General features: G+C 44.8%; 4 protein-coding genes across 10 annotated transcripts; 3 read left to right on the top strand and 1 right to left on the bottom strand.

Annotated features, from left to right (window-relative positions):
• The first annotated feature begins 42,801 nt into the window (after window positions 1–42,801).
• On the top strand, window positions 42,802–53,856 carry FAM210B (family with sequence similarity 210 member B). Its single transcript, XM_068524098.1, has 3 exons — window positions 42,802–43,042; window positions 51,176–51,351; window positions 51,567–53,856. The coding sequence occupies exons 1-3, from the start codon at window positions 42,857–42,859 to the stop codon at window positions 51,781–51,783; spliced, it is 579 nt and encodes a 192-aa protein (XP_068380199.1). The 5' UTR covers window positions 42,802–42,856; the 3' UTR covers window positions 51,784–53,856.
• A 1,228-nt stretch (window positions 53,857–55,084) lies between these two features.
• AURKA (aurora kinase A) lies at window positions 55,085–74,031 on the bottom strand. 2 transcript variants are annotated; one of them, XM_068525160.1, is made up of 9 exons: window positions 73,788–74,031; window positions 70,100–70,143; window positions 66,871–67,150; window positions 64,685–64,739; window positions 63,344–63,535; window positions 62,405–62,543; window positions 57,902–58,050; window positions 55,873–56,047; window positions 55,085–55,731 (listed from the first exon to the last, which is right to left on the bottom strand). In XM_068525160.1, the coding sequence occupies exons 2-9, from the start codon at window positions 70,136–70,138 to the stop codon at window positions 55,552–55,554; spliced, it is 1,209 nt and encodes a 402-aa protein (XP_068381261.1). In that variant the 5' UTR covers window positions 70,139–70,143; window positions 73,788–74,031; the 3' UTR covers window positions 55,085–55,551. The 2 variants fall into 2 exon arrangements, with proteins under 2 accessions (XP_068381261.1, XP_068381262.1); XM_068525161.1 differs by lacking the exon at window positions 73,788–74,031 and adding an exon at window positions 70,492–70,512.
• On the top strand, window positions 74,010–84,712 carry CSTF1 (cleavage stimulation factor subunit 1). Of its 5 annotated transcripts, XM_068525159.1 has the most exons (7): window positions 76,894–76,974; window positions 78,056–78,144; window positions 78,536–78,612; window positions 78,716–78,993; window positions 79,158–79,355; window positions 80,115–80,505; window positions 83,284–84,712. In XM_068525159.1, the coding sequence occupies exons 4-7, from the start codon at window positions 78,718–78,720 to the stop codon at window positions 83,541–83,543; spliced, it is 1,125 nt and encodes a 374-aa protein (XP_068381260.1). In that variant the 5' UTR covers window positions 76,894–76,974; window positions 78,056–78,144; window positions 78,536–78,612; window positions 78,716–78,717; the 3' UTR covers window positions 83,544–84,712. The 5 variants fall into 5 exon arrangements, with proteins under 5 accessions (XP_068381258.1, XP_068381256.1, XP_068381259.1 ...); XM_068525157.1 differs by lacking the exons at window positions 78,056–78,144; window positions 78,536–78,612 and adding an exon at window positions 74,010–74,146 and having other exon boundaries at window positions 76,774–76,974; XM_068525155.1 differs by lacking the exons at window positions 78,056–78,144; window positions 78,536–78,612 and adding an exon at window positions 74,062–74,330 and having other exon boundaries at window positions 76,774–76,974.
• Window positions 84,713–91,372: 6,660 nt separating this feature from the next.
• On the top strand, window positions 91,373–135,321 carry CASS4 (Cas scaffold protein family member 4). 2 transcript variants are annotated; one of them, XM_068524288.1, is made up of 6 exons: window positions 91,373–91,431; window positions 113,167–113,589; window positions 117,878–117,979; window positions 127,967–128,050; window positions 129,299–130,606; window positions 134,911–135,321. In XM_068524288.1, the coding sequence occupies exons 1-6, from the start codon at window positions 91,396–91,398 to the stop codon at window positions 135,319–135,321; spliced, it is 2,364 nt and encodes a 787-aa protein (XP_068380389.1). In that variant the 5' UTR covers window positions 91,373–91,395. The 2 variants fall into 2 exon arrangements, with proteins under 2 accessions (XP_068380389.1, XP_068380388.1); XM_068524287.1 differs by lacking the exon at window positions 91,373–91,431 and adding an exon at window positions 131,819–131,896 and having other exon boundaries at window positions 113,107–113,589.
• Window positions 135,322–143,413: the final 8,092 nt, after the last annotated feature.

Raw genomic sequence — 143,413 nt, 5'->3', positions numbered from 1 at the left:
CAAGTCAAACCTGCAGGGAATGAGGCAGGGGAACAGACATCCAATCTCATTCCTCACCCTCATCCCTCCCTCCAGTCTCCTGATGTAGATCCCCATTGGTCAATCCCAACCTGAAGCCAAGAAAAGAGAGCCCAGTGCATTTCCAGAGGTAGACAGCAAGGTGGAGAAGAGTGGAGAGGGGATCTGGAAGGCCAGATAGAAAATATCCAATACATATATTTATGAATTTATCAAGAAAAATAGCAGTAACACATGTAACAAATACATATGTTTACATAAGTACATCATGCAATCTTTTTCTAGAAATAAACAGCATAACCACTGAGAAAAGATCAGAAAAGACAGAGATCAAATAGCTAAGCATACAAATTCAGGAAGGGCAAAAATACTACTGTAAAGGTGCAACAGATTATTATAGGTTGAGTGTAAGGCTACTCCAGAACTTCATTTTTAAATAAGATGCAGTTAGGACCCTGTAAACCTATCCACAGTATTCTTTTTCATGTTTCTGTAGCTAGGAATTTTATGCTTAAACAAGATGCACTAGCACCAGATACAATGGTTTGCCACTTAATTTAATTCATAACATCCTACGTTTTTATAAAACTCAATTAAGTCCCAACAAAATACAGATCTGTTTTATTTCTGACATTTGCTTTTACCTCAATGGTCAACTTGGCCAACTGCAATCTTCATTTTTTTTTTTTCAACTAAACTGCTCAAGCCAACTGACAGAATTTTCATAACCTCTTAATGCTTTGAAATTCAGAATACATAAGATATAAAAACCTAGACGATCTCTTGTCAAATATAAACTATCAATGTCAACTGAAAATTTCTGATCAGCACCATTTGATTTCATAAATTATTCTTGAAAACAAGCAATTTTTTTAACAATTTTGAACACTATATTTAGAGAGCAATGATCAAAAATATACAGTTAGTGGAACATTCTATCTTCATAAGGCTGACAAGGAAATGGAGTAAGGAAAGGTTCTCTCACACTGTGTTGGTGGCAATGTAAAATGATAAAACTTTTTTTCCTATTTTGCCATTTGGGTCCGATTTTTTCAAATTTATTAATAGGCTAAAATATACATGGCCTTTTGACCTAGTTATTTTACTGATAGAAATCCATTCCGAAGAAATAATCAAATAGAGACTCCACCTCAAAGAACCGTGTACAAAGCTCACAGTCTCTGGGTTTAACTCTCTAGACTTGGGGGTGACATTTATTCATTCACTCATTCAACAATCATTTATTGAGAAGCTTCTTTAAGCTAGGACATTGTCTGGAATTCTTTGGGGAGTAAAAGCAGACAAAAATAGTGTCTGCCCTGAAAAGAATTTATTATTAAAGCATTGGGATAATATTTAATCTAATTCTATCCCTTTTATTTAATTAGTTATAATTTATTTAACCAATCCCTTGTTGTTGATTATTTAGAAGGATAATTTTTTTTTTTTTTTTTTTTTTTTTTTTGCTATAAAAGGCCTGTGTTGAACAACTCTGGTAATAAATATTTGTCCATATTTCTGATTATTTCTTTGGAATGGATTTCTATCAGTAAAATAACTATCATGGAATCTTTATAACAACTTTCTAATTCCTCATTACCATCATAATCTTACAGATGGGGTAACTGAGATTCAGAAACGTCAAAACTAGACACTAGTTTCTTATACACTGCATATCAGTCAAGTACCTTGCTGTGCCACCCACAGTCAAATCTAGGCAGCAGTGTCCAGAACAGAACTCTTGACCAATGCAGCCCTTACACAGCCATGTTTTACATCACATGACCTCTATAGCCACAGTTGATTAGACCACTGGCAAGAAACATCCACAAGGGCAGCCAATCCATAAGTTGGCCAGCAGTCCACACCACAATCTGGCAAAACAAAATGAAGCGGACCAACAAAAGACCCCTTCAAGAATATTAATCACAAAATAGAGAAAAAAATGTAGCAATTAATAGACAAAGATTAATAAGCCAAGTTCCTACATAAAAAGCTCACCCTTGCTTCTCTTACTTTTCTTAAAGGTCTTCTATTCTTAAAGACCCTTGAGGAGGAATATTCTGCAGTAGTTTTGCCCATATGTGATCTGTGACACATACACTTTTCCCTTTTTGCCACAGGGAAAAACATAACAGTCTCTGATCAGATACATTTGAGACAGATATCATATAACCATCTTCCTCTAGAACTGCCCTGTCCATCATGGAAGCACTAACCACATGTGGCAAATTTAAGTTAATCAAAATAAAACTTAAAATTCAGTTTCTTGGTCTCACCACACTTCAAGTGCTCAATAGCTACATACGGCCAGTGGCAACTGTATTGGACAGTGCAGAGAACATTTCCATCATCACAGAAATATCTACTGGGCAGCACTGCTCTAGATAATTCGTAAGGCACATTGCCATGTTAAAGGCTCTGAGAAACCCAGAAGTAAAATAATGTGCTGAAATTTTTAACTGTCTCTCATACTTATTTGGTGCTATCGCCCTGAAACAGTACACAAGGTGACACCTCACACAGCCATATTTTTGCGTGACATGATTCTTAGACGGGAAACTGATCAGTGCCTGGCCATACTGATCCCAGTAAGCTCTTCTTTCTACTGAGCTGACTTCCTATTTGCTCATTTTCTCTGGCTGTCAACTCTGCCATTTGATGAGTGGAATCAAAATCCCAAGAAGTAATTTAAGAGAAAATGCACAAAGATTATACTGGCAAGAGTTCTTATATTGGGGAGGGGGTAAGTAGGGGACAACTGATCTACCCAGAGTAGGGAAAGGAATAATAAAGTCAGTTCTCATACATTCATTGGGTAGAATATTATCCTCTTCCTAAAAATAATGGTTCCAAAGTATGTGTGATGTTGGAAATGTTTACGATCTAATATGAGTGGAAAATGGCACTGAATAGCTCCTATGTTATGATTCTGATTGTGTAAAAACCATCTATGCTTGGAACAGAATATGCCAAAAAGTGAGCATATTTGTGTTTCAGTGGTGGAATTTGGGGTATTTTTTCTGCTTTCCTTTATTTCTCAAACACCTGTTAAAAGCACCTAGTACTTTCAGGACAACAACAACAAAAAATACTGATGGAAAAACAGCCAAGATATGTGTGTGAGGGTGGGGGAGGGGTGTTGTTGACGATTCACTTTGTCCCCTGAGTTTTCTGAAATGCCTATTCTAATCAAGCAACTTGGAAAGTGTCAGCTCTTGACAGCATGTTGTGAAAATGTTAAGCATGGCGGTCTCCCCTTTCGCCCCCATGGCTCCATCATCCGTGGCACAGCTGCCAGAGAAGCAGCAAGAGACATTTGTCTCCAGGCTTCTCCAAAGGTCATCTCTCTGTGCATTCTCTTTCCCATATGAAAGCCACTACCAGCACGATGGACCCTCTCTCTCAGCACAGGGTTCCACACCCTAATCCCCTCTCACACCTATCTCCAATCCCTCTTCACTCAAGAAATCTTTCCCTTCCACCCGTCTAGATAAAATCTCACTGTGATAGGGACTTTCCTGGTGGTCCACTGGGTAAGACACCACGCTCCCAGTGCCGGGGACCCAGGTTTAATCCCTGGTCGGGGAACTAGATCCCGCATGCCTGCCACAAGTAAGAGTCCACATGCCACAACTAAAGAAGATATACAGATTGCCAACAAACACATGAAAGGATGCTCAACATCACTAATCATTAGAGAAATGCAAATCAAAATTACAATGAGGTATCACCTCACACCGGTCAGAATGGCCATCATCAAAAAATCTACAAACAATCAATGCTGGAGAGGGTGTGGAGAAAAGGGAACCCTCTTGCACTGTTGGTGGGAATGTAAATTGATACAGCCACTATGGAGAACAGTATGGAGGTTCCTTAAAAAACTAGAAATAGAACTACCATATGACCCAGCAATCCCACTACTGGGCATACACCCTGAGAAAACCATAATTCAAAAAGAGTCATGTACCACAATGTTCATTGCAGCTCTATCTACAATAGCCAGGACATGGAAGCAACCTAAGTGTCCATCGACAGACAAATGGATAAAGAAGATGTGGCACATATATACAATGGAATATTACTCAGCCATAAAAAGAAACAAAATTGAGTTATTTGTAGTGAGGTGGATGGACCTAGAGACTGTCATACAGAGTGAAGTAAGCCAGAAAGAGAAAAACAAATACCGTATGCTAACACATATGTATGGAATCTAAAAATTAAAAAAAAAAGGTTCTGAAGAACCTAGGGGCAGGACAGAAATAAAGACACAGACATAGAGAATGGACTTGAGGACACGGGGAGAGGGAAGGGTAAGCTGGGATGAAGGGAGAGAGTGGCATGGACATATATACACTACCAAATGTAAAATAGCTAGTGGGAAGCAGCAGCATAGCACAGGGAGATCAGCTCAGTGCTTTGTGACCACCTAGAGGTGTGGGACAGGGAGGGTGGGAGGGAGATGCAAGAGGGAGGGGATATGGGGATATATGTATACGTATAGCTGATTCACTTTGTTATACAGCAGAAACTAATACACCATTGTAAAGCAATTATACTCCAATAAAGATGTTAAAAAAAAAAAAAAGATCCCACATGCCACAACGAAGACCCGGTGCAGCCTAAATAAATAAATAAATAAATAAATAAATAAATAAATATTTTAAAAAAGAAAAAGAAAATCTCACTGTGATAAAGTATGTGCTCAAACACCTAGCCCTAATTCTGGCAGATGACAAATAATAATTTCCTTCTCTTCCCCTCTTCTTTTTCAAATTAACAACTATTTAACTTAACAAATAGAAAATAATTTCTTTGCAAATGCCAGCCTGCAAACCTTCTTTGACAGATATTTTTCAGCCAATTCTTCCCTAATTTTCTCCTGGAACACCCGCAGTTCGTGCTCCCTATTCCACCCGCTCCCACATCCCTCAATTCCTACGATTTGGTCATAATTTGGAGGTCAGCACCAGGCTGAATTTATTCAACACTCATTAAGCAAAATGCAAAAGTTAAACCGGAGCCCTGCTGGATAACACAGCGGTTTCTACAGTTGAATAAAGAGCAGCTTTTATTAAATTATGCAGCCAATGGTCCTTTTATTTCTTCAATGACAATGTGGCTCATAAACTGTTATGTGGATTACTTTAATCAGTTAATTTCAACAATCTATAGCCTCGGGGCAATTTCCCTGTGTTATGTAGAGTGGAATGAGCATTTCAGCTTTTGAAAGGATAGAGATTTGGTTTTTGAGCCCCGGACATTTGGGGGGCATTTGTACCTGCTCAGCCCCTTGGAGGCTTTCTCTTACTCTTGCTGGGTTACTCCCTTGGGATGAGGATTCACAATGTCCCCCTTTGAAGAATTCCAGTTGTGCCTCCTAATCAGAAAAACTTCATGTGTTCTGGGAAAAAAATAATAATAATTCAAATAGCTTCCTGGTTAGACTCACCAGAATAACGGGAAATGGGCTTGAGAAGGGACTGCTGATGGCAGGGTCTCCGGCAGCAGACACTTTTCTAGAAAGGGTTTACTTTGATCATATGTAAGTAGCTGGGCCAGGCCATGTGACCTGTGAGAAAAATTCCTCCAAGGCCAATAACGAAAAGTCACCACCTATGAGTCTGATAAACATTCCTTTGGGCCTACGATGTGCTGAGTGCACCGTGAGAAGGAGTGAGACCCCAGCACCTGCCAGGCCTCGAAGGGCTCAGAGTCTCCCAGGCACAGTGCTTGCCACTAACCAGGCTCCTATTAGCGCTTGAGTGTAGAAACCCCACAGTTCAATGGGATCGTACCGTGAGAGAGACTCCGAAGATGGCAGTGCAGGTTGGTGGCCTGGCTCCCCTAGCTCTGTGACCCTGGAAAAGTTTCTCAGCCTCTTTGTTTCTCAGTGTCCTCTCCTATAAAATGGGGATAATAATAGTGGCCACTTCATGAGGAGCAAATGAGTTAAGGTTTTCAAAGCGCTTAAACCGGCGTCTGGCTCATGGTAGGCATTCAATGGATATTTCTTAATTTGTGTTCTACTTAATGACTGGGAGATAAACCGAGCCTGATACTGGTCTCTCAGTTATGACCAGGTCCCGCTTACTGATGAACTGCAGATGCTCCCAGAGAAAACTGCAGAGGAAATGGCAGAAAAAAACAACAACAGTCAAAGACCTTGTGCAGACTGGCATTTGCAAAGAAGCTGTCTTCTGTTTATGTCATCAATATTTGAGGCACAATTTAGAAATAATGATGTATCATATAATTGAGAGTTCCATTTGATAAATAAGATACAAATATTAACCACCACTATTTCGACAGTCTCCAAGAGAAGGATCTTCATTATTAAGGTAGCTCCCACTTCCAGGACTTCTCAGGTCACAATTAACATCAAATCATGAAATTAACATCAAAATATGGGTAAGACACTTGGGAGAAGCAGCTACTGGGGGAAAGTCTGCTGTTGTATTTTTTCCTAGTGCCCTTTGCTCTAATAACGGCCACAAGTGTTATTACATAGGACTTGTGGGATTTTTAGTATTATCCTCCTTTGCCTCTATAGGCTACAGATTCCATGAAGGCAGGAATAATGTCTGCCTTTTTAACTTTCACATCTCCTTTGCCTAACACAATGCTGGCCACATGGTAGGCATTCAATGGATATTTCTTGGATGGACAGATATAAGGACGAATGGATAAAAGAAAAGATGAACACATCTCAGGACCAATCTTTGTAGGTTTTACCCTCTAAATGGAGATATCTGTGCATGACCATAGTGCAACAGTTAAACAGTTCTCAATGCTTAAGGCAGGACACACTGATGTGCCTTGATCAGTTGTGAGGTAGATTGTAACAGCTCCAAAGTGTGTGTTTGATTTATAATTTTTCCCAAATTACATCAGATGCAAGATTTTCCTTATAAGAACGTCTCCCCTTGGTGCTGGGTATCCACCTCCGGGAGAGTTCATATGGATGAGTACTCCCCAGTGCGCTTGCCACCAGCTTTTGTGTCCCCAGGGGGGTGGGTCACGGCTGCCCACACACACACACTGACTCCCCAGGAGATCCTCCAAGACCAGCAGAATATTGAGTTGTTTTCCAAAGAAAACAGAGCAAATACATAAATCATGCAGCAAGCACACATGCAGAGGAGAGAATTTTCACTCAACACCTGCAACCAAAGTTTCATCTCTCCCATGGAACCAAAGGACCTGAATATGACCAGAACTTGAATGCCAGATCCCTCTCAGAAGCAAAGTGTCCCTTGTACAAGAAGATGCTGTCTTGCAGAAAAACAAATATCATATGATATCACTTATATGTGGAATCTTAAAAAAAAAATGGGGGTACAGATGAACTTATTTACAAAACAGAAGTAGAGTCACAGATGTAGAAAACAAACATGGTTACCAGGGGATAAGGGTGGGGAGGGATAAATTGGGAGATTGAGACTGACATATACACACTACTATCTATAAAATAGATAACTAATAATAACCTGCTGTAGAGCACAGGGAACTCTACTCAATACTCTGTAATGGCCTATATGGGAATAGAATCTAAAAAAGAGTGGATGTATGTATATGTATAACTGATTCACTTTGCTGTACACCTGAAACTAACACAACATTGTCAACCAACTATACTCCAATAAAAATTAAAAAAAAAAAAAAAAACAGAAGATACTATGTAGAAGCCCCTTTACTACCTTACCATAAATGGCTGGGTTCCAAAGGCGTCCAAACGAAACCTGCACCACCAGCACTTCAGCATAACAACCCTCCTCCCGAACTCATGAAAGTTTGAACAAACCCTAGATCAGGGAGATGAATTTGAGCCCTGCCTCCTGTCTTCTTTCCTGTCCACATTGCAATAAAGCTCTTTCTTTTCTAAAAAAAAAAAAAATCTCCCATCCTCACTTGCATTCAAATATGCTTCCTCAGATAGGAAAAGGGGGACTGACATGACGGCGAGAGTCCCTCAAACAAAACATAAACCCTGTGATGGAGCAGAGACCTTCATTCCCCACCGAATATCCACGTCCTTTTCCTTACTTCCCAGCCCCCTCGCAGTAGGTTAGAGCAATGTGACTGGTTCTGGACAACAGACTGGTAGCAGAGGTGGCGTGTGGCACTCCACAACCAAAGCATGTAAGACCCTCCAGATGATGCAGCTACAAGACCATGAAGCCCCTCTCAGCCTGAGTCACCAGGGACTACAGAAGCAAAGGCTCCCCACCAACCCATGTCGGACACGTGGAGCTAGAGAAAAATCAACTTTCACGGTGTCGAGCCATCGAAACAGATAGTTGCTTGTTCCCTCAGCACAGCCTTGCCTATCCTGACTGGTGCCGTGATCTGGGGATGCCCCGGAAGAGGCTCAGGCACGTGGTTGACATCACCCCCTAACTACGAATGTTAGGAATTGTTTTGCCAACAATCTTGGGTTTTAGGAAACGTTTCTTTAGAAACATTTTGTAATTATGAGAGATGTTCTACATGCAGAAAATAACATAACAGGGTACCAGCCAGCCACACAAATTTGAAAAAATTTCACATTTTGCCATATTAGCTTCAACTCTTTTAATTAGTAAAACATTACAGCTATAGCTAATGCCCCACTCCACACCCATCCCATTTCCCTCCCAGAGATAACCACCAACCTATGTGTCTGTGTGTGTCCTTTGAGGAAAATTTACTCTGCTCATAAACAGAGTAAACTTGGCATAAACATAGCAATCTGATACCTGAGCTTTCTGCTTCGGGGGAAAAAGTGAGAAAACATTATGCTCTTAAGAAGGATTTGTGACATTAACTACCCTTCCTCTTTTTCCATTTTTTTCCTTCTTTCTCCTGGTTTGCAAAACTATTTTAAGGTAAGAAATACGTGACTTGTATTTTTAAACACTGGCCTCTTAAATCAAGGATATTTTATTAGTTTTAGTTTTTTCGAGGAGAAAAAAACACCCGTTTCTGTTTTTGTTTTTGTTTTAGATTTTAGTGAAACCTCTATTTAGCTCTTGAATCAACTGCTTCTGTTCTAATCCCCACATGGCCTCCTGTAAGCTGGGTAACCTTGACCAATTTTCCTAACCTTTCTGTGCTTCAGCTCTCTTGTGTATCACTCAAGGTCCAGGATGAAATAAATGGCACACTTGAGAGAGGCCACTGAAGAGAATTTAATAAAGGATCAACTGACGAAGGCACAGGCATGACGAAGAGAAATCAGTAAGAAATGGGAAGATTCCCCCCGGAGCTGGTAACAGCAGAAAGCCATCATTAGCCTGAACAGAGGGGCAAGGGAAAGCAGCGGGGGTCCAGCAGGGTCTGCTGTGACGACCCTCGGCTGGAGGAGACAACCACTTGCCAGGAACTGTGGCCTTAGGTGAGGAGCTCAGCCTTTGCCCTCTTATGACATTATGACTTAACCTTCAGTCTCCCGAAGGCCGCCATCGGACAAACACAACTAGAATCCAGAGGACAAAGGAGCATGATGGATGCCGCCCCACGGGCCACGCTGCCACAGCACCAAGCATGGTAAGGAAGATCTGAAGGGCACACAGAAAATCGAGCCCAGCCCCCCTGTACCATTAGGATAACAAGAGCCCCTTTGTCATAGAGCTGTTCTGATGATTACATGAAGAAACATATGAAGGACAGTTTCTGGCACATATAAATGCTCAACAAATGATACCTTATAGCAGAAGTATTAACTAGCCCACATAATCAATATATATCTGTTATTAAATCTAAAGGGCAATTGGATTCTGACCTTCATTCCTATGGAAAAATTCCGGATTGAGAATTGTAGCCACATCTTCCTCCACTTTTCCCAGAGAAATGGCTCATATGGAAGCAAAAATAATACAGGTCAAGTATGTGAATAATTTTCAGTTAATAAGCATTGGAAAGGACTACTAAATTACAAATGCAAATTTAGGGTACAATAAAGGCTGCATCGCAGACCAGTTTGGGGAAAGGAAAAGACTTTATAATAAGTTTTATTAGAATAACAAGAAAGTTATATAGAGAAAATTTTAAATTGGTTCTTTTCCTTACTGGATACACTAGTATAAGTTCCAAATATATCAAAAATTTTGTTGTAAATAAACCATGTAAGAACTGGATGAAAAAAAAAAAAAAAATATATATATATATATATATCTGAAGTACTGAATATGCCTACTGATATTAAATAACTACAGAAGTGAATTCTTTCTGAAAACCTGGGGGATTTGTTTGTTCATATATTTGTAGCAAGAAATTTGCCAAAGAAGTCACTTCCAAGCTGAATGTTTTCACCACACACTCAAAAAGAAAATCTTCATTTACTTTCACTAGGTCTGTACTGTGATCTAATATCCATTGCCCTTCAGGAAAAAAACAGCTCTTACAAAATGGAGGTGATTTTTCTTCAAAGAAATGGCCACTCCAGATTTGTGGAAAGCGACTCAATATTTGGTTCAATATTTGTCCCCATGTCTGTGTCAAAATCTGGTTAAAAGAGAAGTTTTAGGTTTAACTATGGCCTGAGGAATGCAATGCTGGCAGGCGTTTCAGTATAAAGAATTGCTGCAGAAAGTTTCACTTGGTCTTCTCCCCTTGAAAGCAAAGGATGAGTTTTCAAAAACCAAAATACTGATCAAGATCTCAACCCTAAAATGCAAAATGGAAGACTGCTATCAATATCAATATATAATATATATTATGCTATATTATCTAGAATATATAATCCAATATTAACTCAACATATAAAACATATCATCTCATGTGTAACATATAATCCAATATTAAATATTGGAGGGTTGTCATATCTTGTGGCCAATGACTTTGTACCAGGCATAACCAGTGATTTGTGTAAGCCTGTAGCAACTCTAGTTACACAGCTTGAGCAATTCATTCATAGCACTCAAACCCTAGTTGCGTAACTTTACTCTCTACTTGTCCTTGGGCAAGCCACCTCGATTCTCTCCACCTCCCTCTGCATTGCGGGGGGGTGGGCAGAGTGCCCACTTCAACCTGTAGCTCTACCACTTATTAACTAAATGACCTTGAGCAAATTATTTAAATTTGAAGTGTGACAGAAAGAGGAGTTGGGAGGATTCTGAGGTTTTTCTCTTGAATAAGTACAAAGGATGGTGTTTTCCCTTTCCTGTGTCATTGAGTCAGCAGCCTGTTCTTTTTTATTAGTTTATAACGAAAAGTTCCAGGCCTCGATCTGGACTCTCATCTAATGCCAAAGCCTGTGCACTTTGGTCCTTTATACTATGTTCCCGTCGTGATTTGGCAAGTAAGCCTGGACACTGGGCCTGAGCTAACAAGTCAGTCAACAGCAAGCTCTGAGGACACTCCCCACTCAGCATCAATTTCTGGACTCAGCAAGATTGAAGTGACTTGCCAAGGGTCCCACAGCAAGTCAGAACTGGTGCTTTAGGCTTGTACAAACTTATCCTGCTTGCCCTGGGTGAAGCTTCGTCTCCGAAGCAGCAATTATTAACCTTCTAGAGATCCTGGACCACTCTGAGAATCTGAGGAAAACGATGGATCCCATCGCCTTTAAAAAGCTAGGCATACACAGCTACACAGACAATTTCTGGAGGTTCACAGACCCTCCCTTTAAAGCTCATCTGTAAACCCACTCGGGAACCCTGGGCTAAGAATCCTTGCCTCAGAAGCAAAGTTGAAAATAAGTAAATTATTACCAAGATACTTCTAATTATTTTGAATAGGTAATAGACACACCTGGGGAAAAATACTAAAATAAAAGAGTACTAATGAGTATTAGACCATCTCTCTCCTAGTTCTATCTTTTAGCATCTCAATTCCCCTGACCGGATGCATCCACTCCTAACAGATTCTCCTATAGACATCCAGAGATGGAGTGTGTATGTGTGTGTGTGTCACCTTTCTTTTCACACACAAAGTAGCATACGTACACATTTTTCTGTTTCTTGTTGCCTTACCCACCTATGCTTGCACAGCTGGCTCTTACTGATGAACACTTAGGGATGTTTTAATCTTTTCCCATAAAGAAAATACCGCCCTGGATAACCTTGAGCATCCCTGTTTGTGCTCATTTCGGAGTATATCTGTAGCAAAAGCTCCCAGAAGTGGGATTGAGGGTCCAAGGACACGTGCGTTTTACATTTAATAGACTTTCCAAATTGCCCTCCAAAGGGAGTCTACCAATTCACACTCTCACCAACAAAATCACCAAGTATTTTAATAACACTGCCACGTTTTCCCCAGGACTGGAAGTATTAATTTTTCAATTTCAAAAAAGAAATCCACTACATGAAATGCTTTCTGGCTTCTCTTGACTAATCCAAGTTATTCCACAAATTATTCTCACAAACAAAAACAAATAATCGAATCCATATGTTCCACATTTAGCACAGGCCAGAAAAGCAAAGGCAAGCCACAGATATGCCTTCAGAACACTTATCTATTAATGTGGGGCTCTTTCTTGATAATAACCCTTTCATCCCATAATTAATGGATAGACAGACCGATGTCTTATCAGAATCAAAATCTGTTTCAATTCCAAAGGAACCTCATATGAACAACTCAGAACAGAGTTTAAAAGATCAAAATCCCCAGGGAAATTAAAAATGTCAAGGCCAGAATCCATTCTCATTTCAATTAGTTCCAGCAAAGAACTACTGAATCAGAGTTTCCAATGCTGCTAAAGCAATTGCTCATTAAGGCAAATTGAGAGAAGGCTCAACCTTGCCGTTTTCCCTTCATGACGAGCAGAACATCCCATGCATTCCGAATTGGACACACAGTACCAAGTACGTATAAAAATGAACAAGAAATTTTATTAAAATACAATATGGGGGAGAAAAATAAACTTGAAACTGGATATATGGGCCAAGATTCTGTCCATGAGGTGCAAGGGACTGAAGCTCAAACTGGCTTCAGGAGAAAAAGTTTAAAACTCAGAAAGAGAATGTGCCCCCTCACCCTCTATTAATACCCTCTGACATTGCACCGTTGCCCAGTGGGCTTTATGACTTCCTGTCTTGCCCCAGGGTTACTTCCCTGGGATCCCTTGCCCTGGGTGCTGTCTCAACGGGACACACGCTCAGCTACCTTCCGCAGCCTCCTCTTGACCCCTGTCAATGTGCATTGAGTCCCCCCAAGCTCAGCAAATATAGTCAGCTTCCTCTGCTGCCCCTGCCTTCAGGCTCCTCCAGGCCAGAGAGGGGCACATGTCCAAATGCCCACATGGCAAGCTCCCCCAAGCCCTCCCTTGTGTTCTGCTGCTGCAGCATTCCGGGGGTTGGGAGGAATGAGGGTGGTCTACAGGTTTGAAAGCTCAGCAAGGATCCAGCCAGAGATGAGATGCCAGGATCCCTCGAGGATGCATCATTTAGCAGATACTGTCAGTGCCCTGCCCCCATCCCCCCAGCCTTTCCATTTCTGTGCTCTCTGGTATGACTGCACACTTGCAACTCTTTTGTCTGTGAAAGCCTGCTCAGCCTGTGCACGGCATGCTGGAAATTTATTAAAGAATTAACATCCCTGGGAAGCAGACTCCAATCAACAACTGATAGGGGTTGGTGGATAAGTCCCCCATCCCCCTCAGCCCTCGGGTGGATAACTCTGAGGTGCGTGGTCTGTCCTATCTCGCGGCACTGCCCACAGTGGTAACTTGCTTGATGACACACCCTGTACTGACTGTCTTTTCTTCCCTGTTCTACCTCCCCACCCACTACCAACATTTTCTGAGATGACCTCTCAAATAAACTACTTGCACTTGAATCTGTGCCTCAGGGTCTGCCTCTAGTAGAGCCGATGTCAGGAAATCAAAACTTTCCCAGAAGACCCCACAGGCAGAATTCTGCTTATATGTCCCACTGGCCAGAAGTGAGTCACATGACCACCAGCTGCAAAGCAGTCTACACACACTCACCATCTTTATCCATTCATCTGCTGATGGACATTTAAGTTGTTTCCATATCTTGGCTATTGTAAATAATGCTGCAATGAACATGGGAGTGCAGGCAGTGATTTCATTTCCTTTGGATAAATACCCGTAAGTGGGATGACTGGATCATAGGGTAGTTAATTTTAATTTCGTGAGAACCCCCATACTGTTTTCCATACTAACTGTATCAATTTACATTCCCACCAACAGCGCACTAGGGCTCCTTTTTTTTCCACATCCTCATCAATACTTGCTATCTCTTATCTTTTTGGTAATAGCCATTCTACCAGGTGTGGGGTGATATCTCATTGTGGCTTGGATGTGCGTTTACCCATGATTAGTGGTACTGAGCACCGCTAAGCTTGTGGTGATCTGTTCCACTGCAATGGAAAGCTAGCCTTTGAGAAGCAGGAGAAGTTGCCTGATGGCTCTGTGCATCTCTGAGCTCCCAGTCAGCTGAGGAGGAGAGGCTGCGTGTTGGTTAGGACGAGCCTGGGAGAAAGTGCCTGAGCTCAACATGCAATGGACGCAGCCACCACCAACAGGATGAAAATGGAGACCACCAAGCCACACAGCCGGTCAGGTGACACAAGGAAAACTGTAAGCTCAGATGTACTGCAGAGGCTGGAATATCCAGATCCTCCCGTCTTTCTTTTGCCTCTAGTTTATTCTAAGGCAAGATTCCTTACCATGCCCACAAGCCCCTGCAAGGGCTTACCCTGCTGACCTCCTTCCTCTCCACACTGCCCCTTCACAGATATATTCTTTTTTTTATTATTATTATTTTTTTTATTTTTGCTGCGTTGGGTCTTCATTGCTGCGTGCGGGCTTTCTCTAGGTGCGGTGAGCTGGGGCTACTCTTGGTTGCGGTGCGCAGGCTTCTCATTGCGGTGGCTTCTCTTGTTGCGGAGCACGGGCTCTAGGCGCACAGGCTCAGTAGTTGTGGCTCGAGGGCTCTAGAGCACAGGCTCAGTAGTTGTGGCACACGGGCTTAGCTGCTCCACAACATGTGGGATCTTCCTGGACCAGGGCTAGAACCCATGTCCCCTGCATTGGCAGGTGGATTCTCAGCCATTGCACCACAAGGGAAGTCCCCACAGATACGTTCTTATCTCATCAGCTTTATTTCAGTGCCTGGAACATACCAATCTCTTCCCACATCTAGGTCTTTGCAATGTATGTTCCCTCTGCCTGGAATGCTCCTCTTGGCTCTTGCTTTGAGTGGCTCCTTAGTTAGGTCCGGCAGAAATGTCACTTCTCTTATTAGAAGGCTTTCAAGAAGCCTTCTCTAAATGCTCCATCCAAAGGAGGTCCCTCCATCTCATACTCTATCTCTGCACCCTGTTTCTTTCCACTGCAGCACTCATGAGAATTTGCATTTAGATTATGTATTTGGTTGTTTGCTTTTTCACTGTCTATCTTTATCACTAGGAAGTACACACCTGTGGCAGCTGGGATTGTGTCTGCCTACCTAATCTCTGCTTCCCCAGGACCTAGCAGGGTGCCAGACCCTAGAAGACACTCGATCATTTTAAGTGGACAAATGGCCTTCCTACCTGAGCAGAAGTGCTTCCCTGCCATCCCTTTTCCCCTCCTCTCATAAGAACAGCAAGGCCCAGAGCCTTCGAAGTTCTGCTTTCTGAATCCCAGACATGCTCTTCCCAAGTCTTGGTGATCATTCACCAAGGTAGAACTATTGATTAGCCCCATTTTACAGATGAAGAAAACGAGTCTCAGAGAAATGAAGAGACCACAGAGCACCTGAAATAGCAGACCCAAGACTTGGACCCACTTCCGTCCAACTCCAAAATCCGTGTTCCTCCCATGAGCGCCTGTCACCTCCAGTTTTCCAGAGAAGGCTTCTCGAGAAATCTTAACATCCCGAGGACTCACAGCAGCCATTCCATGCCAACCCAGGTGGAGGAGAAAAGGGTGAGAAATCTGGCTGAAAGGAATTTGAGGCAGCTTCCAAGGCAACAGGCAGAGAAGGAGTCCCCACCAGAGGAAAGCGCTCCCTGGAGACTGTGGGCTCCGTACACACACTGGCTTGGTCTTGCTCACGGCTGCACCTTCGGAGGTAAGAATAGTGCCTGGTATGTGGCGGGCATTCAGTAAATATGGCTGAAAGAACTTAAAATGCTAATATCAAACTGTTAGGAGTTCATAGGTAGGTACATAGCAAGGGTCTTAACTTGAGTAGAATCCCCACACATACGGGCAGGCTTGCCAAGCATCTCAGTTATACTGGGGTTTCTCAACCTTGACGCTACGGACATTTGGTGCCAGATCATTCTCGTCATGGGGGCTGAGCCCTGTGCACCACAGGAAGCGAGCGGCATCCCTGGCCTCTACTTTAGAGGGCAGCACACCTCCCCCTCCACGTGGTAACAACCACCAATGTCTCCAGACATTCCCAGAAGTCCCCGCGGAGGGCAAAACCACCTTCCTAACTCATGAGAACCACTGACTTACGTGCAGTTGAGCCTAATCCTTATTGAAACATGGGCTCAGACCCTCAGAGATTTTGCCAGAACAAGGAAATAAGCTACCAGGATGCTTGGCTTGCCTTCTTTTCTTGTATAAAACTGACAATCTCTGTTTCAGAGAAATAAGGGGAGGGAATCAAGAAGACTCTGCAGGTCACCATGAGGCAATTCTGACTCAGGACACCGCTGGGGCTAGTGGGGGGCTTGGAGCTGTAGTCACGTTGATTCCTGGAGAAGCTGCCAAGGTAAATTTTCCAAGTGTATGGCTAGGTAACATCTGGACTTAATCTGAAATGAGGTTTCACTGCCTCCTCTCACCTTGGGACTAAAAAAAAAACTTTTGGGGCTTCCCTGGTGGCACAGTGGTTGAGAATCTGCCTGCCAATGCAGGGGACACGGGTTCGAGCCCTGGTCTAGGAGGATCCCACATGCCGCGGAGCAACTGGGCCCGTGGGCCACGATTACTGAGCCTGCGCATCTGGAGCTTGGGCTCCGCAGCAAGAGAGGCCGCGATGGTGGGAGGCCCGCACACCGTGATGAAGAGTGGCCCCCACTTGCCACAACTGGAGAAAGCCCTCGCACAGAAACGAAGACCCAGCACAGCCGTAAATAAATAAATAAAAATTTAAAAAAATTAAAAAAAAAAAAACTTTTTTGTTCAGCCTAAATCGGAGTCTCTAACACTTAAAATGAGTGATTCTTGAACAGAAGGAGTAAGCTATACTACAAACCACAAAAAGATAGTGGGAGAAGGATACTTCCTCCATCTGAAATGCTGCTGGGTTAAAGAAAAACAAAGATCAAGGTTTCTCTTACTTTGGGGGTGTGATCTTTCTAGGAACAAGCAGTGCAGAAAACAGGGATAAATCAAAAGAGTTTTCTAAGTGGCACCGTGAAAGCTCTGTGCACTTAGAATCTCATTCTCCCAAGAGTTTCTTATCTGAATTGTTAAATACGCTAATCAGTCCAGCAGAACTGATGCCACTCCTCGTGAACCTTGAAGAAAAGCACAGACTCTAAGTCCCAAACAGACTTTCACACCTGCCCTTCCTCCACTCTTTCGAATGTAAAAGAGGAATGAACGTGTTTTCATCTTAAATGTCAGGCCTGCTCCGTGGGGGACATCTCCTCAGCAGAACATCAGAAGAAAGACCAATCACAGGAGGGTTTTCTATTCCAGGTTGTGAAAGAAAAGCTCAGGTTGGATGGAGTTCACGGAGCATTTTGCTTAAACGTGACCTGTTACTTACAGACAAGGGAGCAGGTGGCGGTGGGAGGGCTCTCGAGAGTGATTTTTAAAATAGGCTTCTGATATCTGGAACATTTTCTTCTGACAAAATCTTAAGGAGGATCTCAATAAAAAGCAGATACAAGAGGAGCCTCTGGGACTTCCGTGGTGGTCCAGCGGTTAGGACTCTGCGCTTCCAATGCAGGGGGCGAGGGTTCTATCCCTGGTCGGGGAGGAAGTTCCGCATGCCACACAGTGCGACCAAATAAAAAAAGGAGGTAGGGCTTCCCTGGTGGCGCAGTGGTTGAGAACCTGCCTGCCAATGCAGGGGACACGGGTTCGAGCCCTGGTCTGGGAGGATCCCACATGCCGCGGAGCAGCTGGGCCCGTGAGCCACAATTACTGAGCCTGCGCATCTGGAGCCTGTGCTCCGCAACAAGAGAGGCCACGATAGTGAGAGGCCCGCGCACCGCGATGAAGAGTGGCCCCCGCTTGCAGCAACTAGAGAAAGCCCTCGCACAGAAACGAAGACCCAACACAGCCAAAAGTAAATAAATAAATAAATAAAATTTAAAAAAAAAAAAAGAAGGCTTTTTCAGAGAAATGGGAGGTCTAGAAATCCACCCCAGGCAATACTTCGCACCAGCATCTTCCCCAAAACCTCACCATGATCTGCCAAAACAACTTGGAGCTCTGTGCTCTGGGGGACTGGGTTTTCCCTTTGGCACTGGGTTGCCCCATGGATTTCCAATAAACTGTCCTTGCATCTTGAGTTCGTTTCTCTGCCCACCTGCTCCTGGCTCGGTGGCCTGGGAGCTGATTCTAGAGACTGGCTTACGAAAGTCCCCTGTCGCAGCCAATGGGAGGCAACAACAGGAGGTCCAAGGGCAGGAGGAGACAGCAGTCAGGACATTTCTTCCCCACAGGCTCCCAGGATTAGTCAGCTCGGGCTGGTTTTGAACATGGCTATCTAAGCCCAATTTTCGGAGTCTGTTTCCATTTCAAACACCGTGGTTCGGATTTGGGGCTGAGAAATGTGGTCCCTGATATAAATGTGCGTTAAGTTCGATCCTTCCCTGAAGAACAGTCACATTATTTTACCTGGAAGTGGAATCTACTTTGTTGGTTGCCTGAGAGACAAAATGCACTGCTCTGTACCATTTAAATGTTAAGAGGGCTCAGACCTTTTTCTGCAAAAAGCCTATTTACCTGGCACTGAGTTCCCCAGGTCTCGCAGTTTCACAGGTTAGGAAGTTCTCTTTCATTAGAAAGTTTTTTAGAAAATGTTAGGGATGGATTTCATTTATATCAATTTCTTGCTGTGCTTTCTACTAAATTCCAAATTAATGCCAGCCCAGGGTTTAATAGATCAGATCCCCGAGGTCACCGTGACTTCATATGTTACATTAAGCCTGACCGCTATTAACCGAGCCTGACCGCTATTAACCGAGCACTAGCTTTGTGCAAGGCATGTTCTATTCACTGTCTCTCATGCTCCTAAAACCCCCAAGGTAAGCAGCATTCTTCCCAATGGAAAAACTGAGGCTTCGGAATAAGTGAAGTCACTTAGAAGAGCTAGAATTTCAACTTTCATGGTCCTGAAGCCCGAATCTTTTGTACATCTAGGGAATGACTGTTAAGGGGTATGAGGGTTCTTTTTAGGGTGATGAAAATGTTCTGAAATTAGATCGTGGTAATGATTGTACAACTTTCTGAACAGAAGAAAACCACTGAATTGTATACTTTAAAAGGGTGAATCTCATGGCATACGAATTATGTCTCAAAAAACTATTTTGAACAGCACTCAGAACAATGCTTGGCTAAGTGCTAAGAAAGTTTTCATTAAATAAATTAAAATAAATTCCAAAAACAATAAATTATTATTTCAGATTTTAAAATCTTTATTCAGCAAATCCTTCGGCCACCCCACCACACGAGATTTTTCAGAATTGTCTTCAATCCTTCAGAGGCTTCACCCTCTTCCCCTCTTTCCCATATTTTCTGCGATCCCTCCCTCCCAGTTGGCTCCCTTCCAACTCCAAATTTCCCTCTTCCTGTTATACGAAGAAATCCTGCTTTATGTAAGTTGGTGCAGCCACTGTGGAAAACAGTATGGAGGTTACTCAGAAAACTAAAAATAGAAGTACTGTATGATCCAGCAGTCCCACTCCTGGGCATATATCCAGAAAAAACTATAATTCAAAAAGATACCTGCAAAAGATGGCAGTGTAGAAGGACGTGCGTTCACTCCCTCTTGCGAGGACACCAGAATCACAACTAACTGCTGAACAATCATTGAGAGGAAGACACTGGAACTCACCAAAAAAGATACCCCACATCCAAAGACAAAGGAGAAGCCGCAATGAGATGGTAGAAGGGGCGCAATCACAATAAAATCAAACCCCATAACTGCTGGGTGGGTGACTCACAAACTGGAGAACACGTATACCACAGAAGTCCACCCACTGGAGTGAAGGTTCTGAGCCCCACGTCAGGCTTCCCAACCTGAGGGTCTGGCAATGGGACAAGGAATTCCCAGAGAATCAGACTTTGAAGGCTAGCGGGATTTGACTGCAGGACTTCGACAGGACTTGGGGAAACATAGACTCCACTCTTGGAGGGCACACACAAAGTAATGTGTGCATCAGGACCCAGGGGAAGGAGCAGTGACCCCATAAGAGACCAAACCAGACCCACCTGATAGTGTTGGAGGGTCTCCTGCAGAGGCGGGGGGTGGCTGTGGCTCACTGTGGGGACAAGGACACTGGCAGCAGAAGTTCCAGGAGGTACTCCTTAGTGTGAGCCCTCCCAGAGTCTGCCATTAGCCCCACCAAAGAGCTGGGTAGGCTCCAGTGTTGGGTCGCCTCAGGCCTAACAACCAACAGGGAGGGAACCCAGCCCCACCCATCAGCAGACAAGCGGATTAAAGTTTTACTGAGCTCTGCCCACCAGAGGAACAGTCAGCTCTACCCACCACCAGTCCTTCCCATCAGGAAGCTTGCACAAGCCTCTTAGATAGCCTCATCCACCAGAGGGCAGACAGCAGAAGCAAGAAGCCCGAACTACAATCCTGCAGCCTGTGGAACAAAAACCACATTCACAGAAAGACAGGCAGAATGAAAAGTCAGAGGGCTATATATCAGAAGAAGGGACAAGATAAAACCCCAGAAAAACAACTAAATGAAATGGAGATAGGCAACCTTCCAGAAAAAAGAATTCAGAATAATGATAGTGAAGATGATCCAGGACCTCGGAATAAGAATGGAGGCAAAGATTGAGAAGATGCAAGAAATGATTAACAAAGACCTAGAAGAATTAAAGAACAAACAAACAGAGATGACCAATACAATAACTGAAATGAAAACTATACTAGAAGGAATCAATAGCAGAATAACTGAGGCAGAAGAATGGATAAGTGACCTGGAAGACAGAATGGTGGAATTCACTGCTGAGGAACAGAATAAAGAAAAAAGAATGAAAAGAAATGAAGACAGCCTAAGAGACCTCTGGGACAACATTAAATGCAACAACATTCGCATTATAGGGGTCCCAGAAGGAGAAGCGAGAGAGAAAGGACCAGAGAAAATATTTGAAGAGATTATAGTCGAAAACTTCCCTAACATGGGAAAGGAAATAGCCACCCAAGTCCAGGAAGCACAGAGAGTCCCATACAGGATAAACCCAAGGAGAAACACGCCGAGACACATAGTAATCAAAGTGGCAAAAATTAAAGACAAAGAAAAATTATTGAAAGCAGCAAGGGAAAAACGACAAATAACATACAAGGGAACTCCCATAAGGTTAACAGCTGATTTCTCAGCAGAAACTCTACAAGCCATAAGGGAGTGGCATGATATACTTAAAGTGATGAAAGGGAAGAACCTACAACCAAGATTACTCTACCCGGCAAGGATCTCATTTAGATTTGATGGAGAAATCAAAAGCTTTACAGACAAGCAAAAGCTAAGAGAATTCAGCACCACCAAACCAGTTCTACAACAAATGCTAAAGGAACTTCTCTAAGTGGGAAACACAAGAGAAGAAAAGGACCTACAAAAACAAACCCAAAACAATTGAGAAAATGGTCATAGGAACATACATATCGATAATTACCTTAAACGTGAATGGATTAAATGCTCCAACCAAAAGACAAAGGCTTGCTGAATGGATACAAAAACAAGACCCATATATATGCTGTCTACAAGAGACCCACTTTAGACCTAGGGACACATACAGACTGAAAGTGAGGGGATGGAAAAAGATACTCCATGCAAATGGAAATCAAAAGAAAGCTGGAGTAGCTTTACTCATATCAGATAAAATAGACTTTAAAATAAAGAATGTTATAAGAGACAAAGAAGGACACTACATAATGATCAAGGGATCAATCCAAGAAGAAGATATAACAATTATAAATATATATGCACCCAACATAGGAGCACCTCAATACATAAGGCAACTGCTAACAGCTATAAAAGAGGAAATTGACAGTAACACAATAATAGTGGGGGACTTTAACACCTCACTTACACCAACGGACAGATCATACAAAATGAAAATAAATAAGGAAACAGAAGCTTTAAATGACACAATAGACCAGATAGATTTAATTGATATTTATAGGACATGCCATCCAAAAACAGCAGATTACACTTTCTTCTCAAGTGCGCATGGAACATTCTCCAGGATAGGTCACATCTTGGGTCACAAATCAAGCCTCAGTAAATTTAAGAAAATTGAAATCATATCAAGCATCTTTTCTGACCACAACGCTATGAGATTAGAAATGAATTACAGGGAAAAAAATGTAAAAAAGACAAACACATGGAGGCTAAGCAATACGTTACTAAATAACCAAGAGATCACTGAAGAAATCAAAGAGGAAATCAAAAAATACCTAGAGACAAATTACAATGAAAACACGACGACCCCAAACCTATGGGATGCAGCAAAAGCAGTTCTAAGAGGGAAGTTTATAGCTATACAAGCCTACCTAAAGAAACAAGAAAAATCTCAAGTAAACAATCTAACCTTACACCTAAAGAAACTAGAGAAAGAAAAACAAACAAAACCCAAAGTTAGCAGAAGGAAAGAAATCATAAAGATCAGAGCGGAAATAAATGAAATAGAAACAAAGAAAACAATAGCAAAGATCAATAAAACTAAAAGCTGGTTCTTTGAGAAGATAAACAAAATTGATAAGCCGTTAGCCAGACTCATCAAGAAAAAGAGAGAGAGGACTCAAATCAATAAAATCAGAAATGAAAAAGGAGAAGTTACAACAGACACTGCAGAAATACAAGGCATCCTAAGAGACTACTACAAGCAACTTTATGCCAATAAAATGGACAACCTGGAAGAAATAGACAAATTCTTAGAAAGGTATAACCTTCCAAGACTGAACCAGGAAGAAACAGAAAATATGAACAGACCAATCACAAGTAATGAAATTGAAACTCTGATTTAAAATCTTCCAACAAACCAAAGTCCAGGACCAGATGGCTTCACAGGTGAATTCTATCAAACATTTAGAGAAGAGCTAACACCTATCCTTCTCAAACTCTTCCAAAAAATTGCAGAGGAAGGAACACTCCCAAACTCATTCTATGAGGCCACCATCACCCTGATGCCAAAACCGGACAAAGACACTACAAAAAAAGAAAATTACAGACCAATATCACTGATGAATAGAGATGCAAAAATCCTCAACAAAATACTAGCAAACAGAATCCAACAACACATTAAAAGGGTCATACACCACGATCAAGTGGGATTTATCCCAGGGATGCAAGGATTCTTCAGTATACGCAAATCAATCAATGTGATACACCATATTAACAAATTGAAGAAGAAAAACCATATGATCATCTCAGTAGATGCAGAAAAAGCTTTTGACAAAATTCAACACCCATTTATGATAAAAACTCTCCAGAAAGTGGGGATAGAGGGAACCTACCTCAACATAATAAAGGCCATATATGACAAACCCACAGCAAACATCATTCTCAATGGTGAAAAACTGAAAGCATTTCCTCTAAGATCAGGAACGAGACAAGGATGTCCACTCTCACCACTATTATTCAACATAGTTCTGGAAGTCCTAGCCACGGCAATCAGAGAAGAAAAAGAAATAAAAGGAATACAAATTGGAAAAGAAGAAGTAAAACTGTCACTGTTTGCAGATGACATGATACTATACATAGAGAATCCTAAAGATACCACCAGAAAACCACTAGAGGTAATCAATGAATACTGTAAAGTTGCAGGATACAAAATTAATGCACAGAAATCACTTGCATTCCTATACACTAATGATGAAAAATCAGAAAGAGAAATTATGGAAACATTCCCATTTACCATTGCAACAAAAAGAATAAAATACCTAGGGAGACAAAAGACCTGTATGCAGAAAACTATAAGACACTGATGAAAGAAATTAAAGATGATGCAAACAGATGGAGAGATATACCATGTTCTTGGACTGGAAGAATCAATGTTGTGAAAATGACTATACTACCCAAAGCAATCCACAGATTCAATGCAATCCCTATCAAATTACCAATGGCTTTTTTTTACGGAACTAGAACAAAAAATCTTAAAATTTGTATGGAGACACAAAATACCCCGAATAGCCAAAGCAGTCTTGAGGGAAAACACGGAGCTGGAGGAATCCGACTCCCTGACTTCAGGCTATACAAGCTACAGTAATCAAGACAATATGGTACTGACACAAAAACGGAAATATAGATCAATGGAACAAGATAGAAAGCCCAGAGATAAACCCATGCACCTATGGCCAACTAATCTATGACAAAGGAGGCAAGGATATACAATGAAGAAAAGACAGTCTCTTCTATAAGTGGTGCTGGGAAAACTGGACAGCCACATGTAAAAGAATGAAATTAGAACACCACCTAACACTATACACAAAAATAAACTCAAAATGGATTAAAGACCTAAATGTAAGACCGGACACTATAAAACTCTTAGAGGAAAACACAGGAAGAACACTCTTTGACATAAATCACAGCAAGATCTTTTTTGACCCACCTCCTAGAGTAATGGAAATAAAAACAAAAATAAACAAATGGGACCTAATGAAACTTAAAAGCTTTTGCACAGCAAAGGAAACTATAAACAAGACGAAAAGACAACCCTCAGAATGGGAGAAAATATTTGCAAACGAATCAAAAGACAAAGGATTAATCTCCAAAATATATAAATAGCTCATGCAGCTCAATATTAAAAAACAAACAACCCAATCAAAAAATGGGCAGAAGACCTAAATAGACATTTTTCCAAAGAAGACATACAGATGGCCAAGAGGCACATGAAAGGCTGCTCAACATCACTAATTACTAGAGAAATGCAAATCAAAACTACAATGAGGTATCACCTCACACCAGTTAGAATGGGCATCATCAGAAAATCTACAAACAACAAATGCTGGAGAGGGTGGGGAGAAAAGGGAACCCTCTTGCACTGTTGGTGGGAATGTAAATTGATACAGCCACTATGGAGAACAGTATGGAGATTCCTTAAAAAACTAAAAATAGAATTACCATATGACCCAGCAATCCCACTGCAGGGCATATACTCAGAGAAAACCATAATTCAAAAAGACACATGAACCCCAATGTTCACTGCGGCACTATTTACAATAGCCAGGTCATGGAAGCAACCTAAGTGTCCATCGACAGACAAATGGATAAAGAAGATGTGGTACATATATACAATGGAATATTACTCAGCCATAAAAAGGAATGAAACTGGGTCATTTGTAGATTCGTGGATGGACCTAGAGACTGTCATACAGAGTGAAGTAAGTCAGAAAGAGATAAACAAATATCATATATTAACACATATATGTGTAATTTAGAAAAATGGTACAAATGAACTGGTTTGCAAGGCAGAAATAGAGACACAGATGTAGAGAACAAACGTATGGACACCAAGGGGGTAAAGTTGGGGGGGGGGGATGAACTGGGAGATTGGGATTGACATGTATACACTGATGTGTATAAAATAGATAACGAATAAGAACCTGCTGTATAAAAAAATAATATAAAATAAAATTTAAAAAAAAAAGATACATGCACCCCTATGTTTAGCAGCACTATTTACAATAGCCAGGACATGGAAACAACCCAAATGCCCATCGGCACATGAGTGGATAAAGACGACATGGTACATATATACAGTGAAATACTAATCAGCCATTAAAAAAATGAAATAATGTCATTTGCAGCAACATGGATGCAACTACAGGTTATTATACTAAGTGAAGTAAGTCAAAAAGAGAAAGACAAATACCATATGATATCACTTATATGTGGAATCTAAAAGATGACACAAATGAACTTATCTATGAAACAGGAACAGAATCAGGAAAAAGAGAACAGACTGGTAGTTGTGAAGGGGGAGGGGACTGGGGAGGGATGGAGTGGGAGGTTGGGGTCAGCAGATGTAAGGTATTATATATAGAATGGATAAACAACAAGGTCCTACTGTACAGCACAGAGAACTATATTCAATATCCTATGATAAACCATAATGGAAAAGAATATTTTTAAAAGAATGTATATATATGTGTAACTGACTCACTTTGCTGTACAGCAGAAATTAACACAACATTGTAAGTCAACCACACTTCAATAAAAAAAATTTTATTAAAAAAAAAGAAATCCTACTTTCCCAAGGCCCTTTGCTCCAATCCAGTGCCATGCTCATTTTTGTGTATCCAAACCAAGAATCAAAGCGCTTTCCATTTAACAAGATTCCACCCTGATTAAAAAGTAATTATGATTTATGTTTTTTCTCTTTTTCTTACGCAAGTTATTGTAATGGAGATAATACATGTCTTCTCTTTTTCTTTTTCTGTTTTTTCTTTAAGAATTCAGAGGATAGAGTGGAAAAGGAAAAAATGAGTCAGTAAGCCAGAGACTGAGGAAGCACAGATGGGACTGAAAAACTACAAACTTTTTTCTTCTCGTTCACCTTTTCTCCCCATCGATGACAAATTTCAGACACCTTTTGGCCTCAGGACTTTGTATTTACTGTTCCCTCTACATAGAATGCTTTTCCCGCAGGAAGCCACATGGCTCACTACCATAATCCACGCAGATCTCTGATCAGATGTCCCCACTTTGTGACATTCCCAGGGTTCCCTGATTGCATCTCATCCCTGACACCCACGATCTCTCTCGCTTGCCTTCTTTCCTCTCAACAGCTTGCATTATGATCTGCCATCCTATGTATTTCAGTATTTACTTGTTTAGGGTCTCTCGCCCCACTAAAATGTCCGCCCTCTCAAGGCAGTCTTTCGTCTTTCTTATTCACAACGGTACCCCCAGCACCGAGAACAGTGTCTGGTACATAGTTAAGACGCCCAGTAAATATTATTTGGGTGAATGAATGAATGAACAAATAAATGAATGACACAAGAAGCTAATTTTCAACAGGTGTTCTAGACAAGGGGTCATGTTTTGCACAGAAGGCAGGTATTACTCTACGTTGGGTGGTATTCCAGTTCACCTGTATTATTTCCCTGGGTACCATGGAGACCTCTAAGAAGCCATTGTTCTGAAATACAATTACGGGAGAAAATTAGTCACTTAATTCAGAAGTATTCATGCTTCTGTATAATAATTTGATGTGAAAAGAAAGACATGGAAAGATATTAGTCTTATTGTCAGCATACTTTTTTAAGTTTTTAAAAATCAAGTCTCCTCTGTGCTTGTCTTGACATTTCATCCATCAGGTTGAGAACTCCCCAAGGGAAGGGCTAGGCGGGAGGGGGTTTCAGGACAGCGCTGAGTGTCTGGGGAGGGGGTAGATGTCAGCTTTTCCCTGAGTTCTGTGAGCTGTCCCAGCAAATTATCAAACCCAAGGAGGGGATCATGGGAACCCTGATTTATAGCCGGTTGGTCAGAAGTACAGCTGACAACCTGGGACTTGCGATTTGGCATCTGAAGTGGGGTCAGTCTTGCGGGACGGAACCCTGAACTTGTGGGATCTGACTCTAACCCTAGGTAGACAGAGGCAGAACTGAATTGAGTTCTAGGACATCCAGTTGAGAAGTGGTTGGTGGGGGTGGGGGGGGGAGGCGGGAAACACCTACACTTCTGGACCCAGAGGTGAGTAGTACAAGAAAAACATGACAGTCTTTTTCTCTCAGACCAGCCGGGACTACTGAAGCAGAAACAGGGCATGGGGCCCAGCAGTCTTGTTCCCACAAGCCCAACAGGTGACTCTGGTACGAACTCAAGTCTGAGACCATTGCTTGCTTCCCCCTGGGAAGTCCCTGAGCGTCTAACCCTCCTCCAGCTATTCTAGTATCCACGACTCTCCCTGGGCAGCATCGTTCCATCTGGGCTCACAGCACCAATCTCCAACAAACCCCAGTGTTCACCTCCACAGCTCAAAATAATATGTTGGTACCATTATTCCTGATTCAGGTAACACATATATTACCTCCCCACCAAGAGGACTTAGCCCATAACTTTCCCTCTCCATCTCAGTTTTTGATATTTATAGTTCTGTGACTCTCTTGAATTTTAGATGATACGCTCAATCCTCTATTTCTTGTTCCATCAACTTTCTGCAGGATCCTGGCCCCCCTGCTTTATAAGATGCTCATTAGCGCCCATCCCCTCCCCGCCCTTCTCCTCCCTCCAATCCATGTCACAACTTCTGCCCAAGACTCCTTGGCTTTTATGTTTCTAAACAGATCTTATTTACAGTTCATTCCCTCTCAAGGCAGTCTTTTGTCTTTCTTATTCACAGAAGTACCCCCAGCACCGAAAACAGTATCTGGTACATAGTAAGATGGCCAGTAAATATTTATTGGGTGAATGAAGAAATGTACAAATAAACGAATGACATGAGAAGCTAATTTTCAATAGGTGTTCTAGACAAGGGGTCATATTTTGCACAGATGGCAGGTATTACTCTACGTTGGGTGGTATTCCAATGTAGAGTAACACCTGCCATCAGGTATTACTAAACTTATAAGCTAAGTCTAAATACTGAAAACCAGTAAATAGCCTTTATATTATTACGAGAGTATGTGTGTAAAGAGCATGGCACAGTGTTTGGCAAGAGTAAGGCCTCCATCAGTGGTAGCTGATTATTATTTTTATGACAAGCTAAATATTGTTCAGGTTGGTAGCCAGACTCCAAAGTGGTCCCCAGTGATGCTCGCCTCCTGGTATTCACGTTTGTGTGTAATCTCCTCCTACACTGAATAGGGTTGACCTGTTTGACAAATGGGATGTTGCAGCAGTGACAGTGTGTAATTTCCAAAGCTAGGCTACAAAGGGCATCGTAACTTCTGCCTTGTTCTCTTGGGATTCCTTGGGCTGGGAAAAGCCAGCCACCACGTTGTGAGGACACTCAAGCTGCTCTATGGAGAGGCCCATGTGGAGAGGAACCTCCAGCAGTCGACACCAACTGGCCTGCCACGTGAGTGAGCTACTTTGGAAGGGGATCACCCAGCCCCAATAAAATCTTCACATGATGCTAGCCCTGGCCCATGTGTTGACTGCAACCTCATGAAAAATTTTGAGTCAGAACCACCCGGTTATGAATTCCTGACCCAAAGAAACTATAAGCGATAATAAATGTTTATTATTGTTTTAAGCCACTAAGCATTGGGGTAACTTGTTACGCAGCCATAGATAACTACTACACTTTACTGTAGTGTCAGCCATCCTATTGAAGGGCCATATTTCACAGTACATGACTAATTCCAAATGACATTATTCTAAATCAGATAAAAAGATGTGTCTCGGGACTTCCCTGGTGGTCCAGTGGTAAAGAATCCACCTTACAATGCAGGGGATGCGGGTTCGATCCCTGGTCAGGGAGCTAAGACCCCACATGCCACGGGGCAACTAAGCCCGCATGCCACAAGTACTGAGTTCACGCGCCTCAACTAGAGCCCGTGAGCCACAAACTACAGAGCCCATGCACTCTGGAGCCCACGCACCACAACTACAGAGCCGCCCTGGAGGCTGCACGCCACAACTAGAGAAAAGAAAACCCACACGCCACAACTAGAGAGAAGCCCACATACCACAACAAAAGATCTAGCATGCCTCAACAAAGACCCTGCGTGCTGCAACTGAGACCCGACGCAGCTGAAAATAAATTAAATAAATAAATACATAAACATAGGGGGGGAAGAAGAAAAAAATAAAAAGATGGGTCTCTTTCAACCAAAGTGGTCCTTTCAGCCTGTGCTAAGACATGGTTTTAATTATCTACAAAATTCTTTCTTGATCCTAGTGGCAAAAATCAAAGCCAATTCTCTAAGTTACAGGTCAGCATCTCACTGAGAGCTTTCAGCTTAGACATTTTAACAAAGGCGAAGGCTTTCCAGAGCTCAGCCTTGCACCACATTGCCTGCTCCCTCCCACCTCTAAAGCAGTGCAGAAAATCACCTAAGTATTGATAGCTTGCTAAACTATAGATCCCCAGACCCCATTCCCAGGGATTCTGAATCAGTGGCTGTAGCCTGGACCCAGGAATCTGCTTTATAAAGAAACCGTCCCCCAGGTGATCCCGATATAGGTAGAGATGCTCTGAGAGAAAAGATGATCTAAAGACTGGCGTCTCCTCTCCCCTGATCCATTAGCTGAGCCGTCACAGCTGGTGAGATGGGAATAACACTGAGAGCATTTGCCAGCATGCTTTCGAGCCAGGCCTTCTCCAAGTCTGAAGTCAGGGGACGGCAAGCTGAGCGCCACTGTGTAAAACATATACAATCACAATCCTTTTCTCTGTCTCAGAAAAGATCCACCAGTGAATAAGTCAGAGAAAAATTCCTCTGGAAAAATCGGTAGCCATTCCTACCTCTTGTAGGCTTTTTATTTTCTTTCCCCGTTTTGCAAATCTGAGGGAATTACATCTGTTTCATTATATCAGATGTTTGGGACCAAGATTGTTTTTTAATAGCTCTTTAGAGTCTCATGGACAATGCAGGCAAAAAAACACGGAAACCTTGAAAATCTAAAGTGTGAAAAGAAGAGCTGGTTCTTTCCTGCTACCTTGCTTACCTCCCTCAGGGATGCTGATTCAAAATAATCATTTCCTGGCCCTAGTCAATACCCATTGATTATTCACCACTGCAGTTATCAAAGCAGGTTGATGTGAGAAAGCTAGAGCTCAGCTGGTGCGAAGCATAAAGATTCTATTTTCAAACAGGACCAGAGATAATCTTGATCAAAGAAACCCATGGATACAAAACTGAAAGTCCGCACCCCAAGAGGCAAGCCCGCATAGATGCAGGCCCTTTGAGAGTAGTCACAATAAATCATTCTCTACACTCACATTCAATCAGTATCTATAAATTCTCTAAGATTTACATGTGCCAAGATTGCTGCAAGCAGAAAACCAAGATTTGTTTCTATTCCATAGTCTTCATCGCATTGTTTGCAAACTGGTGATTCCTGGGGCCCCAACCGGAAGCTCAGAAATATTTGGTTACACCTGTAGAGGTTCTTTGTTTGAATTCATTGCCAACGTTTTAAAATCAGGAGATTTCACACTCAATGCAGATGGCAAGCCTGGGTCAGTTAGTATTTTCTGTGTAATAACCATTTACTGTCCCATGATTCTGGGGTTCAGGAATTTGGGCTGGGCTCAGCCAGGCGGCTCTGCTGGTCTGGGCTGGCTTGACTGATCTCTGCCAGCCAGGTTCATGTGTTTGTGGTCGGCTGCCGGATCAGATGGGGGCTCGCTGGTCTAGGGTGGCCTCAGCTGGGACAATTGGCTCTGTTCCACCTTGGTCTCTTCCTCCATCAGGCTAGCCCGGGCTTGTTCACAAGGCAATCACGGGTTCCAAGAGCAAGAGCAGGCATGCAAGGTCTCGATGCCTGGGCTCAGAACTCACACACCATTACTTAAGCTGAATTCTATTGCCCAAAGCAAGTCACAGGCCAGCCTAGATTCAAAGGGTGGAAAAACGGACTCCACCTCTGGATAGGAGGGGAAGAAGTTGAGGCCAATTTTGCAATTTTACACACAGCTTATCTTAAGAAATCAACAGATGGAACCACACCGTGTGCTAGAGTATAGAGGCAGCTGCCCCCGTAAGGGCTATGTCAGCCCCCTTCTGCACAAGCCTTGCCCTTGTGATTCGTTTACACAACGGTCTGGCCCTGAGGGCGTGGCAGGGTTTGCCATTCCTGATCCCGGAAGAAGCTCCCACCCTGTGTATCCCAAAGATCCGTCCCCAGCCATGACTGCACCCACTGTCAGTACCCTGGAATCACTTTTCACTTCTCAGAAAACATCTCCTTTCTGTTTACCCTGTCTCCCTTCCCCCAATAAATATCCCATTTTCTGCTGGGAGAATGAATGGGGGAAGGGGATGAGAAAGGGGGAAGGAGGGTGACTCTTCAGTAGTTGGAAGACTCAGGAAAAGAGCAGCTTTAGAGCCAACAGACTTGGGTTCTCCTTGTGGCTCCAAGACCCCATGAACTTAGTGTCTCTAAGCCTGTTTCTCATCTGTCAAACCGTACCTGCTACGTTTGCTTACTTCTCCTTGAAAATGAATTATGTTCGTTGATCCATACATTTTGCATAAATATGGACCCATTTTTGATGTAACAAAGTTAGGCAAAAAACAAAAACAAAAAGGAAACAAAAGCAACGACAACCCAGAAAAGCACTCGGAGAAATGAGTGGTTAAGGTTATTTCCCGGCTCAGCTGTGAGTTTACACCAGGCTTCCTACAAAAACCAATTCCGGGGGCTTCCCTGGTGGCGCAGTGCTTGAGAATCTGCCTGCCAATGCGGGGGACACGGGTTCGAGCCCTGGTCTGGGAAGATCCCACATGCCGCGGAGCAACTAGGCCCGTGAGCCACAGCTACTGACCCTGCGCGTCTGGCGCACAACAAGAGAGGCCGCGACAGTGAGAGGCCCGTGCACCGCGATGAAGAGTGGCCCCCGCTTGCCGCAACAAGAGAAAGCCCTCGCACAGAAAACGAAGACCTAACACAGCCAAAAATAAAATAAATAAATAAAATTTAAAAATTTAAAAAAAAAAAAAAAAAACACCAATTCAGGACTCACGTGCAGAAGCGATTTGCTGAAAGATCCAGAGACTTAATGGCCCAGGGGGCTGCTTTATGTCCTCGCATTTACAAACCATAACTTGCCCCAAAGCTCAGAATCCCTGGCAATGCCTGCCTCCCCTTGGTGGGAGCCTTGGGAGGGCCTGCAGCGCCCCCTGCTGGGTGAGGACGCCTGGGACAGGGTCACCCGGGGCTCAGAGCAGGGTTATTGAGGTAAGTCCGGGACAGGTCCTCACCCTAAGGGACCTGCAAGCATCACTCAGCTGCAAGCCGGTGAAGCCGGGGTCCCCTAACACCCACTTCCGAGGCCCAGCTCTGCAGCGCCTGCCACCTTCAGGGCCCCAGACCACCTTCCCCTTAACCTCCCTAAGCCTCAATTCCCTCATTCGCAAAATGGAAATGAGAATGCCGACCCCATGAGGTGCCTGTTAGGTGCAAGTGTGACAATCCAGAGGAAGCCCTCAAAGCCTGGAAGCAGAGTGCACAACAAGTAGCAGCCATTGAGGTCAGGCCTGAATCTCCTCTGAATAAGAGTAACATAACAAGAATAATCTATAGCGGTCCCCTACCCACCCACCAGGAGTGTGGTAACAACACGTACCGGGGATTTACCATCTGCCAGGCTCCGAGACCCTTAGGTGTACTGAACGTTTTTAAACCTCAAGCATTTCCATAAAGTCCATAACATTATTATCCCCCATTTCACAGATAAGGAAAACTCAGATTAAGTAACTTGGCCAAACTCAGCTAGAAGCAAGCAGCAGGACTAAAATTCAAAAGCCAGCAACCTGTGTCTAGAAGTAATAAAAAACTTTCTTCCTGGATAGATATTAGCAAGTCAAAACTCCCCCCACCTCCCCCCTTTTTTCCTTGATAATCTATTAAAAAAGGGAAACTAAGTGAATCAAATGGCTTTGTTTTCCCCCAAAGACCCTTCGTGGCGCTTTTACTACCTGCAGAGCTCCTCGCTGGCCTGGCGGCCCTGGGTATGCGTCCTCATCTTACAGAAAGAAAATGGAGAAGCCGGGTCAGGCTAAGCAGTTCCAATCACTTGCTTGTCACCCCCAGAAGCCAGTGGCGGGTGCCCAGGCCAGAACCCCGTGGTCTAGGCCGCACGATGCACAAAACTTGCCAGGGCGTTAGCTTTCGTAGCCTCATTGAAGCCAAGCGAGGGAGGCTGAGGAGAAACGCCTCCAAATTGCCGGGGGACAGATGAGAGGCTGGTGAGCACACACACACACACACACCACACACAGCTCGCACACACACCACACACACACAGCCCTCACACACATACCTCACACACACACATACCTGGTCAACCAAGAATCAACATCACTTTTCGACGCCCCTGCGTGCTGAAGTCTGAGAACTGGCCCAGCGTGCTGAGACAAAGGAGGCTCTGAGTTCCCACGAGGTCTCAGGCAGAAGCTTGACTCACCCCGCACGTGGGCGCTTCCCCAGCCCGCCCGTCTCGGCTCGGCAGATGCCTGTCGGTCTGTCTGTCCATCCGCCCTGAGCGTCAGGACCGGCACGCGGCCCTGGGTTCGCAAGCGCGAGAGCTGCGGGGTGAAATCCGAAACTGACCCCTGTGGACCGAGGGCCAGGGGAGGCCCAAGAAAGGGGCGGACCCTCCAGATGGGCGGGTGGTGCTTTCAACACGCGGCGAACTTACGAGGCTTGAAAGTTGTACCGAGCAGTTCTCCGCCCCGCGCCCGAGAATCTTAAAAGTTTACGTCGGGGCCTTAGCGGGCCTTCGTCATCCAGACCGTCTCAACAACACGCGACTCTCAAGGCTGCGTCCTCCTAATGGCTCCCACTGTGGATGGTGGGCGGAAGGTACATTTCAAGGCCGGGGGAGGAGCCTCCAATCGTCGGGGCTTAGTTCAAGGGTCCAGCGGAGGTCACGTCCTCTCGGTGACCTCCTCCGACAACCCCGAGCCCTCCCTCTCTTCACCCCACCTCCAGGCTTCGCTCGTGTCTCCCAAGTTCTCCCACGCGGCGTCTCCCAACTCCTCCCACGCGGCGCCCAGAGTTCTGCAGACGCCGCCCGAGGCGGAAGACGCCGCCGTCTTCAGTCTTCCTCCCCCACCCCGACCTCCCGGCGCCAAGCAGAGGGGCCTGTTTAACGTGGTCATCAGATTACGTGGCTCCGGTGATTAAGATCCTTCAATGCTTACCCACCGCAGCTAGAATAAAATTGGCTGATCTGGCCCCTGGCAACTTTTCCCAAACCCCTCGAGCCCCTCACTCCTTGCACACCGGCCACTCAGGCCTCCTCTGACGCTCCCGCCCCCAACCTGCCACTCACACTGCTTTCTTCCTCCTTTGGACCTGCACCCAGTTGTCCCTCTCTCTGCTTGACCCCTCTTCCCCCTGGAAGCTCCACGTCTGCTCCTGGGCACCTTCCCGATGTCCAATGCCTCCTCCTCCGGGAAGCCTTTCTGATCACCCCTCGCCCAACACAATTCATGATGCTGTCCTCCCCTGGCTATCTGTTCTCTGTCCATCAGGCCCACTCAACTCGAAGCCCCCTAAGAGCAGGGACCATTTGCAAGCTACCCACCTGCATAACCTGGCAGAGTAGAGGGCAGATGGTAGATGTTCAAAAAATATTGGAGGAAGGGAGGGAGAAAGGGAAGGAATGAGAAGACAGACACAGGAGAACAATCAGTAATTATTAACGTAATTTGTGATAACAGCCAACACCAGGATGGGCCTGCTCTGAGCCTGGCGCTACTCCATGCACTTCACGTGTGTTAATGCATTTAATCCTCACTGCGAGTCCCCATCTTACGTGTGCAGAGACTGAGGCTCAAGTGAGGTAACTTGCCCAGTGTCCACAGGAAGCAAGCGGTATGGCTCAAGCTTGAACCTGGGCTTCACTCCAGAGTTCATGCTCTCAGCCTCCAGGAAGGAGGCCCTACATGTCCATCGCATAGGGGAAAGGACACCCCCTCCACAGGGAATACAAGGCAGCCGCTTAAAGAAGGATTTCTGTATTTACTGACATGGACAGGTGTCCTTGATGGGACACTGGGTGAAAAAAAAAGCAAATGAAGGACACATGTTATAATCCCATTTTTTTGGAAAACATCAAAGAAAACAACAGCCAGATGTCATTGTTCATACACAGAAACGTGGCTGGAAGGACACACAAACCTGACTGACGCTGGCTACTGCTGGGAGGGCTTCCCCGGTCTCTCGCTCCAGGCTCTAGGCACGTGGAACTCTCCCTCGAGCCCTAGCAGGCTGCCCTATCCACAGTCACAGAGCCCCAACTCCCCAGCCCCCTACTTGGCTTCCACGCTGCATTTGCTGCTGCCTGACACCAGAGGGCACACTTATTTGTTTGATGCCCGTCTCTGTAAGGGTAAGAATAAATGGAAAAAGAAAAAAGTTGATTTTCCCTGGTGCAAAAAAAGAGGAGAACCTTCGCATTCCCACTCTCCTTTTCTTAGAGCATGTGATTCTTTCTCTGCCCTTTTGAGATGTATGTAAATCTTTTTAAAGGCGAAATAAGCCGCTTGCAGGTCTTTAAGACCCAGGAATGTGTTAAGAGTCTGAGAGCTGTCTCCTTGAAATGTAAACATCAAGGAAGATAGCAGCCTATCTCCTAGGCCAGGTGAGGGATTAACTTCGGTGACTAGCTCTGTGCTATAATTACATGCTTGTCACAGAGGCACGGGAAGTGTATTATTCCTTTGGATAAAGACAATTAGCAGGGACAAACGAGGGTGAACTATGTGTGACAAACGGTGCCGTCAAGTCCTCTTACCTGAGAACTAGTTACTTTTTGTCTTTGGATGAAGCCATCTGCTTAGCTGCATAAAACGAGGCGCTTTCTTCCTGTCTTTGGGATCTCTTTAGTGAATTGCCCGTGATCTGCATCACGTTCTAGCTTAATGTTTACTCAGTAATAAAACTCTTTTCTTTCTCTTCTCCTTTAGTGGAAAGGTTTTCTGGGTCAGCAGATTTTGTTTTGAATTCTCCCCACCACCCCTCCCCCCTGGCTTCTCTTTCCCAGTAGAACATAAACCCCAGGGGACCTTGTCTTCCTTCTTCACGGCTGTGTGCCCGGCACTGAGGAGGTGCTTAAAACCTGTTTATTGAATGAATAAACGAAGTTGCTGGCTTTGTCCTTTGAGTTTTCATTTTTTCCAGTGATCAAATGTCACCTATGACAATAGTTTTGTTAAAAAACAATTAAGCTTTCTCCACAGTTGTGCAATACAAAAGGCAGCCGCTGGTTTGCTTAACAGATATTGATTTTATTTCCTGTTAATCCCCATGCTTCTCAGGCATGAGTCAGTAGTCTTTAAATCGTTATTACCAAGTACTTCAGACATTCTTATTAGCAACATATTGAGACATCGAACGAATGAGAAAATCTTCAAACATCATAGTTCCAGCTAATCCAGATCCTTCCCGGGTACCGAGAAGTGATCGTTTCTATCTCCAAGGCAGTCGAGAGGAGATTCTTGGAAAACCCTATCAGCACATTCATCCTCAACAAGCTACCGCTTTTCTTGGTGGTGGTTTTACAAGTAGCATCTCTCTCCCTGAGTGGCCTCATTGGACCGCACAGCTCAGGTTCTACGCCCTGTGCCCCCCACCCCGAAGCTTTTATTTGTGTCCAGCCCACACCATTCATCCTCTTCTCGGAACGAATGAATGAAAAGGAACAATAATAATAATGGCCACTGTGCTCACCACGATCAGCTTTCGGGAAGGCACTGTATGTGCTGGTCCCTGTGCCGAGCATACACATGCATGAAATTTCTATTCTTCTTCACAGCAACCTTGTGATATGGTGCTATTATTATTCCCATCTTACAGATGAGAAAACTGAGGTCCCAAGATGTTGAGTGACTTGACCCGTCACACGGTCAGTGCACCATAATGGGGGGACACACCCCCAGGCAATCTGACCCCAAAGCCCCAGCTCTTGGCCCCAAGCCATAAAACACCATTTGTTTCAAAGCGTTGGACTAATCTTCTATCTTATTTGTGGAAACAAGAGAAAACCCAGCCAGGCAGTAACCTGGGGCAGGAGGAACCCAAATTCCTCTTAATAACTCACATTTTCTGAGCTCCTGCCATCAGCCAGGCACTAGGCACAGCACTCAAAAGGTGTCATCCCACTTCAGCCTCACACCAAACTAAGAGGGGTTCACTCACTGTCCGCGTCCCAGAGGTGAAGCCTGAGAAACACAGAGAGGTGTCGGGACTTGCCAAGGTGCCACAGTCACTCAGTGGCTGAGTTGGAATCATATCCAGGTCTCTCCGCTTCCACGGCCCATGTTCTTACTGACGATTTTTTCCCCAAATGATGAAGAAAAGCAGAGATGATGATCCAACGTCAGCCCAAGTTCAGACAAGGACAGAGCTCCCACAGGGTGGGCCACGAGGAGAAAGAGGTCGCTCAGAAGTGGGTGGTGGCAGCTACCACTGGTGACATTCTCCACGCCCCCCTTGGTGCCTAGCAGAGCCCCGAGCATGACGCGGATGCTGAATTAATAGTGACTGAACAACTGAGAGCGAATGCACCTCTCCCTACAGAGACCTACAGCGCGTGCCTCCATGGTTCCCAGTTCAGACGTGGTCTGTGGGGCGTGGAAGCCCGTTTTCTCCTCAGCTCTCCTCCTCCCTTCGTTGTGCCCCACAGGCCATCTGTGCCGTGATGGAGGGAAGTGGGGTGGGGAGTGAAACCTTTGTGGGGACTGATACCATGCCCGTCGTGCACACATGGGATTGCTCTTCACTTTTTCAGGAAGTCACAGACACATGTGTCATTATTCCCATATCACAGGAAAAGAAAGCTGAAGTTAAAGCAGGCTACATACCCTCCTTGGGGCCGCACGGCTAGTGTCACGAGCTCCCAAACTCCACCCTCCGAAGACCCTGCCTCACAGAGGGAGAAGAATCAGTAGGTGCCACGCGGTGGAAGAAAATGTGCACACGTTGTTGGCACCCCGTAAGTGCGTGTTGATAAGTGAATGGGTGAGACTCTTTCAAGGAGAGGGTTACTAACAGGATCTACTGCTACAAGATGTCGCTAACAATAGTTCAAGTTATAATAGAAAAAAAACTGGAAATCACGTATATATATATATATATATATATTTTTTTTTTTTTTTTTTTTTTTTTTCAGGAAGAACGAGTCTGTTTAATGACACGGCTGGGTCTGGTTACAAACATCAGAAACTACAAAAGGAGGACAGGCAGTTACACGGATGGCTGCACGAAGATGGGACAGGAGGACACAGGCACAGTAGCCACAGCAGCAAAACATCCTTGAGGACAATACACGTGACCAAGGGGCACACATTGGGGGGGTCCCCAGCAACGCTGACCTAGATGGATGGAGAGGGCCGACTGCAAGCCAGCAGCCAGGAGAGGCAGGGGAGGGAAGGCCCTCAGCCCACAGAGCCCCAGGAAGAGATGGAGGCATCTGGTCCCGTCACCACTGCCCCACCGACAGCAGCCTGGATCCCCCTCCCGCCAGGGCCGTCTGTCTTAGTGGCAAAGGCAGATGGAGCTGGCATCCGAGGTTTCTGGACCATGGCCCCTCCCCCGCTGCAGTCGTCCTGTCCAGAACTTCTGGCCCCCTCTGTCTCCCCTTGCCCATTTAGGGACAAGTCAGGGGGCCACCTCCTTTTGTGGGGGGCAGAGGTAGGGAACGCCGAATCCTTTCTGCCTGAAGTGGAAAGCAGGAATGTGGGGAGCTGGTCAGAGAGAATGGGCTGGGCTTTGCTGGCAAGCTGGGTCACCCCAACCCTGCCCACGCAGGCCCGGGTCCTCTCTGTGCTGATGTGGGACCCCGTCATCTCTGCCGGAACACTCTGTTCTCTGCCCAGAAGCTGCCAGGACCCCTCGGAGGGCAAAACCGAGGCTTCACACGTGCCTCTGGGCCTTCACGTATATATTTATTATAACCTATATTAGTCAGCTCGGGCTCCCATAACAAAATACCATAAACTGGGTGGTTTAAACAACAGAAATTTATTTTCTCACAGTTCTGGAGGCTGGAAGTCCAAGATCAGGGTGCCAACATGGTCCAGTTCTTGTGAGCGTCCTCTTCCTGGCTTGCTGATTGCTTCTTGCTGTGTCCTCACGTGGCAGAGAGAAAGAGTTCTGGTGTCTCTTCCACTTCCTATAAGGGCACTAATCCCATCATGAGGAACCCACCCTTATGACCTAATCTAACCGTATTTACCTCCCAAAGGCCCCATCTCCAAACACTATCATACTGAGAATTAGTGCTTTAACATATGAATTTGGGGGGAGACACAAACCTTCAGTCCATAACACCCATTACCAGGACACTGGATTAAATAAATCATGGAGCACCTATACTATAGAATGCTCTGCATCTTTTAAATAATAATATTGCACAATTATGGATTCAACAGGAAAGACATTAGTGACAGATGAAGTGAAAAAGTCACATTATGATGCATATATACAACATCACCCCATTCCTACCAATACTAGGGGTGTGGGGTACTTTGGCAAGACCTGGATCTCACACCCATCCCCTGACCAGAGGGCCACCAACCATTGAGATTGGACAACTTCATACAAACTACAATAGGAAGGGAGGGGCATCTCCAATAGAAAGAGGGAGCTGGGCAGACAAAAAAGACAGAAACGCCAGCCACACTGCCACGTCTTGAGTCCTCACTGTGCCACGCCAGGTTCTACAGGCACTGAAATGTACTATCTCTTTTAACTTTCACAGTAACCCTTTGAGATGGGTATTATTCCTCTCACTTCTTGCAAGTGAGGAAACAAGAGACTTAGATCGTTGGAGTCGCTTAACAAAGATTCTAAACCGGGCCTGCACTGCACCAAAGCTGTGATACTAACCAACAAATCATGAAACCACAAAAGCCTTACTTTTACCGCATCGCCTGCTGCTGGCACATAGCAGGTGTTCAGAATAATGAATGCTGATTGGAAATGAATGGAGAGGAGGCAAGAAGTGATGTATGGGCACGGGTAGTTGGATTTGCTTTGGGAAAAGGGACAGAAGCAGGAGGTGGGGAATGGTGGAGGGAAACAGGGAGGTGGGCTGGAGCCATCAGTTAACACTCAGGCTTCCCCTGAGAAGTAGGAGGCCAAGGTATATGCCAGGAGAGATGGCATCAGGGCAGGAAGGAGGACTCCAGGTGGGCAGGAACTGTTTAGAACAGGCACTGCAGAATCTGACAGAGAAAGAGAACTGGAAGAAAACTGTTCTCGTCCTCAGGAAGACTCAGGTACAACCACAGAATATGTAATGGGAGAAAACGCGGCAATGTATCCCAAACACTGTCCAGTTTCTATTTTAACACAGTTTATCTCCTTGTGCTCCAGACTCTACCTTCCCACATTCTTATAGAAATGAGCCACAGTGAGTAACCCCGAGGCCCTGGACCCCTGAGCAGATTAACCATGGTTCCCTTGGAAACTGGGAAGAAGTAGTTCCTCCTCCACCAGAAGGGAAAACTCCTTTTTCTTCCTCCAGCACCCCGGCCCCCTTTAGGTTTCAGCCCCCTCACACACACACACTCATGTGTGCCCCTTCCCCCGGTACACGTGCACTTCCCGTGTGACACTCGCCGCCGTGCACGGGCGCACAGCCCTGTCACACTGCCTGGAGTTACCACCCCCCCGTCCCCCGGCAGCCACCCCCTCTACCTCCCTGCCAACAGAACCCCGATTGTGTTCAGGAAGACCATGTGCCTGCTCTGACCTAAGCCAGGCCTATTTCTTTTGCCGGATCCTCAAATTCCAGACTCCCTTGCAGCTAGGAGTGTCCTGTGACTCAGCTGTAGCCAGTGAGACAGAAGGGGCTTCTCAAGGTGGGGGGAGGGCCCTGAGGTACTGAATTTGGGCACATCGATTCCCATCTCTTTCCAGTGTAGAACGGCTAAACGGCTGGCAGAACGGCTATAATTTCCCTTTGCACCTAGGTTTCTGGATACGGACTCATTTCTGCCAATTGAATGCACTCGCAGAATATTTCGAAGGCAGAAAGGAGGCGGAGGCATCCTCCTGCGGTTTGGGCTGTTTGCTGCTGGTAAACAAGTGTGCGGAGACGTGGGGTTTTCTGCAGAGAATTCAGGTGTCCAGTCACCACCCCATGGGTGTGGACAGTTAGTTGTGGCCGAGGCAACCGCCTGACCCTGCTTTCCGGTGTCCAGTGATCTGTTCTGTAGAAGCTGGAAAGCAGCTGCAGTGGCAGTTTCCTGATCCTGGGGTCACGGCTCTGGCAGTGTGCTCTAGAATTCACTCATTCCACTGGCCGACCCCTGACACCCACCTAACGGCTTGTGGCTTGTGTCCCCCCTCTTGCCGGCCCGTGTTGCTCTGTCCAGAGAGCCTTTCCTGGGGGGCCAGCCTAATGTCCACTCCTCCAGCTCTTCCAATGCTTTCCCAAGCAACCGTTCCCTGTGGTAAAAAAAAAATTTTTTTTTCTGTTTAAAATAGCAAAGATGTAGAAACATTCTGGATCCTCTAGTTTGAACCAAAAAAATGCTACCGGGGGGTCAGGCATGACAAAAGGATGAGGGTAAGAGGCCTCAGGGAATGTTTCATTTCTGTGAGCCTCAGTTTCTTCTTCTGCAGAATGGAGACCAAAGACTATTATCTTTATTACAGTTAATAGTTGACTACTGTGGTAGACTGCATTTCCCAAACATGGTCACGACAACACTTCCCATTCCACAAGCCCTTCCACACGTGACCTTGTCACTTTCCGTCAAGTCGGAGGAATCTAACCCCCTCACTCCTGAATCAGGCAGGGCTGGGCTGGCCTCTGACTCGCTTGTAACCAACATGATGAGTCAGGATCCGCCGACTGGAATTCGCAGGCTGTCGGAAGGGGTGCACGTCTCCAGCCCCGCCCATTTCGCGCGGGGCTCCAGCTCCGGTCCCGCCCCGGCCGCGCGTGGCTCCAGCCCCGCCCTCGCAGCTCAGGCGGCGGAGGGGCGGGGGTCGGTGGGCGGGGCCAAGGACGGCGCGCGGCCCCGGCCCCACCCCGCCGCTCTGGGCTGGGGCTCCCGCGGGCCCCGCCCACCGCGCTGCTCCCTCTGCGGTCCGCTGTGCGGGCGGCGGTGGAGGGCTGCGCACCATGGCCGGGCTGCTGGCGCTGCTGTGCCCCACGGGCAGGGTGGGCGCCCGGGTCCGGTCTCGCGCCACCTGGCTCCTGGGCGCTGCCGCCCCCCACGCCCCGCCGCCCGTGTTTCTGCCGCTGCTCGGGCCCGGGCTGGACGCCCCGCTGATGCGCGCGGCCCGCGGGAACTGCCACGGCCGCCAGGTAAGCCTCCCCGCCCCCGCCCCCACCCCGAACCCCGGGAGCCCCGATCGTCGGCCCATCTCCGCCGAAGGAGAGCCTGACTCGCGCAGCTGCCCGAGACCGAGCACCTCCAGGGTCCCCAGGCCTCAGATCTCTGCAAGTCAAGGAAGCGGGTTCCCAGTTGACAGCCGGGGAAACTGAGGCTCAGGGAAGTGTGGTGACTGCCCAGGGTCACAACCTCCAGGGGATCCCAGGATCCCAAAGCGTCAGGCTGTACTGTGGTGGTGGCCGAGAGGATTGGAGATGGGGCCTGGGCTTGGTATGGACGTTCTCACTGGGCGGTAGAGTTGTTCCCTTTGAAGTCGCGCCGGGGCCTCCTCCCTGGGCCGAGGAGAAAGGCTTGGTGGGTGCTGCAGCCTCTAACACCCCCCAGCGCTTGCTGCCACTCCCTTTTTATCTAACCCAGAGGGCAGGCCTCCCTGTCGGACTGCAGGCAGGACGCGCGCAAGAGACTCAGTGTTACTTCATTGCATCAATATTTCACTTCGGTCGCTTCTGTGTATGCTAACTGAAAACTGGTTTCCATTCAGAATGGTAATGCAGACTATCCCTTTTTGAAAGTTTTGAAGTGGGTCTCCTTAAAGAAAAAAGGGGGTAAGCAGTGAAGTCTGGAGATCCAGAGCTAACAAGTTGGGAGAAGCAGTGCCTGGAGCTTTGCACCTTCGGTCCCTTTGCCTGCCTGCATCCACTCACCAGCGGTGCAGCCCTGCCCCAAGTGCTGAAGGCCTCTGAGCCTGTTTGCTGACCTTGCAGGCGTTTAAAATAGCACCTTCCCAACAATAGTGTGGGGAACAGTTCCATGAGCTGATGTGGACCTCGACATGGTACCACCGGGAGCCAGTGCTTCCTGAATGTTGCATAGGCATTTGACCCATGACCTTACCATGCCTCTGCCACAGGTGGAGAAACTTCCTTCCCTGCCTCTGCTCCCCCATCGGACAGGCGGTAGATCTTGTCTCTGCCTCCTGAGCCCAGTTAGGGGACCCTCATGCGTCTGGCACCCTCCGCGCACACCCAGCTGTCTCCTGGTGATTGTTCGTGGATCAGCCCAGCTGTCCCTTCCTCCCGGAAGCCTTCCCTGACCACCAGTGATACCTTGGGTGCCTCCACTGGCCCCATGGGTGTGCATCTTCTATGCGCTCATCATATGGAATGTCCTCCCGACTTGCTGGTCTGTCTTGTGAGCCTGGCACTGGCAGGTGTGTGTGTGTGTGTGTGTGTGTATGTATGTGTATGTGTACTGCTCCCCCACCCCATATTTATTAAAGTAAGAAGGCTGTATTAGAAGGGTCAGGAAGGTTTGAGGAATGAGCCAAATATCTTGCTCACAAGTTCAGATTGTTTAGAGTGACACCTGTTTTCATTCATGCAATAAGTAATATTAATAATAAACACTATATTGTGTTTACTTTGTACCAGGCACTGTTCTGAGTACTCTGAAAATATTAATTCATGTAATCCTCACAACAACCCTGTGACGTAAGCAATACTGTCATCCCCCCCCTTAAGCCCAGAGAGGTTGAGTAACTTTCTGAGAATCACACAGAGGTTACCTGCCAGAACTGGGATCCAAACCAGTCTCGTTCCAAGGCTTCTGCCCTCAACAGCTGTGCTGTGTTCCTCACTTATTCGTGAGTGTCTGCACTGTGCTAGGCACTGCTCTAAGGTGGGGGGGGGGGAATAAAGCAATGAACAAAACAGACACAACCCACCCTCAGGGAGCCTGACGTCTAGTGGGAGGGGAGGGACAATAAACAGAATATATATACACTATATATATACACTACCAAACGTAAAATAGCTAGCTAGTGGGAAGCAACCGCATAGCACAGGGAGATCAGCTCTGTGCTTTGTGACCACCTAGAGGGGTGGGACAGGGAGGGTGGGAGGGAGACGCAAGAGGGAGGGGATATGGGAACATATGTATATGTATAACTGATTCACTTTGTTATAAAGCAGAAACTAACACACCATTGTAAAGCAATTATACTCCAATAAAGATGTTAAAAAAAAAAAAAAAGAAAAAGAAAATATCAGGCTTGTTGATGTGACAGGTGCTACTGAGAAATGCCAAGGGGGGAGGGAGGGTGCAGATGGGCAGGGCTGCAGGGAGGGATGCTGCCAGTTTAATAAATAAGGTCATCAGGGAGGGGCTCCCTGAAAAGGCAGCGTGTGAGCGAGAACTGGGAGGTGAGGAGGACGCTGGGGCTCAGAGAGCAAGCCCTCCGCAGGTACATGAAATCACCTATCTAAGAATAGACACCGGGGAGATGCGATGTTGTCTGCATCCAGGGCAGCGACTAAGGATACATCACAGGTTCTTAAGGTGATATTTCACGATGAAATGCATGTCTGAAAAGTTTCCATTCCTTGCAGGTCATCGCCTCATAAATTCCTTTATTTCAGTCTCTTTATTCTCCTCCAGGGTTAGGAAGAAAAATGCGTGACCCACAATGATTAAAGAGATTTGCAGGATAAAAGGAAGAAAATTGTCCATATAAGATTCTAACTCTAGAAAGTTAAAAACTAACCGCAGCACCGGCTAACAGGAAATTGTCCGTTGTGTCTGAATATTTTGTCCCTCCCATTGTCTTGCAATAGATGCTGGTTATTCTGTAGCTGGAAGTCTGGCTGCCTTTATTATTTTTCTTTTCTGGCCAAAAGGCCTTTTGCCAAAATAGAGGTCGTACAGCAAAGGGCTCTCAAGAGAAAGAGACAGTTCCGCCCGGTCCTGGCAAGTGGACAGAGGGGACATAATGAAGTCTGGTTGGGCCAGGTGTCCAGGGTGGGAAGTGAAAGGGGCTTTCACCCGTCATCAGCCGCAGGACGTTGTTTGGCTCTTGGAACCGGGGGTTGTCCACTGCCCCTCCTATCAGGGCCTGGCAGATCTCCCGTCTGGGGCACTTCATCCGCAGCCAAAAGGCGGGAGCTGTTTATCAGAAGGAGCCTGAGCTCCCAGCGGCCATTCTGGCTGCTGGGCGTCAGGGAACAGGGAGGGCGCGGCGCCGGCCCAACCGAAGGGTACTGGTGACAGTTTTCCTTCCCCCCTCCAGAGCCTTGACGTTCAGGAACAGGATCTTCCTTGAGGAACGTTCAGCTCTTGGGGGACATGAAGGGGAGCCTGCAGCACAGAACTCAGTCTGGGCGCTGCCAGCCAGCTCATAGCTTTGCCCCAAACCTTGGTCTCCCATCTGTCGAAGTGGGAGCGACAGAGGTGCCCACGCCGTGGGGTTGTGGCGTTTTTATGGGACGGCGCCTTTCAAGTGCTAAGCCCGGTACCTGGATCAGTAGAAGGGGCCTCTCTTGAGGACACCGGTGGTTTTCCTGAAACCTTTCAAAAAATGTTATGCTTTCCTGCCTATCAGAACCAGTCTCTGGGACCCCATAAATGGATACTGGAGTTTAGTAGCCACTCCCCTTTTTTTAAGTGTTTGTTTTCATAAGTCTGAAAAAAGCCCGCAGAAGTCAAAGCTAAAGGCAGGGAGGAAATACAGTTCATCCCCCACCTTAGGACCTTAACACTTAATTCCCAGGGACTGAGCAGCCTTTAATGAAACAGATTTAATTTTAATTTAAGCTTTAATTTAAAGCTTCCAGGTGTTTTGGGGTTTTGTTTGGTTGGTTTTTTTTTTTTTTTTTTCAGTCCCAACTGCAGTTTGGGAACAAAAGAGATGCTCTTCCAGTTGGGAGGTAATGAAAAGACTCTTTCAACTAATAAATCTGAGTTTTGTACCAACTTTTTTGGGAGCAGGGGCAAATGAGTAGCTGCTGTGTATGATTAAAAATCAAGGATGATTCTGGGAAACGTTTTTTTTTTTTTGGCCACGCTGCGCAGCTTGTGAGATCTTAGTTCCCTGACCAGGGATTGAACTCGCGCCCTCGGCAGTGAAAGCGCGGAGTCCTAACTACTGGACCACCAGGGAATTCCCAGTTCTGGGCAAGTTTTAATCCAAGACTGAATTCCACCCCCTCCTTGCCGTGCGTGGAATGTGGCCCTTCACTGAGCCTTACTTAGTTCTTCTGGGGACAGTAGGAGAGTCTGCTTTTGTGCCTTATCTTCTACGTATGTGCAGCACCCACGGTTTACCTTCCGTTCTGGCGGCTGGTCCAGAGCCAATCCCTCCTGTCCTGCATGAAACCAAGCTGAGAGGCTGCCCCAGGGGTCACCAGACACAACAGGGCTCCAGACACTGCAGACATTCTTTGTAGGGCAAAATGGACTGTGGCTCCCAGCTTGCCCTGAAGAGTAAATTTTAGAATCTGTACTTTGTATTTCAGTTGAATCAAATTCTGCTTCATAAAAAGGAATGAAGTTTGATACCTGCTACAATGTGGATGAACCTTGCAAACATGATGATAAGTGAAAAAAGCTGCCGTAGTCTGTTTGGGCTGTTGTAACACCATAGTCTGGGCGGCTTAAAAGGCAGACATTCATTTCTCACAGTCCTGGAGTCAAGAAGTCCAAGGTCAAGACACAGGCAGATTCAGTGTCTGGTGAGGAGGGCCTGCTTCCTAGTTCGTAGCCAGCTGTCTTCTGTCTTCTTGCCATGTCCTCACATGGTAGAAGGTTCAAGGGAGCGCTCTGGGGTCTCTTTTATAAGGGCCCTGATCCCATTCATGAGGGCTCCACCTTCATGACCTAGTCACCTCCCACCTCCAAATACCATCCTGGTGGGGATTCAGTTTCAACATATGGATTTGGGGCGGGGTGGGGGGGGATTTCCACAAACATTCAGTCTGTAGCAGAAGCCAGTCACAAAAGGCCCCATGCTGTATGTATAGCCCCGTTTACATGAAACGTCCAGAAAGGGCAAATCCATAGACAGAAAGGAGTTTCGTGTTTGCCTTCCCCCATCAGGATGGGGGAGAGAGGAATGGGGAGTGACTGCTAATTGGGTGACAAAAATGTTCCAAAGTTAGATCCTTGTGATGGTTGCACAACTGCAAACACACGTAAACCATTCGACTGTATGTTTTAAACCTTAAGATGGACTTTATGGCCTGTAATCTATATACCAGCAGAACTGTTACCAAAGTGGATGGGCCTCCCTGGGGAGGAGGAAGAAACGCACGTGGGGCGTTAGGTGGTGACGTCCCGATGGAGGGAACTGCACAGGAGCGGCTGTGTGAGGGTCTTGGTTTTAAAGAGGGTGCTCCAGGAGGGCCTCCCTGAGGTGAGGTCGGAATAAAGACCTGGAGGCGGGTCTGTGAGGACGTCGGGGAAGAGCATTCAGGCAGAGGAAGCAGCAGATGCCAAGGCCTGGAGCGGGCCTGGCCCGTCCTGCTTAAAGCAGCAAGAAGGCCGCGTGGCCCCAATGGGTAGCAGGAAGGAGAATGGGGGGGAGGGGGGCGGGCCTGGAGGGCTGAGGGGCTGGTGCTTCCAGGAGGCCTCTGACTGGGGTGGTGCTGTAATCCCACCTCGGCTTTTACAGGCTCCGTCCGGCCACTGTGTTGAGTGGTCAAGGGTGGGACTGGGGGACCAGCTGGGAGGGAGGCCATCACAGTAACCCAGGGGAGAGATGAGGGGCCTGGGCCAAGTGGTCCTGAAGCAGCGTTCCCTAAACCCACCTAGGCTGGCACCGCTCAGCGCCCCTCCGGTCAGTAGCCCTGTCTGCTGCTCTGTAGGGTCAGCCCCTCATGGGAGACCTGCGAGGTCAGGCCCCGGGCCCCTAGGTGGCCCCTGGTCTCTCATGTTCCTGCCCACAGCCTGGGCAAGAGTAGCTCGGGAGGTCTGGTCCGAGTGCCGTCAAAGAAAGAAAACAGCCCAGAAGGCCGACTGCAGTGGGCCCGGTGGAGGGCGGGGCAGTGGATTCTGATGGGCAGACACTGACATGTCCTGAGGATGGAAGGGCAGGGGTGGGCCACCAGGGCTGCTGGCTCAGGGGACAGCACGGATGAGCACGAGGGATGGAGGACGCAGCGCGGGCCTGGCGTGCGATGGGGGGACGAGGCTTGGGTGGGCAATGGAAGTATCTGAGGAGGAAGGGGACCTGCTGCACTTAAAACTCTTTATCAGGGAGTTCCCTGGCAGTCCAGTGGTTAGGCCTCCGCGCTTTCAGTGCCGAGGGCACGGGTTTAATCCCTGGACGGGGAACTAAGATGCCAAGGCACAGCTGTGTGGCGCGGCCAAAAAAATAAAAAAGTAAAAACTCTTGATCACATCCTAGTACCTGTGCGTGCGATCCAGCTCAACCCCTCATACACCGGGCAGAGATGGTCCCTTCACCCTCCCAGTGCTAGGAGCCGGGCAAGACGACCAGGTCCTCGCTCCCTGGAACCACACATTCCGGGCCTCTGGCCAACAGCAAACAAGCGAAGAACGGAATGCTTACATACATGTATTTGTTCTATCTGTTACATTATAAGCAGGACAACTCCTGAAGATGGAAATCTCAGAGAGGGAAGTAGAGATGTGATAGCGTGGCTGCCACTGAGGGCAGGCAGCTGAGGTGGTCAAGGAGGGCCTCTTGGAGGAGGTGACTGTGTTTCCAGCTTAGGAAGTGGCGTCACTCCAGTGTGTCGCACGGCAGGTACATCTGAGAAGGGAAGGCCGCGTGGAGAGTGTGCTGAGGGCGGGCAGGAGCAGGGCAAAGGGAGGCGAGAGTGCTGAGCAGGCGTTTACCTGGCAGCGCTGGCTGATCACTTAGAAGCACCAGGGGAACTGATACCTCATCGCAGTGCCCAGGCCTCACCCCAGATCTGTGAAATCAGAGGCTGGGCGCCTGGGCGTAGACAGACGGATCAGCACCATCTGGGTCCCCTGGGAGCTCTTGAGGAAGGCAGCGTCTGGGGCCTCCCCGCAGACGTGCCTGGTCAAAGCTCCCACCTGCCCGCCTGCCCGCCTGCCCGGCAGGGGCTCCGGGGCAGGGCCGGGAGGAGGACCTGTGCCTCGTTGCGTTTGGAGGCTGCTGCCCTGGGCACCTGTGTCATTTCACTTTCATCCCTGGGGGTGCCACGCTGCATGTCATGTGTCCCCACCCCCCCACCGCAGCCTTTGAAGCGTGGCTCCACTGCAGCATGTTCTAAAAATACAAGAAAGCAGCCGTCCCGCTGCAGAGTCAGTAGCCGGAGCTGACTGACCCAGATGCTGTCAGAAGAGCTCTGAGGTCTGTCGTTAGAGCTGAAGAAATCCTTTGATGAAAAAGGCACTCTCCATATTGAGCAGTTTTGTCTTTTTAATCCAAGGTTTTTATTTCTCCCAAACATTCCAGGCCTTGTGGATGCTCAGTAATTGTTAACAAACACCCCACGCAATGAATACTTTCTGTACTAACCCTGCCGCTGCATTTATGGCCTGGGAACTAGCCCTCCCTTTCTCCGTTCAGATCTCAGGGGTAAATCTTGATTCCAGAAGTAAATATGTCACGGCTTCTGCTCCGTTTTATTTCGTACCCACTGTCTTGTAGAGTCTAGCATGGTTGTCGTGTCACCACAGACCTGGTGGCATGAGACGACACACATTTATTCTTTTACGGCCCTGGAGGTCAGAAGCCCAAACGGGGTCTCACAGGGCTAAAGTCAGTGTGTGGGCAGGGCTGGTTCCTTCCAGCGGCTCTCCGGGAGAATCCATTTCCTGCCTTTTCCAGCTTCTAGAGGTGCCTGCATTCCTTGGCTCGTGGCCTTTTCCTCTGTCTTCAGAGCCAGCAGCACAAATCTCTGCAAATCTGACTCTGCTTCTGGCCTCACATCTGCTTCTCTGACCCTCCTGCCCCCCTCTGTCCACTCACAGGACCCTTATGATTAAGGTCCCACTGGTCCCACTCAGAAAATCCAGGATGATTTGCCCATCTCAAGATCCTTAACTTAATCCCACCTGCAAAATCCTTCTGCCACATAAGGTAACATATTCACAGGTTCTAGGGACTAGGACCTAGACATCTTCGGGGCCATCGTTCTGCCCATCGTACCTGGTACCCAGCCCTTCACTGCACTCAGTGGTTTAGCGGGCATTAGCCTCAGCTGACAAAGAAAGAGAGTAACTCATCTCTCACTGGACGGGAAAGAGCAGAACGCTGCCTGCGTCTGAAGCTGTTGACGACACTAACATCCTTGCTCCTGCCCTAAAGTGTCTCCCCTTCTTTGACTTGTGCGCAGGACACCAGCAAAATCACTGTGACAACAGGCGGCAACAGCAGCAGCACAGAGGAGAAAAAGCAAAGCAAGTCGCAGCAGCTGAAAAAGATTTTTCAAGAATATGGTGCCGTTGGCGTGTCAGTGCACATTGGAATCTCATTAATCTCTTTGGGCATGTTTTACATGGTTGTTTCAAGGTAAGATTTTGACAGTAATAGATATTTGTTTTTCGCTGTCACCCAAGTGTCTTTGGGAATAAGAACTTTTTTCTTAAGACTTTATTTTCATCTAGCTACTTTCATCACATTTTTTAAAAATACTGTAAATGTCATAGCCAAATTGATCGGTTAACTCTATCCCTTGCTGTAGTAAACATCTTTTGTGTTTGTCTGTTTGCCTCTCTCCCCTCCAGTGGTGTGGACATGTCAGCCATCCTGCTTAAACTCGGGTTTAAAGAGTCACTGGTACAGTCGAAAATGGCAGCAGGCACAAGTACTTTCGTGGTGGCCTATGCCATCCACAAGGTGTTCGCACCCGTGAGGATCAGCATTACCTTAGTTTCCGTGCCCCTGATTGTCAGATATTTTCGGAAAGTGGGAATTTTTAAACCTCCAGCTGCAAAGCCTTGATGAACTCTTCAGTTGTGGGCCTGAAAACCTATTTCTTTGAAATGACACATTTTGGACTGGTTTTATGATGTAGGGTTTATGGTGGGGGTGAGGCAGGGGCTAGCTGCTGTCTTCTCGTGAATAGGATTTACTTTTGCCAGCAAAAATTCAGGGTTTCAAATCACTGTAATGTTTTTGCTTTGTAAGTTTTGGTAATGCTGTTCATCATAGGGCTTGCCTGCATCACCTAAAATGTCAGCAAAGCATCACCACTGCGTTATCATCTGAAACAAAACTGTCAGCCAGGAAATGTTCCTTCTGGAAGATCATTGGTGAGGGTCTGCGTGCAGAAGCCTCAGGGGTTAATCTTTGCTCAAGTTCTTAAAGGGCAGTGATTCATTAAGCTGGTTTTTAAAATTCCCCTTCCTCCCATATTTGCTGTCAGGCTGCCTTAGCTTTAATATGCAGTATTGTGCAAAACAGCTGCCAGTGCTACAATTAATGAAGCAGAATTTAAGACTTCACAATATGGAATCAGGATCTTAATTAGCATAAACACTTTGACATTCATTACACTTGTTTGGGGGGAAAGAGAAACAAGTATTTCTGGTACGTTTCACTGATCCCAAGACACCTTCAAATCTGGACATGATGGGGCCTGCCTCAGCTGATTTTTCCCAAACTTCATTAAAGTAGGTCAGAATCATTTGTCTCTGTTTCGGTAAAATACGGAAACTTCATCCAATAGTAATGGCATCAGTTGGCCCCGGACGCCTGTGTCCTCAGAGGAATCTGGATACTGCACATATACGCAAAGCTGAGACAATCTTGGCCTAACTAACTCTGTCTCAGACTTCAGACATTCCAGAACCAGTGTCACAGTGTTTACATTGTGTTGCTACTTATATTTTTTTAATTGAGTTAAAATTATGTAACGTATGCAAAAAAAGATTTTGTATCACTCTCTAAAAAAGGAAAATTACTAGCAGTTGCTGTAAATGGGAGACAACCGCAAAATAGTAATACAAGCCGGGCAGGGACTGAGCTAGTTTACCAGATAAAGGGTGTGTGACTTTAGGCCCCTCATTCTCTGTTTGGGACATGGGTTAAGAATAGAAATGCAAGCACACAGATCCCAGTTGAGACTTTCTCCTTGAGACAGTCAGGCGCAAGCGACGGAGAGGGAATATATTCCCATGGGCTTCAGCATCACTGACGGGACACCTGCTGCACACCCCAGGAACCCCAGTGTAACCAGTCTGCGCTGCCACCATGGTTGAGGGGTTGCATTTATCTTTCTGGCTTCCAGATTTATTTTTTATTTTAGTTTTTTGGTTTGATTACATTTGTGACAATCAGAAAACTCAAGGAACTATAAACTGATCATCCTGGTTTTACTGAGATCTGACTATTGACAGTTTCCTAGTTAGCCCGTAGTAACCCATGGCAATCAGTTATTTCAGTTAACTTTTATGAGAACCTTTGTGAGACAGATTCTCCACTTGCAAGATCTTTAAAGTGGATCCGTTATTCCACCCCCCACCCCCCCTTTTAAAGCAGTTAGCCCACTGCCAAAAGGTTTTAGCAATTTAAAGTTGGAATTAGACTGCCTTTCTGGGGTCTAATTCCCAGGACGCATCCACAGCAGAGAGAGATGGCACCAGTGCTAGGTAATTCCTCATGAGGGCAGGACCAGCACTTTTGTGTTGCTGTCTGTGTGTGAACAGTTGGCTTTGGGCTCCTAACCACCTTCCTCACCGGCCTCCCAACCATTCAGATCGTGAGTAATGCCTATGCAAAAAAGCCGATAGGGATTCCTACAGGTTTAAGGGCTTGAATGGGAGTGGAATGAAAGGGCAAGCAATAAAACAAATTATCATACCAAATAGCCATAGCGTTCTCTTGTAAGCCCCAACTCCACTCCACTCCAGTGGCCAGTTGTCAGAACAGAACAGAGTAACTAGAGAGGCAATCAAAGGATCAGGGAGTTAGAGCATTATGTGACTTCACCAGCAAGATGTACAGATCACTTGTATTTACATTGTTTTTATGGAACTAGGGGAATAAAACTGATGATCTATTTTAAACACGTAAGCCATTGTTCACCTCTAATTTTTTATCTGACAAAATGAGCAGCTTAAATTCCGTGAAACAAATAAACATCTTTGTAAAGTTTATGAAGAACTTTTTATTCTTAAAAAGCCATCACTGCTGCTGATTATGAAGCAGCAGCACGTGTGACTAGTTTATTACTGCTGTGCTGCTACAGTGAGCTCTCTTCTGTGCTTGTGTGGGATTGTTTGGGGAAATGACAGCTTAGCTAGTAGTATCACTGGTGGGGTTATTCATGTTGTGTTGACTACAGCCGGGGTGGATGGATGAACTACTACTCTGGGATGTAAAAGCTCAAGACTGTGGGAACCAAAAGCTCCTTTGTCCCAAGGGGGCTAACTGGACACGGCAGTTTTACTCAGTTCTTAAGTTTCCACGACTACTTCGGCAACTCTGACATGGAAGCGTATAGCCACGTCCTTCTGTGTAGACATTTCTGAGCTCTGTATGCCTCTTGCACTGAAAGTCGGCCATGAAAGCATATTTCCTCTCCTAGTTCTAAGTTCAGCACTTCCACCTTTGCCTTCATCATGGTCAAGTTCACCATCTTTGGTTGATGCACAGATGTTGGCAGCTAGAAATACGTCATTTTACGTGATAGGAACACACAGAACCCGAGACCAGCTCCTCTCATGGCACCTCCTCATTTCTAGGCCAAGAGTGAACAGGTGGGAAAAGAATTACCCATGCACTGCAGACAGGTGTATTTGTGGACTCAGGTTTCAAGTTCACACAGATGCCACAACTCCAGTGTGTCCCGTGGGAACCAGGTGACAAGGGGAAGAAGGGAAGCCTCTGCCAGCTGTACTCAAGGGGCAGCAGGCGTCCACTTTATAAGCCACGATGAACACTGATAGCGCCCAGATCCAAGTACGGCTGGGGAGGAGGGATTCCGTTTAGGCAAACACTCCTTCACCAGAGAATCAAGACAGAAGCCACACTTGGGAAATCCGTTCGCCAAGAACTGGTTCACCCCACGTGTGAAGCTCTTTGCCACCCTGTTGAGAACACGGTCAGAGGCCAGAGGTGGGCAGGTGTGGATGTGGAGGACCCCTCCCCTCTGTCCTGACCACCTGCAGCTCTGGTGGTCCCCCAGAGTCCCCCGCTCAGTCTCGCCAGGAGCTAAGTGGCTGAGGACCAACAAGCAGGCTCGGCGGGGGCACTGGACAGACATGAGGGCAGTCCTAAAGGAATGCCATGGACGTAAAAATACACGTCTATACAAATGTCTTTATTTTAACATTTAAAAGAAAGAATCACATGTTCATTCCGACAGCTTTACCAGACCGGGCCACCCGATAAGTTACACGCACACAGGGACTTGTAAAGTTATTGCACAGCTTTTCAACGGGTCGAGTCAGGACCAAGCAGCCGCCCTTCCCCACAGCCAGGCGGCAAGTCCATCTTCCACAAGGACACCTTACTCGAAACAGGCTGCGGGGTGGCTGCACTTGAACCTTGCCTCCAGATTGATTACATAACCACGGCTACTCCCGCTGCAGAGTGTCGTGTCTGCGGAGGTGGAGCTCTGAACTGGGAGGCCGAGCACTGCCTGCTCATAAACAGTATTTCCTGTAGCATCTCGACGGCGGGCAGGCAGCAGGGAGATATGCCAGCAGCCTGTTCCAGGCAGGTAATCAGCAGCCCTGTCTCGAGGATTTCTGCCCCCAAAGATTCTTAAGATTGTTTGCTAGCTGATTCTTTTTTTTGACTACTCGACGGTTTTGAATTTGCCGTGATCCAGGGGTGTTCAAGTACTTCTTTGAGGGTGGGCCGCTGGCTGGGATTATGCTTCAGCAGTCTGGAAATGAGGTCCCTGGCTCCCTCTGGCACAAAGTCAGGGAATGTGAATTCCACCTGGGTAAGTGTACAATAAGTGACAGAGTCACAAACGTGGCTAAGAGAGAACAGGATAAATATTCAGATGGTAGCCTAAAGTCAAGGCTGATAAGGAAGGAATTCTAACAGAATGATGGGTCCTTTCTAGTGATGTCTTACCCGTGATATTCTTTTGTAGGTCTCTTGGTATGTGTTTGCCTCAAAAGGAGGCTTCCCAACTAGAAATTCGTAGCAAAGCACCCCAAGGCTCCAGAGATCCACCTTCTCGTCATGCATCCGGCCTTCAATCATCTCAGGCGGCAAGTAGTCCAGGGTGCCGCAGAGGGTGGTCCTCCTAAAAACGGAGGCAGGTTCAGGTTGACGTGCTTCTGTTTCTGATGCACAACAGCTGCTCAAAATCACCAACCACTACACTAACGTTGAGCGCTTTTCCTAGGCTAGATCCTGTGCTACGAAGCAGGTACTGTTACAGATCCCCACTTTTAGACAGGGAGATGTACAAGATCTCACAGCTAGCAATCAAGCTGCACTCCAAATCTGTCCAACTCCAGAACTTCCTTAAATGATATAAAATATAGGATTTAAAGTATCACGATAAAATTTTGTGGACAACTAGGGAAATTTGAACATGGACTAAATAGTAGGTATTAACAAGGCTGTTAATTTTCTTAGGTGTGATAATGGTTGTGATTATACAGGACAATGTCCTTATTTTTAGGACATGCACACTGAAGCACTCAAAGGACGAAGCACGCTGTCTGCAACTTATAAGCAGACGACACACCCAACATGGCAAAATGTTAACAACTGTTTGAGTGTAGGCACTGGATAGACAGGTGACCAATTCAGCACATTTGTATGTTGTTTTTGTAACAGAGGTTGGAAACAAACATCAAAACAGGAGCAAAGACCATGCAGGTTTTGCTGGTTTATATCAGTTACTCTTTGCCTGGTGCCCAGGGAGCGCACAAATGTTCGCTCGACTGCATGGCGACCCAGGATTAAGGAGCTGCCTCTCCAGATGTCTAGCCTCTCATCACCACCGAGATTCAGGAGACGGCCCGAATCGGGGGTTCTCAAATGACAGCACAATATCGCAGGAGCTCTTACAGTTATCAAGGTACGGGAGGCGAGGACAAGTGACCAACATTTACACAGTGTCCTCTTCAGAAAAGGATCAGCTACCTTTCCTGTCACGATGACACCACTGGGAGGGTTAAGGTACAGTTTAGCCCTGCGATGCCACGAAGCCAGGTGCCAACAGCTCCCACCCGCAGCAGACCACCAGATTTTTTTTTTTTTTTTAAACGGAAAGAGACTGCAGCAGCAGATTCAGTGCCTTGCTGGAAACAATTAGGAGTGGTCTGTAACAAAAACAAAGCTCCCCACACCCAATGGCATCTATTTTAGACTATACAATTTTTTTCAACTGGCTTTAAGGTAATCTGGCTGAAACTTTTTAAAGACCTACCCCAAAGCTGACAAACTCTTATTGATGGATGTATGCTTTTAAATGCCCTACTTCACACGTGGTTCCAAAAGCTCATTTAAACTCCACTTAAATTTTAAAAAGGAGAAAATGTTTTAGCTCTGTTGGCAAAGTTCACTTAAATTGTTTCATTAGGCTGATCTCTCCACTTTAAGAGGAGACAGGAAAGGACTGTTATGTTGACAAACAGAGGACGAAAGAATCTTTGCCCCCCACCCTGAAAGCTCCATCCAAACCAGTTTGGTTCCTTTAAGTTCCCTGAAGAACTGTGCTCTTGGTTCTAGATCTTCGCAAGTGCTGCCCTCAGAAACTTCTGTCTCCTGGTCCAGGAAGCAGTGGAGTCTCCCTCACACCAGTCAGTCAGGTGTTACTGCCCCTGTACACATGCTGCACTTCACCTGTCATACAGTTGTCATATCTTTTACTTATTTGTCCCCTTCATTAGCCTCGAAGGACATTACGCATCTTTTAACCCCAGGCTTAGGACAGGATAAACAGCGCAAAACGGCTGCAGAATAAAAATGTTCTTGAAGACGCTAGTTTACTATCAGGCTTAAATTACACCAAAGTACATGTGTCAGTTACCTGCCCCAACTCAGCACAACATCTATACTTTACATTTTTTACTATTTAGCTCATGATTAGCCCCTGGGCTTTTGCTAAACCAAACAAACAAGTTCCACGTCTGAAGTTACATACCTGGAGGATGGGGCATGTACTGACCACCCAAAATCTGCAATCTTAAGCTCTCCAGATGATCCAAGGAGCAGATTCTCTGGCTTAATGTCTCTATGAATAACTCTCTTTGAATGACAGTAAGACAGGGCATTTGCCAATTCTGTGATATACTATTCAAAAAAAAAAAAAAAAGTATTGAACGTCTGTGTTTCAGATTTCTATAACACAACTTTAGACACCTCTTCTGGAAGGAAACCCGACATAGATTTTAACATGTTTCGTAGATTTTTAAAGCCAAAACTAGAGACAATGGATGACTCTACAAGAAAACAAACCAATTTAGTGTTCAGCATGAAGTACAAGTGATTTTGTGCTACGTTATTTGCTAACACAGCAGATGTGATATTGAAAGACAGGAAAACACCGAGACAGCACTACATCCCCACGTGGCAATATATGGCCCAGCAGCAATGAATTAAGACAATATTGAAAAACTGGTATAAATTAGGGAGTCAGACGTGTAAACGGTTTTTAACATTTAAAACAAAAACTCTTAAGTACAGACAATTCCCATTTTTAAACCAAGGCCAATTTACAACAAAAGGATTTGTCTGAAGCTAAAACTTGAAGAGCACCGGAGGAAAAAAAATCCTGAACAATAAACTAAGAGCAGTTGTCCTGGCATGTTAAGTAGTGGGCTAAATTTGGGGGCACACTACATAGTAATTCATTAGTCAGCTTCAAAGTACACAAGCAAGTCAGTCCTTTCATTCGTTTTGTTTCCATTTCAACTAAAAGATCTAGCAAGCAAGTCCAGAATTTGCTTTAACATATAAATAAGAATTGTTTTATAGTATACTGAAAGAATACATTTAGCTCTGACTTAAGTTAGAGAAGTGTTTGTTTCCCAAAAGTAATTCTAGACAGGACTGAACATTATTTTATACCAAAAAAGGTTTACTAAACAAATGGGTAGAAACCAGATGTTATCGTCAGAAAGGACATTTTTCATTTTTTTCAGCCAAAAGCCAGAGACCAAAATTTAGACCATAATAAACTGAAAGTGAAGGCCAAGAAAGCTCGTCGCCTGCACCAAAGCTGGGTTGATGATGCTCTAGGAGCACACGTTACAATTCCGGAGGGCAACAGGCTGTCCCTGCTCAAAGCTCGGCGAGAACCAGAGCCCTCTGGCATCAACTCCCTCCGCACCTCCCACATTAGACTGTGGGTACACGTAAAGGTCCCTAACACTTCTCTAGAATTAGTTTTATTTTAATGAATCAGAAAAGAAAAACAGGTGCGTATATATATCTCCGAACTACTAAGGAATCTAGAAAGAACCAATCTTTTCTTTCAAATAGCTATACGTCTACACCAAAGTAAACTCCATCTGGACTGAGGAAAACTGATTAATAACTGATAAATATTAATTGCCAATTAAATAAGAAACTAGTTTGGTTAACTAACATTTAAAAAGCAAATAAAATAGATTTATACTTATCCAAAGGGCAAATATTTAAGTTTAAAATAGTACATCCTTGTGGCACAGACAGGACCAGAGGGTCATTCACCAATAGTGCTGTGATTTCATCAGAAGATAAAAGTAAAACCACCTGAACTTAATGCCATTTAGATCAATGCCAAAAAGAAAATGAGTGTACATACTACCCAGAGACGTCCACCAGGAAACAGAACAAAGTAACCCGCATTCAACAGGCCCATCGTCGGCTAATTCAACAAAAAACAGCCCAAATTAAGACTCAGCTTCTTCAAACAATTTTCACACGATAAAGGAGAGTAGGATTCGTGGGGGGGACAAAACAAAAACCTGATATGTTGAACTTTATTAAGATTAAAAACGTCTGCCCCCTGAAAAGCAAAGTTAAGAGAATGAAAACACGAGCCACAGACTGGGAGAAAATGTGATAAAGGACACGTATCACAAATACACACGAACCCTTAGAACTCAGTAAGACAACAAAAATTTTTAATGGGCAAAAGATCTGAAGAAACACCTCAAAGATGATATACAGATGGCAAATAAACACATGAAAAGATGCTCAACATTGTACGTCATTAGAGAACTGCAAATTAAAACAGTGAGGCACCACTGTACACCGACTGGAATGACTGAAATCCAAAAAGCTCAACAACACCAGTTGCTGGTGAGGAGCAACAGGAACTCTCATTCATGGGTGGGAATGCCAAGATGGTATATCCATCTTGGAAGACAGTTTAACAGTTTCTTAAAAGCTAAATGTAGTCTTACCATACAAGCCAGCAATCGCACCCCTAAGTATTTACCCAGCCAATTTGAAAACCTATGTCCCACAAAAACCTGCATGCAATTGTTTATAGCAGCTTTACTCGTAATCACCGAAAACTGGAAGAAACCAAGATGCCCTTCAGTAGATGAAGAGATAATAATGGAATAGTATTCACCAATAAAAAGAAATGAGCTATCAAACCCTAAAAAGATACAGATGAATCTCAAATGCATAGTTGTTTCCCACAGGGTAACTGGTTAACAATGCTACCACTACACATGAACACTGGAATTGAACAGATAAATGGATGGCGGAGGGTGGAACCCAAGTTTCTCAATGTTGGGGTGGAGGTTACAGATAAGCAAGGGAGGAGGGTAAAATGATCCATGTGATAATGGACTCATGTTTTGCTTAATATAGATACGGATGGATAATATAGAAATACTTTTAGATACATGCATTTACATGGATTACTATACACATATTTCCTTGCTCTCTGTCAGCTGAAAGCCTAGAAGTAATAACACTCAGTAGCAATGATCATATCCAGCGCCCAGATCTTGGTTTCTAATAACATTTTCCAATAAAAGGAACCAAAGCTCCTTGGAGAAATAACGAATTCTAAGACTGGGATAGGAAATGTACAAGATGAAGCTGGAACATCTTATAGCACCAGAAAACAAGAAAGTGCTTTTACATGCACGCACACACACAATGATAGGGACATATCCAAAGGACACAGGAACCACGAGAGAGCTCCCAGTGGCCAAAGCTGGAACAATGAGAGCAAAGTGGTATTAGATTATACTCAAAGTATAAAATAATCCATGAGTATATATTAATAAATGATTGACTACATTTTCTGACTATTTTAACATCATTTTGCCTTTGGTGTGGATATTTGTTGTTATATGTCTTTTATGTCTATGGACTAATTTTGTCTGCTGAATCAAAGGATTTATATCATTTATCAAATTTGGAAAATTCCCAGCCGTTATCACTTCAAACATTACCTTCTGCCCAATTTCTCTATTTTTTTTTCCTTCAGGATTACTAAATTTATTACTAAATTTATATAAGAAGTAAACATTACTTCCAAATGCCAAAAATAAATAAATAAATAAATAAATAAATAAATAAATAAATAAATAAATAATGGAGAATAGAGAAATATCTGGTACAGAATTCCAAATAACTTATGTCGATACCCTGCCCTATAGGAGATGAAACATAACCCCCCATGGGCTGTTCCTCTGAAACGACACAGCATGCAAACGGAGAAAAAGAGTAACTTTACAGTGGAGAAACCTGACAAACACTACCTCAGCCAGGTGATCAAGGCCGACACTCAGGGATGAGGAGTTAGGTTAATAGTATGTATCCTTCATACGAGAATGCATTTTCCCTCTGATCTTCCTCTCAAAAACCCATGACCCTGGGGCTTCCCTGGTGGCGCAGTGGTTGAGAATCTGCCTGCCAATGCAGGGGACACGGGTTCGAGCCCTGGTCTGGGAAGATCCCACATGCCACGGAGCAACTAGGCCCGTGAGCCACAACTACTGAGCCTGCGTGTCTGGAGCTTGTGCTCCGCAACAAGAGAGGCCACGATAGTGAAAGGCCCGCGCACAGCGATGAAGAGTGGCCCCCGCTTGCCGCAACTGGAGAAAGCCCTCGCACAGAAACGAAGACCCAACACAGCCGAAAATAAATAAATAAATAAATAAATAAATAATAACAATAAAGGAATTCCTTAAAAAAAAAAAAAAAAACCCATGACCCTAATCTAATCATGAGAAACTAAAGAAATCTGAATGAAGTATGGATTTCAGTCAATAGTTATGTACCAATATTGGTTCATTAGTTATGACAACTGTACCACACTGATAAAATATAAATAGGAGAAATTAGGTGTGTATTTATAGGAGAAAGTAAGTCTGTACTATCTTCAGTTATTCTATAAATCTAAAACTAATCTAAAACAAATTTTTCTTTTCTTTTCTTTTTTTTTTAAAGAGAGCAACTATACATTTCCACAGAAACAGCTGTGGAAACCAACCACAGTATTCCATTTGGTACCTGATTTTATCTGTATATAAAAGATACACCTAAGCTATTTTGATTTTTCCATTTCAAATATTTGATCTGATTAAGCTATCTTCCCATGAGACAAAACCCCCTCTATTATAAAATGAAAGGTACACTGCTAGGACAGGTATAGAGGAAACAGAATTAGTCCGGACAACAAATGAAAACTTACAGTAGCAGTTCTCTGCTCATCAAACTTTGACAGTTTCTGAAGTTCTCTATAGACAGCTCCGAGGGGTGCATATTCCAGAATTAGGTAGACTCTGGTAGCATCATGGAAATAACCATACAGCCTGAGAATATTTGGATGCCTGCAACGAAGGACGAACACTCTAACACCTGGTTTTGGAGCTGATATGTACTGAGTATCAAACAAATCCTCATGTGAAACCAGTGGTGAAAACTGCTGCTGGCCACAGATCCCACCTTCCACCCGCCTTGAGAATTTGAAACTACAGACCCACTGTAAGAAAAAGATGTACACTGCTATCAATTTACATGCATTTCAAGGTGTTAATGGACCTTGGGTTTAGTTAAGACTATTGCCTTCCTTTAGGCCATCTATATTCTTAGGTGGGGAAAGAATTCAGATAAATGTTAAGTCTCTGCAAATTGGAAAAAAAAAAAAAAAAAAAAGACATGGCACTCCCACAGTAGTTGAAACCCAAATACCATGAGACAGACAACACAGGCAGTGTTCACTAATGGCAGGGGATTTGCTGCTGACAACTTCGGACAGCTGAGCACAGGCTATCTGTTTTTTTGTTTTGTTTTGCTTTTTTTTTTTTTTAATTCACTGAAAGCAAAAAGAAAAAGATCCACTGGCCAAAGTCAACCTGTAGGCTGCCAGTTTGCAACCTGAACTCAAAATAAAAGGTATCATTCCCTTTAATTATCCACCAAAACAAAACAAAACAAAAACACCTCCGGTAAATTACTCCATCAACAAAACAAACCTTCAAGCAATTTTTCAGGACCACGGCACTGAAGTCTAGTGAATTTAGTCACTCTCTGCAGTACTATGGAGCCAGCCTTCTACAAAGACGTTTACAATCATTTAACTCTTAAAGTTCTGTACACCACTCTCCTGGACATCAATCTGAAAACTTACCTAAGGTGGGACTGTATTTCTACTTCCCTCCTCAGCTGATGCTCAACTCCTGCTTTCTCCAACTGAGCTTTAAATAATACTTTAAGAGCCAGGATAAACTTGCTTTGTTTTTCTCTTGCCAAATAAACATTACCAAACTTTCCTTTACCCAGCGGGCGACCAATTTCAAAATCTTCCAAAGCCCACTGCCTTCTAGGAGAGAATTGAACATTTTAAAATGTGAAGAAAACACATCTTTTCTAACAACATATATTAGTTAGTAGACATCCTATAAATTTTATATCCAAAGTTGTACTGAGTATGTACCCTCTGCAAGAACCAAACCAATAACCACAATTAATGAGTCACCACAGACATTAAGCCCCCCATGCCCCCACCTGCCATCAGCTGAGTGACTCTGTGACAAGGAACAACCTGGACTGTTAGAGCTGAAGCGCTCACTGGGAAGCGTCCCAAGGCAGTACTATGCTCTGGAGCACAGACCTATTAACAACAGCACTTAGGACCACAAGAAGGATGAGGTGAGTAACTGGAGAGGGAAAAATGCTGCAGAACCACCTGTGAGCCTCTTTCAAACCAAGCACAGCCTCCTGCAGCCCCAGAGGTGCCAACATTCTCAGCTGGAGAGCAACCACTCCGGTTAAGCGAGCCGGATGGAGCCCGCAGGGCAGTGGGGTGAGAACCATTGGATGTAGATTCTCAGAGAGCCGCTGGTAGGCGCTAGAGCAAAAAAGGCTGTGGGTTCATTCCTGGCTCCTATCACATTCTAGAATCTAGACAGTTCAGAGATTGAGAGCAGGGGAAAATACAGCCAAGCTTTATTATGAGAAACAAGTATAATAATTGTATCAATACTTTCAAAATACTCAGACAGTTATTATGAGAAACAAGTATAATAATTCTATCAATACTTTCAGAATACTCAGACAGTCGTGTATTAGTCCATAGCTCTGCAATAGGACCAGATTTTGTCGTTGTTTTTTTAACTTCCACCTCTTTACTAGAATAGAAAAAAGTATAGAAGCATACATAAACCATATGTAGTAGTTACTTCTGAAGGTAGACAGGAACTTTTACTTCACACATTTCTGTAACAGATTCATACAAGCCATTTCTAAATTTGGAAAGCAATAAGAAAAACTCGAGTCCCTAATAAACATCCATCATTAAAATTCCTTCTCCCTTTTTTAAAAGATTGGAAATTTGAAACATCTATATTTTCTAAGTGAAAATACAGTATAAAGACCTATTTTAAAAGTGTTCCCATAACTAAATTTGCAATTAAATGGTGTATTCTAGTAGAGTGATGGCACAGAACTCTGTAAACAAGATAAAACTTACCTTTTTGATTCTTCATTTTTCTGTTTTGATGCCGCTTCCTTTTCAGGATTATTTCCTAGACAGAGTAAGTTAAAAACCTGTTGTTAGGGCTTCCCTGGTGGCGCAGTGGTTGAGAATCTGCCTGCCAATGCAGGGGACACGGGTTCGAGCCCTAGTCTGGGAAGATCCCACATGCCGCAGAGCAACTAGGCCCGTGAGCCACAACTACTGAGCCTGCGCGTCTGGAGCCTGTGCTCCGCAACAAAAGAGGCTGCGAGAGTGAGAGGCCCGCGCACCGCGATGAAGAGTGGCCCCCGCTTGCCGCAACTAGAGAAAGCTCTCGCGCAGAAACGAAGACCCAACACAGCCATAAATAAATAAATAAATAAATAAATAAATAAATTTATTTTTAAAAAAAACCTGTTGTTAGAATAACTATACAGAATAAGTTAAAAATCTTTGATTAGAGATGAATCAAAGAATAGCTACCAAAATATTAGTGTATGTCCAGAATGATAGATCTGAACTATTACTAGTTTTATTTTTTTTTTTTAAAAAAGGGACGTCCCTGGGGGTCCAGTGGTAAAGAATTCGCCTTCCAGTGCAGGGGATGCGGGTTCTATCCCTGGTCGGGGAACTAAGATCCCACATGCCGCGGGGCAACTAAGCCCATGCGCCACAACTACTGAGCTTGTGCGCCTCAACTAGAGAGCCTGCACACCACAACTACAGAGCCCATGCGACCTGAAGCCCGTGCATCACTACTAGAGAAGAGAAAACCAGCATGCTGCAACGAAAGATCCCACCTGCCTCAACAAAAATCCCGCGTGCCAAAACTAAGACCCAACGCAGCCAAAATAAATAAATAAATAATAAATAAAATATTAAAAAAAAAAAAAGACTACTACACTGTAACCTGACTCCTGCCATTTGAAGTCTTTATAGAACTTCGAGAGTAAAGACAAGCAGATACATACAGCTAGGCCCTTAGATAATCTCCCTGAAGCCTCAGTTTCTAAATGAAGAGCTTCTAAAGCAGAATTACCAATCTTCCCATCCATCACAAGCTCCCACCTCGTCACCTTTTCCCCAGGAGGTGGGCCAGCCAGCTGTCCATTTGCTACAGACAACGTGCAACAAAACATAAGCCAACCACCACCCTCCTTCCACTGTATTAGTGGCCAATGGGAAATTACATGGGACATTTCCACTTGTCTATTTCCAGCACTTCAAACTCTTAACAGCAGCACATTTTGCTCTGGTCAGATATTTGAATTCAGGCCTCACCTGGACTCTTCCCCTCCCTGGTTCACAATCTCAGTTAAGGCCACCAGTACAACCACCATCCCCATGTCCGGTTTATTGCCCAGGTCTGTCAAGTCTGCATCCTAAGTGAGCTCTCGGATTTGTCTGCACCACCCCATCCTGGCTGTCTTCGAATAAGTTAACACTTCGAAGTCTTAGCTTCCTCCTCCACAAAACCAAGTTAAAAACTGTGGCTGCCTTTGCAGAGTGGTTACGAGGACAGAACGACGCAAGGTGGATGAAGGACGCCTGCCGTGTGAGCACTCACACCTGGTAAACGACAACTGTCAACACCGACCCCACTCCACCTAGTCAGCTCACTGCCATACTGGCCCCAAACCACAATGGCTTACCTCCTGCCTGGTACCCCTGGGTCCAGCAATGCTACTCTCCAATTCATGCCCCACATTCAGATGAGCTTTCTATAAAGGCAAGTCAGCCCGTCCTCCGCTCAAAAACCTTTCAGCAGCTTCCCAGTGCACACGGGATGAAGCCCCACTCACCGCGGCCAGCAGTGCCCACCTCGACCTGACCTGGCCCGCCTCCGTCCACCCACTCCCCACGCCCGGCACTTCCCTCCACGCTCCAGAACCCTGGAGTTGTTCAGCTCCAAGAGTACCTGCTACGAGAACCCCGTCCCTCCCCTCCGCCCCTAATATGCAATCAAAGAACACGACACTGGTGCTGCGTCCTCCCTGGCTGCCAACTCTTCCACGAGGGTGGGAGTCTGGCCTGGCCCACAGGAGACACTGGTACTTCACCCGGACACCAGATTTTCTCCCCATCCTCCGTAGAAAATGACGTAAAAGCTAGGGTTCCAAACAATAAAGACACGTCTACACACTTGCTTTTTTAGCAACTAAAAAGAACGGCTCTCCAATGAGCCTCAGAGCGCTGATTACCAGGTGCTGGGAGCTGGGGCTGCTCGCTCTTCTGGGTATTACTCAGCGGCCTGGACACAGGACGAGGGGCGCTGGCTGCCTGCGCTGGCTTCTGCTTCAGGGGCTGTACAGGTTTTTGGCTGGAGACAAGCTTTTGCACTTGTGAAGGAAGACGCTGCGAGGAATTTGAAGGACACAAGACCCGCTGAGCCTGGCCACTGTTCGCAGACACTGGATTCTGAGAAGGAAATTGCTGAGTCACCGGAACACGTTTTGGGCCATCACCAAGTGGAACTGTAGTCTAGATTGGGGAGGAAAGAGGAACTTTATGGTCTCCATGAACGAAAGCTGAATATCATGAGAATATTCCAGAAGTCTGTTTTCCAATATAAGAAAATAATGAGTGTCACTCACTGATAAGAGATGGAAGGGGAAAGCGATTTTAATCAGCACTTCCAGAGGATACAGTTAGTATGTGGCTGAAATACCTGAATGATACCTCCTCCCCTTCCCCAACACCCCACCCCTGAAAAGCACACTCCCATAGACAAATGTTCATTAACAAACTTTCATCTAAAAAGGGAGGCATTAAACACTAAGAATTCCCAATGACTTGGGAATTATTATTTAGCAAGAAGCTGCAATTTGGAAACTTTATACCAAAATCCCAATTCCAACGACATTTCTTTGACAATACCTATGTTTAGAAAAAAGACTGAAAGAAATACATCAAAATATTCAACAGTGATTATCTTTTTTTTTTAATTAATTAATTAATTAATTAATTTTGGCTGTGTTGGGTCTTTGTTTCTGTGCGAGGGCTTTCTCTAGTTGCTGCAAGCAGGGGCCACTCTTCATCGTGGTGTGCGGGCCTCTCACTATTGCAGCCTCTCTTGTCGCGGAGCACAGGCTCCAGACGCGCAGGCTCCAGACGCGCAGGCTCAGGAGCTGTGGCTCATGGGCCTAGTTGCTCCGCGGCATGTGGGATCTTCCCAGACCAGGGCTCGAACCCGTGTCCCCTGCATTGGCAGGCAGATTCTCAACCACTGCGCCACCAGGGAAGCCCTCAATAGTGATTATCTTTGAGTAAAGAAGTTTTGGAGAATTTCTGTACTTGCCAGATTTTCCACAAAAGCTAATTACTACTTTTTTTTTTCTTTTTTTTTTTTTACAATAATGACCACAGTTTTAATAGTCCAAAAAGCTAATTACTACTGATTTAGTAGTGTTTCAATTTCCAAGTGTTCAATACTGACAAAATGCATCTGAGGCAAAAGACAAAATAAACATAGGCTCTTCAAAAAGTTACTACTGGGCCTCCCTGGTGGTGCAGTGGTTGAGAGTCTGCCTGCCAATGCAGGGGACACGGGTTCGAGGCCTGGTCTGGGAAGATCCCACATGCCGCGGAGCGACTAGGCCCGTGAGCCACAATTACTGAGCCTGCGTGTCTGGAGCCTGTGCTCCGCAACAAGAGAGGCCGCGATAGTGAGAGGCCTGCGCACCGCGATGAAGAGTGGCCCCCACTTGCCGCAACTAGAGAAAGCCCTCGCACAGAAACCAAGACCCAACACAGCTATAAATAAATTAATTAATTAAAAAAAAAAAGGATTTAAAAAAAAAAGTTACTACCAAAATATATTATTTACATGCCTGTAAGTTGGATGTCACGAGTTTTTAAAATACTTAAATTCTAAGGCCCTGAGCTAATCAAACACAGGGCAGGGGGCACTTCCTCTAGCTTCAGTGGAGGAAATTTCCTCATAAACGAGGAAACAGTGCCAGAAGAAAAGCCTCACAATCCATCACCAGCTTGCTGGTACAAGTGCTTTCCAAGAGAGGGTTTCCAACTTGCAGGAAAAAGAGATTGCTTCTGAAACTAGCAGCATCCACAACACAGCAGACATTCAGGCAGCAAAAATCATTTTAAACACCGAGCAATTTTTTTAAAATATATATTTATTTATTTATTTTTGGCTATGTTGGGTCTTCATTGCTGCGCATGGCCTTTCTCTAGTTGCGGTGCACGGGTTTCTCACTGTGGTGGCTTCTCTTGTTGTGGAGCACGGGCTCTAGGCGCACGGGCTTCAGTAGTTGCGGCACGGGGGCTCAATAGTTGTGGCTCGTGGGCTCTAGAGCGCAGGCTCAGTAGTTGTGGCACACGGGCTTAGTTGCTCCGTGGTATGTGGGATCTTCCTGGACCAGGGCTCGAACCCGTGTCCCCTGCATTAGCAGGCGGATTCTTAACCACTGTGCCACCAGGGAAGTCCCTAGAGCAAGTTTTTAAAATGATTACCATCATCAGAATTGAGAATCAAATACAGTGAATCAACTTAGCCTTTTTCTGGTTGGTCATTTTTACACTTTCAGCCAGTAAAAAAGGCTAAGTATCCATTTTTCGAAGATGAAGACTTCTAAAAACAAACCCCTCCCCTCAAAAAAAAAACCACAAAAAAACAAGCAGTGTTTATATTCTTCTAATTTCCTAGAAGGAAAAAACCCCCCAGGTATTACTTATATTAAAAGGATCTTTCTGTGAGAGACCCATTCACCTAACTGCTCCACAAATATTCATCAAATGCTAAGTAAGGGCCAGGGGGTCTCTCCTCCTGGATTCCAATCTACCCCAAGCTGAACTGAGCACCCCTCCTAGGAATTACTCAGGTTATATGTATATATAGTATGGTACTGGCTCACACACCTACCCAGAAGGGCTCTAAGTTCTTTAAAGTCAAAGACCACGTGCTTTTCACCATTGTGATCCCTGCACCTGACACAGAACCTGGCTCCAAGTGGGCTCCCAGGAAATGCCCACTGAACTGCTGCTCAACATTCCTCTAAAGCGTGAGCAGAACCAACTATGGCATAGAAATTAATTTCTGGCAAGCAAGGAAGTACGGGCAAGTATCAAGCGCCTACTATGTATGTCATTATCCTGCATGCAATGGAGCAATATAGATACTTAAACAGCTAACTGTAAGACAAAGCAGAGGAAATAAAACTTACGGTGAAAGAAGCAACAAAGTGTTATTGAATTTGTAGAAAAATGACTAATTCCCACCCAGGAACGTGGTAGAGGGATCTAAAGTTACAACTCAAAGTAAAGGTAAAAAGAATTCTAGATTTAAAACCCAATCTCAAACAACTATACCCCAATAAAAAATAATAATAATATAAATAAATAAATAATAAAAACCCAATCTCCCTTTGGGTTTTATAAATGTGACTTGAGATTACAGATTATTGGATTTACCTTAGGCCCCGAGATGCTGTTTTCTTTACATTTGTCCATGATGCCTGGAAAGAAAAAAGAACCACCTTTAATTTGTAAAAATCCACCTGCTTCCAAGTGTTATGCTGGATGAGGGTTATAAATCCTGATGAAATAGCCTCAACATCACACAGAATTTTACATGTTTTGTCATCCAAATGAGGCTGATAAGGGAGCAGTGCTTTCTCGCTTGATACCACGTGCAGGAGTGGGGCATTCCTCCCCCCCTCACACACTGCTCCCCTCCCCGATACTCAGACTTCACTCCTGAACGGCCCTGTCCTGCCCCATCGTCCCTCTAACGGACCACTTCCATCACTGTACAAGCCAGCTTCCACACCTGCTGCCTTCAGAATAAAAAAGGTCCTCTTTACCCCAGAACTGACTCCAAAGCTATGGCCACATCTCTGGTCTCCCCTTTCAACAGCAAAGCTCTGCAAGTCTCTACCACTTCCCTCCCGCTGCCACAGCTCCCTCCCACAGGGCTTTTATCCCCACCGCCAGCCCAGCTCCAGACTGACCCCTGCTGTTGCTAAACTCAAAGGTCAATTCTCGGCCTTCCTCTAACGTGCATTCCCCGCATTCCAGGGGATCCTGCACTCTTTTTCCACTCCTTTCCTCGCTTAGCTCGCAGATTTGTCTTCACCTGACTGCTGTCCCACCGCAACCGCCTTTGCTGATCAGCCTCACCTGTACCACCAATCTCAGTGTCTGGGGTGACGCCGGGATGGACTCCTCAGGTCTCCATCTACACCTGCCTAGGGCCCCAGGGCTCTAAACATCTTTATCAAGAGAACTCGAATTTGCGTCTCCTGCCCTCCCCTCTCCTGCGACTGCCAGGCTCTCTAACAACCTGCTCAGGATGCCCCAGGAAGGTCTGCCAGGCGTCTCAACCCAACACACCCAATGAAACCTCTTCTCTCCCGCACACTTCTTTTCTCTTTTGCCATGGGGGGTGCCCAGAAACACTTCTTTCCCAACTACACTCACTCCCTCGGTGAGCTCATCCCGTCTCCTGGCTTTCAATACCATCCACAGGCTGAGGATCCCCAACTTTCCATCGGAACTCTGACCACCTGGTAATCTGAGAGGCATCTCAATCTTAACCTGTCCCAAACTGAAGTCCTGCTCCCTTCCCCACGCCCATCTCCGACAACCCGCTCTCTCGGACTGCGGGCTGGGCTGCCCCCATCTCAGTTGACGGCAAATCCATCCTGCCAGTTGCTCAAGTCTAAAGTCTTAGCACAATCTTTTACACGGTTCTCCCTCAAACCCCATATCTGATCCATCAGCATATCTTAACAGGCTCTATCTTCACAATCACTGCTCACAGCCTTTACTACTCCCACCTCATCAAACCACAATTTTCTCTCCCAGCAATTATTTGCAGAAGGCTCCCAATGGTCACTCTGCTTCCACCCTTCTCCCATTAAGTCCATTCGCAACACTGTGCCCAGTGATCCCATTAACAAGTCAGATATATGGTCCTTGGTTCAGAGGCCCCTCATGGTTCCTCAACTCAAATTCAAAATCTTACTTGCACAAATAGGCCTATAAAGTCTCACAGAATGTGGATCTTGACCACCTCTGTGATCGGATCTCCTCCTCTTGTCTATTGCACACCAGCCATTCAGGGCTCCTCCCTTTCCCTGGCAGAGAAGCCCCCTGCCACAGGGCCTTTGCACTTCCTGTTCCCTCTACCTATGAGGCTCCTCCCTATAACAGAAGTGTGGCTGTTCCTTCATTTCATTCATGCTGAGAGGCCCCTTTCAGATCATCTCTCTTTTATTTTTACTTAACACCTTACATAACATTATTTGTACTTGTTTACCATCTGAGTCCCCAGATTCAGACACCCAGCTAACTGCTCAGTATCTCTAAAGAAAGTAAGCTCCACAGGAGGAAGAGCTTAGTCCCATTTTGTTCACTGTTACCTCCCCAGAACATGCCTGGCACATAGTATGTACTCTCATCTTTTGGGAATGAATCAATCCATTAACAAAGCAGATCAGTAATAAAAACACAGTTTCTAACACTTAGGAAGTGTTAGAATCACTCCCTGTGAGTCAGGCACAACAACCTATCCAGTAAGTAGAACATAAACTCCAAGAAAGCAGAAACCTTTCTCTATTTCTCTTACTCAGATGCTCCCTATATTCTAGAATCCAATCAGAAAGCACTCCTCAGCCCCACGCTTTCACATCCACTTTATAAGTAATCAAATAACTCCACCTCGAAGACGGGACCAGGCTAAAGAGCCCGGAGTCCTTATATCAAACAGCCATTTAGACATAACAGACAAAAAAGAAAAGGAAATACATTCTCCTATTATGTGAACTTCACACACGCTCTGATGCTTTCTTCACTCTTCCTAACAGTTACAAGCAGCAGACTCAGGAGAGCACACAGGCCAATGAACACTGATTCAACAGTCTTCAACTGAAGCTACATTCACTCACTCCAATGTAATGCACTTTCCTTCTCAGGAAGAACAATAACAGAACGGAACATGATTCTGATCCAGAAATTCTGGAGAAAGCCGCAAGAAGACTGCTTCTCAGGTGATTCTGGCCTGCAGCCGAGTTCAGGAGTCACATGTCCAGATGACCTGCACAAGATCCCTGCAGTTCAAACCAGAGATCCTACTAGTATAAACAGCAAAACAGATTTAATAGCACTGTGGGTTGAGACTTTCCCTTCCTTCGTTAAACCTGCAAATGTCTGCACAGATGCAAGAGAGTGGAGAGGAAATGAGTATATTGCTGAGAAGCATTTAATTCAAAGAACTAGAAAGGTTAAGGACGAGAAGGAAACAGTGAAAGTCAAGGGTGATGGCTACATCTACATCAGGAGGACATTTGCTAGAAATGGAGACTTTCAGGCCCAACCCCAGACCTAACAACTAGATCTTGCATTTCAAAGACACCCCCAGATGACCAGCATGTGGCTGGGCTAAACCACTAGTTCTCAACGAAACATCAGAATCACCTGCAGGGCTTGATGAAAATACAGACACCTGAGTCTTACACCCAAGCGCTTCTGATTCTTTCGGTGGGTTCACATTTTTAACAAGGACGCTCAAGTAATCCCGTTAAGGGTAGTCCAAGGTCTACGGTTTGAGAAGCACTGGCCCAGGAAGGCCTCTTCGAGGAAGTTAGTTATTTATTCACCCACTCATCCATCCCGCCCGGACAAGGGCCTTCCCTGGCTAGTCAATCCAAAGTAGCCCCCGGTTCCTAGCGCTCATCCCTATTGGAAGTTATCTTGCTAGTTCATCGTCTGTCTCCCCACCCCCCAGAACGTAAACTCCAAGACAACAAAAACCTTCTGTACTTCCTTACCCAGGTGCTCACTCAACACGAGAATCCCATCAGAAAGCACCCCCCAGACGCCCCACCCCCCGACGCCACACAACCCAACTCACTCCAAGTGTTTAATAAACACCAGGCGGCATGTTACAGGGCGTCTGGGGACCCAGGAGCTGATGGGAGGGCGCTGGAAAAGCAGGGGGGGGACGCAGGGAGGAACTGGGGGACCAAGGTAGGCTTTCTCGCCCCGACCCTCCCCTCGCCGGCCCAGCGACCCCAAAGACCGCTTCCCTCCCACCCACCCCCAAAAGCCACCCGGGGTCCTCCCGCCCGCCTCACAGAGATGCCCCAGGTCTACGTACCTACGGCCTCCCACCTCCGACCCGAAACCTCCGAGTCCTCCCGAGAGCTCAGCCGTTAGGGGTCAAAGTCTTCATTTTAAATAGGAGTTAAACCCTCGAACCCGAAAGCTGATTGGTCGGGGCTAGAGAGGCGCTGCCTTTTCATTGGTTCAAAACCAACTCGACGGCTTGAGTCACGGCCCGGCGGAGACGGCGCGCAGGCGCACTTGCTTCGTGAGGCCCCGGAAGTGATGGAGGCAACGGCGCGCCACACCCGCGGCCGTTCTAGCGCCCGCGGTGCTCTCCGGATCTGACATTTGTCCGTGAGGCAGCAGTCCCTTGGCGTCAGGGTTGTCGCGTCGGAGATAAAGTCGGAGGAGGTGAACGAATCTCTAGAACGCCCCTGTAAGATGGCGAGAAGGGCAGGAGCGAGTGGGGTCAATCGATAGCGCAGCGCTCGGCGCGATACCCTTTGTGCATGCGCAGTGAAGCGATCGATCGGGCAGGATTCGTGTCTCCATTTTTCTAGGAGAGAGCAGGAGACCGAGAGAGCGGGACGAGCCGGTATGGGGGAGCCCGGGGTGCGTGGAATGGCGGGTGCGGTCGGCTAGCGCTTTTGGGGCACCACAGGAAAGACGCGGGCGAGGCGGGAAGAGTCAATAGTGAGCGGGGCGGCATGCGCCCTGAGTTGCCAGGCTGGGCCTGCACTGATCCTCCTCTTCCTCAAAGGCCTTTCTTTCACCCTCACTCCATCCTTCGCTGGCCTCTAGCTCGGGATCATAGCGGAGCGTACGGTGAGGGGGCGTTTGTGTTCTCGCCCTGGTCTTCCTTCCAACTACGGGTACAACCAGTCCTGCACCGGGTTCTTCCTGTCTTCGGGCCGCAGACCCTTCACCTGCAAACTGGGGGCGGTAATTAGGCGCTTTCTAGCCCAGCGAGCGGACGTTCTATGGGAGTTGAGAAGCAGAGCTCGTCCTCTCTTTTCCTGTTTTAATCTCTTGGTAGCCCTATGATGCGCCTGGCACGAGTGAAGGATGGAATAGTGGTTAAGCTCTGGGCTCTGAGGTGGGTAGTCCTGGTGGCCACTTTAACTTTGGACGAGTTACGCAGCCACGTTTTACTTGCGGTATTTCCTAACCTCTTTGAGCCGGTTTCATCATCTCTGTTGTGTCCTCGTGTTGTCCACACAAGCATGGATTTATGTATATTTGCTTAATACCCATCAGTAGAGCACAGTGAGAGCTCAGGCTCTGGGTTAGGATCCAGGCTCCGCCATTTACAAGCTGTTCGATCCTGGGTGAGTTAACTTTCCTGTGCCTCCGGTTGCCCACCTCTAAAATGGGATAAGCTGAAGATTGAATGACGTAATGCATATTAGTTGCTTTCACCATGTGTGTTATATGCGGAATGTCTAATGAATTTTAGCTAGTTTATCATTAAGTTTTTAAGGAGCAGTACACGCAGCGATTAGAACAACACTATCTCTGGAGTCAAACCGCCTGCGTTCTAATGCTGGTTCCTCCAGGCACTAGTTCTGAGATCTTGGGCAAGTTATTTCCCCTCCTCACCTGTAAACAAGATTACTGGACCTCCTTTATAAGATGTTGTTGAGGATTGAGATGAAACATGGTAAACACTTAGGAAACATTGGCTATTCTTATCAGTAGCCTCAGTAATTCTCCAGAGGGCCTTGGGTAGTTAAAAACACTGTTCCCTACCCCTTTCCTACAGCACCTCCCACTTTCAGAATCACCCCTGTGAAGTGGTGTTAACTGCCCACTCGCCGCCCTTCTTTCTTAGATTCTTCTCTCTCTCCTGTGCTCTGCCTTCCAGTTTTCTTCTGTGCCACAGCTCCCTGTCTGCCTGTGACTTTTATTCTTTATGGCTGTTCCCCAGCTCCTGCAGCCTTCCGATACCTGTACAGATCTACACGTGTACAGACATTGATTTTTTTTTATTTATTTATTATTTATTTTTGGCTGTGTTGGGTCTTCGTTTCTGTGCGAGGGCTTTCTCTAGTTGCGGCAAGCGGGGGCCACTCTTCATCGCAATGCGCGGGCCTCTCACTATCGCGGCCTCTCTTGTTGCGGAGCACAGGCTCCAGACGCGCAGGCTCAGTAGTTGTGGCTCACGGGCCCAGTCGCTCCGCGGCATGTGGGATCTTCCCAGACCAGGGCTCGAACCCATGTCCCCTGCATTGGCAGGCAGATTCTCAACCACTGCGCCACCAGGGAAGCCCCAGACATTGATTTTTATAATCAGATTATCTATTCACGTCAACCAATTGGAGTTCTTTTTTTTTTTTGCATAAACTGGAAACCATCTGTAATTTTCTCTTTTGCTTTCTGAGCCTGAGAGAGAACTTAAACACTTGTAAATCAATCTAAATGCACAGTCCTTCCAATTTTTCCTTTTTTTATAGTTATTTTGGCCATATCCTATTTGCCAATATTTTATTCAGCAATGCTTTCCAAAGTATTCTGTAATTAAATTATGTAATGTAACAAGCTCGGTTGCCTTGAAACATGTTTTAAGAATGACCATAACTGACATGAGTAAACATAACAGCTTAGCTGGTGGAAACGGTAGTGTCTAGACATCCAACAATAGCAGCTGTTGTACCTATTGCAAGTATTAGCCAGGGTTTCATTAACAGAAGAAATGGAAGATTCTGGGATAGCAGTAAAGAATAAAAATTGCAGGTGGGTAATTTAGCAGAGGAAAAAATGTTCATGAAGAGAGGTTCTACTGTAAATATTGGCTAACGTGATTTGAACCATTTCTGTGTGCCACTGTGCTCAATGCTCTACGTGTATCATCTTGTTTAGCCTTCACTGACTTATTTAACAGCTGAGGACCCTGATCTCAGAGAAACATAGTTGCTGACCAAAGGTAATGCTGATAGAGCTGGGATTTAAGCCCTGGAAAGGCTGACCAGATTCCTGTGTTGCTTCTGTGGTTTACTAGTGCCTCTGCCCCTCATCATCACCTGTTTTCTCTCTTGCAGCTGGCAGGGAAATTATCTTGCTCTTCTCCAAGATGTACAGAACCAAAGTGGGCTTGAAGGATCGCCAGCAGCTCTACAAGCTGATCATTAGCCAGCTGCTCTATGACGGCTACATCAGCATCGCTAATGGCCTCATCAATGAAATCAAGCCTCAGTCTGTCTGTGCACCCTCGGAGCAGCTCCTGCACCTCATCAAACTAGGTAACTTGTGAATGCAAATTCATTGAGCCCGTGACAAGGCTTCAGATGTTTTTCAAGATTACTGCCCTTTAGTTTTGGTGCCTAGTATGTGTCGAGCACAGTGCTAGATACTGCAGGAGAAAGCAAAGTCCAGATTGTGAAGGTTTTGAGCTGGTTCTAGCCTCAGGATCTTTATATGAATTATCTGGAGCTTTCTGCCGTTGTATTATTGACTTCAAGTCTCAGCTCAGATGTCGTCTCAGAGTCCTCATTTCTTCTAAGATAACCCGAACATCTTCCCCGTACCTCCCCAAGTGCTCTAAAACAACAGTCCCATTTCCTTCATAACAGAATCACTGTCTGAAATTTTCTATATTGTTTTGAGTTTCCCACACAATCCATACCACCTGCCAAAAGACTGCAAGTGTTTTTGGTTTTAGTTTTGGTTTTGGTTTTCTTTATTTGTTTGGCTGCGTCAGGTCTTAGTTGTGGCACGCAGGCTCTTTGTTGTGATATGCAGGCTTCTCTCTAGTTGTGGTGTGCGGGTTTTCTCTCTCTAGTTGTGGCGCGAGGGCTCTGTAGTTTGCAGCACGTGGGCTGTCTCGTTGCGGCTTGTGAGCTCAGTAGTTGTGGTGCCCGGGCTTAGTTGCCCCGCAGCATGTGGGATCTTAGTTCTCCAGCCAGGGATAAACCCTCATCCCCTGCATTGGAAGGCGGATTCTTTACGACTGGACCACTGGGGAAGTCCCAGACTGCAAGTTTAATAAAGATATTGAACCTTGTCTTGTTCAACAGTGCATCCAGGTGCTTGCCTGTGTCATAGAAAGCACTCAGTAAAATACAGAATTGCCAAACATATTTATACTCTTTGACTTGGCAGTGTAAACTGTTAGAATTTGCCTGAGGAAATAAAATGAATTCCACTGAAATGCCCAACAATATGGAATTGGTTGTACATGTTCTCATATTCATAAAGTTAGATCCAACAACATGATGTGGGTGAACGTTTATTACGCTGGCCAGGTGTTTGTTTATTCCATATGAGTAAATGACCGAGTATGTCACACCACGTTACATATTGTGATTTTATTTGTGTTTTAAGAAATGAAACAACTGTGTGCATGGAGAAAGGTCCAGAAGAATTCATACCACCGTGTTAACAGTAATTATCTCTGGGTGATATAATACAAGGTTATGTTTATTTTTTTGTTTATCTGCATTTCTGATTTTTCCTATACTAATAAAAATTGTTTATATGATATGTCAAGTTATTTTTCAATTTAAAATGCATTTTCTTGATAAACTTCAGTTTGTTTAAACCTCAACATTCTTTCAGAGATGTTTCACTAATGTTATTATTAACAATATATCTGACTTAATGAGCTTCAGAGCTGCTACTAACAGATCTCAACACTAAAAATATTAAAATTCGGAATGGGGAAAAATGGACAATTTAACCACAGAACTGCTGTTTTTCAGTTTCTGTGGTTGTGGTTAAAGTAGAAACTTTTGGAGGCAAGTATCTGGGGAGGTGACTTTACCTGTTGGAGCCTAACCTGCCACAACGCCTATTGCCTTACAGCGTTGTCACTGTGCGTGCACCCAGGTCACAATACATAACTTTGTACAGTATTAAGTACCATGCAGCTCCGAGAAAGAGTAAGTTGACATCTGCAAACACCTTTCCCAGTTTGGATCCAGAACTTTGTCCTGTCTTTTTAAAATAACGTTTTTTCATGCCCTTAATTTTTATTCCTTTCAGGAATGGAAAACGATGATACTGCAGTTCAGTATGCAATTGGTCGGTCAGATACAGTTGCCCCTGGCACAGGAATTGACCTGGAGTTTGATGCAGATGTCCAGACTATGTCCCCAGAGGCTTCAGAGTATGAAACATGCTATGTCACATCCCATAAAGGACCATGTCGTGTAGCTACCTATAGTAGAGATGGGCAGTTAATAGCTACTGGATCTGCTGACGCTTCCATAAAAATACTTGACACAGAAAGAATGTTGGCCAAAAGTGCCATGCCAATAGAGGTAAAAATCCTGGTAATATACTTACCATTTGCCTTTTGTTGTTCATTCTTGGGAGAATGAGAGCATAGTTTAAACCAGTTTTAACTTAGCATAGCTGTAGAGTGTATACTTTGAGCCAGACAGATTTTACACTTTGAGATTCTCTTCTCTTCTTGCTGGCCTAGGTCATGATGAATGAGACTGCACAGCAGAACATGGAAAACCACCCAGTGATTCGAACTCTTTACGACCACGTGGATGAAGTCACGTGTCTTGCTTTCCACCCAACAGAACAGATCCTTGCCTCTGGTTCAAGGGATTATACTCTTAAATTATTTGATTATTCCAAACCATCTGCAAAAAGAGCCTTCAAATACATTCAGGTTAGGAATGTTTGGAAAGGGGCTGTATGCATTTTTTTTCCCTAAATACAATGAGCTATTGTGTGGCTCTTCTCTTTTTAAAAGTCGTCTCAGTGGTCATCCTATAAATAAAGAGGATGGCAGCAAGGACGCAGCGCCCACCGCAAATGGCACGGCTCTCGTGCTGTCACGCGCCCACTTCCTCTGGCCAGTCAGGACGGCTGCCGGTCACAGATACGGTTCATAATCCACATCACTCTTTAAAGGTTGCAGATTCCTATTTAAAGACAAAACACAATGAACTTCTCTAACTTAGGGGAATTAAAAAATTATTCAGTTGAAATTCTCAGGTGTTTGCTGGAAAAGCGACATTTGGTGCTCTGTTTTGAATATGCAGTTCAGAAGTACTAATGTTTTAGTAGTGGCTTCCACCTCAGTATTTGGAGCCCTGGGACAAATTAAAGAAACTATTCTTATAGTTTATTTTTATTCATTAATCATATGTGAATGTGTCATAGATTGATAGTATCCCCTTCTGAGTTCACCCGCTGTTTATGTGCAAATGATGAAGCTCACCTGTGATCTTTGGAATAATCTCACCAGTAGATAGTTTGGGAAATCTGTGTTCAGATGGTCCTTTTGTGTATTCCAGAAAGTTCTTTGTTCTTCTCTTAGCTGTGTCATATCTAGTCACTGTTTTATAGATTCTTTGCATCAGCCAAATATTCTCCACATTTCCTCTGGGTTTAATTGTTCACCACTTGGTCTCTTTCCCAACAGGAGGCCGAAATGTTACGCTCCATCTCTTTTCATCCTTCTGGAGACTTTATACTTGTTGGAACTCAGCATCCTACTCTTCGACTTTATGATATCAACACATTTCAGTGCTTTGTCTCTTGCAATCCTCAAGATCAACACACTGATGCCATATGTTCCGTTAATTACAATCCTAGTGCCAATATGTATGTGACTGGCAGCAAGGACGGCTGCATCAAATTGTGGGATGGTGTTTCAAATCGATGCATCACAACTTTTGAGAAAGCACATGACGGTGCTGAAGTTTGTTCTGCCATTTTTTCCAAAAATTCAAAATACATTCTGTCAAGTGGAAAAGACTCTGTAGCTAAACTTTGGGAAATATCAACAGGACGAACCCTGGTCAGATACACAGGTATGTGAGAAGTTGATATTACTTCACATTTCTGAGGCATTTTAGTTTCCAGAACCCTCTTTTAGATCCTCGACCTAGATCCACACAATCTATGTGAATCAAACAAGAGGCAGAGCTGGAAATAGAACCACAGTTTCTTAACTTTGCCCTTCTCAACATGTTAACAGCTAAAATTAGATCTGATTCCATGCAAGTAACACTTGAGAATTAGATGGTCTGTTTGTAGACCCATGGCCTGCCCACTTCCCACAAAAACATGAAAGCAGTCCAGAGAAGAGACTCAGTAAGTGAGAGGAAAGATCTTGGCTCATGCCTGAGAGAGGAGAAGGAGCCCCCAAAAGAGACCCCAAGTGTTCTGAACCTAGATATAAAGTGGGCCCTTCAGACAGAAACACAAAATTGTTAGTCTGATTGTCAAATTCATTTTGGTCTCTAATTGCAACAGTTGCGCCTGTGAGCTCTTTTTATGAGATCTGTTTAAATTTATCCTATCACTAGTAGTCAGTGTTTGTCTAATTATTTGATAGTAAGTATTAAAATATTGTGTTTCATTCTTCTGCTCCTTGTAGCAGCAAAGGCTGTTTGGTAGAAAACTTCAGCTTAGCTTCCTCTGTTGTGAGACGTTTGTGTCATACACTGAAATTGCCGTGACCAGAACTTTAAAACTCAAAACAGCACTATTGTAAGGGACTGCTGGGATGTTAGTAAGTGAAGAAAATTGAGGAGTTGGTGACGTCTGAACCACTAGGGTGCAGCATAACCTACTATAGATTTATCTCATTGTAACCAGAGTCTGCTTCCTGCCATCTCTCTGGCTTCTGGTGTAGATGGTATCGCTAGCAAGTCTTTGGAAGAGTCACTTTCGTTTTATGAATGTTTGGGATGTTTTATGGTTATATGTGGCTGATTGGTTTGTTTTTCTGGAGAATTGGGATTTGATTTAAAAATGAGATTATAATGAATTTATATGCAAATTCCCTCTTTTTCTAGTTCACAGTTTAAGACCCCTTCATGTCAGCACTTTTGGATCTGCTTTTCCAGTTTTAATGTTTAGTTAGAATTCAGAGGGCTCTTGAAATAATGAAGGAAAAGGAAGAACTATCAAGTAAACATTAGAAGTTTTGATGTTGAAAGTTAATTTAAAACACTGTAAACAAAATTAAATGCTGGCTAGGGGAAAAAAAAAAAATTCTTAGCATAGGTAATAAACATAGGTCAGACACTGCTCAGTGAACCCCAGAAAAGATGACCAACTTCACTATAAACCTAAGAAATGAATATGGAAGTATCTTTTTGCTCATCAGATTTCAGGAATTTAAAAGATTGGTATTATATATATTGATAAACATTTCAGGAAATCACAGATTGTTAGGAGTATGATTGGTAAAATATTTCTGAAGGGCAGCTTGGTGTCATATTATCAAAATTTTAAATATATATATTTTTGACTTGCTAAATTGTTACATAGCCTTTCACGGCATGCAGCCTTTAAAAATAAATACTTGGGCTTCCCTGGTGGCGCAGTGGTTGAGAGTCTGCCTGCCAATGCAGGGGACACGGGTTCGAGCCCTGGTCTGGGAGGATCCCACATGCCGCGGAGCAACTAGGCCCGTGAGCCACAACTACTGAGCCCGCGCGTCTGGAGCCTGTGCTCTGCAACAAGAGAGGCCACGACAGTGAGAGGCCTGCACACCGCGATGAAGAGTGGCCCCCGCTTGCCACAACTAGAGAAAGCCCTCGCACAGAAACGAAGACCCAACACAGCCAAAAATAAATAAATAAATAAATAAATAAAATTTAAAAAAAAATACTCATAGTAATGTTTGTTGAACACTTATACTGCAGAGCTGAATGGGCATTACACCTCATTTTAATCCCTGCAACATCTTGTGGGCAGGTGCTGTAATTATCCCTGCAGAGCAGAGGAGACAGTTAAGGCCTAGGGATGTTAAGTCATTTGTTCAAAGTCACATCGCTAATAAGTACTGAGTCCAGATCCAGCACCAAAGTGTGTATTTTTATCCGTTAAGCTATATTCCCTCTTTGTAGGTCTCCACCACAAACTGTTGAATAAAAACTGTATGCCGTATGCCCTGATTTATATAAATTACAAATGAGTATACAACGCACGGAGATAATTGGAAAAGATACTCATCAAAATGTTGACTCTGTGTAAAATTATCAGGCAGATTTTTTTTAATAGTTCATATAATACTTGAAACATAAAATATGCTTTTTTTAATTCATGGTCAAAAAAAAAAAGCATAGAGTTTCCTCTGGGAGAGCAGCTGTTCATTCCATCCCAGTGATTCTGGTCCTAGGAAGTTAGTCCTAAAGAAATAACATGTTCTGTACCAAGAATGTTTGTCACAATAGTACAGTTGGATACAAACTAACTGCCTAGCAGGAAAAGAATCCTTACCTAATGGTGCTTCCAAACAACGGGATCCTTTGCAGCCAGTAAAAACACAACATATCCAACATGAAGTTAGATAATGTGGCACCACTTTTGTATTTTTTTAAGGTGTTTTTATGCCTAAAAATACATCAGAACATTAACAGAGTTGCATTAGGTGGTGGGCCCAAAGGTGATTTTCTTTTTCATACTTTTTTAGAGTTACCAAAATTGCACAATAAATGTGTATTACTTCAACAATTTTAAAATGCAGTTTTTACGTCAACAGAGCTAATAACAAAAGTAGAACAGTCTGGGCTCTAAGGTGTGAACTGGAAAGCTAGCCCTGGCGCCCAGGCCTTAACCTCTCGGTCTCTGCACAGGCGCTGGCTTGAGCGGACGGCAGGTGCACCGGACGCAGGCCGTCTTCAACCACACAGAGGACTACGTGCTGCTGCCCGACGAGAGGACCATCAGCCTCTGCTGCTGGGACTCGAGGACGGCCGAGCGCCGGAACCTGCTCTCACTGGGCCACAACAACATCGTGCGCTGTATCGTGCACTCGCCCACCAACCCCGGCTTCATGACCTGCAGCGACGACTTCAGGGCGCGGTTTTGGTACCGGAGGTCAACCACGGACTAGAGCCGCCGCCGGCGTTCAATAGGGTTCTTTTCTCGAGGACTCTGCCCCTCCTTCCCCTTGTGTCCCGTCATCAGCTTCAGTAGTAAGTCATTGTACCATCTTTGGCAGTTGTGCTGCCACCTCTGCGTCCTTCTGGGATTTGTATGAAAGAATCTTTTTTTACCTTGATGGAGAATCATGGTGGAAAAAGTTGGAATCACAGATCTGTGTGGTTGTTCTGCAGTCACTGATTATTACAGTGTGATTTTCATCAGTTTTGTAAATACAGGACTTGCTCTTTCCCTTGATCATTTGAAGAAGGATAGAGTATTCAAGTGCTTTCTAGATCTCAAGTGGATCTGTCATGAGGAATGTTCATTTGGATATTTTGTCAACTTTTGTGCCTGTTTTACATCCCCTTTGTACGTTTCCTTTCAAAATACATTTTGGCAGATATGGGGGCATATGGCTCTGAGAATCAAGAGTTTTATGCCATATTAAAACCATTTTAGAAAATCGATAGTATCAATTCTATCCTAAAGTGACATTCTGATAATCAAGTTCAGATCTGCGACGTTACTGTTGACACATTTTTCATTTCAGTGAAAGTAGTGGCCAGCTTTTCCTGAAGATTTATAGGAGGTATATCTCCCATCACACGTCCCACATTATCCTTTCACAACCTAAAATGCTTGTCTTCAGTAAATGTGTTCTGATGAGATGATTACCGTTTGATAGGAAACATTGAAAATACATCCAGTGTAATCACAATTCGGTGAGCCCGCTGTTGCTCTCATCATCAGGAATGATGACTATCGATTGACTTTGTTCTTAGGTAATTTTAAATCTTATTTTTCAGTTCCCTTCAGCATGAGCCATAGCTACTCATCGTGGATACACCCAGCAGCTGCATTCTCAGAAGATTTTTTTTTTTTTTTTTTTTGCAATTAACGAACTAATACAGGTTTTCTTGTTCTTGAAACTTTTTAGGCAGTGACAGTAGTTCTCTGGATTCAACTCTTAGCTAGGTCAGAGAGCCCTGAGCTCCCCTTACAGAGAGAAACTTTGGTTTATCATTATCTCCCACTACAAATACCTCATGGTCTGGGTAGGAGTACCTAGAAATACAGTCTGAGATCATTTGATAAAGATATTAAATATATTAAAGTAATTGGTTTATGTTACAGGAATTTTATAGTCTTCTGAAGTTTATTATATAAAAATTGTGCTTTAGACATCCTTAAGGATCGTTTTAACTCTTTGGTCTATAAAACCATTTTCAGCATTCTTAACATGTTAAGTCACAGGTTTTAGTTCAGACTTCCAAAGAGCTATATTATTTGGTCCGTAGTGAGTTTAAATTTATTTTGTGTTCTCATTCTGCGGTATTTGAGCTTGGCCATCTGTGGGTGCTGTTCTTGTACGACCGAAAGAAACCTATTGAATAGAAACAAGGATAACCGGTTCTACCCCAAAATTACCAACCAAAACTACCCACGTTTTCCAACTTTCAGCCTATGAAACTGTAAAGCAAAGGTTCAGCTTTTCTGCTTGTTCTCTCTGGCACATGCACTGAGATGACCACACTGCACTCCTGATACAAGTTCCATTGGACCTTTTTAACTGCTCATGAATTCAGATGATACTGCCTACTTCTTCCAGCTTTTGGAACAGTCTCAGCAATAGAGCTGTAGTTTCAGGACTTCTGTTTACAAGATCAAGATGCTTTTGTGTGTTTCCAAAATAGACTTCTTTTTAAATTTTTTTTCTTTTAAAAATCACATTAATGTTTGAAACTGGTGTAAATGCCAGGGATATTACATGGACTTGGTTTCATCACATCATTAATTGTACCACTTAATTATCCCACATAACACCCTGACATTCAGATGGTGAGTGATATCCAGTTAAGATAAGAACTTATAACTTCTATGTTATTTTTTAAAGACGTGATTTCTAAAATAAACTTTTTGTATATAATGGTAATTTAAAGCTAGTTTTTTTTTTTTTTTTTTTTGGAGCTTGCCGTGAATGTTTCTGTATTTGAACATAAGCTCTCGAACAGCAGTTGTGACTTTGGACTGACACTTTTCACACTGTTTCTTTAGTGCTTTGTTCTAGAAGCCAGATTTTTGTAGCTTAATCACCTTTAGCTGTATATCTTTGCTCTTCTACGAATGTAAGATTTTTAGTATAATTGTTTCTTTTTTTTTTTTAATGGAAGTTTTTTTGTTTTTTTTTAATTTTTTTAAATTTATTATTATTTATTTATTATTTATTTTTGGCTGTGTTGGGTCTTCGTTTCTGTGTGAGGGCTTTCTCTAGTTGCAGTAAGTGGGGGCCACTCTTCATCGCGGTGTGCGGGCCTCTCACTATCGCGGCCTCTCTTGTTGCGGAGCACAGGCTCCAGATGCGCAGGCTCAGTAGTTGTGGCTCACAGGCCTAGTTGCTCCGCGGCATGTGGGATCTTCCCAGACCAGGGCTCGAACCCGTGTCCCCTGAATTGGCAGGCAGACTCTCAACCACTGCGCCACCAGGGAAGCCCTAGTATAATCTATTTCTTTAGATCATTCAGAGAAATCTGGGTTTTGCCTTAAGCTTTGGTTTCTCTTAGGAAAGGAGATGTTGGGGTTATCTAAGTCTCAGATCTGTTGAGGCAAGTCATTTCCAGGCGATAGCTTCCTTTTCTGTGATTGAAGAACTTTATCAAAATCATCCCCAACGTGCACTTCAATCACTGAACCTCCTTTTTTAAAAACATGATATAAACAGAATTGGGGGGGAAATATTTACTTCTTGGGGGACACTTCTGCTACTGAAAAAAACAGCAGGCCAGACACTCTGAGAACCCTTTCAGTACGAACCTGGATAGAATTTGTTTTTAATCACTAAGTAGATAGCTGAGCTAGCAAGAAAGGGGGTTTCTGAGGCAGACCCCACACAAAGCACCAATCCAGAGGATTAACAGTGACAGAGCTGCCGGTTGCACCAAGGACATTTGTCAGTCCCTTGTAGCCTAAAGATTTCTGGGCTCTGAGTCTTCACGGGGTTAGGAACTTTGATCAAGACCCAGAAAGAAAACCCAGAACCCAAAAGGTGGCCCCCTCAGCAAAAGGGTGAACTGGACAAAATCCCCACCTCAGAGAAAGAGGAATCCGGCCTGACACTGCAGGCTCAGGTTTGCAAGGAAGGGTCTGGGGTGTTGGCACAGGGGAGGGTCTTCGAGAATCCCATCCACAAGCAAGGTTGAACCAATCCACACTACCTATGTGGTTTGGAGAAAAGCAAGCTGAGAATTTGAAGCAACTCCAGCTGGTAGTGGCCATGAGTGCCAGACAGGCCAGCACCAGTTCTCTATGGATGAGCACATCTTAACACCAGGCCTCAATTATTCCTTCTCCCAGAGAAAGTGCTAAGAATCACGTGTTCACAAGTGAACATAGGAAACAGCCACTGTGATGAAAATCAGAAACGAGTCAGACTTAGTGGAATTAGCAGATGCACAATATATATGTAGAATATGTTTGAAGAACTAAAACAATAACTAAAATGGGGCCAAGGATAAAGAGACGTCAAAAGTAACCAAGTGGGTTTGAACAACAAAAACTATAAAACATTCAACACGTGCGTAGCTTTCGTACCTCATGTTTTTGCCCTTTTTCTGGAGCCTTTGCCTTTGCCTTCCTACTCCCTTAGTGGGTGTTTTCATCTATAAAGGCTCTTTCCCAGTCGTTTTCTGGCCAATTTACTCTTCTCTTCCTGGCTGCTCACCCACAATGACTACGGGCCTGTGGTGTCATTTTCTGCCCCGGTTTTTCTTGATCTCCCTGTCTGCATTCAGCCTTTTCCTCCAGCTTTACACCCCCTCTCCACCTGGAGTGTTTCCTTTGCATCCTTTTTTCCAAGTCTTGCTCTGATTCTTTTTCCCTCTCAACCTTGGGATCAAAATTCAGGCTCTTAAGCTGAGTTCTCACTAATAATTATAGTAGCTGTAGAATCCCACTCCTCCCTGTATTATCCCTATACCAGGGTATTTAGATGAATTTGTTGGCAATTTATGAAATCCTACTTTGACCAAAGGAGCTGTTTTGAGTTATGTTCATGAGGTTAAAAATCTGCCAGATAATAAGGTGATTTTAAAGCAGCACAGTCTGAAATGTCCTGCCAGGCCTTTAAGGCTTTGGACATTCTGAGTGGTGTTTGGCTGGACTTTAATAAGTCAGGTATTGAACTACCACTCATGGAGCTGAATGGCTGAAAGTCCACACGAAAACAGTATAAAAGCATATAAAGAGCAGTACGCAAAAGCCGTCTGCCTTCTTGCACATTTATTTATTTATTTATTTTTAATTTATTTATTTGGCAGTGCCGGGTCTTAGTTGAGGCAAGCGGGATCTTTAGTTGCGGCACATGGGATCTAGTTCCCTGACCAGGTATCAAACCCGGGCCCCCTGCATTGAGAGCATGGCGTTTTAGCCACTGGACCACCAGGGAAGTCCCTGCCTTCTTGCACATTTATTGGGAGCTGTGAAGGTGATCTGACTCCCTAGGTTCTGAAAAGAAAATCAATTCAAAAATACTGTTCTCGGGAATTCCCTGGCGGTCCAGTGGTTAAGACAGAACTCTGCGCTTTCACTGCCGAGGGCCTAGGTTCAATCCCTGGTTGGGGAACTAAGATCCCGTGTGCCGCGCAACCAAAAAAAAAAAAATACTGTTCTCAGTGGTACATTAGTTAAAAGAGGAGGGGTGGGAATTACCTTATTAGAAGCTGTCTTACTTGGTTCTTTTGAATTCTGTTTCAAGCTTCTGCCTGCAGTATATTGCAAAAACCACCCAATTTCCTAGAATGATCAACTCTCGCAATATTTGTGCACGTAAGAGACTCATTTGCCTTAAGATGTAAATATGAATGGATCGCAGCAAAATGTCTACAGGCTTTCATTCAGAAAAATCATAGCAGGGTCAAATAGGAGTCTGAGAACTCAAGCCCCTTTTTCACAAAATACTACACTAAATATCTATGTAGGGATGAGTATTTAATTTCAGGGCCAAATCCTATTACTTTTGTGTCTTGGATTTTGGTTCTGATTGTTTTTCCTTAAAAAGACATGCACGGACTTCCCTGGTGGCGCAGTGGTCAAGAATCCGCCTGCCAATGCAGGGGACATGGGTTCGATCCCTGATCTGGGAAGATCCCACATGCCGCAGAGCAACTAAGCCCGTGCGCCACAACTACTGAAGCCTGTGCCACAATTACTGAAGCCCGCGTGCCTAGAGCCCGTGCTGCAAAACAAAGCCACTGCGATGAGAAGCCCGTGCACCGCGCTAGAGAAAGCCCATGCACAGCAACGAAGACCCAACACAGCCAAAAATAAATAAATAAATGAAATAAATTTTTTTAAAAGACATGCAAATTACAGCATTCTAATCTGTATAGGGACCTTTGAGGTCAGCCCTTCAGTACAGGGAAGAATTACTCTCTGGAGTTTGAGAAGGTGATAGGAACCGTCCAAACTTGAATTGGTGTGAAATCTGTCTGTTGTCTTTTTTTTGTTCGTCACTGTGTGACCTTGAGCGAGTATGTCCATCCTTTCTTTTTACTTTTTTTCAAATATATACGAAAGTCAATAATACAGTAGAAACAAGGGTTCCCAGGGGCGGGGGGAGAGGAGAACAAGGAATGACAGCTGATGGGTGCGGGCTTTCTCACTGGGGTGACGAAAACGTTCTGGAATTAGTGGTGATGGTTGCACAACTCTGAATATACTAAAAAACCCTGAATCGTACTTTTGTGGTATGTGAATTATATCTTAATAAAGCTGTTTTTTTTTAATTCACTATCAGCAGTACAGTACAATGAATCCCCATGGAATCATCACTCAGACTCCCCAGTTTTCAACTCATGCCCAGTATTGTTCTACCTATACCTCTATCTACTTTCCCCTTGAATTATTTTGAATTTTCAAATTTTATCTGTAAATATTTCAGTATATATCTCTGAGAGATAAGGACTTTTTAAAATGTAGTCATAACATTGTTCCGTCTCAATATATATGTGGAAACATTGAATCTTGGTTTAATAAATTCCCATTCTGGAAACATGAACTTCAGCCTTAGCTGGACAGGGCTTGCCTCTTCCTCATCTGAGGTGCCACACGGCCCATGGCCACTGACACAGAGGAGCTGCTAGAGCCGGAAGAAAAAGCAGGAGGGAAGAGGTGCACCCAAGAGAAACACCCAGATTCACATTTAACAACATGGAAATCACCTGCTATTTTGCAGCGGCCTTTGCCTCACAAATATCACCTGTTATATGCATTTTTGCAGTGGTACTACTTGATGATTTGTCTCATCTGTAAAGACTAACAGGATAAAATACTTCTGTTAGTCCAGGCTCTATACTGCTCTGCCCCTGCTTCTCGTACCTTGCCTTCCTCCTGAAGCCTTCCCTAAATTACTCCCCCACTCTCCCATCTCTGTCCTCCTCTCTATGGATCTCCACCTTGAACTTGTTGCCAAGTCAGTTTGTGATCGTTCTGTGTGATCACTGTTCCCTCCCTGTTATCTGCTCCCATCAACGACATGTCAATTACTTGGCACTGCAAGTTAACTTGCAACACTGGTAACAATTTAAAATTTAGATCATGGGGACTTCCCTAGTGGTCAGGTGGCTAAGACTCTACACTCCCAATGCAGGGGGCCCAGGTTCAATCCCTGGTCAGGGAACTAGATCCCACATGCCACAACTAAGAGTTCGCATGCTGCAACTAAAAGATCCTGCATGCTGCAACTAAGACCTGACACAGCTAAATAAATATTTTTAAAAATAAATAAATAAAATAAAATATAGGTTGTCTCAGCCAGAAATCAGTCAGCTGTTTCCACCTGTAAATCCTTCCTGGTGCTCAGACTTGTAGGGGCTACATGCGGGACAGCCAGCAGACAAGACAGTAAGTGCTGTAATCACAGGAGAGCGATGAGAGAGACAGCCCATTGGAGGTGGAAGCTGAGCCCCGCTGGGAAGGATGGGTACCAGTTTGTTGATGTGAAATAAAAGTGCGAACATGCCTAGCAAGGAATCTGCTCTCCTGTAGGTCCTCTCTGGATGTTTAGTCTGAATTTAAGGAAAGTGGAAAGACTTAGCAAGTCGTCCTGAACTGTGTGAACTCGTGTGGCATCAAGTGGGTGGGTCGGTGAGATTTGAGAGATAATGTATTGGTAAGTGCTCAGCATAGCCCTGCTGCAGAGCCAGCACTCAAAGACCAGGGCTGAGTATGGGCGTCAGAGCAGGGGGAAGCGGAAGAGTGCACCTGATGGGGAAAGTTGTGGGACGAGATCCCTTGGGCATGCCCCCCCGCCCCCGCTGAACTCGTTTTCTCCGGCTGTTGCAGGGTAAATTTTAGGGGGCAGGAAGGAAGAAACACTGACCGCTATCACAAATTTGTCCTGGCGGCCTCTAATCAGAGAAATATGCTTGGTCTGTCCAGGGGGAGTTGTTCCACAAACGTTCAAGGGGTGAGAATGCCGTGCGTTCATAAGTAGGAACTTCACCCTATAAAGCAGAAGACTTTTTTTTTTTTTCCTTTTGCGGTTTCTCGTAGCAAATGTGTGACAATTTATACTTATAGACATCACACATTGAGGAGTGAGTGTGGCCTGGATTTCTGGTCTCCCTTCCTTCACCTCTTTTCTTCTCCTCCTTTCCAGAAAGTTTGCCTGCTGGGAGAATCATTCTGACAATTTCCTGTGCTGTCAGCTCCATAGAATTCAGTTTCTGAGAACCAGCCAGAGGCATGCCGTGACATTGCGTAACCACCTCTGAAGTCAGAGATATCAGCCGTGGAGCTCAAAGGAACCGTTTCACACCAGCAACATGAAAGGAGCTAGCATCACGGACGGGGCGCCCAAGGTGAGTGGCGGGGCTGTCTGCAGGGGCAGGAGATGGAGCTGCCTGTTTGGGTTAAGGACAGCAGCCGGTTTCAGGGCTGAGTTTCTGATGAAGTCAAAGATGAATACCACTAACATCTAAGTTTGAGAGGAGAAAGTTTCACGTGAGTTTTGAGTATAGAAACTATATGTGCCGTAAAGCTCCTGACCAGTCTGACTCAGAGATGGTTGCAAATTACTTTCTAGCAAAACCTAGTTTACGCGGTTGATAACACAACCCATCCCTTTGTGTCCATTCACCTTCTAACAAACTTCTGAGCGAGACAAACTTCTGAGTGAGACAAACTTCTGAGCGAGACAGCCCTGAGTCCTCAGCGGGCCTTCCTCGTGCTGTTTTCACGTTACCTTCTGTACTGACATGCATGAGTGGAGCTCAAGTCTGTGACAGGAATCAAAAAGGATTTGCTGTTTAGAATGTTGAAATGGCTGCTAAAAGAAAACTGCTTGGACACAAGGAAAAGTGAAGGTCAGGGTTATTTTGCTACATCTTTTTAAAATTTTAAGTAGAACAGGAAAAAAAATGAAACAATTATGAAATGGGGAGCTTGCTTATATGATTAAATATGTGTTATTTATTATTATAATAATAACAATAGGTGTCACTGGTGGAATGTACAGCTGAATAACCCATGACAGTCTCTCTTATGTAGATTGCTACCCTAGAATTTTGTACCCGACTATTTTCTTTGAAAAATTTTAAACCTTTGGGAAAATAGAAAAAAAAATTCATCAACCTGTGCATATCCTTTACCTAGATTCACCGATTCCTGGCACTTTGTCACATTTGTGTGCATCTATTTGTATATATTTAGACACAGGCTACATTCACATTTTCCAAAAATCCAAAAACATCCTTTCTAGCTTTTTTGGCTGTTATTATTTCTTTGCATGTTTATTTGGTTTTTTTTCCCAACCCAGGACTCATTCCAGGATCACACATTTTGTTTGTTAGGTCTCTGTCATCCTTAATCTAGAACAGTCCACTACTTTTTTATTTCTTTCATAACACTGACATTCTCTACGAATATCCAGATTTTTTTATGATTTATACTTTTTTTTTAATGGGCCACTTATTCTGCCCAATTTCTATAGCACTTTACAATGTGTAATTGTAACATGTATATGTGTAATTAACATGTATATATACATATAACATATATTTGATAGTCCCAACATCCCCATGAATTTCTATTATCGATATTATACAGATAATAACAGATGACCCTTACTGACTGTCCATCTGTCAGGCCTGGTGCTGAGTGCTCTTCTTGCTTTTTCTCATTACATCCTCTTGACATCTCCATAAGGTAGACGTGTTACTCTTATCCCCATTTGACAGATGAGGAAAGTAGGGTTCATTGACTTGCCAAGGTCATTTGCTAGTAAGTGGAATGCCAGGAACCAAACCCAGACAGACTGACGCAGACCCAGACTTAACCAGCTCACTATATGCTGACCCTTAGGCCAGAGGTCCTCAGTCTTTTTTTCATAAAGAGCCAGCTAGTATTTTATGCTCTGTGGTCCACCTCTGATCTCTGGTGCATATTCTTGTTTTTATTTTTTATTTCTGGCCACACCTCAGGTTTCGGGATCTTAGTTCCTGGACCAGGGATCAAACCTGTGTCCCCTGCTGTGGAAGATCAAAGTCCTAACCACTGGACTGCCAGGGAAGTCCCTCTGGTGCATATTCTTTTTTGTTTTTACAACCCTTTAAAAATATGAAATCATTCTTAACTCTTGGACTGGTCATGTGGATTTGGCCCACAGGCCCTAGTTTGCCGACCCAAGTCTTAGATGAATGATGTCTCAGCTCGTACGGATGTCCCCCCTACCCAGTAACAGCAGCACCAGGGCAAGAACCCAAATCTTCCATTCCTAGCCCAGAGGCAACCTCAGTTCATTCTTTCTTGGGTATCCCTACAGAACTGCCAATGTACATATGAGATAATGATTTTTTTTAAAGGTTTTTCAAGAACAGGAGCAGTAACTGAACAACTGTTGAGCTTCTTGTCTTTTACAGTGAACAGTACATATTAGAGCTCCATCTGTTTTAGCACCACTGACCTACCTCAGTATTTTCAATGCCTACGTTGTCATTTAGGTGCTTTTGATTAAATGGTAACACAGTGCTTGAAGGAGTCATACCATGTGAGTGGTTCTCAGCATTGGTGCATCTGACTTTAAAGCAACCCTGACTTTCACTTAGGGGCACCCAGACTCCTTTCATGCCCTGAGGTCAGCCTGTGTACGTCAGGTGGTGAACTGTGCCTGCCCTTTCAGGCTGTTCCCCAGTGTTGCTGCTTGACAAACAACCAAGAGTTCCTCGTCAGTAGAATTTCACCTTTGTGCACAGCAGATTTTGTGTAATTGTCTGACTTTTATTAGGTTTCTGCAAACTGTCTTATAAAATGAAGAGAAAACTGAAAAATAAACATGATGATATTAGAACTAGGAAACACTGGTCTCAAAGAGTGTAATTGCAAAAGGTAGAGACCGTTGTGTGTTGCCAAGGTGGTAAATCCAACATCTCATTGGACTGTAGCTGATTGACTCCATGTTCAACTCCATTCATGAGATGCTGGAAAATTAGGTCTGCAAGACAAGGTGAATAACTGGTTTTACTATATGTAAGTCCTTGCTTTGGATTTTTGGTTGTTTCAAAAGTGCTTTATTTATGAAAACAGAGTCTGTCTGTATTTTAGTGATTCGGTCCTGTTTGTTGCACATTGTGTTTACTTCTGAGCATATGTGTCTGTGTGTGCGTGCACATGTCCACACCATTAGAGGTGATGCTGAAAATAGCATCTTTGTGTACAGGCATCTTTGTCTCCCTGGAGTGAATGGCCAGGAATTGAAAGAGGAATCCTGGGTCAAATAAGCATGGTATTTGTTTTCCATCACTTTCTGAGAACTTCTAAAATTTGAAAACTTAGTGTCCATAGTATTTTCTCTACAATCTATATTTTCTGTCTTTTCTAAATAGAGCCATAGGCTGTTTGCTCACTTGGTTTTCTGAAGGGAGTTTTCAAACCAAGTGTCTTTATCATGTTACTGAAGGGTGGATGTTCCAGAGAACTGATCAAAGTAATATTTATGTTTTAAGAACGTTTAAATGTTCTGAAATGTTCTCAACATTTCAGATTCAACTTCAGTTAAAAAGCAAGTATCCTGTGGTCCTCTTCCATCTCAACTGTGAGTGGGATGGTTCTAGATTCACTCAAGGAGGGTCTAGGTAGAGACTTAGAATAAAAAAAAAAAAAATCACCAACACTCCCAGGGTCAGTTTAGACCCTGACAGGCTGCAGTGGCATCGGATGAATCTGCCGCTAGCCAAGACTCTTCTGCTCTGGTGCTGCTGGGCAAGAATGCTTGGTGAGGCTTCGTTTGTGAGTGAGGAACAATTTCAGGCTCTCCTTGTACCTTCAGAAGCTCTCAGATGGTAAGCAAGACATTTAAACTCAGCCTTTGTCGAAGAAGGGCAAGTGCGATCACGGCAGGGAACTCACCATCACCCACCAGGCCCTGCCGCGTCCCACTCCCACCAGCTCCCACCACCTCAGTTCCTTCCCCTTCTCCCCTGCTGTTCCCGACCTGTGAATGCTCCTCTCTCCCTGTGGCTTGACCACTGGGTCCTCCTCTCAAGCATCTCCCCATCCAGAGGCCTCTCTTGACCACCCTATCTAAACCACCTCCCTTTCCACACCCATCCCATCATTCTCATCCTCCATCTCAGCCTCACTTATCAAGATTGGAAATTGTCTTGCCTTTGTTTCGCCCTCTGGAAAGTCAGCTCCATGAGGGACAGATCTGGCCTTTCTTATTCAGTGCTGCATCTTTAGTGCCTACAGCAATGCCTGCACATAGTAGGTGTTCAAGAAGCACTTTGGTCGGTGTGCGTGTGTGAATGAATCGGAGGTTACCGGGAGTGCAGATAGAGCCCTTGCGACATGGCCACGAGGACAGGAATGGTACTTCCTGCTTACCAGATGTCTGGGAACAGAGGTCACCCCTGACTCTCAGCTCTTCTAACCCCTACCTGGCCCCATCCTGACCCGCCTCTCAACCTAGATGCTTGAGAATTACCCCCCTCCTTCTCCCATGGTCAGATGTTGCCTTAGATCTGAGCCTGTGCAATTGAAGTCACGGCCACAAGGACCTGTGGTCTCCCTCTGACTTCATCCAGCAGCCTCATCCCTTCACCTGCCTCCCAGAGCAAAACAAGTAGCCACAGCACCCAGCTTGAAAACACAACTCATGGTCCACTGTTTAGCCTCTAACCCGAGACAGAGTCATTGAGCTCTGGGGGTTTGGGCGATCAACACAGAGCCGACATTCCCGTGGGATCAGACAGTCGGTAAATGAGTAAATGGACACAGTGATCTCGGGTGCTGACAACTGCCCTAAAGCAAAGAAAACAGGGCTTCCCAGTGGCACAGCGGTTAAGAATCCGCCTGCCATTGCAGGGGACATGGGTTCGATCCCTGGTCCGGGAAGATCCCACATGCCGTGGAGCAACTAAGCCCATGCTCCACAACTACTGAGCCTGTGCTCTAGAGCCCGTGAGCCACAACTACTGAGCCCGTGTGCCACAACTACTGAAGCCTGTGCACCTAGAGCCCGTGCTCTGCAACAAGAGAATCCACAGCAATGAGAAAAGCCCGTGCACCGCAACAAAGAGTCGTCCCCGCTCGCCGTAACTAGAGAAAGCCCGCGTGCAGCAACAAAGACCCAACGCTGCCAAAAATAAATAAATAAATAAATAAATAAATTTTTTTAAAAATAAAAAAAAAAAAAAGAAAACAGGGTGACCTGATAGAGGTGATCCACAGAAAGGGCCTCTCTGGAAACCAGAATGATGGGAAAAGCTTTCCAGGCAGAGGGAACAGCAAATGCAAGGGCAGGAATGAATTCAGCAGAGCAGAGCATCCATGAAAACGCCAGTGTTGTCAGAGCAGAGTTAACAAGGGGAGAAAGTGTCAGAAACAAGATTTGAGGGGTAAGCAGGGTCTGTTCACATAGGGCCTCGTCGACGCTGTAAGAACCTTGACGTGCATTCTAACTGCAGAACGCGCTCTAACTGCATTCAAACTGCTACTTTACACAAGCCACTGGCCTGTGTAAAGTAGGAGATAACACGGGCTGATTTACGTCTTTTAAGACATCTTAAGGCTGCTGTGCACACGCAGACAGTCAGTAGGAAAGAGCAGAAGCGGGGAGGTGAGTCAGGAGACAGGGCCAGGGCTTCGTTTTCCATTTTGGATGGTACCGTGCTGTTCTCAACGCACATGGAGAAGAACCGTTTGCTCTGTCTTTTGAAAAAAATAAAACTTTTGGTGTTTGAGAGTGTCAGGAGATGTGAGCAGAAAGAAGAGTAAATAAAGGTATAAATAGCTTTTATTGAGCTACATGTGCTATATGCTTTATTTTTTTAAGAAACGGATGTTTATTTTCCACCAACTTTATTTCCATTTTCTCTCATTCATTCCACAAATATATTGAGCCAGACGCTGCTCTAAATGCCACAGAAGACAAAAGTCTAGTCCCTTTTCTCAATATTTAATAAACTGTCATTAGCGTTAAAAATCCATTACATTCTATTATTCTTTCCCCTGTTCGATAACCTTTATTCTCTTTTTTTTTTATAAATTTATTTTATTTTTATTTATTTATTTTTGGCTGTGTTGGGTCTTCGTTGCTGCATGCGGGCTTTCTCTAGTTGCAGCGAGCAGGGGCTACTCTTCATTGCGGTGCGCGGGCTTCTCATTGCGGTGGCTTCTCTTGTTGCAGAGCACCGACTCTAGGCGCACGGGCTCAGTAGTTGTGGCTCGTGGGCTCTAGAGCGTAGGCTCAGTAGTTGTGGCGCACAGACTCAGTTGCTCCGCGGCATGTGGGATCTTCCCGGACCAGGGTTCGAACCGGTGTCCCCTGCATTGGCAGGTGGATCCTTAACCACTGTGCCACCAGGGAAGTCCATAACCTTTATCCTCTTAACATTGTATTTGCCATAGAGCTCACTTTGGCGGGGGCGGGGGAGGAAAAAAGGCCAGACAAAACACCAACTGCTTATACTACAAGTTAAAAAAGTTGCCAGGAGACTTTTCAAAGGAGAGTGGCCTGCATGATAATGGAATGAGGAAGCGACCGTAGAGACGTGTGTGGTCATATTGGAACTGTGATGACTCAGGGGGGAAATGACAAGAGCCTGGAGGGGAAATAACTTCAAAGGAGGAAGGTGGGAGGCTGGTAACAAAGAAAAAGAAAGATACCACTACAAGGGATATTCGAAGACTCCAACATGAGTTGCAAAAAGGGGGAATAAGTATTTTAGGAACCATTTCCAAACGTATTGCCCATAAACCATGTGTTTGTCGGAATGGAAGAGGGCTCCTGTATGCACATGGCGAGGACAGAGATAGCAACAAGAAGGCAGAGTGCACGCCTGGGCCTGGGGCGGCATCTCCTGGCTCTTTGCGGGAAGGCTTTGCCAGCTCTTAAAACTCCTCTAGGAAATGTTATTCCTGGTCAAGTCTGGGCTCTGCATCGGCCCACTCACTCCAGGGTGAATCGATTGTTCTTTTTCTTTAGACCCGTTGCTTCTCCTTAGAATCAAGAGCAGTTTTGTTTGTTACACATTTGTTACAGGCAGCTTGTCTTTTGGGGCTTGGAGGGGGTGAGAATTGGGGTAAGAAAGCAGTAGGGTGCCTCTCCCTTGGAGACGCTTGCCATCTGGTTAACAAAAAGTAAAGAGTGCCTGTGGAATGTTCTCTTGGGTTCACAATTTTAACTCAGAGGAGGCTGAAAGGGCACGAGGGTCAATCACTAACAGCGAGAACATCAAGTTGCTTCTGTCCTACACGGATGTTTCCCAACATGGAGGGGATCAACAGCCCTGGGGAAATCAACAGGGACAGTTACAGAGCACATTCTCTATAACCTTCCTTGTGGTATCTCGTGTAAGGCTAGCGACGGGTTTATCTGTGGCTCATTATTGACAACAAAATGAATAAACCCAGTGAACTGGAATAAATGCCCACCAACAGACTGAGAGAAGAACTTAAACAACAGGTGGCTCATTGCTTTCCTAACAGCCCTAAAAATGACCCTAGCAAATGGAGAATTCGGTGAACAAGTATGAACTTTCACTCATTTCTCTGTGATCCATTAAACAGCTTGGACCAGTTTTCAATTCTTCCTGATCAATCAGATGGAAAATAATCACACCCTGCAGGAACTTTGACCTCATTCATACAAGATGATTTTAGGTGTGGCACACAGATAGAACATTTTTTAATGTTAGCTCTGTATTTTAATGTGCATTGGAAAAAACTAAAACTAGCTCAACAAACTTGTAATTTCATAGGTCATATTGCTTTGGGAGACTTTTTTTTTTTTAATTGGCTTAATTTAATATTTTCCTTGAAGTTAGAAATGTACAGACAGCACATGGATATGACAGGAAGCATGCAGTTAATAGACACACGAAGTTTAAGAAACACAGTCTTAGACAAAGCTTTCGCCTAATTGGCGGTGGTATAATTGCTTAAGACCAATCAAAGGACACAAAACACCTTCTTTCGTCTCCATGCCTTTGGTCCCCTTTACGCTTCAAAACAAGAAAAAGGGAAGGAAGGAAAAGATGAGAAAGGAAAAGATCCCACCTGTCATTTTCTTTAATCCCTCTGATGGCTTTCATGAAGTAGGAGATAAGAGCAAGACAAGAAACCATGCAAAATGCAGGGGGTTGCAGCTGGTTGGGAACGCTACACTTTCAGATGAGGATACTGAGGCCCAGGAAAATTCTCAGCTACTTGCCCTCCTCCCTCCATGTGTTTCTCACAGGAGAGGGCTGAATTCTCAACCACTTACCTTGGCCCAAAATTGCTCTCAACTCCTCTTTTCCCCAAACCAAATATCTTAAACAAGAATCCAGAGACTTGTCTAGCAAGGAGTGAACTTGGAGGTGGGGAGGGGGTTTGGGGGATGGATGAATAAATATGCTGGATCTCTAGGGCACTACAAGCTACAGAAACAGTTTGGTATAACATGGACCTGTCTTGGGCCACATCCAAAAATATCAATTACTTAGAAGACCTGGGAGATCTTTGTTGTTGCATCATTTCAACCCTGAGCTTAGACTAACAGAACCTTGTTCACCTTCCTCCCCCCAGCACACGTTGTCAGACATACAGTAGGTGCTTAATAAATAACTGCCAAATCAGTGAAGCACGAAAAGTGCATTTTAGCAAGAGTCCCATGAATAGGGGAAATATATTCAAACAATATACCTTCCAGTAGGACCCAAACCTATTGGAAACCACAGTATTCAGGCATCAGGGAAGAAAATGTTTCATTTCCACTGGGTGGCTTTGGAATTTTTTTCTGACCACAGCCTGTTCCTCAAAGTCTCATTAGTCGGCAATGCCTTCTGCGGCTACCCAAGTCCGCGTGGCGAGAGGCCTTTTCATCTGAACCATTAGGAAGAATTCAAAGCTGGAAGGATCAGAGTTCAACGTTATCATGGAGAAATCAGTTAAGGTTTGTGCGTGTTCACAGACTAAGCCATGGTCAGGATCATTTTTAGAGGTGTTGGGAAAACAAGGAATCCTTCTTTTATTGAAGTTTTTCTTTTTCTCTTATATCCCTTCTCATTTCCAAGTTCACCAGGTTTATTCCCTTCTTAGTCCCCAGTGCCCACAGCTAAGCCGGAGACAATGGCTATTTGCATCCAGATGGGTGGAAGGGAACCGATGTGTTAGATGTGTTATGTAACCGGCCCCAACCTTTCCCACCCGTGGCTGTTGGTTTCAGCCCAGATCTCCCACCCCACCCCCGGTAGGGACAGTTGCAGAAAGAGCAGTACTCAGGCACAAGTGTTCTAGACCCCAAACCTCACAGCATGCCAGCACCAACTACTACAGAAGGAGTTCCCTTCTGAAGTGATTTCTGCCAGTGTCTTCCAGGGTATGGACTAATCACCTTTAAAAATAATTTCTCTAAAGGATCAAGACGAAGGTGAATGTGAGTATCTGAGTTTCTCTCTTCTGGAATCCATTTCCTGCAAGAGTTCAATTGCTTAGGGCTCAGAGTGAACTGTGTAAATGCATCCATTACTTGTTATTCTGCATTTTTTCCACTAAGTTAAGGAAGTAGGTAATGATGTTTCCCAAGCAACTATCCCATCAGTGGAAATTATCAAAAGTTGTTTCATGTCCCACGTTTTGAAGCAAAAAAGGGAGAAATCGAATTTTGTTTAGAAAGCTCTATTCTACTCAGTTAAGTTTTTTTTTTTTAAGCTTAAAGGTAACTCTAAATATAAAAGTAATCTGGAAAAGGGCATTTCAGTATCTCAGTTAAATGACTTCAGATCACTTTCTACACATTCTGGAGCCTTTTAGTCCAGAACTTTTCAACTTTTTCAAAAGCGGAGCTGAAGCTAAAACTCAGTTATTTTCTAGCCTATCTGGCAAATTAATATTAACCACAAGAAAGACAGCAGTTTTCCCTCAGCCTCTCTCATTTAACTGCTTTGCTAAGTTTTTAAAAAAAAATAGCTCCAAGAGAAGCAACTCTTCTTTATGCTGTGGGATGATGCAAGAAATTACTTAGCTGTCACCTCATTTAAAAAAAAATTCTAAGTATTTCTGAAAATGAAATGCAGATCATTGCAGCCGAGCTGTGTCAAGCTCTACAGCACCATGTTAGGCATGACACATTAAAAGGAAATAATTTAATATAGTTGCAAATCGCAAGGCAAGTTCTGGTTGTGAAATAAACCATTTTGCTATGTTAAGTGACTCTCAGTTCCCTGTAACTTGTGGAATTTTACTTTTCAATGTAAATGTGGCTATGGAAAGCTACTGAAATTCATGAAAGGAAAGAAAAGTTAACTTAGAGAAGAGAAAGAGGAGGAGGCCTGATGGCCTGGTGGCCCATCTCAGCTGCAGACCTCATAATACAACTCCATGTGGAAGGAAAGCAGCAAATGGTTATGCCAACGCCTTCCCCAGTGTTAGGCGAGCACAAGGCACAGCTACAGTGTCCTGTGGCTGCTGGTCCTAATTTCTGGTCTTGGGGACAGTCCCCTCATGGGGGGCCCTCCCACCTGGCCCAGGTGTTTGTGCCCAGGACCATGTCATTCTGCAGCTGACCACCGGGGAGGGGGCGTAGTGGTGGCAAAGGCACCCAGCCTCCCCCGTTTACCTGGAGACTTATTCGATGCCTTTCTAACTTGCCCGGGCCAGGCCAGAAAAACCCTTAAACCTTCGCCCCGCCTAAACTTGTGTGATTCTTAACACACCTGCGGTTAGACCCTGTTGCATTTAAGTGGTAGGTTTTTGTTGCCTTCTCTGGGTGTCTTCTGTGGCCCTACTCTCAAGGAGCTGGGGAGAAAGAAACACTCATAAAATCAGCCGGTTCTCAACAACTGTCCAAGCACTTCTCAGCATTTTTCATGCTGTAAAGGGCCCTCTGATGGATGGGCAATGAGAGTTCCATCGATGGTGTGAGTTATCCCGGAAGTACACAGAGGGTTTCCCCAGATGCCAGATGCTTTTGTGTGGCAAACTGCTTTTGGCTGAGATGAAGACTGACTGGGTCAAGGTTCCCGTCTTTCAAATCTGGGAGTAGAACAAGCTTAAGTGATCGTGGCAAGCAGGAGTTCAGGTTCACCAATGCAGAAGCAATTCTCTTCCAACAGAATAGAATCTTCTTTAAACACTAGATTTTTATTTTGAAAAAGCAAAACATGTACATATGGCTTTAAAAATTCAAACTGTACCAATGAACATGGACTGAAAGCATGTTTTCTTTTAATCCCAGAGCTCTATAGTTTCCTGGTCTCCAGTTCAGCTAGCCAGAGGGGGGAAGCCCCAATGACTTATGTCATCTTCCAGGAAGATGCTGTACTCATAAAAGCATACATGGGGACCTACTGTCTGCACAGTTTCTCATCTTGCTTTTTAAAATATTAATCCTTGGGAATTCCCTGGTGGTCCAGTGGTTAGGACTCTACACTTTCACTGCCCAGGGCCCAGGTTCAATCCCTGGTCGGGGAACTAAGATCCCACAAGCCACGTGATGCGGCCAAAAAAAAAAAAAAAAAAAATTAATACGCTATTTTAGAGAATGTTCCATTTCGGCTCATTTAAACTCTGCCTCATTCTTTCTAATGGCTGTATAGTATTCCATTATACAAATGTGTCATTATTTGCCAGTAATTACATTGAAGCCATTTCCCAAATTCTTAATGGGGAATCTAATTCTGATCCTCTAACCATACAACTTACCCAACTGAGTTAAAAATGTTTTTATCAGCTTACCATGCCTCTCTCCAGAGGCACACTTTGTCATTTGCTCATCCATCGAAATGCACATGCCATCTCATGAAGGATAGCTTGCTAAGCACTATGATTTGTAGGCTAAAAGGGCAGACTCCAGGGTCAGAACTGCCTGTGTGCCAATCTTGGTTCTATTCGTTGCCCTCCAAGCAACCTTAGGCTAACTCACTCACCCTCTCTGTGCCTTAACTTTTCATCTCTTAAATGGGACATTAGTAACAGTCCCTGTTTTATGGGATTGTTACTATCAAGTGAGATAATCAATGCTAATTACTTATCCCAGTGCCTGGAACAGAGTTGAAAAGCTGTGAGCAATCCTTATTAATGAGGCATTGGCTACGTAGTGAACAACAATACAAACGTGACTCAATATGCATCCGAAAGATTAGAGAGGATTTTTTTTCTCTTTGATTAATTATGGGAACTTAATATTAGTTGACACATACAGTGTGTAAGAAGTCTGCATTGTTATGTGGGGTTTGCAAAGTGGGGAGCCTTCCCAGATAGTCCTTGCTGTGATTCCTTAAATGCCTATTGACCCCTCCCTTATCTCTCCCGAGATTGCCTTGCAGAATGCTGTCACCCATCCACATCTCTCATTAAAAAAGTGTCATGTGGATACTTTGTTTCTTCCTCAGGGTTGTCCTCCTTCCTCTGTCTTTCTTCCCTTTTTGGAGAATGTGGGTGGGAAAGGGAAAATGGAGGTGGTGAGGGGATTTTTCTTATGCTCCTGGAAACTTTTCTTTCTCTCTCTCCTCTCTCTATTTTGTTTAATGCGCTTTAAAATATGATGGAAAATAAACATTCACGAGCCAACAGATAGCACCATTCTCTCTGCTTTGATCTTTCTAAGCCTATCTATGTATTTATATAATATGAAATACTTCCAAGTACATTGAAGGGGAGACCTTTGTCTTTAAAGATGATCAAGGAGCTTTCTCCGTTCTGCATTTACTCCTGATGTTCTGAGTCTGGGCTCAGCAGCCTCATAAAAGATGTATAAGAGAATATCTCATTGATCTCAAAGAAAAAGTTCCTACATCCAGGGAAAACCTTCATGAACTTCAGGGGTTCACATTTCCCATACATCACAGGATTTGAAATATTTACAGTGCATGCATTTAAAAAAAATTGTGGCTTATGTATAACTATTCTCTCTCATGGCCCTCAGAGGGGGAGGATCAATCATTCCATCACCTTCCCCTAAAACTAACTAAGAATTCTTGGAAGTAAGTCATGGAATCTGTGAGAAGGAAGCTAAAATGCTAAACATGGATGCTTTTCAAAGAAGGATTTTAGTAGAAGAAAAATGCCCGTCTTGTTAATGGGGTTCCATGATGTCGTACAGAGCAGGGACCCAGCAACGGCTTGCTGCTCAGGGTTCCTTCCACATTTATGATCTCTATCTCTTCCTGTCTGGGACACTTATTTATTTACTACTTCCTGCCGTGAGCTGGTGACCCTGTGCTATGATTTACCTTCCCAAGGAAATGAAGATTTTCTGGCTACTTTAATGGAAAACATTCCAGGATCTCTACTCTCCTATCCCCTGGCCACTAACTCTGTAATTTCAAGAATACAAGAGTCTGGGGGTGGGGGAAGCACTTGTGAAGGATAAAGCGAGGAGAAAGCAGGATTGGGTTGTGATGCTGATCTGACCCTTGTGAAGGGAAAGAGGGGAGCAAGCAGGGGAGGGTAGAGAGAACCTCAGACTGTGAGCATTTTGCACATAGTCTTAGATAACATAATGGGGGGTGGTGGTGACAGGGGGCTTCAGAACAGATTGCCCATTAGAGGAGTCCTGCACTGGGCAGAAATGCTCCAGCCCCTGCTTGTTAACTTCCAGTTTGCAAAGGAAACCAGTGTGGGGCCTCTAAGAGCCCAGCAGTGGGCTGGGCTCAGCTGCAGAGTACTTCATTTGGCCCAAGTAGTCATCTTTTGAAATCTGCCTGGGCATGCCGCAGTCTCCACCACTCCCAAACGTCTGACACCTGGCCTGCCTCCCTGACGTATACTGCTTGCCCGGCTCCTACAACCATTTGAGTTTGCCGCTGCTGCCTATAGATGTCATTAACCCAGCTCCTTCTAAGCTTACGTGCATCTAGACTTTAGCAGATTAGAGTAGGAAATTGACTTGGACTCGGGGAGGCTGTGCACTGAATTGGCAATAGCAGGCTTCAGAGTTCAACAGACTCAAGTTTGAATCCCCACTCTACTGGCTGCTGCTGTGTGACCTTAACCTCTCCTAGTCTCGGGCACCGTAAAGCTCTAAAATGAGGCCAACACAGCAAATGAGCCCCCCCACCGCCAACCCCATTCAGCTCGAACACTCTGAGTTTCTGCAGCTTTGCTCTTTCAAGTGAACTGAAAAAAAGTGGAAAGTAAAGCAGGAAGGCAAGCCAGGCTCTTGGAGAGCCAGCATGGGGCAGTCACTGGGGAGCTGTGCCCACCCTCCCGGCCCAGAGAGGGGATGACCATCCTGGCAGTGGGAATGATGCAGAAGCCCAAAAAGAAGCTTCAGCAAGTGGCATTTCTACAGGCTCATCTAATGTGGTTCTGCTTAGAACTGTAGCTGCTGGCTCTTCACATCACTGCAGAAGACAAAGTATGAGAACCAAATCTGTCTCTCTGCATCTTACTTCCCCTGGTCCACAGCGCACCTCTCTTCCCTTCTCTGGCAGTAACAATCCTGCCCTTCTTCCAAGACTCACCTCAGGGTTGCCCGCAATCCCTCGCCAACTCCTCCTGGCAGCACTGCTAGAGCCAACTGCCACCCTCATCTGAGCCTCAGGCATCTCCCGCCTGGACTGGACCACTGGCTTTGATGAGCCTCTTTGGCTTCACATTGGCTCCGTGGAATCCCCTTTCCACCCAGCAATCAGAGATAAACATCAACCAATATGGAAACCAAGCCCCAGGTTTTTGTTTACTTCTCTCCAGACAACCTGGGCATCTTTCAGTTTCCCCGACTCACAATGCACTTCGTATAGACACACAAATTCACTCCCTCCCTCCCTCACCCACTTCTCTTCCTCTGCCTGGATGATTTGTCCCCCTTTCTTGATCTGACTAACTTCTACTCACTCCCAGATTGCAACTTCCATGGCCCGTTTCTCAAGGGAATGTTCCCTAAGCCCTCATCCATCCCCACTTCCCAACTGCACTCATAATTCTTCATAAATTTCTGTGTCTTCCTTCATTGCACTTAAGAGAAGTAGAAACCCTACGTTTATTTCTGACGTGACTGGAATGTGTCTCCTCTGCTAGGACGTACACCGGCATGAGATCAGGAACTGTTTTGTTCGCCGCTGTATCTCTAGCAGAGTGCTGGGCATATAATCGACACTCAATGCAATCTTGATGTATGAATGATTGAATGAATGAATGAATGAATGAAGCTAGCTAATTACTCCCAGGTCTCATTGCTGATTCAGTATAGATTAGCACATTGCATCTGGCCATTGTGTGAACGTCTCCCCAGAGAGGGAATCTCTTATTTGCCTTCGTTTCCCCAGTCTCCTTTCCCTTCTCCCAACTGTTGTATGAAGATGGGCATTTGGGGGAAATGTCCTTTTTGGAAATTGGTTAAGAAGGTTTCTTCCGTTGTACCTAGAACCTAACTGTCTTTGTGCCCAAAGAGAATAAAAATATAAACATATGCCCTCTTTCATCTCTTAAATATCTACACGAATGTTTCCAAATTATCACCCTGTTAAAAAATAACTTGGGAGTGGCCTCAGTGCAACTGCAGTTGTTATCAGGCTGCTTTGCAGCCCTCGTCAGTCCCTTCCATCTGTTGTCTGTAAAGCGTTTAGCGTAGTGCCGGGGCATGGGTTTACGATGCCTGTTTGCTGCAGTTGCTATTTCTTGTTCTCCCCACACTGCCAGCCTGTCCGTAAAAGCCTGGGTTGCCCCGACTGGATTGTTTCTTGAACATGCCTAGAGGGTCATCATCTCCAAGTCCCGTGGATGCATGCGGCGTAGGAGCCCAGCCTCCAGCATGTGGTCAGGGACATTCTCTTCAGGAGGTGACTCAAGCTGAGATCTGAAAGAGGATGAGTCATTCGTGCAGAGATCTGGCAGAAGAGTGTTCAGGGCAGGAGGACTAGCAAGGGCAAAGGTCCTGAGGTGGAAGCAAGCTTAGCGCATCAGAGAAGAGTAAGAAAACGATGCAGCTGGAGGGAAATTAACGGCAGTAGTAGCGGCCCAGGCACTACTGCCCGATCAGGCAGGGCAATCTGGTAGGGAGCTTACGTTTTGTTCTAAATGGGGTTCTAAGCAACTGGACATTTTTAAACAAGAGACCAAAAGTCTGATTTATGTGTATAAAATACCATTCTATGCAAATCAAAACTGTAATGAGGTATCACTTCACACTGGTCAGAATGGCCATCATCAAAAAGTCTACAATTAATAAATGCTGGAGAGGGTGTGGAGAAAAGGGAACCTTCCTACGCTGTTGGTGGGAATGTAGATTGATGTAGTCACTATGGAAAACAGTATGTAGGTTCCTCAAAAAACTAAAAATAGTGCTACCATGTGATCCACCAATCCCACTCCTGGGCATATATCTGGAGAAAACCATACTTTGAAAAGATACAGGCACCACAATACTCACTGCAGCACTATTTACAATAGCCAAGACATGGAAGCACCCTAAATGTCCATTGACAGAGGAATGGATAAAGAAGATGTGGTACATGTATATTATACAGTGGCATATTACTCAGAGCCATAAAAAGAATGAAATAATGCCATTTGCAGCAACACGGATGGACCTAGAGATTATCATACCAAGTGAAGTAAGCCAGACAGAGAAAGACAAATATCATACAAAATATCATTCTGGCTGGTGTCTAGAGACTGAACTGTAAGGGGAAGCGTGCAATAACGGATGTGAGGAGAAGGCTTAGAGTTCACGTGACCTCGGACAAGTCATTTGATCTCTCTGACCCTCCATTTCCTCATCTGTAAGATGGGAATAAGAAAACCTACCTCTGAGGCAGTTGAAAATTAAGTGATATAATGGCTTCAGTGCCCCCAACACAAAACAAGTCCCCATTCAATATAGTCCACTGTTACCTACCTTTTCTGGGAGAGGAACTCCCCAAGATTTCTCACATTTTAAAAATTCTTTTATGACACAAATTTTGATAGTCTTTGTTATTAAAACTCTAAGACATTAATTGACTGCAGGAGATGTCTCTGGACCAATTATAATGAAATACTATTCTGAAGGGAATCATGTTATAGCAACATATTTAGGATTTTCCTTCGCTGGGACTTTACATCCTTTAAGATGTTGGCTGCTGCTCTGAAGTCTTCAGGCTGTAAGTGCAAAGTAAACTGTGTCTCCATTTTGGACAGATGTGGGTGCCCAATGGGGTGGGTGATCACACAAGCCCATTGTTCTCTGGACAAGCATCCCCGCCTTTTGCAACAGGCAAAGCCACCAGCTAAGCTGATGTCAATCTGGTCACTTCAAAGCAACTGCCATGTTGAAGCAACTGCTCTGTCTAAAGATACACACTATCTTATTTCTAGACAAGTGCAAGCACATTTCAGATGATGGGCTTTTTCTTTTCAGACTACGTTAGGTGTATTTCATGGGAATTGTGATGATGGGTTGGAGATTGTGTTTTGTTTTCCCATTTCTTCCCAGTGTGGACAGTTAAAGTATCATTTTCATAAAGGTAAAATCATGACTCTCATGTGAATATAAAATGAACTCATGTCAAAGATTTTATTAAACTGAGTAATTAATGAAGGAACCAGAAAAAAAGTTAAAATCAGGTCAAAGAGCATTTGGGGATCTAGGTATCTGGAGACAATTCAATACAGGAATATTAGGCTAGGATTGCAGGGCTAGACACAAATCTGGTTAAAATCCAACCAACAAGATAATAAACCATTAACATTTCAGGTTATCTTTTCTTACTGAACAGAAGTTACTGTCTTCTTTAACTGGAAAAAAAAAATCCACAAAGTAGCAAGTAACTTTACTAAGTCTGGACCTTTCATCAATACCCTTTATAAGATTCTAAACCTCTCTTCCCTCTAAATGCTTCAGCTCTGCTCAATTCTCCAAAGCTGAGCACCCAGATTCATGTGAAACCAGCTGGCAGCACATTGAAGGGACAGTACTAGAGTGGGCAGAGTAGCCAGGCCTCGAGGTCCATCTTCTGGACACCTCAGGGGTCATTCTTACTGAAAGCCATCAAAAAGAGTGGCCAGAGAGTCAGAGAGCTTCCTTCTTCTTAGACAGAAATAGGAACTCTCACCTTGGTGCTGTGCGTCTCTTTACCTTCCAAAGACTTGAACATAAGGCATCGCATCACTCATCCTTATCCACCCACTTACTCACCAAGTAGCCAGTGAGCACCTACTGTGTGCTGGAATCTGGGGGTACAGTAAGAGCAGGAAAGTGTGGTCCCTGCTCTCCTGGACCTTATGCTCTGCAGGGAGACAGATACCAAATAGATGATCACCCATTTAATGAATTAAATACAAAGGTCATAAATCCTGATATGGAAAGGTGTTAAGAAAAAAAAATGGGGAGAACTAGCTTAGTCTGGAGGAATATGGGTAACAGGGCATCATCTTTCAAGGAAAGGACACTTTAAATTAATCTGGAAGGATGAGTGGGATTTCACGGGGAGCAGGAGGGGAAGGTGCTAACTGTTTTGGGTAGAGGGAACAGCTTGTGTGAAGCATTCGAGGACCCCAAAAGGGTGGCCCTCCTGAGTGGCTGGTGAGGAAGTGAGGCCCTGAGGCTGGACAGGAGAGCAGGGGCCTGGAAGGTTTGGCAGAGTTGGGGCTTTATCCGAAGGGCGCTGGGGAGCCATCGAAGGGCCATAGGGTGAGGAATGACACGATCAAAATTTGTGTTCCTGGAAAGTCCAGCACTGGGAACAGTGCTGGTAAACACTCAGTAAACGTTGGCTGAATTCGTGAAGGAACACAGGGCTGACCCGAGGGAATGCTTCTCAGGATCTCTGGCTGTTAGCTCTAACTCAACTCTTTGCTTTCCAATTTAATCTCATAAACTCACTCAACCTCAGACAAGTAAGGCTTCATACCATCCCTCTAGTTGAGGATCTGTGGTTCACCATGGATGAAAGAGAAAATCTCCACAGGCAGCAATGACCCTCACTGTACACCAGCCCGTAACTCTTCAGGGCCTTCTTCCTTCTTTGAAAAATGAGTTAACAGTGGAGATGCCCCAGAGAGGTAACGCCTTTCCCAAATTGCAAAAACATTTCAAGTTTTCTTGACAAAGATTTTAAAACGAATGCGCCATCCAACAAAGAGCTAATGCACAGGGTATGTTAGGGTGCAAGGAAATGGGCAGTTTCATTCAAGGGTCAGGGTGGGCAGATGTGGAAATGAGTCAGACCTCGCTGGAGGGCTGTGAGCAGCACAGAAGGGGGAGCCCTAATGATTTCCACCTGCAACTCCCCTCCCACAAATGTGTCTGTGGAAATAACAGGGGGAGTTGCAGATAGTTGGCTATCAAGGTAATCATTTCAGCATTGTTTGTAATCGCTAAAAACTGGAATTAGCTAAAATGTCCCCAAATCAGGAAGTTCGAATATGGGTCATTCATACAATGGAAAACCATTCTGCTATTTAAAAGGATAGTGAAGAAAACTGTTTATAGGCCGAGGAAGATGTTCACAATCTATTTTTAAGTGGGGAAAAGCAGATTATAAAACTGTATGTATCATAGATTCTTATCATTTTTTTTAAACATCTTTATTGGAGTATAATTGCTTTACAGTGATGTGTTAGTTGCTGCTGTATAACAAAGTGAATCAGCTATATGTATACATATATCCCCATATGTCTTCCCTCTTGCATCTCCCTCCCACCCTCCCTATCCCACCCCTCTAGGTGGTCACAAAGTACCGAGCTGGTCTCGCTGTGCTACGCGGCTGCTTCCCCCTTGCTATCTATTTTACATTCGGTAGTGTATATATGTCCATGCCACTCTCTCACTTCGTCCCAGCTTACCCTTGCCCCTCCCCGTGTCCTTAAGTCCATTCTCTACGTCTGCGTCTTTATTCCTGTCCTGCCCCTAGGTTAAAATATAATTGTTACTCTAGGTATGTATATGAACATGTAGGTTCAAGAAAAGGTCTGGAAAGACACAACCAAAGAAGTAACAGTAGTGACCTATGGTTGGTGGCACTGTAGGTGTTTTTGGTTTTTTCTGTTTTCTTATCATTATTTTGTATTCTTTCTTTTATGAACTTTCATCGCTTTTGTAGCAAGGAAAAAAAGGTTCATGTGCAAAAATATGCATGATCTCCTAGGATCTCAGCTGCTGTAGATTTTATGGAGGATTTTCAGTGCCTATTTGCCTACAAGGAGGATTTGATTCTACTTAGTCTTCTCAGATATACATGCATGTGTTTCCCCAAATCCACAGACCTGATTGTGGGTTTAAGATGGTATTTTTCAGCAGTTGGCCATCCAATTCCATTTTTGTGACAGAAAAAAAAAATTATTATGCAAAAAAAAAAAAACGCATCAGTTCTCAACCAATGTAATGGGAGGGTTGGTCGTTTTTGCTTTATTTATAAACTGTATATATTAGGGACTAGTGGGTATAAAAAGTATAATTAACTAAATTTGATTTTTTTAAAAAGGCAGCAGGAAGGATGAATACCAAAATGATGTAAATAGTTACCTCTGAGTGGTGGGATTGTGGGTAATTTTCATTTTCTTCTTTTTGCTTCTCTACATTTCCTAATTTTTCTGTAATGCATTGATATAATAAGGGAAGGAGGCGATTACTTTAAAACCCACAGAAACAAGTTGCATTCATTTGTTTACAGCAGAAAATTCCAGTAAGAAGGGGTTTTACCATTGCTCTCGTTACAACAGGTGGTTTTTCTTTTTTTGGAGGACTGTGTGGCTTACAGAAAGAGCATGGGTCTGAGAATTAGGAGACTGCCCCGTGGTTTTTTTTTGTTCTGTTTTGTTTGTTTTTTTAATTAATTAATTTATTTATGGCTGCGTTGGGTCCTCGTTTCTGTGCGAGGGCTTTCTCTAGTTGCGGCAAGCGGGGGCCACTCTTCATGGCGGCACGCAGGCCTCTCACTGTCGCGGCTTCTCTTGTTGCGGAGCACAGGCTCCAGACGCGCAGGCTCAGTAGTTGTGGCTCACGGGCCCAGTTGCTCCGCGGCATGTGGGATCTTCCCAGACCAGGGCTCGAACCCGTGTGCCCTGCATTGGCAGGCAGATTCTCAACCACTGCGCCACCAGGGAAGCCCGACTGCCCGTGTTTTGATCCTGGCTGTATAGACTAGTCACTCACCCACTGCGTCTTTGTTTCATTGCACGTGAATAAATGAACATTGATGGAGCCTCGCCTATGCGCCTGGGTCCGTGCTTTATGCTGGGGAGAGAGCAGCAAATCGAGTGAGATCTGGTCCCAGAAGTCCTGGAATTTCCAGGTCCAGTCAGGAGAAAAATAACAACCAGGCAAAGAGCAGTAGAATCATTTTGACACTTTACAGCCAAGCTTTACTGAGCACTTAGCAAATGCCAGGCACTGCTCAATGAGCTTTCTACACTTACCAACCCATTTAATTCTCACAATAACTCCATCAGTTAGATAGTACTATTATTCCCATTTTACAGACAAGGAAACTGAGGCCCAAAGAGAGTAGCTAATTTACTCGAGGGCACACAGCTAGGAAGTCACAGAGTCAGGATTTCAACCCAACTCTGTGCTAGGCTGCCCTCTACCATATAACTAGGGGGGTCATAAATTTTTTTTTTTTTAATTTTATTTATTTATTTATTTATGGCTGTGTTGGGTCTTCGTTTCTGTGCGAGGGCTTTCTCTAGTTGCGGCAAGTGGGGGCCACTCTTCATCGCGGTGTGCGGGCCTCTCACTATCGCGGCCTCTCTTGTTGCGGAGCACAGGCTCCAGATGCGCAGGCTCAGTAATTGTGGCTCACGGGCCTAGTTGCTCCGCGGCATGTGGGATCTTCCCAGACCAGGCCTTGAACCCGTGTCCCCTGCATTGGCAGGCAGATTCTCAACCACTGCACCACCAGGGAAGCCCCGGGGGGTCATAAATTAAATGAGGACCGTGAGAGGGGAGAGACTGGACCTGGTCTCAGGGTGGAAGTAATATTTCCCGGAGGATCTGACATTTCACCTGAGACCACGCCCCACACTCCCCAAGGATGGGTAGAAATAAATCAGGCAAACAGCAGGGACAAGGGCGTCTGGGGTCGAGGAAACAAGATAAATGAGCAGCTGTGACTGGGTGCTAAGCGAGCAGTATGGCTGCAGTGGTCATTGGCGATGATAATGACCGTGAATTCTTTCTCCCCCGCCCCCAGCTGTTCTTGGCCAGGGCACTTTATGACAACCACCCCGACTGTGCCGACGAGCTGGCTTTCTGCCGGGGAGACATCCTGACCATTCTGGAACAAAATGTGCCGGAAAGCGAGGGCTGGTGGAAGTGTTTGCTTCACGGGAGGCAAGGCCTGGCCCCTGCCAACCGCCTTGAAATCCTCGTGGAGGCCCCCGCCGACAGGCCCTGTCCCCCTTTCCTGAGAGGCCCGGAAGATGCTTCCACCAGCTCCCAGGAGACCTATGAAGTGCCCACCCTGCTCAACCCCTCATCTCCAGGCCCTGTGTACGAGCAGATGAAGAGCTGGGTGGAGGGGCCTCCGCCTCCCACAGTCCAAGTCTATGAAGTCCCTGACCCACCTGCCAGCGCCAGAATCGTCTGTGAAAAGACTCTATGCTTTCCAAAACAGGTAAGCCTGTTTCCAGACAGAAAAAATAGGTCAAGGGGTAGGTAGCACCCAGGGGCTTAACTACCCTTGAATCGTGGGTGTCCATCAGGAGATCAGACGTACAAGATGGGAAGCAGATGGTTGGGGTGAGTGGGTGAGCTTGTGTTTGGCACCCACTTTGGTTGTTATTAACACTCTGGGTACCTTGGCGGTTCCTGGCTCGCCAAGACACCCACACTCTGCAGGAAACTAAATGCTTAGTCAAGCTGTGTGTGAAAGCATCTCAACATTCATGGTGGTCTTTTTTTATACTAGGAACACTAGGATGGCTAGTGGTAAATGGAGGGGTTGAATTTCCATGGGTCAAAGGCAAGAAATCACTCATCAGATTTAAAATATGTATTCCTTTCAATCCAGAAACTTTACTTTCAGAATTGCTGCAGAAATATACAAGAAGGCAGAAATAGATCTGGATGAGGAGGCCATAGCCACTATAGCATTATTTGTTATAGGGAAAAATCCAAGATGCCTAAATGTGTATTCATGGGGTATTTGTTACATAAATTTTGGCATAACCCTATGATAAGCTACTATGCAGTTGTGAAAAAAAGATGAAGCAGTCCTATAAGGTATTTTTATAAGTGGGGAGAAAGAACCATTTAAATAAAAACCAACCTAACAAAGAAAAACTCAAAAAAAAAATTGTACGTGTATGTGTGCATTGAAATGAATACACACCAACAGTGGTTACCCTTAGGAAGTGGAACTGGTTAAGCAGAAAGTGAAAGAAGGCATTAAGCAGGGACCTTTATTTTATTCGCTGCTGTGTCCCCAGCATCTGGGACCATGCCTGGCATGGGGTGGGTACTTGATAAATATTTGATGAACAAAGAGACTAGGAAGTTGATTTGTGCGTTATGTAGAGCATGTGTTACATCTGTAATTTTTTCAAATAACAATTTTTAAAAAACAGCAGAAAAGAAGCGCTCAGTAAATGCAGAATGAAACTTTTTTTTTAAAAAAAAGAAGGAAAGGAATTAAAAGAAGAGAAAAATAATGTACTGTTTTTCCCCAAGCCCTGGCCTTCATGGAGTGTTATGAATGTAGAACAGATTTGCATGGTCTTCAGTCACTGCAGGCATTTCCTGCCATCACACACTTTGCTTTCAGCTCAGATGACACATCCCACCCGGCCCCAGCTCTGCATGGAAGTCCCAGCGAGGTCCGTGTCCAGGAAAGGCCACTCCTCCCATGTATGTGCAGGCCCCCACCCCCCAGCCCCCCGAGCAACATCCCACCTACCATGCAGGCCTCCTCCACACTAGCTTCTTCAAACAAACAAGAAGGTGTTGATTCCTTAAGAGATTTTGAGTACTTCAGATTTCCTAGCTCCCCGGGGCTGCCAGGCAGAGAACCAGCTGTTACACAGAACAGCTGCCACTCGTAGGCACTGGCTGCAAACACCAGAAGGAGGCAGCTGAGTCTCCAGCAGCCATCCGTGAGGTGGACCCCCAAGTCACTTTTCGGGAACAACTGGCCCAGGTCTAGGCCTGGCACACTCATCTGAGCAGCTGACTCGGTGCTGGCTTCTCTGAGAACAACAAGTGGCCAGGACTGAAGTTAACTGAGTTGCTTTTCAAAGCCACTAAAAGAAACAAAAAGAATCAAAGACCCCCTAAAAGGACAGCAGCTGCAATGTCCACTGTTCCCCGGGGGTCCCAAACCCCCAGCACAGTGCCAGGCTCCTGCAAGGTGCTCCGTAAACATTTACGGAATGAATGAAACGACCAGATCCAACCTAAGGCTTCACAACCGTAGGCTCACTGTCAACTTCTAGACTGACAATGGTATGAAAGGAGAGATGAGTTTACCATCCTAACTCAGAAAAGGGCCAGGGCATTAGCTGTAACATTTGCCCTTGACATGAAGCGTGGAGCTCTCGCTGGTGCAGGCTGCGGCCGTGGACAGAAGCCACGGCTGCCAAAGGGGAATTTAGAGGCGAGGGACCCCTCACCACTCAAGCAGGTCTTGCTGTGGCCCCAGTGAAACACCTGGGGCACTTTCCTGCCTCTCATTCCTGCTTAAGTTCCCTCCATCGCTGCCCTGTCTATATTTTTGCTCCCTCCCGCCTCCCTTTTTTCTTGCCTTCTCTGTGCTGTGGGGTCTTTTAAAGCAAGAGATGCCATCTGTGGCTTAGAAATCAGGAGTCCAGGTTCACTTGGCTTTTGGGGCAGCCACAGCTATGCTGGGTGATTGGAGACATCCCAGCACCCCTCTGTACTTCTCTTTCTTGCTCTGTATCAAGAGAGGGTGGGGCTCCATCGTTTCTAAGTTCACCTGAAGTTGTATCTTTTGGTGATTCTGAAGAATTTTGCTTCTTCCTCTACTACAAGAAGGAAGGAGCTGGAAGAATGCAAGATGATAATCAGTTAAGAATCTTCTGATTCACAGAAAAGGCAGACATCTTCTCCCCATTCGGGTAACCTAGCGGTGAGCCTTGAGTCTGAGACCGCCGAGAAAATATTACATTCTAAGCAGAAGCGGACATTGGTAAAACCAAGCATGGCCCGCCACTAGCTTTGAGCTGTTTTCCAACGGGCAGTTCACAGGGTTGGCACATGGCCCGGGGGACCCATTTCAGAGATTCCCCGGGTTGAGTATCTCTAGATTAAGGTTGGCCAAAAATTAAAAACCAAGAAGGTGGAAATATGTCACTTGTCTCAAGTTGTCCTAATAAGAGATTCTCCGTCTTTCTAGCTGGAAGAGACCCGTGTAGATTAGAACAACTCTTCGCTTTACAAATGAGGAAGTTGATTCCCAGGGAGGTGAAAGGGCCATCCAAGGTCACACCCTGATGAATACCAGAGACCAAAGTTTCTTTGTTGTGTCTGTCTCTGTCTACACCCCTGGGCTGCCAACACCCAAGGCAGAGCCCTTGGCCTGCCCTTGATCTTGTTCACCTGGCTCTGTGGCTGACGCTACCTATTTTGTCTTATTGAAGTTTAACCTATAGATCCTAGGGGTACAGAGTTCAGTCGCTAGTATCCGGATCTAGAAAAAGAACAAAACTAGCATCCCAGAAGCCCCCTCCCACCTCTCCCAGCCACTTCCCCCCAGGGTAACCACTATCTTGAGCTTTGTTTTACTTTTTATTCCAACTTCCTTAATATAACATGCCAGCCTCTCTTAAAAAAATAATAAAATAAAAGGGCCATACAAAGAAGGTATTTGATTTTGGTTTAAATTCAGAGAGGGTAATCTTTTGTATTTCAAGTAAAAAGGTTAGATTTCCTGATGAAATTGCTTTTAGACCCTCTAGTGCTTGAACTGGAGTTTCCTTCTGTCCTCCAAACCTTTCAAAACCACGTTTCTCAAAACAGTTTCCTTAACTGATTGCCATCTACATTTTCCAAGAAACACTGGGTATTTTTGAACTGACGTCTTTCCACCTAAAATTCCAAACACAGGAAAGTCCCCTTGTAGTCTGTAGGTTGTCTCTTGGGCAAGTGTGACCCACAAAGTCAGCTGCATAAATAAAATGGACCTGTGGTGATTGGAGAGTGGTAGGCAGTGGAACCGCATTTGGACAGGCTCTGCGGTGGGAGAGAGCTCGGTGTGTTCCAATAAGGAGGGGGGTGGGCCGGGAGGAAGGAAGGTGATGGCTGACAACTGGGGACACACCATGCATAGTCCCTGGGGTTGGGCAGGGCATGGGCTGCAAGGAGCTTGGAATTAACCCAGAGCGTAATGGGGAACCCGTGCTGAGTTTGTCCTAGACAGAGCAGCTGAAGACCAGCAGGGACCAAGTCCGGTTTACTAACCTGTAGCAGTGACGGGATCACAGAGCGGAGGATCAGGCAGCACCTGTAAAGCCCCCCCGCCTGCCTCATTCACGGCTGCATCCTCAGCATCATTAGACAAACATTAATAACCCAGCATTCGAATCACAGCCTGGGATCCCTAGAGAACATCAGAATCACCCGGGAAACTTGATGATACTGCAGTTTTTCAGTTTCTCCATCAAGACTCAGAAATTCCGCACAACGGACTCGGAGCCCAGGAATCTGCATTCCAACCTGCTTCCCAGGTGAGGCTGATGCAAGCAGCTATGGGCCAGCACGTGAGGAAGACTGCCCTCCACCATGGACCTCCCCAACAGCGTCCCGCTGTTCCCAGTCTCAGAACGAAGGGCCTCCAGTTAGAGGTGCCCAGAGAACGTCCCAGTGTGTCAGAGCTGCCTTTGCTGTCTCATGACCCGTGGACTCAGCGGTGACGTTTCTTTCCCTCCACTCTTCTTTTTCTCCCCAAGGCCCTCTTCACAATTCCCAGACCTGCTCGGACCTCGTTGCCAGCTCTGCCTTGCCAGGTGTACGATGTGCCTGCCCAGAGCCGGTGCCTCCCAGCCCTAAAGGTGAGCCTCAGCCGTGGCCCTGATCTTCCCACACCTCTCCATTCATCGTGGGGTCTCAGGGTCACGCAGACCCTGCATTTCAGCTTTACCACTGAGATACCTCCTGGAGCATCAGTCCTGATTCCAAAGGACATATCGCCGCTCAGAAACCAGCTGTATGCCCAGGGAACCCAGACCTGCTCAGGAGAACATTACTACTATTTGAATTCTGAATATTTAAAATTCTTTTACTTTTCATTTGTAATAGATACTCTATATCCACGCACACAAACATACACATACACATATCTGCACTTTTTGGTTTTTTTTTCAGTTTCCAAAGCACTTTTATTTTGGCAGGTGTGATCTTAGTTCCCCTGCAGTGGGAGTGCGGAGTCTTTTTTTTTTTTTTTTAAATACATCTTTATTGGAGTATAATTGCTTCACAATACTGTGTTAGTTCTGTTGTACAACAAAGTGAATCAGACACATGCATATATATGTCCCCATATCCCCTCCTTCTAGAGCCTCCCTCCCACCCTCCCTATCCCACCCCTCTAGGTCATTGCAAAGCACCAAGCCGATCTCCCTGTGCTATGCTGCTGCTTCCCACTACCTAACTATTTTACATTCGGTAGTATATATATGTCGATGCTACTCTCACTTCACCCCAGCTTCGCCCTCCCACCCCGTGTCCTCAAGTCCATCCTCTATATCTACATCTTTATTCCTGCCCTGTAACTAGGTTCATCAGTACCATTTTTTTTTTTTTTAGATTCCACATATATGTGTTAGCATACGGTATTTGCTTTTCTCTTTCTGACTTACTTCACTCTGTATGACAGACTCTAGGTCCATCCACCTCACTACAAATAACTCAATTTCGTTTCTTTTTATGGCTGAGTAATATTCCATTGTATATATGTGCCACATCTTCTTTATCCATTCATCTGTCAATGGACATTTAGGTTGGTTCCATGTCCTGGCTATTGTAAATAGTGCTGCAATGAACATTGTGGTACGTGTCTCTTTTTGAATTATGGTTTTCTGAGGGTATATGCCCAGTAGTGGGATTGCTGGGTCGTATGGTAGTTCTATTTTTAGTTTTGTAAGGAACCTCCATACTGGTTTCCATAGTGGCTGTATCAATTTACATTCCCACCAACAGTGCAGGAGGGTACCCTTTTCACCACACTCTTTCCAGCATTTATTGTTTCTAGATTTTTTGATAATGGCCATTTTGACCGGTGTGAGGTGATACCTCATTGTAGTTTTGATTTGCATTTCTCTAATAATTAGTGATGTTGAGAATCTTTCCATGTGTCTCTTGGCCATCTGTATGTCTTCCTCGGTGAAAAGTCTATTTAGGTCTTCCACCCATTTTTTTTTTTTTTTTAATTTTTAGGGAAGGCTCTTTTATTTATTTATTTATTTTTATATTTATTTCTGGCTCTGTTGGGTCTTCGTTTCTGCGCGAGGGCTTCCTCTAGTTGTGGCAAGCGGGGGCCACTCTTCATCGCGGTGCGTGGGCCCCCTCACTATCACGGCCTCTCTTGCTGCAGAGCACAGGCTCCAGACGCGCAGGCTCAGCAGTTGTGGCCCATGGGTCCAGTTGCTCCGCGGCATGTGGAATCTTCCCAGACCAGGGCTCGAACCCGTGTCCCCTGCATCAGCAGGCAGACTCTCAACCACTGCGCCACCAGGGAAGCCCTTCCACCCATTTTTTAACTGGATTGTTTGTCTTTTTGATATTGAGCTCCATGAGCTGTTTGTATATTTTGGAGATTAATCCTTTGTCTGTTGTTTCATTTGCAAATATTTTCTCCCATTCTGAGGGTTGTCTTTTCGTCTTGTTTATGGTTTCCTTTGCTGTGCAAAAGTTTTTAAGTTTAATTAAGTCCCATTTGTTTATTTCTGTTTTTCTTTCTGTGACTCTAGGAGGTGGGTCAAAAAAGATCTTGCTGTGATTTATGTCAAAGAGTGTTTTTCCTATGTTTTCCTCTGAGAGTTTTATAGTGTCTGGTCTTACATTTAAGTCTTTAATCCATTTGGAGTTTATTTTTGTGTGTGGTGTTAGGTAGTGTTCTAATTTCATTCTTTTACACATAGCTATCCAGTTTTCCCAGCACCACTTATTGAAGAGGCTGTCTTTTCTCCATGGTATGTTCTTGCCTCCTTTGTCATAAATTAGGTGCCCATATGTGCGTGGGTTTATCTCTGGGCATTCTATCTTGTACCATTGATCTATATTTCTGTTTTGTGCCAGTACTGTACTGTCTTGATTACTGTAGCTTTGTGGTATAGTTTGAGGTCGGGGAGCCTGATCCCTCCAACTACGTTTTTCTTTCTCAAGATGGCCTTGGCTATTTGGGGTCTTTTGTGTTTCCACACGAATTGTAAAATTTTTTGTTCTAATTCTGTGAAGAATGCCATTGGTAGTTTGATACATTGCATTGAATCTGTAGATTGCTTTGGGTAGTATAGTCATTTTCACAATATTGATTCCTCCAATCCAAAAACATAGTATATTTCTCTATCTGTTTATGTCATCTTTGATTTCATTCATCAGTGTTGTTTTTTTTTTTAATTTATTTATTTTTGGCTGTGTTGGGTCTTCGTTGCTGCATGCGGGCTTCTCATTGCAGTGGCTTTTCTTGTTGCGTAGCACGGGCCCTAGAGTGCGCGGGCTTCAGTAATTGTGGCATGCGGGCTCAGTAGTTGTGGCTCGCAGGCTCTAGAGCACAGACTCAGTAGTTGTGGCGCACGGGCTTAGTTGCTCCGCGGCATGTGGGATCTTCCCAGACCAAGGATTGAACCTGGGTCCCCTGCGTTGGCAGGCGGATTCTTAACCACTGTGCCACCAGGGAAGCCCCTCATCAGTGTTTTATAGGTTTCTGAGTACAAGTCTTTCGCCTCCTTAGGCAGGTTTATTCCTAGGTATTTTATTCTTTTTGTTGCAATGGTAAATGGGAGTGTTTCTTTAATTTCTCTTTCTGATTTTTCATTGTTGGTGTATAGGAATGCCAGAGATTTCTGTGCATTAATTTTGTATCCTGCAACCTTACCAAATTCATTGATTAGTTCTAGTAGTTTTCTGGTGGCATCTTTAGGATTTTCTATGTATAGTGTCATGTCATCTGCAAATAGTGACAATTTTACTTCTTCTTTTCCAATTTGTATTCCTTTTATTTCTTTTTCTTCTCTGATTGCTGTGGCTAGGACTTCCAAAACTATGTTGAATAAGAGTGGCAAGAGTGGACATCCTTGTCTTTTTCCTGATCTTAGTGGAAATGCTTTCAGTTTTTCACCTTTGAGTATGATGCTTGCTGTGGGTTTGTCATATATGGCCTTTATTATGTTGAGATAGGTTCCCTCTATGCCCATTTTCTGGAGAGTTTTTATCATGAATGGGTGTTGAATTTTTTTCAAAAGCTTTTTCTGCATCTATTGAGATGATCATATGGTTTCTATCCCTTAATTTGTTAATGTGGTGTATCACATCGATTGATTTGCGTTATTGAAGAATCCTTGCATCCCTGGGATAAATCCCACTTGATCATGGTGTATGATCCTTTTACTGTTTTGTTGGATTCTGTTTGCTAGTATTTTGTTCAGGATTTTTGCATCTATGTTCATCAGTGATATTGGTCTATAATTTTCTTTTTTTGTGATATCTTTTTCTGCTTTTGATATCAGGGTGATGTTGGCTTCATAGAATGAATTTGGGAGTGTTTCTCTCTCTGCAATTTTTTGGAAGAGTTTGAGAAGGATCGGTATTAGCTCTTCTCTAAATGGTTGATAGAATTCACTTGTGAAGCCATCTGGTCCAGGACTTTTGTTTGTTGGAAGATTTTTAATTACGGTTCCAATTTCATTGCTTGTGATTGGTCTGTTCATATTTTCTGTTTCTTCCTGGTTCGGTCTTGGAAGGTTATACCTTTCTAAGAATTTGTCCATTTCTTCCAGGTTGTCCATTTTATTGGCAGAGAGTTGATTGTAGTAGTCTCTTAGGATACTTTGTATTTCTGCGGTGTCCGTTGTAACTTCTCCTTTTTCATTTCTAATTTTATTGATTTGTGTCCTCTCGCTTTTTTTCTTGATGAGTCTGGCTAAGGGTTTATCAATTTTGTTTATCTTCTCAAAGAACAAGCTTTTAGTTTTATTGATCTTTGCTAGTGTTTTCTTCATTTCTATTTCATTTATTTCCTCTCTGAGCTTTACAATTTCTTTCCTTCTACTGACTTTGGGTTTTCTTTGTTCTTCTTTCTCTAGTTGTTTTAAGTGTAGGGTTAGATTGTTTATTTGAGATTTTTCTTGTTTCTTGAGGTGAGGTTGAATTGCTATAAACTTCCCTCTTAGAACTGCTTTTGCTGCGTCCCATAGGTTTTGGGTCATTGTGTTTTTGTTGTCATTTGTTTCTATGTATTTTTTAATTTCTTCTTTGATTTCTTCAGTGACCTCTTGGTTATTTAGTAGTACACTGTTTAGCCTCCATGTATTTGTGTTTTTTATAGTTTTTTTTCCTGTAATTGATTTCCAATCTCATAGCGTTGTGTTCAGAAAAGATGCTTGATACAATTTCAATTTTCTTAAATTTTCCGAGGCTTGATTTGTGACCCAAGATGTGATCTATCCTGGAGAATGTTGCATGTGCACTTGAGAAGAAAGTGTATTCTGCCACTTTTGGGTGTTCTATAAATATCAATTAAATCTATCAGGTCTATTGTGTCATTTAAAGCTTGTGTTTTGTTATTTATTTTCTGTTTGGATGATCGGTCCATTGGTGTAAGTGGGGTGTTAAAGTTTCCTACTCTTATTGTGTTACTGTCAAATTCTCCCTTCATGGTTGTTAGCATTTGCCTTATGTACTGAGGTGCTCCTTTGTTGGGTGCATAAACATTTATAATTGTTATATCTTCTTCTTGGATTGATCCCTTGATGTAGTGTCTCTCCTTATCTCTTGTAACAGTCTTTATTTTAAAGTCTATTTTATCTGATATGATTATTGCTACTCCAGGTTTCTTTTGATTTCCATTTGCATGGAATATCTTTTTCCATTCCTTCACTTTCAGTCTGTATGTGTCCCTAGGTCTGAAGTGAGTCTCTTGTAGGCAGCGTATAGATGGGTCTTGTTTTGGTATCCATTCAGCCAGTCTGTGTCTTTTGGTTGGAGCATTTAATCCATTTACATTCAAGGTTATTATCAATATGTATGTTCCTATTACCATTTTCTTAATTGTTTTGGGTTTGTTTTTGTGGGTCTTTTTCTTCTCTTGTGTTTCCTGCCTGGAGAAGTTTCTTTAGCATTTGTTGTAAAGCTGTTTTTGTGGTGCTGAATTCTCTTAGCTTCTGCTTGTCTGAAAAGCTTTTGATTTCTCCATCGAATCTGAATGAGATCCTTGCTGGGTAGAGTAATCTTGGTTGTAGGTTTTTCTCTTTCATTACTTTAAGTATATCCTGCCACTCCCTTCTGACCTGCAGAGTTTCTGCTGAAAAATCAGCTGATAACCTTATGGGGATTCCTTTGTGTGTTATTTTTTGTTTTTCCCTTGCTGCTTTTAATGTTTTTTCTTTGAATTTAACATTTGTTAGTTTGATTAATATGTGTCTTGGTCTGTTTCTCCTAGGGTTTATCCTGTATGGGACTCTCTGTGCTTCCTGGACTTGGGTGACTATTTCATTTCCCATGTTAGGGAAGTTTTCCACTATAATCTCTTCAAATATTTTCTCAGCCTTTTTCTTTTTCTCTTCTTTTTCTGGGTCCCCTATAATCTGAATGTTGGTGTGTTTAGTGTCGTCCCAGAGGTCTCTGGGATTGTCTTCAATTCTTTTCATTCTTTTTTCTTTATGCCGCTCCTCGGCAGTTATTTCCACCATTTTGTCTTCCAGCTCACTTATTTGTTCTTCTGCCTCCGTTATCCTGTTATTGATTCCTTCTAGTGTATTTTTCATTTCAGTTATTGTGTTGTTCATCTCTGTTTGTTCTTTAGTTCTTCTAGATCTTTGTTAAACATTTCTTGTATTTTCTCAATCCATGCCTCCATTCTATTTCCAAGATTCTGAATCATCTTTACTATCATTACTCTGAATTCTTTTTCAGGTAGATTGCCTATTTTCTCTTCATTTATTTGGTCTTGTAGGTTTTTACATTGTTCCTTCATCTGTGACATATTTTTTTGCCGTCTCATTTAAAAAAATTTTTTTTTTATTTTTTAGGAGTGGGATTGTGTTCCTTTCTTACTGGTTGTTTGGCCTGAGGCTTCCAACACTGGAGTTTGTAGGCTGTTGGGTAGAGCTGGGTCTTGGTGCTGAGATGAGGACCTCCGTGAGACTTTACTCCGATGAATATTTCCTGGGGTCTGAGGTTCTCTGTTAGTCCAGTGGTTCGGACTTGGAGCTGCCACCACAGGAGCTCTGCCCCACCCCCAGTTCGTGAATCAAGATCCCACAAGCCACATGGGGTGACAAAAAAAAAAAAAAACAATAACATAGTAAAAAATAAAATTAGACTAGGAAACTAACAGATGTGTTAGAAAGAACATAAAAATAAAAATATACATGAATCAGCAACTGGAAGGTACATCAGTACCACAATAGTAAAAAAGAGGAGGAGGGAAAAGAAAAAAGAAAAAAAAGGAAAGGAAAAAAGAAAAAAAAGGGGGGGAGAAGGCCTTGGCTGTGGAGGGCAGGGCCTAAGCAAGGGTGGTTTGGGGTGGTGGGCGGGGCCTATGCTCAGGACCCACAGGGCTGGAAAAGGCCCTGAGGGCTGTGGGGGGTGGGGCTTAGGCTCAAGGAACAGAAGGGGCCCAGGCGTGCCCCCCACCCCTGGTCTCAGAGGGCAGGGGACCTCACCTGGGAGCCCAGCAGACTTCCTGGGCTCGAGTAGGCGGGACAATCGCCCTCCGCTCCTCTCCCTCTCCTCCTGGAGGGCCCCTCCTGCCTGCCTCTCCTGATCTCCCCGGCCTCCCTCCTCTGCCCCCAGGACCCATGTGGCCTGGAGGGGGCTTTGGTGGGGGGCTACCAGCCTGGGAGCTCAGCAGGCTCCCCAGCCCCAGTGGGCGGGGCAGTCGCCGTTCACTCCCCTCCCGCTCTTCCTGGAGAGTCCCTCCCGCCTGCCTCTCCTGATCTTCCCGGCCTCAGGGGCACCAATCCTGTCTGGCCCCCATTTCTTCTCCCACCTCAGTCCCCCCATGTCCTACCAGTTCACTTGGGGGTTCCTCCCGTCTCCTTGGGCGTCAGGGTCCCACACCAGCAGCCGGCAGGCGCCCTAGTTGTGGGGAGACGCTAACTTGGTGTCTTCCCGCACTGCCATCTTGACTCCGCCCCCCTGCACTTTTTAAAAGTAATAATATCATGAAGGATATGCATCTTTTTTTTTGTTTTTTGGCTGCATTGGGTCTTCGTTGCTGCGCACAGGCCTCCTCTAATTGCGGTGAGCGGGGGCTTCTCTTGTTGCGGAGCATGGGCTCCAGGCATGTGGACTTCAGTAGTTGCAGCACGCGGGCTCATTAGTTGCGGCACACGTGCCCTAGAGTGTGTGGGCTTCAGTAGTTGTGGCACAGGGGCTTAGCTGCTCCGTGGCATGTGGGATCTTCTTGGACCAGGGCTCGAACCCGTGTCCCCTGCACTGGCGGGTGGATTCTTAGCCATTGTGCCATCAGGGAAGTCCCACATCACAGTCTTAACATTATCATTGGTTATCTTAACATTGATTATCTCTGGGGGAGGAAATTTTAGGTTTGGGGGTTTTTTTAAACTTATTTGAATGTTACTGGTACATCACTTCTGTAAGCCATGCTTCGTGTAATCAGAAAACAACTTCACTCACTTCTTAGCCCATCAAAATTGCCCCGTGGCTGTGTTCTCCCCTGCCCATCAATGCACATGGAATGGCGTGGGTTTCCTGGAACCACACCCAGAGGCGCTGATGTTTGAGGTCTGGGTGGGCCCTGGGCAGCAGTAATGTTAGAGCTCCGAGATGGTTCTGGAGCACAGCCAGGGCTAAAGGCCACAGGTCTAGTCTAAATAAAAATTCAGGCCTGCTCTCTAACTTCCTGGTCACTCACAGGTAATAAGAAGTCTCAATGGAGAAATTTAATGTTCAATGCAGGCAATACCCAAAGTTCCTACTACATTTAAAGCGAAAGCTCCTGCTCTCTCAGCATGTTTGCAGGGCCTGGGCTCCTGCTGCAGGGACGGAGGGCTGGCTGGATTCTCTGCTAGTTCCCTACCTCGGGTTCCTTCTCACCGGGTGACCTCAGGCTCCTGCGGGGCTGAGGGGAAGCAGCGGGGGAGGGCAGAGGTGGAAAGGTCCCGCATGCCTGGTTATGTGGGAGGGATGTCGCAGTGTTACCCCATGGAGGTAGTGAGCACTGCAGGCTATTCTTTCTCTTCGGGGACATTTCTGCAAGTGCCAACCCCTCCCCGCCTCCCCCGATTGCCGGGTATCTCTCTCTCTCTCTCTCTCTCTTTTTTTTTGGCTGCGTGGCTTGTGAGATCTTAGTTCCCAACCAGGGATTGAACCTGGGCTCTCAGCAGTGAGAGTCTGGAGTCCTAATCACTGGACCACCAGGGAAGTCCCATGCTGGGTATCTCTTACCTGCAAGTTGCACAGGGTGGGCAGATGCTTCTCCTCCGACCGGTGGCTGAAGGTTCCTCCCTGAGCTCCAGGCAGCCGGTCGTCTCCAGCCTCACCCTCCTGAGATGCTCTCACTCTCTCGGCCTGGACCCTGTTCCAGTTCCCATGCAGCCCACGTCTGGTCCACAGAGAACGCACGGGCTCCCTCAGCCGCAATGGACCCCAGGGCCAGGACAGGGGGGCAGGCGGGGAATGGAGAATGGGGCACTTTCTCCCCTAAAGTTTTAAACACAGACACATTCGCAAGACTCACTTCACTTGCCTCACCCTCGTCCCGGCCCTGTGGATCATTTCTTTATTCAAAATGTTGATATTTTGTTCATCACGATTTTTTTCACATCAATTGCGATTTTAAAGTATATTGCATTAAAATATTATTTACCTTAGACACTGAGTTTGTTGGTGCACCTTTAAATGTTACGCCAAGGCAGGGGCTTCCCTTTGCTCCCCCTGGTCCCCGCCCTGAGAACAGACCCCCTCAGCCCAGCCACCGCCCTGTGCTTTGTCAGAAGATTCTCACCTTTAACTTTTCTCAAGCAGAGTTAGACACTGTGCACTATGACCCCAAGCTCAGGTGGCACAGCTTAAATCTCGGAAGGTCCCGTGGGGTACTTTCCACTTTGCTTGAAGAGAGTGAAAAGCATGCTTTCCTCCCCCCACTGAGAAGGGGACAGCAGGACACTCACAGCCCAACTCGCTCCAAAGAAACCCCCTCCCCAAATTCCAGCTTTTTCTCTCTTTCTTTGCAAAACCTGTTTTGGTGCTCTCTCACCTCGCTTTGGAATATGGAACCTATTTTTCTTATCCTAAAATATGTATTTCCTAATTGTTGCACCAAAAAAAAGCCTATTATCTGTAGAGGCGCCATGTCTTTTGCTCATTACTGGGTGTATATACGTCATACGGTCCAGTGTCTAGTCGTTAGTAGGCACTCAGTAAATATTTGCAGGATGAATACATGAGTTACAAGCACAGGAAAATTTCTACTGAGAAAAACAAGAAAGGTAAAAGACATAGTAAGTCCCAATCTTATATTTATTCTTCTTCAATTCAATCTTAAGGTGAACTAACAGGAGGAAATGAACTACCGTTTTTAACTGCAACTGCAGCTAATTCTCTCTGTAGTTTGTCCCCACTTTCAATCGAGAAGTCGCCTTTTCTAAAGCACAGAGTCCATTGTTGAAAATATACCCAGTAGAGCACACACTTCCACCATAAAAGCATCATGACTGAAATCCCCCAGGTCTTCAGTGATTTGTGTTTTCATTTGGAAAAAAAAAAAAAAGAAACACTGGAGTGGAGAGAGTTTGTGATGTGCAGCCATCAGGAGGGAAAAATTCAAGTTGTCCTTCTTTGTGGTCTTTCCCCAGGAGCCAGGGAAGCAGCAACAGCTATATGACATCCCCCCCAGACCCCAAAAAGCAGCACTTGGTCCCCCTGCCAGCCAACCAAACGTAAGTATGACGGGCGCTGAGATCCGATGCTGTGCAAACCTGAACGGCCTCTGGGAAATGTTGTTTGCTTGGTCAAAATTAGGAATGCAAATCCCTCATAGCAGAACTTACTTTACTGGAGGCAAAACTTGTAACTGCAATGGTGTTCAGGAACAGAACAAGCTATGTGGTTTAGATACATCCTTTGACTTCCATATGCCTCCGTTTCTTATCACAAACTTATGTAAGAATTGACATAATCCCTGCAAAGGACCTAGTACAGCGCTTGGCACAGAGCAAGAGCTCAGTAGACTTTATTTTATTTTATTTTATTTATTTATTTTAATTTATTAATTAATTAATTTATTTATGGCTGCGTTGGGTCTTTATTGCTGCGGGCAGGCTTTCTCTAATTGTGCTGAGCGGGGGCTACTCTTCGCTGCGGTGAGCGGGCTTCTCACTGCGGTGGCTTCTCTTGTTGTGGAGCACGGGCTCTAGGTGCGCGGGCTTCAGTAGTTGTGGCTCACCGGCTCTAGAGCGCAGGCTCAGTAGTTGTGGCGCACGGGCTTCGTTGCTCCGCGGCATGTGGGATCTTCCCGGACCAGGGCTCAAACCTGTGTCCCCTGCATTGGCAGGCGAATTCTTAACCACTGCGCCACCAGGGAAGTCCCATGAGCTCAGTAGACTTTAGATAAATGCTTCTTCTTATTGTATACCTTGGAGACATGTTGCATCAAGGTAGGTTTTTATTTGTATAAAGGGGAGGTGCCTTAATTTGAAATCTGTAATCCATGTTCATCGTTGGATTCTGTCACATGTATAAATAAATATACCTGTGCCCAAGGTGGCAACTCAGCAGTGTCACGAGGGATGCATAGGAGTTTGTTAGACGGAAAGCAAGGGGTTGGGAGGACATTTAGAGCAGAGGAACCAGTTTGGGCAAAGTTAAATATAGTGGTTCAAGAGAGCATTCTGTGTTCAGGGGAAGGTAAACAGCAAGAGTAGCTGGACCTTTAAGGAGGGTGGTGGCAGAAGCAGAGAGCAAGGAGGCTCAAAAGGAGGTTGGAGCCCGACTGTGAAGGGCTTGAGTGATAACAGCAGCGGGGAGCCACAGAAGAAGCTTGAGTAGGGGAGTGTCGATCCGATTTTTAAGAAGCACAGTGCCCAGCACTTGGTGGGTTCTCAGTATAATACACATGTGTCACCTGCGTCGCTCATACTGTCTTCTTATTGCTCCTAAACTGGGTGACTTTGTGTGGTTTTTCACAGGGGCAGAGGGTTCCCCTGATGTCAAGCATTGCCTTAAGGAGAGGCAGCTGCAACACGCTCCCAAGCCCTCAGAAATCCGAATGGATTTATGACACGCCAGTGTCTCCGGAAAAGGCTGATGTAAGAAACGCATCTCTAAGCAGCTTTGTGGAAAACTCGGGGCACCGTGCTCTCCCCAGGTACATGTCCGGTTTTCACAGCCCTCAGAACAGCAGAGCAACGACCCTCAGTCCACACCCGCGGAAAAATGTGCCCATGCAGAAAAAACTCAGCCTTCCAGAGATTCCTTCTTATAGCTTTCCACCACCCAGGGTTGCATTCCCTTTGGATGAAGGTGCCAGCTACCAGGTCCCTTCAAGCTTTCTGATCTCCCGAGTGGAAGAGCAGAACACCAAGCTGAACATTTACGACGTCCCTAAAGCGACGCCAAGTGTCCCCCAGGCTGGGAAAGAGCTGGCAAAAGCCGATGGGCCTTCAGAGAATTCCATGGACCATAATTCCTCGTGGTTCTCCGGACGGGCAACATCGCTGTCTCCCGAACCAGACGGCTTATCCGTTTCCAGCTCTGGCAGCAGAGCCAGCGTCCTTTCCTCCTCCTCCTCCACGTCCAGCCACTCTTCTAGCTCCTTCTCGGAGGAGTCAGCCAGAGAGCTCCCCTTGGACCCGGACTTGGCCAAAGAGACAGCCACAGCTCTGCAGCACAAGGTGGACCGCTCTGTCGCGGGCCTGATGCTCTTCGTCAGCAGGCGGTGGAGGTTCAGAGACTACCTGGAGGCCAATATCCACGCGATCCGCAGGGCTGCCGACTGCATAGAGGAATCCTTGAGAGAATTTCTGGATTTCGCCTGCGGCGTCCGTGCGACCGCCTGTAACCTCACCGACAGTAAACTTCAGGCCAAAATTAGGGATCAGCTACAGACAATCTCCAACTCCTACCAAATCCTGCTTGAAACAAAGGAAAGTCTGGAGAGCTGCGATTGGTCCCTGGAAGTCCTTGTGACCAACAAAGTCCAAAACAGCCTGGATGACCTGGAGAGGTTTGTCCTGACGGCGAGGATGGTTCCAGAAGACATCAAGAGGTTCGCCTCCCTCGTCATTGCCAATGGGAGGCTCCTTTTCAAGCCGAACTGTGAAAAGGACGACCCCGCGCAATTGACCCCAAATGCAGAATTTAAGCTTGCAAAATCCGTCCAGCTTCCCCAAAAGGAGATTGAATCATACCAAAGGAATGCTCCTTTTCAGAAAGAAAGGGAAAGCGAACACCCTACTGAACTATTAAAGAAAAATAGGACAAATGTTTGTGAACAGGTGAGTTCAGAGTGGTATACTATAAGGGGACTTTCCATTTTTATCTGGACTGGTCACCAGTAAGTTAGATGATGAGAATCTGTTTTATCGTCTTTGGGGAGACAAGGGTTCCATTTTCCAGAAAATAAAATTCATGGAAGTAAAATTCTAGATGAGCTCTTAGTAAGAAGTAAGATACGTATCTTAATATTAAGGCAGACAGGATGTCTTCTGGAAATTTGGGGTTTCGGGCTTACCTCTGATGCTAGGATTAGAAAGGATTTTGAAAACCTTGTGAAACCTGTTCTTTGAACAAAATTTTTCATCTCACCATCAAGTTTCTTTGCATTTTTGAAAGTTATAAATTTAGTCATTGTCAGTGTGTTTCTTAGAAACAGAAGAGGAACTGTAAACACTCTTCCAAATTGTGCATGGTCCTAGCAGCCTCCAGACTCCAGTTACTCTTAGGAATACTTTGCTCCATGAGTCTAGATACTATAGAAAGAGACCTTTAGTTCAAGAATTGCAAGTTGCAGGGCTTCCCTGGTGGCGCAGTGGTTAAGAATCAGCCTGCCAGTGCAGGAGACACGGGTTCGAGCCCTGGTCTGGGAAGATCCCACATGCCTCAGAGCAACTAAGTCCGTGCGCCACAACTACTGAGCCTGCGCTCTAGAGCCCACGAGCCACAACTACTGAGCCTGCCCTCTAGAGCCCACGCACCAAGAGCCCGTGCTTCGCAACAAGCCACTGCAATGAGAAGCCTGTGCACTGCAATGAAGAGTAGCCCCCCACTCGCCGCAACTAGAGAAAGCCCGCGTGTGGCAAGGAAGACCCAACGCAGCCAAAAAAAAAAAAAGAATTGCAAGTTGCAAGAAATGCAGCAGGTAACCTGGGGCCTGTGTCAGGGAGATAACTCGGTGCTTTCAGCCCCAGTCTTGGTTTTCTGCTGACATGCCTGGAGGTGCAAGAGCTTTAACACACTCTAGAGAAGCTGGAAATTTGGATATTTTTCATTTCCCAATAAAATTGTGTGTCATTATATTAGACCATGTTGGTAGGCAAAATTCAGCCCTCGGGCTGCTGAAGTCTCCTTTGTTGGAAAAAGTCATCACTAGGTAGAACCATCAACAAGAACATGAAGAGGAATGCTCAAGTTTTAAAGTGGACTTAAACAGCTATATAATAGTATAAAGACCATTCTAGTTGGTAACTCGAAGGGATTTTATGTTTCAGGAGTTGCCTAGCCTAGAAGAGAAAGAAAAACCCATCTTGGAACAAAGGTTGGATGAAAACAAAGACTTAGAAACACAGGTAAGCGGCGATGGTGACTCTTCAATACTTCTGATTGACGGATAGGCTTTATCCCCAGAGATGTTTCCTGCTGTGAATAATTCAGCATTACAGCCCTGACCCACATGGGAGGAGACTTGGTTTTGTGACAGTTCTTCCTTTTTTGCAGTAGAAGGAACCCTGGAGATGAGCAAGTCCAATGAGCCCCAAAATGTGGATCATGGTCCTTTAACCATCAGTGAAATAATTCTAGGTGCTCTGCAGGTTTATCACAGGAGATACTGACATGGCATGAAGTCACACGGACTCACATTCTTGTTGACATTTTTCCCCCTTTGGCTTAAACAATAGAAATTTATTTTCTCACAGTTCTGGAGGCTAGAAATCCAAGATCAGGGTTCGTTTCTTCTGACGTGTCTTTCCTTGGCTTGTACATGGTTGTCTTCTCCCTGTGTCTTCACTTGATCTTCCCTCTGTGCGTGTATCTGTTTGACATTCCCTTTTAATATTTCTGATTACAACAGAAAAACCATTTTGGTTTGGGGCCTGTGTATCTTCAACACCTCTTTTGACATTTGATATTCTTCCTTTTTTTTTTTTAAATCAAAAATGTTATCATTGTACTTATTTTTCATTGGTTACCTCCTATTAGTGGCAAATGATAGTAGTTTTCCATTTACAAATTTTAAAAGTTTTAACTTAAGTAAAAACAGCTGATCACTTAAAGACAAAGATGAAGCTGATTGAAGTTAAGAGGAAGGTAGAAAGGGCATAATGTGTGAAGGTTTTCTTTGAATAACTGAAGCCTGGGAACCAGTGAACCCATTCAACTTCCTGGCTGATGTGGGGGTGGGGAGGGCAGCGTGGGAGAGAAGGGACAGAGATATCCAATGATGTGGAAAAGATTGTTTGCCTTCTCAGAGGCCAACTAAGGTAATAACCCAGGCGTCCTGATGCTTCGTTCTGCAAACCCCAAACCCAAAACTTGGGGCCTGTCAGATTACTAAAAGTCATGCTATTTTGTTCAACATGAAGTATGCCTTGGACCAGTGGTTCTAAAACCTGAGAGTGTGTCATAGTTTCCTATAGGGCTTGTTAAAACCCAGAGGGCTGGACCCCACCCCAGCGTTTCTGATTCAGTAGGTCTAGGGAAGGGCCTGAGAATTTTCTTTTCTAACAAGTTCCCAGGTGCTGGAGGTCCAAGGATCACCCTTGGAAAAACCCTGCTTTAGACTGACTGCTTCTCAGTGGGGGTGGCAGGAGGACCACTGACCATCAGGTGGACAGTTCTTCATTGCGTGGGATGGACTGTTCAGCATCCCTAGCCCCCTGTCCACTGGTAGCCTGTAGTGTTCCCTGGTCAACGTGACAACCAAAAATACCTCCAGAGATTTCCAACAGCCCAGAATAAAAATCATAGTACATTTTTGTTTACCTACAGGTAATACTCCCAAGCTAAGATGCCAGCATTCCAATGTCCAGATGATTGCTCCTCATTTCTAGCCTCTGATGCATTCTTCTCATGCTCCCTGCCCCCTGAGAGTCCATCTCAACCAACACCCCAGTCTTTTCTTCCCTTTACCTGTCTATCTTAATCTGCTTGTGCTGCTACAACAAAGTACCATAGGCTGGGTGGCTTATAAACAACAGAAATTTATTTCTCACGGTCCTAGAGGCTAGGAATCCAAGATCAGGGTGCTAGCAGGGTCAGATTCTGGTGAGGGCCCTCTTCCAGGCTGCAGACTGCCCACTTCTCATTGTGTCCTCACCTGGCAGAGAGCAGAGGGTGGAAGCAAGCTCTCGGGCAACTCTTGTAAGAGCACTAACCCCATTCCTGGGGGCCCCACCCACATGACCTTATCTAATGGTGGTCACCTCCCAAAGGTCCCATCTCCCAATAACTTCACACTGAGGGGTAGAGTTTCATGATATGAATTTTGGGAAGACAGTCAGACTATAACACTGTCTGAGTGCTTCTGAGCTGGGCATTTTAAGATCGTACATTGATAAGAGTGCACAGTTTAATAGAAAGAATGAGAGTTTCAGACTTGCTGACTAGGCTAAGAGCTCCAGATCTTTATTTTGCTAATATAGTGACCCTAGGCAGCCTCTTCTCTTCCGGAAGCCTCAGTCTCCTCACCTATAACCTAACAAAGGGGCTTTTTTTTTTCAAACTTTTTATTTTATATTAGAGTATAGTTGATTAACAATGTTGTGTTAGTTTCAGGTGTACACAAAGTGATTCAGTTAGACATATACATGTATCTATTCTTTTTCAAATTCTTTTCCCATTTAGGTTGTTATATAATATTGAGCAGAGTTCCCCGTGCTGTACAGTAGGTCCTTGTTGGTTATCCAATTTAAATATAGCAGTGTGTTTGATTGTTACCTGGAATAGGATTTCCACTAAGTTTGATGCTGAGAATCTTTCAGCAGTGAATAGGCTTTGGTTCCACATTCCAGAAAATAAAATTCACGAAAGTAAAATTCTAAATAAAACTTTAATTAGCAAGTAAGATAAATATTTTAATCTTAAAGCAGATAAGTCAGTATATTTTTATTTCTTCTGGAAATTTGGGGGATTCAGATTTACCTCTGATACTGGAACTAGGAAGGGTTTTTAAAATGCTTTAAAACCTGTTCTTTAAGTAAGTTTTTAAATCTCACCATCAAGTTTTCTGCATTTTTTTTTAAGGTTATAAATTTAGTCATTGCCAACGAGTTTCTTAGAATGGGTTTCTAACAGTTTGTTGAGAGGATTGCATACGATTTTATATGTATCTAATATGAATGATTTTATATATATAATGCAATATATAAAATTATATACCTGAGAGATAATTTATATGTAACAGTGCTTTGAAAACCTTAACATTAATTTATTAGGCAAATGTTATACTGTGGGGCTTCCCAAACAAAACTGTACTTTTTCTTACAAAACGTCTAGCAAATTGAGCAAAAACAGGAAAAGAGAGACAACCACAGCCTGTCGATCGACTCTCTCTCTTATCCATCGTTTCCTTTACCTTCTCTAGAATCCTAGCTCCCTTAGCACCCGACCTGTGAGTCAGCAGAACCCTGAGAAGAAAATCCGCCTCTCTGAACACTGCCGCCTCTATTTCGGGGCGCTCTTCAAAGCCATCGGCGTGTTGAACAGCAGTCTCGGCAACAGCCAGCCCCCCGAGATCTTCATCACGCAGAGCAAGCTGGTCATCATGGTCGGGCAGAAGCTGGTGGACACGCTGTGCCAGGAGACCCAGGAGAAGGACGTGCGCAACGAGATCTTGCGTGGCAGCAGCCGCCTCTGCAGCCTGCTCAAGGACCTGGCGCTGGCCACCAAGCACGCCGTACTCCAGCATCCCAGCCCCGCCGCCCTGGGGCACCTCCAGGCCGAGGCCAAGAAGCTGGAGCGGCACACGCAACAATTCAGGGGGACGTTGGAATGAGCCTCCTTCCTCCCTCCTTCTCCCTGTTAACCTCTTCGCTTCAGCTTCACACCCACAGCCTGTGCAAGTCTGTGCTCTGGGAAAAGCCAGCCTGGGGATACACCAAGGGGTGGCAACAGCCGTGGTGCCCAAACCCGGTATTACCAAGTGGCTGAGCAACCCCAGGACATTGGCTTATCCCACAGAGAGTCAGGGAAGAGAATCAGGTGTGAACTAAGGACCTAAGTTTTTAGCCTATCATGTAGGGCCAGTGTGTGAAATGAAGTTATAGAAATCAGTTTTTATATTGGCTAACTGTGTGCCTGTTTTAAACTCATTCATTCAGTACTTACTTCTTGGGTACCTATTATATGTCAAATTCTAGGTGCTGGGCATATAGCACTGAATCAGACTGAGGCTTTGCCCTCAAGGAGCTTACAATCGAATGGGGAGACAGACAAGTGATGAAGAAATACATACACAATGTATTAGGTGCTAGGGAGAAAATAAGTAGGAGAAGCGGCGAGAGATTATTTTCAAACGATTAATTTCTGTTGCATCTGCTAGAAAATGTAATAAGTTTTTCATTTTGGATTAAACTAATTCTGTGAGATTGGTACAAATTATGTATCTGCATCTTACACCAAAAAAAAAAAAAAATATATATATATATATTGCTATTTTATCTGAACCTAGTAAAACAGGCATGTTATAAGTAGCAGTAAATTTGCAACATAACATGTTCTGTTGGGTTCCCTATTAATTTATTTTGTACATTATAGGTTCTGTGTTGATAAATTCAGTATGTTGGATCATAAAAGGTTTATACCTCAGCGGTCTCAAATGTGTTACCATTTATAATATTATGTAAATACAGTCATGAATTGCAACATCCTTTGTAGCAATCTTTTCTTTGGAAAAGTCTTTGATCCGTGTCACTTGGGTTCTGGTACCAAAGCAACATGTTTACTTGTGTCATTTAAACGCTTCTCCCCAAAGTGTTCAAGGAGCTACAGAAGAGGCCAAGTTTGCATGCGCAAGGCTAGCTCAGGAAAAGCAAAGCCAGGAAGTGTGGTATAAACAGGATCCCTATCACCGGGCACAGATCTGAGAGTGGCCCAGAGCTCCCCCCGCCACCCCCGCAAGTCAAACCACCTCCTCTTCCTCTCCTTGCAGCTGGGGCTTTAGCTTACATTGCTATGGTTACATCATCACTTCAAGTCTTCATGTCTCCTACGTGCACCTAAGCCACTAAACATCTCCAGGCTGGAAATCACCTGAAATGGTACCAGCTCCGGTTCCTATCTGCTACTTAGTAAGCGCTTTTAAATTGTTGACTGCCAAAAGACTAATTATTTTCATTGAGTTAGTCTCAGGGTCCCTAAAGAAGGATCCCATCTTTGTGAGGCTTGGTTGCCTACACTAGAATGGAGAGATCCACATTCTGGGAGCAAGTGTGATCTGTATCAGCTAGGACTCCTTCTGTTACAAGGGATCAAAAACTATATCCACTCTCTCTAAAGCAATAAAAGGAATTTATTGACTCAAGTATCTTAAAATAATCCAGGGGCAAGCTGGCTTCAAGAACAGCTGGTTTTAGCAATCCCACTACTGGGCATATACCCAGAGAAAACCATAATTCAAAAAGACACATCCACCCCAATGTTCATTGGAGCACTATTTACAATAGCCAGGTCATGGAAGCAACCTAAACGCCCATCGACAGACGAATGGATAAAGAAGATGTGGTACATATATACAATGGAATATTACTCAGCCATAAAAAAGAACGAAATTGGGTCATTTGCAGAGACGTGGATGGACTTAGAGACTGTTATACAGGGTGAAGTAAGTCAGAAAGAGAAAAACAAATATCGTATATTAACGCATGTATGTGGAATCTAGAAAAATGGTCCAGATGAACCGGTTTGCAAGGCAGAAATAGAGACACAGATGTAGAGAACAAATGTACGGACACCAAGGGGGGAAAGTGGCGGGAGTGGGGGTGGGTGGTGGTGTGATGAATTGGGAGACTCGGATTGACATGTATACACTAATATGTATAAAATAGATAACTAATAAGAACCTGCTGTATAAAAATTTTTTTTAACTTAAAAAAATTTAAAAAAAGAACAGCTGGTTTTGGATCCTCCAGCAGAATCATCAAGGCCCAGTTTCTCAGTCCCACTTCCTCTGCGTTAACTCTCATGGTGGCAAGGTGGCTGCCCTGAGTTATGTCCTTCTTGGTTTGTGGCCAGAGGGGAAGAAAGAGTCTTGATTTTTGCTTGGACTAGTTTAGATCAGATGCCTGCCCCTGAAAGCTCCATGATGAGAGGGGCATATAATACCCAAGTTGTCCTAGACCTGGAATTCACCCCTACACACACACGCGCACACACACACACACACTCCCATGTGTCCCGAGAGAGGTAAGGGGATGGATCTGACAAGAACTGTGACATGTCTGAGATTTTCTCCTACTTCAAATTCACAAGTTAGCCTGTCGCAATTTCATGAATGCTGAGAGAAGACACGAGACTCTGGGGTCAGAGACTATGTCGGGGTCGCCAAGAGCACCCCGAGGTCCAGTGATTCGATAGGAGGATTCACAGGTCCCCACATATAGTTGCGCTCACAGCTCTGAGCCATCACGGTGAAAGGAGACAAAGCAAAATCGACAAAGGGAAAGCGCACGGGGCGGGGGGGGGGGGGTGAAGTAGCAGGGAAACCAGGCTCAAGCTGCTGAGAGGCCCCTCCCAGAGGTCACACGGGACACCCTTAATTCCTCCGGCAGTGAGCTGTGACAAACACCTGGGCAATGTTGCCGGTTAGGGAAACTCTTGAGAGCCTGGCCCCCAGGGTCTTCACTGGGGCTGATCACGCAGGCAGCCTCTGTGTGGCGTGGACCAAAATTCTAGACTCTCCAAAGGAAAGCAGGCATCCAGCATGAATCACATCATTTGTACAAACAGTTTAGGCCCTGCACCATTCTTACCAACTCTGGGGATGGTGAAAACCCTCCTCACATCCAAATTCCTAGCCAACCACCAAAGCCAACCTTGCAAGCAGGCCTTTCTAGGGAGATTAGTCAGGCCTGTTATGTCAACTCTCCTGCACAGAGTCAAGGGGCTTTTCTTACAGGCTCGCAAGCAGCTTGTGTTTCATCTTTGCATCATTTCTCACATCCCTCAAGTCCCAGGGGCAATGCAAAGGTGGGCGCACGTGATGCTGTGCACCCAATGGGTTTGCATCAAAGCCAAAAAAAAAAAAAACCCCTGAACATAGGAAGCCCCAATCTTTTATAGTATCTGTGTAAACCCGACCAAGCTTTGCCTCAGAGGGAGACCTTATCTTTACAATATTGGACAGCAAACAATCCTGCCCTTCTGCTCTGGAGGGAGAGGTTATCTCTGTCTTCCAAGGGAGTTTGTTACAAACATCCTGGAAAAGATAGTCTAGAAAAAAATGTCAAGTCAATGCCTCTGCTCAGAAGATGTGCAGAAACACGAGAGACCCTTGGAGCGCTGTGTCGCAGCTGGAGCCCCTAGCAAAGTTAGCAATGGCGTTAGAAGCAGGAGGGGTTGCTCCAGGGAGACACCAATAAGTGTTTACTCCAGGGGGCAAAATGATGTTTTACACATGAGTGATAACAACAGGATGTGTCTATTAAGGTATTACTACATTCCAGACACTGTTCTAATGCTTTAGATGTTTTAACTCATTTAGTGCTTTATAAGTGACATAGTCTCCAATAGGTAATGAACAGGTCCCAAATGGTTTCAGAATACTATGTATGTATGTATGTGAGTGGAGAGATCAAGCGATGGAGAGATAGAGCCAAAGAGAGAGAGAAAGACAGAGAAACAGACACACACACAGATCTGGAGCTATATCTATATATATATATTTCTTTTTTTGAGAAGAGTTCAAACCAAGGACCGTTGTCAACAAAGTACAAAACCATAGGGTTTAAAATAATGAAAACTGCTGCTCTTAGCTAAATGTGTTTCCTTCCTTTTTTTTAAAAGAGCGCAGTTACGGGATGAGTTTCCACTGATTAATTCAATAGGATAATTACTTCTGAAAAAAAACTGTAAAGTAGGATAAAATCATATTTTTTAGCTTTCAGCAACTTTTGGCTAAGTATTTTTCTCTAATGCCCTGTCTTGTGTACTGTTTCCTCTCCAGGTAGGAAGAGGAAATGATGGGTGGTATGGTGGCGATGGTGGTGGTAGCAACTTGACCTCAATTAAGTTCAATTTCATCAGGAGGATGGAAGCGGTAAGAAGCCTTGTTTAGAGATCTCCTAGTGTGATAAGCACTGTGGACCCAAGCACCCAGTGGCAACTATTTTTCTTAACAAAGCATCTTTTAAAACCTTTATGTTCTCCCCAGGGATGCACCCCATGTCTCCTGAAGCTGCCCCTTTGCAAAAGTTGCCCATTTATGTAGGTTATTTGCTAATGCCCTTTTCCTTTCATTCATTCAACAGATACTTATTGAGCACCTCCTATCTGCCCAGGCCTCTGCTGATCACTAGAGGTGCTGCAGGGGACAAAGCAAAGGCTCTGCATCATGCAGCTTTCATCCCAGCCGAGGGAGATGGAAAACCAGGGCCAGAACGAGGGTGAGGCGAGTGAGGCACTCTCTTTGGATGGAAAATGTAAGGGGGGCTCCCCCAAAACTTAGTAATCAAGATAAATTATACTTTGATGCCATATTTTAAAAATCTAAATCAATGCCAAAAATCCATGGTGAACGAGATATCAAAATTTAAATTTATATCATGGTATCAGTGGTGGGAAGTGCAAGGAAGAAATTAAATCAAGGTAGGGGGTAGCGTGATGGAGGAGACGTGCTCTTTTAGACGGAGAGGTCTGGGAAGATGGCTCCGAAGAGGGGACCAGGAGCCGAGTGATGCATCACTGAAGGAAGCTGGCCTGGCAAACATGGGGAAGAGTGTTCTGGAAAGGGAATAGCAAGGTGAGTGCCCAGAGGAGACGTACACCTGGAGAGTTCAACGGAGAGAAGGACGCCCGTGAGGCTGGAACGGAGTGAGGGAAAGAAGAGAGAGTGACGTGAGCTGAAAGGAGTAGCCAGGGGCCACTTCATGTAAGGCCCGTATAGTCCTGGAATATTTTTTTTTCGGCCGCACCGCGCGGCCTGTGGGATCTCAGTTCCCCGACCAGGGATCAAACCCGCACCCCCTGCAGTGGAAGCTCGGAGTCTTAACCACTAGACCGCCAGGGAAGTCCCCCCTAGAATATTTTTAATATTTCACTAAAACTGCAAACAAAAAGTAATTTTCGTCCTGAGTTATCTCAGCAATCAATTCCATTTTCTACTTTATTTTATTTTAACCGTCTTTGGTTTATCCTCCCAAGTGTAACCTTAAATGAGGCTGTGAAATCCTTGAAAAATCCTAGCACATAGTTGTTGGGTTTTTTTTTTCATGCTAACTCTTAAAATGAGTTACTCTGCATATCAACTTTTTCCAGACAGAATTTTTATTATTTTTTTATTTTTTTATTTTTGGCTGTGTTGGGTCTTCGTTGCTGCGCACGGGCTTTCTCTAGTTGCGGCGAGTGAGTGCTACTCTTCGTTGCGGTGCGCGGGCTTCTCATTGTGGTGGCTTCTCTTGTTGTGGAGCACGGGCTCCAGGAGCGCGGGCTTCAGTAGTTGTGGAACGTGGGCTCAGTAGTTGTGGCTCGCGGGCTCTAGAGCGCAGGCTCAGAAGTTGTGGCGCACGGGCTTAATTGCTCCGCGGCAAGTGGGATCTTCCCGGACCAGGGCTAGAACCTGTGTCCCCTGTATTGGCAGGCGGATTCTTAACCACTGCGCCACCAGGGAAGTCCCTCCAGACAGAATTTAAAACTGCACCTCTGGAGAGCACATGGGCAGAGCTAACAGGAAATCAAACCCTCAACAGTTTAGAAGTCTGAAATATTTGGGAACTACAGTAACATGTAGTAGAAGCATTTAAAGTATTGGTTCTTAGCCTGGGCCTCGGGAAGCCATGAATGAAATACATACATGTATAAACTGTAGCAAAATTTCCTACATGCTTATGGATATTTTTCTGCAGAATAAGTCCAAAGTTTTCATCAAATTCTCCAACAGGTCCAATGACCCCAGAAAGGTTAAGGAATACTGATTTTGCTAGAGGGTAATGGTTTTCTCTTTCATGACTTCATTCCTCTCCTGACCTTCAAGTTCACAGTTTGATCCAAGGATCAAAGTTGTCACCAAGGATCCTCATAAGGGAATATCCTTTACTGGTTCATTCAACAAAGGCAGTGGGAAGAAGCAGCAGATAACGAATCTGCTTCCCAGTGCGGCTGGAAATGAAATGGCTCAAATCAAATAAAGCACGGAATACAATGCCTGACAGCTCTCAACACAAATTAGTTGCTACTGATGATAATAATCAACTCAGCTGTGTATAGTCTGCAACAAGAAGTACCTTAGAGACCAATACTCTAAGAAAAGAAACCAAGGAGGAAGAGAAAAAACATCCAGCTGCCTGAACTTTAATGCCCTCACAGTCATCACCACTGGGTGTCATCAGCAGCTTTGGGGGGAGAGGTCAAGGATCCTGGCATCTGTGGTTAGATGGGCCTCATTTGAGAAAGCCCCTCCCTCATCTCCTACTCCTTCTACTTCCTTGATGTGTGTCCCTGACCCAAGACACGTTGCATATCTGAGCCTCAGGTTTGTAGTTTGGGAAACAGAAGGCATTACACCCCCTACTAAGGTTGTGAGGACAGAAGGAAAGAATGTTTCCAAATCTCCCAGTGTAGGTAGAATCATGGTTTGATAAAGAGCAGCTATTTTTGTTTTTTCTGCCCCAAATGAATTCAGTGAGGGGTAGATTTACTTGTCAGAAAATAACACTGGTTTGAGAGTCTGTCTAAAGATCCTTGGGTTTTTGCTATTCTCTGCCTGATTTCCTGTCCATTGCTGTAAGAGAAAACTAATCTTAGAACCCATTCCCAGCTCTCACTGACTAGCTGTCTGACTGTGGACGAGTGCTTCGATCTTTCCAGCCTTCTGCTTCCTCCCCTGGAAATGAGATTCTAGGTGTACTCATCAGTTTTAGGGGCTGCTTGTCACCCCTCTCTGAATGAGTCTGTACTTTCTTTTGGTTTATTGAGTACTGAATAGTGAGTGTGCCAAAGACTCTTCGAGGCACTGAGGATGCAACAGGGAATAAATCAAAGTCCCTAGGGAGTTTACAATTCTTGTGATGGGCATAAAAATAAATCATAAGCCAATGAGAGACCAGCTGATTAAAGGGTTTATTTTCTTTTAATTCCCATTAATTGCAGTAACAGATAACCCAATCTTATAGCCCTTGAAATTTTCGTATCCACATACACTTTATTTTCTGTTTCCAAGTGGGGAATATTTTGTTTTTTTCTTTCACTTTGGTCAACGTGGTAACATCCAATCATAAATGGTCGGCTTTACTCGCAGTGGATAAGCTTTCCCCTAATATTTATAATAATTAAAGGAACAAATGGAGAGATGGTCAAGAGCATGAAAGCAGACAATCATGGATTTTAACAGGGGTTTTGCAAGGGATTTGTGTTCTCATTATAGATATGATACAGCCTGTCTCTTGGAAAAGGCATGGAAACATCAGTGTATGTTTTATAACTATACCTGAGTCTGTTAATTATACCTCCTTTTTCCTTTATTTTTAATTTTTAATTTTTTTTATATACCTGCGTTTTAATAAGTAAAATATTTTTGCCTGGGCTTCAGGATGCTGTGAATGAAATGCATACATGTACAAACTGTGTGCACTATTTCATATGTATAAAATATACACGGCAGTATCATAAAGTTTCAGGCCTTAGAGAATCTTACTCCCCCATAATCTTATATAATATCACTTCAAAGGATTTGTTGTGAGCGCTTAGGGCACAGCTGACGCTCAGTAAAAAGATACGTTCTCTTTCTGAACACATGGACGTTAACTGAAATAACAGATCCATCCATATTCATCACTAATTGCACGAATAAAATGCAGCCCTTCCCTCCACGTGCTCCCCAGCCTAGGGATGTCTGCCCAGAGTCAGGCTGGGGTGGGACGAGGCCCAAAAGCGGC

The sequence above is a fragment of the Eschrichtius robustus genome, chromosome 16 (assembly GCF_028021215.1).
Source record: "Eschrichtius robustus isolate mEscRob2 chromosome 16, mEscRob2.pri, whole genome shotgun sequence".
Classification (NCBI taxonomy): Eukaryota; Metazoa; Chordata; class Mammalia; order Artiodactyla; family Eschrichtiidae; genus Eschrichtius; species Eschrichtius robustus.
The sequence above is the reverse complement of the archived record's forward strand: the minus strand, read 5'-3'. Positions and strand labels throughout refer to the sequence as shown.

Coding starts and splice junctions, on each gene's coding strand:
- FAM210B (XM_068524098.1), top strand. CDS start 42,857: ATGGCCGGGCTGCTGGCGCTGCTGTGCCCCACGGGCAGGGTGGGCGCC. Junction 43,043..51,175: donor GGAACTGCCACGGCCGCCAG/GTAAGCCTCCCC, acceptor ACTTGTGCGCAG/GACACCAGCAAAATCACTGT. Junction 51,352..51,566: donor TTTTACATGGTTGTTTCAAG/GTAAGATTTTGA, acceptor TCTCCCCTCCAG/TGGTGTGGACATGTCAGCCA.
- AURKA (XM_068525160.1), bottom strand. CDS start 70,138: ATGGACAAATGTAAAGAAAACAGCATCTCGGGGCCTAAG. Junction 62,544..63,343: donor GAAATACAGTCCCACCTTAG/GTAAGTTTTCAG, acceptor CCTTCGTTGCAG/GCATCCAAATATTCTCAGGC. Junction 58,051..62,404: donor ATGAGCAGAGAACTGCTACT/GTAAGTTTTCAT, acceptor TTTTTTGAATAG/TATATCACAGAATTGGCAAA.
- CSTF1 (XM_068525157.1), top strand. CDS start 76,806: ATGTACAGAACCAAAGTGGGCTTGAAGGATCGCCAGCAGCTCTACAAG. Junction 79,356..80,114: donor GAGCCTTCAAATACATTCAG/GTTAGGAATGTT, acceptor CTTTCCCAACAG/GAGGCCGAAATGTTACGCTC. Junction 80,506..83,283: donor AACCCTGGTCAGATACACAG/GTATGTGAGAAG, acceptor GTCTCTGCACAG/GCGCTGGCTTGAGCGGACGG.
- CASS4 (XM_068524287.1), top strand. CDS start 113,107: ATGGCTGCAGTGGTCATTGGCGATGATAATGACCGTGAATTCTTTCTC. Junction 117,980..127,966: donor GGTGCCTCCCAGCCCTAAAG/GTGAGCCTCAGC, acceptor GTCTTTCCCCAG/GAGCCAGGGAAGCAGCAACA. Junction 131,897..134,910: donor ACAAAGACTTAGAAACACAG/GTAAGCGGCGAT, acceptor TACCTTCTCTAG/AATCCTAGCTCCCTTAGCAC.